Source organism: Humulus lupulus, chromosome 1, assembly GCF_963169125.1.
Source record: "Humulus lupulus chromosome 1, drHumLupu1.1, whole genome shotgun sequence".
Classification (NCBI taxonomy): Eukaryota; Viridiplantae; Streptophyta; class Magnoliopsida; order Rosales; family Cannabaceae; genus Humulus; species Humulus lupulus.
In genome coordinates this window covers 144753672-144897850 of record NC_084793.1, presented here as the reverse complement: position 1 = coordinate 144897850, position 144179 = coordinate 144753672, and the positions used below count along the sequence as shown (strand labels likewise).

Below are 144179 nucleotides of genomic sequence, written 5' to 3'. Positions count from 1 at the left end.
CCCGAGGCTCCCACAGGCCAAAGGCTTTATCTTCAGGACGGGCCCTTTCTAGCTCGAGGGGATGGAGTTTCCTGCTCCCTCTTGTTGTTCCAGGAGCTGGGAACAACATCCGGCGACCACTGACGGATCAGCTCGGGTTATGGATTGTTCCGGCAGCGAGCTTCTCAGGAAGCTCTGACCCTATGGGAAGTCAACACGCAAGATAAACGTGCATAATCCTGCCATCACGTGTCCGATATCCCCCTGACTTCTCGGACACGCAGCAGGAACGTGCGTATTCAGACACCCACAGACGGGTTGGGCCGTGCGGCCCATTGTTTCCTTCCATACTGATTAGACCACACTTGTGTGTCAGGTTTAGGAATTAATCATGAATATCACAGACTTGATATGACAAATGGAAAGGTCACGGGATGACCTCCCTACCAATTTCCAGGTGCCTTCTCCTATAAATATGGAGACCCTGGGAATTGATAGGGGTTGGAAAAAATAGTCTTGTAAGAACTATATATTTTGTAAACCAATTACCCAGAAAAGATCAATAATATTGACTAGTGGAGTAGAAGGATTTTAACCTTCGAACCACTTAAAAACGTGTTTAAGGTCACCTAGTTCTTTTCACAAAGATTTCATATCTGCGGCGGTTCTACTCTTAAGTACTAATCTCTTTCTCTTCTTCTCTTAATTACCTGTTGCCGAAGAACCGCGTCAACAGATTCATTTAAGGTTAAACATTTGCACACAACACAATCTGGGGCCATGCCCTGCAATCATCTCATCATGCAACATGCAATATAGGGCCATGCCCGGAAATCACACTATGGGCTCATGCCCTATCCTACGGGTGTTATAGTTTTCTTACCTTTCCAATCAATAGCTTAGATCACCTGACTCCTTGAGCACGATCCCACCCGAGCCTTAGCGCACACCTAGGCACAAACATAGGTCAAAGTCAACACCGAACCCCAAGTCCGAATACCTAGCCTCGGGACCAATCCTGAGCCCCCGGGAAGTCCTAAATCCCCAAAACAAAGCGGCGGAATCGAGCCCCGAACCCTAGGTCAAAATCCCTCATAAAAACCCAAAAATTCACCTCTGTGAACAGTGCAGCGCTACAGCGCTCTAAAGAGGGCGCTGTAGCGCTACAAGCAGAACACTCCCCCCAGAACAGGGGCTAGCGCTACAGCGCCCACTGACTAGCGCTGTAGCGCTAGTTGCAGCCCAGCAGAACCAAAAATCGCATCTTGCGATTTTCTCCTCCCATTTCAACTCCAAACTTGTCCAAACCCAAAATCAAGCTTATACACACTCCACACTCATCCCAAGCATCCCAAGAACTCAAAACCCAATCACATTCAACCCAAATCTCAAAATCTAACATGAAGAACTCAAAAACCAGAAATTCAATCAACAACAAAGTTAAAGGCTTAGAATTCTTACCATTGATGCAATTTCGACCTTGATTCAACCCTAGGCCTCCTTAGCTTGTTCATCCTCAAAGCTTGCCCAGAAATCCCCTAAAGTTCCCAACAACTCAGTTCAAAACACAGCTCAAACCAGCCAAAACCCTAAAACAGAAATCCTCAAGAACTTACCTCAAGTTTCAGATGTTCTTGCTAATCCTTGCCAAGTCTTCAAGTGTGACCTTACGATTCTTGATGCACAGCCTATCCTAGCTCCCCACTGAGCTTGACCTCAAGAAAAATGAAGAGAAGAGGTGCTAGAACCCCCAAACCGATCCCTTAGAAAACCCATCAGTTTTCTCTCTTTTCTTTCTTTCCTTTTTCCTTTCTTTCTCAGCCCCTTTACTCTATTCTACAAAATCCACTAAGTGTATAAAGCCTTATTTATTCTATCTTCAAAAGCCAATTGACCAAAATGCCCTCCCTATTAATTCTAAACCCCTTTTACCCAAGTAGGGCCATTTTAGTCATTTACCCAATTCCCGCTAATCCTCAACTGTCTCTAATATTTTCCCGTTGTTTCCCAATACCTGATAAATCACCAAATAATTATCCCCCATCATCAAAGTAAATCTCAATCTATTTCTCTGAATTCCTGTTCATACCTCGAGGCTCACCCCGAGCCGGGTATAAATTCCCGTCATGAATTTCCGCTAGCCTGCTCACTGGGATCGCCTCGAGTCACAATTCACAGATACATCCACATCACAATGTGGTCTCAACAATCATCACATATCAATGCAGTTATGCCCAACATGGCAAAAATTACAATTATGCCCTTCTAACACGATCCGGGCCTACATGCATACTAACATACATAGTCATGCATCTCAGATAAACAAATGGTCATATAACATGCTTTAAATCATAACCATGCATTTAAATCATTAAAATCACACATAAATCCCATCATGCCCTCCTGGCACGCTAATCAAGGCCCTTAAGCCTTAATAGCGGATTTGGGTCGTTACAGCCAACTTTTGAGATGATTGAGACCGGACCCTCGTACTTGCGAGCGAGTCTGATGTCTTTGTCCCCTCGGAATCTCAACTGTTCAGGCCTTAGCTTGATTAACACTAAGTCACCTGCTTTGAACTCCAGTGGTCTGCGCTTCTAATTTACCCACTTCTTCATTCTTCTTGATGCTTTTTCTAAATAAGCTCGGGCAATCTCTGTCGTTTTCTTCCAGTCTTTTGTGAAGGGAAAGGCTCGCGGGTTCCGACCGCGATATTTGTCCACTGTGTGGGGCAACAGTGGTTGCTGTCCATTAACAACTTCAAAAGGGCTCTTATTCGATGAAGAACTCTTTTGAGAGTTCAAACAAAATTGAGCTACATCGAGTAGTTGCGGCCAATTCTTCTGATTGGCATTGACAAAGTGGCGCAAGTACTCCTCCAACATCCTGTTGAATCTTTCTATTTTCCCATCTGTCTGTGGATGGTAGCTCGAGGAAATGTTCAGTTGTGACCCTAAGAGATTGAATAGTTTGGACCAAAAGGTCCCAGTGAATCTTCCATCTCGGTCACTAATGATGTTCTGGGGCACTCCCCAATATTTGACAATATGCTTGAAAAATTGTCTGGCTGTCTCTTCTGCCGAACAGTAATTCGACACTGGGATGAATGTTGCGTACTTCGAGAATCTGTCCACGACCACCAAGATCGCACTTAAATCCCCTGTCTTCGAAAGAATGGTGATAAAGTCAAGCGACACACTTTCCCATGGTCGGCTTGGGACTCGCAAGGGCTCCAATAATCCAGGTGTCTTGTTCCTATCGACCTTGTCTTGCTGGCAGACGAGACAGGTCTTGGTGTACTCCACTACATCATCTCGCATTTGTGGCCAGTAATACCCCTGGTTCAAGAGTGCATGGGTTCTCTGCCACCCTGGATGACCTACCCATAGGGTGTCATGACACTCGCTTAGTAATGTCCTTCGTAAATCTCCAGTTTTCGGAACATACAAGCGCCCCCCTTTAGCCCACAGAAGATCATCCTCCACCCAGAACTGGCGAGTCTTGCCTTCTTTTACGAGCTTCAGGATGGTCCTGACAACTGGGTCTTTCTCCAGGTTTTCTTTGATGCACTCCTTGAGTGGAGTGTTCACCACGCTAGCCGAAAAACTAGCCAAGTTCTTTAGAGTCGCCAACTCCGCTTTGCGACTCAAGGCGCCAGCTGCCTGGTTCAAGCGTCCTGCCCTGTGTTCAAAACAGAAATCGAATTCCACCACAAACTCCTACCAACGAGCCTGCTTAGGGGTCAGTTTCGGCTGAGCAAGGAAATGACTCACAGCTGCATTATCCATCTTCACCACGAACTTTGACCCCAGCAAGTAATGCCTCCACACTCACAAGCAATGTATAATTGCGAGGAGCTCCTTCTCCTGGGAAGTATACCTCTTCTCAGCTTCAGACAGCTTGCGGCTCTCATATGCAACCGGGTGGTCTTCTTGTACTAGTACCCCTCCCAGGGTATAATCCGATGCATCCATCTGTACTTTGAAGGGCTTGCTAATAGTTGGCAAGGCAAGAACAGGATCCTTCATCATGGCTTCCTTCAAACTCCTGAATGCTTCAGCACACTTGTCAGTCCACGCCCAAATCACACCCTTTTTCAGAAGCTTAGTCAAGGGTGTCGCCCTTCTTGAGTAGCCATCCACAAATCGTCTATAGTAGTTGGCTAGGCCCAAGAAGGAGCGGAGTTCTTTCACGTTTGTGGGGGCTTTCCATTCCTTGATTGCCCTCACCTTCTCCAGATCCATACGAATTCGGCCACGTTCCACAACGTGGCCTAAGAACTTGATGCTCTCCTGTGCAAACGAGCATTTCTCGCGCTTCACATATAGCTTGTTCTCTCTCAACTTCTGAAACACTTGAGCCAAGTGTTCTTGATGCTTTTCGATCGTGGCACTATAAACCACGATATCATCCAAGTACACCACCACGAACTTATCTAGATACTCGTGGAATACTTGGTTCATCAGTGTACAGAAAGTAGCAGGTGCATTTGTCAACCCAAACAGCATTACTCGAAACACAAATGCTTCGTATCGAGTAACACACGTTGTCTTTGGTTCATCCCCATCTGCAATCCTCACCTGATAGTAGCCCAATCTCAAGTCCAACTTTGTGAAGTATTTGGCTTCACTTAGCTGGTCGAACAAATCAGTGATCAGAGGGATGGGGTAGGTGTTGCGAACTGTCACCTTGTTGAGAGCCCTATAGTCGATGCACAGTCTCAAGCTCCCATCGTGCTTCTTCTGGAATAGCACAGGGGCGCTAAATGGCGCCTTCGACGGTCTGATGAAGCCTGCCTCCAATAACTCTTTTAATTGCTTCCTCAATTCTTCTAGCTCAGGGGGTGCCATTCTGTCTGGCGCTTTTGTTGGAGGTTTCGCTCCGGGCACCAGCTCTATTTGGTGATCAACCCCCCTCTTTGGTGGCAAGGCTTTGGGGATTTTATCTGACATCACGTCCCCATACATCCTTAAGCCCTCGTAATTTCTAGTGGAACAATTTCTTCCACTACTTCCTCGAACATGGTGGGTACAGCTACATAAGTGGGCTCCTGCTTCTTCACACCCTTCTTGAACTGTAAAGTTGATAGAAGCTTCACACCAGGGGGTAGTTTCACCTTTGCAGGCACCATTGAAGGAGTCTCTCCCATTATGAGTAAGCTTCCAGTGGCAGGAATTAGAATTGCACCTTTCTCGGTTAGAAAGTCCATTCCCAAAACTACATCGAAGTCGTCCATATGGACGACCACCAAGTCAGTCTGCCCCTCCCACGTGTCGATTCTCACTTTTACCCCTTTAGCCACGCCAGTTGTGGCCAAGGCTTTGGAGTTGACCACTTTCATGCGGCCTGCATCTTTCTCCAACTCCAGTCCCAGTCGCTTTGCTTCAAGTTCAGAGATGAAGTTGTGGGTGGCGCCAGTATCAATCATCACGCTTTTGGCAGGCTTGTCATTGATAGTGGCATCCACGAACATTAGCCCTTTCCCCAGGGTCTTCTTCCCTTTCTCGCCATGCTTCTTGAGAGCGTTCAACAGGCGGACAACGCCCATGTACGCGTACTCTTCATCTTCCTCTTCTCCTTCGCCCTGCTGTTCTTGGCCAATGAGGGCATTCAGCTTGCCCCTATAAGGGAAAACTGCCAACTTATGTGGGCCTTTGCAAAGCCAACAAGCTAGCGGCTTCCTCCCTGCAACAGTATCTGTCCCACTGGAAGAATTGGACTCAATTGTCCTCTTCTCTCCCCCACTCTTACCCTGCCAGGACTTCCCAGACTTCTTACTCCCAGCGCTACTTGAGCTTGTTGGAGGAGTAGCCCTTTTCGGCAGACTGCTCTCCGGAGTGTAATATGTTAAGTGTTCGGCAGTAGCTTGAGCGGTGGCCAGATCAGATACACGCTGTCTTTGAAGTTCTTGTTTGGCCCACGGTTTCAATCCCTTGAGGAAGCAGAAGAGCCTGTCTACTTTGGACATGTCCTTTATATCGAGCATCAGTCTCGAAAATCTCTTTACATATTCTCGGACTGTCCCGACTTGTTTGAGCTCTCTTAACTGGCGACGAGCTATGTAAGCGACATTTTCTGGCAGAAATTGCGTCTTTAATTCTCTCTTCGAGTCTGCCCAAGATGTGATGGTGCACCTGCCATTCTCTATGTCATCATACTTGGTCCTCCACCACACCTTGGCATCCCCCAACAAATACATGGTAGTCATGGCGACCTTTCCGTCTTCCGAATCGGTCCGCACGGCTCTAAAGTAATGTTCCATGTCAAAGAGGAAATTCTCCGAATCCTTTGCGTCTCTGGCCCCGTTATAGGGCCTCGGCTCGGGCACTTTGGCTCGGCCATACTCCATACCTATCGGCCCTGTTGCAGGGGCATTCCCAACCGCTCGCATGGTCAGGTTTACCTTGGCAGATAGCTCATCCATTTCTTCTGTGAGCACGACAACTGCCTCCTTGCAGTCTTCTGTCGTGTCATTTATGGAAACTTCTTGTTCCTTCAGCATGCGTTCCACTGCCGCGATGTGCTCTTCCCACCGAGGGGAAACAAAAGTACTTGTTGGAGTGTTTCTTTTCTCCAACGCGATTATTCTGGATAGGAGACATCATTCTCCTTTTCCAGCGCAGCTATGCGATTGTTTGCATCAGACGATCCCGAGTCTTGACTTGCAAAGGAAAGATCCCTGACCCTTTCGTCCAGGCCATCTAGTTCCCCTAACCACTTCTCAAGAGCTTCGATCCTCTGAGTGTTGCTCACCATAGTGTGTTTTGCCAAGCTCTTTCTAACTTGGATTTGATACCAACTGTCACGGGCCGGCTATTTGGGTACTCCAACTAGACGGAACATGCGGCACTTGCAGACTCTTCAAGCTAGCAAGTCAGCCTACAACACACACCTACAAGCAAACAAACTCAGCGGTTAGCCATATACACATCTCAGACATGCAACGGGCAATAACGAAGTATGAGCAAGCACAAAGCAAGTCATTCCTAGGATTGTCCACACAACACAAAGCACACAATAAGGCAAGTGGCACACAATGGCCCAACGAAGATAACAAACAAGTAACACATAAGCAACAAGGAAGCACACAGGGGCAAGTATGGATAAATGTTATTTCATTAATATATAGCCTTGATAGGGCAAGGGAGTACACAGCTTTGGCCCCTATCTACTAATGGCCATGGTGCTTCCCTAAGTCACCAGGTCACCTCCCCCTAAGGAGCCTTCTTGGGAAATAAAGTCTTCCCAGGAACATATATGATTTTTGTCTGGGAGACATATGCAATATTACAAAACTGCCACTACCCTATCCCATGAGGTTGCTTGGTGCAAGACTTGACTAATGATCAGGCACCAAGGCATGCTCATTTACAAAATGTCCCCATGTGGGTGTGCCAAAGGGCAGCACGCCACTACGAGGGACTAATGCACGTGCTGCCAGGTGATGCGCGCATGCACGCACGCGACTGTCACCCAGAGAAAAAAAATTCGAAAGTTTTTTTTAGGCAATTTTTCAAAGCAAAACTATTTTCTAATTATTCCTACCATGTTTTACACAAAATAAAGCATATATAAATATTAATGGCATAGAAAACACAACAAAATAACCTATAAGTTGCTAATAATCACATAGAATTCAATATGATTCATAAAATTATGAAATCCATCCAATTACTCAACACATCAAATAATTCAACTTTACCATGTTCATGCATAAAAATAAAGATTACCAAAGGTTCTGAGGCCAGTTGTTAGGAAAACTTATACAAGATCTTTATTTATTTTCATGCAGATCTAATATTAAACAAGTTAATATGAGACAACCTAGAACATGTTTTTAAAATTGAATTCAAAGAGAAATAATGATAAGAATACTTACATTATACGCAGCGGAATAATAGAGTCATTCCTTCAGTTTCTCTAGCCCTTGTATCCTTTATGTCGAAGAGTATTACCAAGAAACTGAAACGGTCTTCAATTTTTTTCATAGTCTTCCAAAGTATCCTTAGAATCACCTAGACTAGAGTGAGCAATTCTCAACACATAAGATAGATACAGAGAGAAGAAAGAAAAAAGAACAATGAGGCTTAGAAAATGACTTATGTTTAGAGAGAATCTGAAACCTATCAGAAACTTGTGATTCAACTTGTGTTTTGACTTATGTTTTCCACTCTCTCTTAGCATCCTTTTATAGACTCAATTAGGTCATTTATTTAATTAATAAAATAATAGCCTATTAACAGCCCTAGGTTGAAATTATCATCGGCTTTAGGCCCGTGAAGTTTTCCATTTAATTATAAGCATGTTGGACTTAAAATCAAGGCATGTATTATTTTCTATTGATTAATTAATTAAATAATTATTCAAATCCTTTATCAAATAAATTATTTATAATTTGAACATTGATTTAAACTTATATATTAATTTAGATACCAATTTATCTTAATTATTAAATCTGCCATAATTTCTCTTTTCATCTCAATATTACATAACTCTGTGAAACTATCCAAAATTTACATGGTCAACTTTGATAATTCTAATTGATAGTTAAATCAATTAATTGAGACTATCTAGATGATTTATCCAAGGTACAGTGGGGACCATGGGCCTATGAAATCAAGCTCCAATAAGTTATCATAAATCTAATAAATAAATTTACTAACTTATTAATTCCTCGTGAGTTCACTAAAGACTCGGAATTGTACTCTTGAATTCATGGAACGCTCTATAAGAAATATAGATACGTTATTAATTATCTATTGTTACAACAATAATTGTCACCCAATCCTCTATAGACGGTCTACAATGAGATGGGACTAAAATACTATTTTACCCCTCATTGTATTTTATCATTAAAACACTTAGTTCCTTGTAAGTGATATTTCCGTAAACTAATATTAATTACTGAAATGAGATCTCTATCATTTAACACATTGAACCAAACTAAAAGGAAACCATCGTTTCACTTCTTCATCAAAAGCTATAGATGTTCATATCTATGATTAACACTCCCACTCAATTATACAACCGAGTTCCCAAGATGTAAGTATGGGCTAGTCCGTAGGGTAAGCTGGTAACGAACAAGTCAAAGAACTCAAATAATACAATCAGTTAGAATACTAACCACTTGGAATTGAGATTGAATTGACCAATGGTCAACTATATGATATGACTAGAATAGATAATAACAGTATGTTTACTTATCCTATCAACTGTCAATATCGGTCCTGTCCGATGTAACAAATACATCTGATCTTATCTACTTTTCTAATGTTATGGAAATAACATAACACTTCAATGTGTAAGTAGATCATATCGTAGATTGGCAAGTCAGTGTAAATCCTGTACACCGACTAATCTTGGGACTAACGTATTTTGAACATATAATCATATTTATATTCCACTGTGATTACGTCATTATAAATATGATTAGCTATATGCTCAGGATTTAATAGAATTTTATATTAAACAAATATTCATGAAAATAAAACATGAGAGAAAAGTGATTGACCAAGTCAAAAAATAATTTCTATTCTTTTATTGATAATAAATGAAATTACGAAGAAATTGAGTTTTAATTAGGACATAAAACTCCAACAGTTTCCTCCTCTACCTCGGAGGGTAGGATTCTTATGTTGGAAAATATATTAGAGTGCACAACGAAAACGGGTGTGATCAGCCCAGTATATATAACACCAAAAAATTTCCTCTCTCATATAAACAATTTATATGTTCAAGAAAAACATCCAGATAGAGACATTAATATACAATATTATTAATCATGCCATATTTATACATATACATATACATATACATCGTATAAACATATACACAAATATTCAAGAAGAAAAATATTTACCTCTTGAAGCCTATCAAGTGTCCTTGAGTCTTTTCGTATATATACCGATCTTCCTATCCAATGCTTTGAGTACTCAAACTACGATCTTCTTGATTGTTCTCTACACCTCAAGATGTGTGTGGACACATAGAGAACATGAGTTTATTATTTAGGAATCACAAGTATATCTCAACACATGAGAACTTGGATTATGGTTTGAGAAATGTTAGAATAAAATAAGAAGAAGATGACACATGAGAACTTGGATTATGGTTTGAGAAATGTTAGAATAAAATAAGAAGAAGATGACAATTTATTGTCTGACAAAAATTCTAAAACTTTTCTGAATTCTCACTGGCTTGTCTATTTTCTTTTTGTTATTCTATATCATATATATAGATATTATGTATTACCTTATTATTCCTAATAATAATAGTAATTTAATAATAATATCGTAATGATGATAGAAATTGATATAGGTAAATATCTAACTTACCAAATTTGAAAATAACTATTTTCAAATTATTAATTAATTAAATAAAATAAAATAAAAACAATACTGATACATTATTAGTGTACTGCTACATGCATGATACAGTCCTTGGACTGTGTCATGTGTGAACTACAGTTTTCCCTTTTCAGGGATATTGTATGTTTCTTTTATTTATTTATTCAACTAAAATCGATCCTTCCACAAAATATAGTATTATCTTTTTAAGGAAAAGATTACAACCATCTTTAAAATTTTAAATTTTAAATTCAAAATTCAAAATTCAAAATGATGATCATCATTATCATCATCTTTTAAAATTCAATAAATAAAAAACTATTTTTGACTTACCAATTTTATTTTCTCCCACTCAAATAAGATAATTAATTTAAATTATTTATTTATTTATTTATTTATATGAATTTCGAAATTATATATTTAAATTAATAAACATATTTTCGAAATTTTAATAATTAATTCCAAAATAATTATTCAATCTAAATTATCATATAATTGTATACTTGACCCGAAGAATAAAATTCTTCTCCAATTTCCAAATTATAGTTTTACCCTTTTATCAATTCTTACCCTGATATGGTGTTGATAGAGCCACCATGGGGACCTATGGACCTATAATATCAAGCTCCAATAAATATTAGATTATTAATAAAAGCTCTTTGATTTAATAATCATATTTATTAATCTCATGATTACTCCACTATAAATATGAGATTGAACTCTTGATAATTATAGACATATATTTACAAAGTACTTTATTAAAGAATAAAGTGTCCATTGATATAATCATTACATACAACGTTAATCTTCTATTAATGGTTCATAATTAAAAGGGAATAAAATTACAGTTTTACCCTTTTATCATATCTTGTTCCTAATGTATCATTGTCTTTACTAGTAAAGGTTGTGTCACAACAAGTTTGTGACGTGAGCGCTCATAACATTTTTAGTTCCAAAAGTCAACCCGATAGGGAACCATTATTCAATTTATAAGAAGGTATATATTCCATGTCTGTTAAACTACGTCCCCAACCATATACATCATTGAGTCCCCAAAATAATTGTTCTTAGCCTGATCATTCTGACAAACCTTAACGCATGAATCAAAGGATCAGATGACATATATAGGAGTTTATAGTAACCTCAAGATTAAGATCATCGTTTGATGTGTTTGAATAATACTATGAAATGATGTTTAAACAAGTATCAACAAATCACATCTGGTCCAGTTCTATTATCACTATATATAAAGTACCTTCACTAAAGTGTCCTACTACACTAGTGACCCGGAGCTAGGACACTTGTATTCATAATACTAGTGAACCATACAAGCAGTAATTAATCTAAAGATTCCATAACTTTATTTTACTACGAACTTTTTCAAGTTTATTATCTTAATCTCGATCTTCTAATACCAATATGAGATTAAGACCACATAGATAAACTTTGGAATTTTTTGTTATTTACTTAATATTATCAACATAATATCATACATATTCTATATATATAATAATTCAATTTAATTATTTATTTCATTTAAAACACTTGTCAACTACAATTGCTTTAAGAACATTATTCCCAACATCTTGCTCTATTCTTTGTCTTGTATTACCCTGACTGAACATTTCTTGGATCTTAATTTTCTGATCGTCCTTTTGCAGGCGAAGATATGGACCTAAAGGGCACCTTCAAATCTAGTGGGGCCGGAACTGGACCCGTCGTCAAGAAGGCGAGAATATCAAAGAAAAGCACCTCCAGAGCCAGAGTTACCACCAAATCTCCTGCAAAGGATAAAGATATTAGCTCCACTAAAAAACAGCAGTAGAAAATACAACTGCTAGCTTAGGTATAACTGTGGCTACCATTCATGAAGCTCCTCCTCCTCATCCTCGTGAACCTGCTCTAGTTCCTCAAGTTGTTCAGTGTGAAGCCCCATCTGTGTAGCTCCCAGTCAAGCCACTCGAGGTTGTAAGGATTCCAGAAGTGCTTCGAGGGCCCCTCCATGACATGGCGAACCACATGGTAGGTCATGCCAACCAATCGAACGTCAAGAACCTAAGGGCCATAGAAGAGCATTCCCCAAGGGACGTCCTGGAGTCAGCCTTGGGGATGAACCTAACTGTGAGTTATCCTTCTTCCTCCCATATTAGTTCCCTTTTTTTTTTCTTTTGCAAGCTAATCATGTCATGCATTTTTCTTTTGCAGTCTTTTTTAGCACAAAGTTGTGGCATTGCCCAGTTCTGAGATCAAAGAGATGAGCTCAAAGTCGCCTTGGCTGCATCCCAAGACAACGAGCAAATAGCTAAGGACCAGGTTATTGAGGTGAGCTAGCGACGAAACTAGCTGCAGTTCAAGGTCGACAGCCTTAACAAGAAACTTGAGAAAGTCGATGTGCTAAAAAATAAGTTGTTCGAGGTCGAAGTCAAATCCAAGGAAGGTGAAGCAAGATGCCAAGTAGGTGAAGTTGGATGTTTCCAAAGCAACGAACGCCCTAGAGGAGGTGCTTTATCAGTGTTGGGCATACAACAAGGGAGGGGATTTCTCCTTCTGGATGCAGAGCTTTGGGGACGTTATCTTGCTAAGTTTCGGAGCTGAATCTCGCAAGAGCCCTCCTAGACCGTGAAGGCTTCTAGAGCTGCTGAGGGGGCGATGATGAGGTGACATAACAAGGGCAAGTTACTGAAGCTCAGTGATATTTAGGGCACTCTCATCTCTTTTTTTGGGTTTTTTATATCCCTCGTAACTATGCTTTCACAAGCTGAAACAATCGACTTCGGGCATAGTTCGAGGTTTTTTCTCCTTGTGATATTCATATACTTGCTTAGTACATGTTCATTACTTTATGATCTATTTTTATTCCCCTTAATCTATTATCTTGCTATGCTTATGAATTTTAAGTCCTTGTACACTCACAATCGTAGGGGTTATTTTTAGATCGAGATAGATTTCTGATGGCTTGACCAATTAATTATGGTCAATATCATGGTTATATCCAGGAATTTTCCCACCTAATAGCGGTATACTTGTTAGGAGTCAGGCCTCGGGCCTGGTTATATCCAGGAGTTTATCCGCCTGATAGTGTTATACCTGTTAGGAATCAGGCCTCGAACCTCGTTATATCCAAGAGTTTCTAGTTGAATTCTAGGTTTTCTTTCTTTAAATTTTCCTAACTTAGTTCGTATTTGGAATTTCTTTGAAAATTTGAGCTAGCTATAAAAAGCCATTGAATAATTAATTTTCAAAATTCTAAGTTTCAAATTTTATCCAATCTCACTAAATATTTTTAAAGACTCATCGAGGGTTATATGCCCCCCAAGTGATCAGAATTTATGGATATTCTAGACCGCTTTTACAAAATGAATACGTGACACATCGTGAGAATAAGATATACATGTAGAGATCTCATGTTATTTAAATAGAATGACTTTTATAAATAAGCCTTACACAGAAAAATACTGAAAACATCAAAAATTAACAAAACCATACTATTAGTGATAATATTTTTTAAGATGTAGAGCATTCCAGGTTTGTGGTACCAACTCTCCACTTAACTGAGCTAGTTTGATTTTTCTTTCACGTAAAATCTCCACGATTTAGTATGGTCCTCCCTAGTTCAGTCCCAATACACCATCTTTACGATCCTTACTCGCCAAAAGCGCTCTTCGAAGCACCAAATTACCCAGCTCGAGTCTACGTCCTTTTACCTTCGAGTTAAAGTTAGGCATAATTCTCTGGTGATAATGGGCGAGCTATACTTGTGACTCTTCCAAATTTTCTTCGATTAGATCCAGAGATGAATTGAGCAATTTGTGGTTTAGATCTTCAACGAAGGTTTTTTGTGTATGTGTCATCATTAGAGCTTCAATTGGGAGCATAACCTTACTTCCAAGGGTTAAAGAGAATGGAGTGTGCCTCGTGGAGGTGCGATACGAGGTCCTATAAGCCCAAATTACTTGCAGAAGCTGCTCGGGCCATAATCCCTTGGCTTCATCTAGTCTCTTCTTTAAGCTCGTCTTTAGGATTTTATTTATAGCCTCCCCCAGCCCATTAGCTTGTGGATACACCACTGAAGAGAAACTCTTGGTTATGTCGTACTTCTCACAAAAGTTTGTGAAAAGATCATTATCGAATAGAGTTCTGTTATCAGACACGATCTTCTTCGGGAGCCCAAAACGGCATATGATGTTCTGCACGATGAAATTCAGGAACCTCTTTGAGGTTATGATCGCTAGAGGCTCGGCCTCGACCTACTTCATAAAGTAGTCGATGGCGACAACTACATAGCAAACTCCTCCTCTTCTTGTTGGTAATGAACCAATCAGTTCGATCCCCCATACTACAAATGGCCAGGGGGATGAGATCATGGTTAACGCTATGGGCACTGCCTGAGCAATCATGGAAAAACATTAGCACTTGTCGCATTTCTGTACGTACGAGGTCGAATCCTTTTTGAGAAAAGGCCAAAAATAGCCCTGCCTCAATATCTTTAGAGCTAGGTCTTGCCCCCCAGCGTGGTCTCCTCAGATTCTTTCATGTATCTCTTGTATGATGGTCTATGCTTCTTCAGGCAGAACACATCGCAGAAAGGGTAGTGAATGCCCTCGTCAAAATAGAATTCCCTCAACCATAATATACTGTGGAACTTGATATAATAATTTTCTTGCATCCATTTGGTTATTTGGTAGTTTATCGGTTGTAAGGTATTCCACTATGTGGGTTATCCAGGTTGATTTTCTGTTAATGACTCTGACCTCAACTGGTTCTTTTGTTATGCTTGGTTGTTCTAAGAAATCTACTAGGACCACGTTTAATGCATCCGCTTCTTTGGTGGTGGCGAGTCGGGTTAAGGCATCAGCATTGGAGTTCTGCTCACGGGGTACCTGCTCAATGGAACAGAACTCGAACTCAAACAACTCATCTTTAACCTTAGCTAGATAAGCTGCCATTTTGATACATCAAGATTGTTATTCCCCCAATATCTGATTAACCACGAGCTAAGAGTCACTATAACACTGGATCGCCTTTGCTTTCAGTTCCTTTGCCACACGTAATCCTGCCAATAGAGCTTCATATTCTGATTCATTGTTGGATGCTTCGAACCCAAACCTCAGGGTTGTATTGAATCGATGTCCCTCAAGTGAGATCAGAATTATCGCAGCTCCGGATCTATTTTCGTTAGATGATTCAGCAACAAAGAGTTTCCACAACAATTTCACCTGTTCTCTCATTGGCTCGTCTTGAAAACCTGTGCATTCGGCCACAAAGTCAGCGAGCGCTTGACTCTTGATTGTTGTGTGTGGTAAATACAATATCTCAAACTGGCTGAGTTCGATGGCCCACTTAAGAAAACGTCCCTATGTTTGAGGCTTTTGCAAGACCTGCCTTAAAGGTTGATCGGTTAAAACATGGATGGTGTGGGGCTGGAAGTACGACCTGAGTTTTATCAAGGCCGAGATCAAGATGAACGCAAGTTTTTCTATTAAATGATATCTAGACTCAGCTCCAAGAAGCATTTTAGTCACGTAGTATACCGATATCTGCGCTAGATTTTCCTCGAACTAATAGGGCGCTGACCACATTTTTTATCACAGATAGATATAAGAGCAAACATTCTCCAGCTGCCAATTTTGTTAGTATGAGGGCTCCACTCAAATTTTTTGTTTCCTCTGAGCAAGTTGTAGAACAAGAGACACTTGTCAGTTGATTTTGAAATGAAGCGGTTTAGGGTCACTACTTTACCAGTTAGGTTTTGTACTTCCTTACGTGACCTGGGTGAGGGCATTTCTAATAACGACATGTTCTTCTTTGGGTTCGCCTCTATCCTCCATGTGTTGACTATGAATCCCAAAACATTTCCCGACAAAACCCCAAAGGCGCACTTCTGAGGGTTTAGCTTCATTAATATTTCCTTAGCACGCCAAAACATTCTTTCAGGCCGGACACATGGTTACTAACGGTCTTTTATTTAACAAACATATCATCGACATACACTTCCATACTTTTCTCGATTTGGTTGACGAATATTTTGTTGACTAGTCGTTGGTACGTTGCACCAGCATTCTTCAGCCGAAATGGCATAACCTTGTAGCAGTATACGTTATACTCGATCATGAAGCTAGTGTGCTCTTGGTCCGCATGATTCATTGTGATCTGGTTATAACCTGAATATGCGTCCAAGAAGGACATGATCTCATGACCATTTGTTGTGTCTAGCAATTGATCAATTTGAGGCAATGGAAAACAATCCTTAGGACATGCCTTATTGAGGTCGAAGAAGTCAATGCAAGTTTTCCACTTTCCATTGGGTTTTGAGACCAAAACAAGGTTAGCAATCCAGGTCAGATATTTTGCTTCCTTGATGAATCCACACTTAAGTAAGTGATCTACTTCTTCTACTAAAGCTTCTGATCGCTCATTCCCCAAAAGCCTTCGTTTCTGTACCTTTGTAGGCACATTACTGTCCAAATTCAGATTATGGATTATGACATTCGGACTGATTCCCACCATATTTTCATGTGACCAGGCGAAGACGTCTAGGTTATTTCTCAAAAACTCGACCAACTCTTTCTTCCTTTGGATCCAAGATTTTTTCCAAGTTTTACCACTCTTGAAGGTACTTCATGGTCGATACTAATTTCCTCAAGCTCTTCCCACACTTGAAGCTCAGACCTGTCTTCACCTAATTTGGCATCAATGTCATCTTCCTATGTGACCTCGTTACCTCCTTCCTAAGGTTCTTCCACCCCATGGGAAATTTCCATTACCCGAGGCTCCTCTCCTCCCTCAATAACGACCATTTCTTGCTGCCTAGGTTATGATTTTCCCTTCCATGCAATGCTATAGCATTCTCTGGAAGGGAGCTGATCTCCTATTACAATACATATACCAGAGGTTTGAGGGGAACCTCATCGCTAGAAGTGAGATTAAGGTGATAGCAGCAAATGTCATTAGCGCAGGTCGTCCCAAAATTGCATTGTATGCGGCTGGAAAATCAATTACAATGAACTCGAACATTTTAGAAATAGTTCGCGTATCATCCCCTAGCATAACAACCAGCTGAATCGCCCCTACAGCTATTGTTCCTTATCCTAAGAATCTGTATAGGGTCATTGAGGTCGCCATAAGATCGGTTACGAACAACCCCATCTTTTCTACGGTGGACATGAATAGCACATTTACTGATCTCCCATTATCAACCAATACCCTCCGTACTCTTCAATTGGCAATCAGAATGGTTATCACCAACGAATCATTATGAGGGAACTAGACATGGTTAGTGTCCTCTTCCGTTAAAATGATTGGTTGTTTCCCCAACCACTATTCTTTTGATAACCTTTGCTCCAAAATAAATTCAATACCATTGGGAATTTTTAACTCCTATATGTACCTTTTTTGGGCCTTATTACTCGTGCCCGCCAAACGGGGTCCTCCGGCAATAGTGGTTATATCCCCTCCTTCTATTGGAGGGGAGACGATTTGGTTCTCCTAAGATGTTTGATCTTGGGGTTGGCCGACCGGATTTTCCAGAACTAGATGAATATTTTTTTCGGCTGGCTAATTGGGAACTACTCAATTTTGGGCATAATGGGCTAACGGTCTAGCCTGGATGAGAGTCTCGATCTCGTCCTTTAGCTAACAACAATCATCTGTATTATGGCCAATGTCATTGTGATATTGGTAGAATTTAGCATGGTCTTTCTTCACCTTCTGGTGCCTCAAAGGCTCTGACTTCTTCCATGGAAGGCGATTAGAGATCGCCAGGAAAATATGCTCTCGCGTATCGCTCAGGTCAGTGTAGGTGGTGTAGGTGGGCTTGAACTTTCCTTGGGCTTGTTCTTTTTGATTCCATTCTGGTCACCCTCACCAGTCCCCTTCCACTTATTGTTCCCCCCCCCCCCCCCCTTATCAGAATGTGCCTCCTCTAGATTTATCCATTCTTGAGCCCGAGCTAGGAATTCATCTATAATTTTTACTACTTTTTGCTAGAGTTCTTGCCATAAATCATAGCGAGTGTGATCTCTGTCCTCATTGCCACGAGCTTGCAGCTTTCATTGGCATCCCTAGCTCGTGTTGCTACATTGGTGAACCAGATCAAATATGCCTTCAGGGACTCACAAGGTTGTTGTTTTATGTTAGCCAGCAAATCAGCCTCAATACGAGCTTCCTTCGAAGCTCGGAACTGTCTCTTAAATTTGGAGGACAATTTCTTCCATGAGGTGATTGAATGTTTTTTGTACTTGTTGAACCACAATCTGGCTGGTCTAGTCAGAGTTGCGGGGAACAAGATACATCTTAAGTCGAACCCAACATTATGGGCCATCATTAATATGTTGAACATTCCAAGGTGATTTGACGGGCTAGTGTTTCCCTCATATGCGGGCATGGTCGACATCCTAAAGCCAACAGGATATGGAGCTGCCACAATGTTTGGAGCAAAAGGCTCAAACTCCTCATCGAAATCATAATCTTCGACTCATTTTCCAGATCTGAGTCTCTTTATCTATTCTTCAATTAAGACCAGTCGCTCAAGGGTTGGATCCTTGGCAAGGAGCTGATTATCAGCCCCCATTATGTTGTACGTGTTAGATGGGTTGGTTTCCCTCCGAGCTTGAGCTCGGTTAGGTGGGACATTCCCATTGTTGTGTACGATAAATGGATGTCCCCTGTGCTGAGTATAACTCAAATCATCATGGTGAACTGGATATCCTCTTTGTGAGTTCAAATGATCACGCAAGTTGGGATGTGGGTCGGAACGAAGACTTTGTGCAGAGCTCAAGTAATTCCTCAGGTCACTCTCATGCATGTCTCTGTGCTGGCTCTCCGTCTGGTAACTTCCATTGGCAATGCTTACAACTCATGGCTGGGATTGAAGACCTGGGTTATTAGGATGAAATCATGGGATATAAATGACCTCTAAGGGAGGAGGATTTCTCCTACTATCTACTCGATCTAAAGCATTCCTCTGTGGGTGAGGTATCATTGGATGTCAAACTAGTGACAGTGGATGTCATATTGGTGAAGCTATCCTTGTTCCATCGGGGCGCACTAGGTTAGCTCATCCCTGATATACCCTAACTTCCCGAGTTGGAGGTAGGACCGGTACATTTCTCCATGCTGGAGGCCCTGACCGTGGATTTCCTAAGGTATTTCGCTTCCTCGAATTGGTCCCTGCTCGCCCTGTTGGGTCGGGCTGAGTATTCCATGGGATCTGTTAAGAAGGCACGAAGCTTAGGGTCGCAGTTCGAACAAATCAACTGACATTAGGTCAATGATTCCTATGAGAAATTGCAGGTTGATTATTTCGTTGATTCCGCTCTGAAGGTATGGAGCTCAGAGTTGCAGTTCTGACAGAGTGACTAAGATTGGGTCAATTATTCCTATGGGACCTTTGGGGCCCACTTTACCTCCTTCCGATGTTAACATCAGTTGCAGGAGGGGGTAATCAAGCCAAGATCTCCTCAATCTACTTGTTATCCTTAGCAAGATGGCTCCTTAACTGGGCATTTTTCATCTCGATGGTTGTCAGATATGCCAGATGGGAATTTAGTGGGCGTGATGCTGAGCTCCCAGAGTTGTCTTAACCCACATGCTGCTTTCCAGGACGATGTTGAGCCATTGATCCTTCTCCAGCAGGGAAGGCCGCACGGTGCACCTCCTAATCATCAGGTTATTCTGTCTTGTTGTCTCGCATAGACCGAGTGACCACCATGGTGAGTGTTGGGCGAAACTTGCGTGGGGAACGGTCGTATGATGCACCTCTCGATCACCAAGCTGCTCCATTTCATTGTCGGAAATTGATCAAGTGACCACCATGATGAACGTTTGAGTAAAAATCGTAAGGGATTAAGCACTAATGAACTCTCAACCGAAGCACCAATCTGTTGACGCAGTTTTTCGCCAACAGTGGATTAAGAAATTCGACTATAGAGATATTAGGCATTTTTACTAAACCGTGATTGAATAGATGGAAGATATCACAAACACTCACACTTTTATGTGGCTCAGTGGTTAAAATCGACCTATTCCATGAGACAATATTATTAATCTCTTTAGGGCTCTGGGTGAAATTGTTCCTGACAATTTCAGCAGAGTTTTTGTATATCAAGAATTGATTCCATTTTCTATCAATTCCCCTGGTATTTATAGAGGGTTTTCCTGGACAGCTTAAGGTAAGATCGTACATAAATATGGTAAATAATAAATCGGATAACCTCTCATTTACATAGGGATAGGATTTCCTGTGGAATTTACATTTGTTATCTCTGGTAATAAATGTGTAATAAAATTTGGGAATTAATGAGCATACAAGGAATCTCCAAGTCTTTCGGGATTCTCACTGTGTGTCATCACTAGGCTTCCGCGAGCTAAACACTTCCTTCGAGATGGATGTCGAAGAACTACCCTAACCGGACACGGGTCAAGCTCATAGTTTCTAGAAGGCGATCTGGCCATCACGCATCTCAAACTAAGTTGTTGGCGCAAGAGGCGATCTGAAGATTATCTGGTAGTCGTAAGCTGTCAAGTTGAACTCGAGTTGCTCACTCCATATTCTATGTATACGTTTTATTCATGCGCTTATCTGCCAGCTATATCTCGTGTTGAGTAATTTATTTCGTATTTATTTTGGGGTACAACAATTATATTAATACAAATTTAAATATTATAAAATATCATTATTATAATAATATATAATGCATAATCGTAATTTTTATTAAAATTTTTATCATTTATATTTATAAAGAAAACATGATTATTTATTACTTAATGTAACTTAACTAAATATATATTCTTATTAAATACCAACAAATATTATAAATACATTATATATAGGCGCCGTGTGTGTACAAATAGTATAACACTACATAAGAAATTGAAATAGCATTTATTTTCCATCAAGAATAAACAAGCTTCTTCTATAATCATAAATGTGTGATTTGAATACTAATATGAATTTTTTATACATTAAATAATGTAGTTTATGATCTAAAATGTTATTATAAATTTTTTTTTTTTACAAAATTCTAAACAATGTTTAGGTTCAATTTTTCTTTTAATATGTTTATGTCAATCATATATATGTATAATATTATTTATTTATTTAAAATTTATATGACAATCATAAAAACTTAATAAATATATATAATATATTTTTTTTAAATAAAACTAAACATTTACTCAGACAATTAAACTTTGTTTATTGGTTTAGTTACTCAAATATATGCAATATGTTGTACCCCAAAATAAGTATGGACTCAATCACTCAGAAAGGGGTATAGTTGGCAGATAAGCACATGGAAAAAGCAGGCGAGTAGAACATCTAGCTGATGTTGATGTGAGCAGCTCGAGTTAGGACTTGGCAGTGTGACATATAGATAATCTCTAGATCGCCTCTCAAGACAATAATCCAATTCGAGACATGTAATGGCCAGATCACCTTCAGGATGCTCTGAATTCAATCTTAACAAAAGACCATTCATTCTTCGATCTCCAGCTCGATGAAGATGTTCAACTCGTGAAAACCTGGTCATGACACACAGTGAAGGATCCCAAAAGACTTGGAGATTCCTTATACGCTTATTAATGCATAGGCATGTATTACATACTTATTGCCCAAAATAATAGGAGTAATTTCCATAGGCAATCATATCCCTATGAAAATGATAATTATTCTAATTGATTGTTTACCATATTTATGCACATGGTTACCAGAACTTGTCCACGAATATCCATTATAAATATCAGGGATAATGGACATGAAAATGGACAACTTTTTGTAATACAGATTCTCTGCAAAAATTGTAAGAGAATAATAATATTGTCTCGTGGACTAGGAGGATTTTAACCATTGAACCACATAAAATTGTGAGTGTGAGAAGTTGTTCATACAATTCATTATGGTTTAGAAAAGAGCACTAATATCTTTGTTATTGGATTTCTTAATCTACTGTTAGCGAAAAACTGTGTCAACAGTTTGATGCTTTCGTTGAAAGTTCATTAGTGCTTAATCCCTTACGAGTTTTACTCAAACGTTCATCATTGCTTCACCCGATCAATGTTCGACAATGAAATGGAGCAACCTGGTGACCAAGAGGCGCATCATACGACCATTCACACTGAAAAAGGCCCAGACGTTCAGCAATGCCCTAGAAAGCAACCTGTGGGCCAAGATGATATTGGGAGTTCAGTGCCACACCCACCAAATCATAATCCAGGATATCTAACAGCCATCGAGATGGAGAATGCCCAATAAAGGAGCCATCTTGCTTGGGCTAACAGGAAGATTGAGGCGGTCCTGGCTCGATTACCCTCTCTTGCAACCGACATCAATGTTGGAAAGAGGCAAAGTGGATCCCATAGGAATAACTGACCCAATCTTGGTCGTTCTGTCATAACTGCAACTCCGAGCTCTGTACCTTTAAAGAGAAATCAACATAGTGCACAACCTGCTAATCACCACAGGAACCATCATTCCCATGCCAATCGATCGGTCAGAAATGTGACCCCAGCTCCATGCCTTCTGAACAGATTCCAAGGAATGTTCACAACAACCCAACAGGGAGACCTAGGACAAATTCACGGAGACAGAACGCCCCGAAAAATCAATCTGTACCATGATCAAAACCACAGGCACAGAGGACTCAAGATATTGGAATAGAACAGAAATGGGCTAATTTAGTACATTTTGATGGGATGAGGATAGCCTCATCAATAAGACACTTGCCATCGTCGGTTAGACATCCAACACCACCGCGCCCACAGAGAGATGCTCCAGCTCAAGGTAATAGCAGGAGAAGTCCTCCCCCATCAGTGGACATCTACATCCCATGACCTCACACTGATAGTCCAGGTCCTCGATCTCAGCTGCGGGCCGTAAGTTTTGCTTATGGAAGTTACTAGACGAGGATCCAACCTGGAGGAAAATCTAAAAATGACCTGAGAAATCATTTGAGTTCCGCACAAAGTCCTCATTCTGATCCACGTCTTGACCTGTGTGACCATCTGAATTCATAAAGGAGGTATCCAGCTCGCAATGATGACATGAGTTATACTCAGCATGGGGGAGATCTGTCTATCGTGTGAGACAATGGGAATGCCCCACCTAACCAAGCTTGAACTTGGAGGGAAAACAACCCATCGGCAAACAGCCCTTAGCTAACTTAGAGATCAAAGATCCAACCCTCGAGCGACTGGCCTTGATGGAGGGGCGGATGAAAAAGCTTCTATCTAGAAAATGAATTGATGAATGTGATTTTGGTGAGGATCTCGAGCCCTTCGCCCCAAACATTGCAGCAACTCAGTATCCTATTGGCTTCAGGATGCCGACCATGCTTGCGTTTGATGGAAATTCATATCCATCCAACCACCTCGGGACGTTCAATACGCTGATGATGGCCCACAATGTTGGGTTTGACCTAAGATGTATTTTTTTCCCTACAACTCTGACTAGACCTGCCAGACAGTGGTTCAATAAATAGAAAAGACATTCGATAACCTTGTGAAATAAGTTGTCTTCTGAGTTTAAGAGAGTGTTCTAGGCTTTGAAGGAAACTCGCATTGAGGCCGACTCATTGGCCAACACAAAACAACAACCCGGTGAATCCTTGAAAGCATATCTTAGCAGGTTCACCAACGCTGCAGCACGAGCTAGAGATGTTTATGATAGCTCCAAGCTCATGGCAATGAGGACAAGAATCATAGAAGGAGGTGATTTATGTCAGGAGCTCAAGCGAAAAAGAAGTTAAAAGTGTAGATGAGTTCTTAACCCAGGCTCAAGAATGGATAACTTTTGAAGAGGCACGATCTGCTATCGCAGGAACCCGCCAGGTCCCCATTCAGCCCACTGAAGCGGTAACAGATGTTGCATCTATGGCTCAACCTGTTACCCAAAATAACCAAGTGGGAAGCAATAAGAGGAAATGCAATGGTGAGGGTGACCAGAGCGACAAAAAGATAACAAGCCCGGGGATAAATTCAAGCCCATCTGTGCCACCTAGACTGACCTAACTGATACATGGGAACATATTTTTCTGGCGAACTCTAATCGCCTTCCAGGGAAGAAACCATAGAGATTGAGACACCAGAGGCGAAGAGATTCCCTCTATGTTATGTCGATATCACAATGATATCGACCATAACATGGATGATTGTCGACAGGTGAAGGACGAAATAGAAACTCTCATTCGGGCTGGACCATTAGCCTAGAATGCCCAAAACCGAGTAGTTCCCAATCAATCAATCGAGCATAATTCTCATCCTGCTCCAGAAATTATGAATGGTCAACCCAGAGCTTAGACAGATCAGAGCAACCAAGTTGAGCCTCCTCCAATAGTAGGAGGAGATATCACTTCTTTTGCTAGAGGACCCCATTTTGCGGGCACGAGTAATGGAGCCCAAAAGAGATATATACAAAAGCTGAAAACCCACAACAGAGCTGAATTTATCCGCCTACAACGGTTATCAAAACAAAAGCAGTTGGAGAGAAAACCAATCATTTTCACAGAAGAGGACACTAGCCACGTTCAATTCTTGCATAATGATCTATTGGTGGTGATCGTTCAGCTCGCCAATCGGAGGGTAAGAAGGATATTGGTTGATAATGGGAGCTCAGTAAATGTGCTATTCAGATCCACCCTAGAAAAGATGGGATTTTCCGTAACTGATCTTAAGGCGACCTCAATGACACTGTATGGATTCTTAGGTGAAGGAACAATAGCCATAGGGACAATCGGACTAGTAGTTACTCTAGGAGATGATACGCGATTTTGGGACGACTTGCATTGATGACTTTTGAGGCAATTTTGGGATGACTCGTAACTGATTTTTCGACTGTGTATAATGCAATTTTGGGATGACCCGCGTTGATGACTATTGTGGCCATCACCTCGATCCGACACCTGGCGATGAAATTTCCACCGACCTTAGGCATATGTACGGTGAGAGGAGACCAACTCGTTGCCAGAGAATGCTACAGCATTGCCGTGAAGAGAAAATCACAACCCAGGCAGCAAGTAATGGTCATAGTTGAAGAAGAGGAGGAGCCTCAAATAATGGAAGTTGCCCATGGGGCGAAAGAACCTCAAGAAAGAGATAATGAGGTCTCCCAACAGGACTACATTGATTCACGATTTGGCGAGAACAGGTCTGAGCTCCAAGTTGTGGAAGAGCTAAAGGATATCAATATCGACCCAGAGACACCTTCAAGAGTTGTAAAAGTCGCAGAAAATCTTGGGGCTGAAAGGAAGGAGTTGGTCGAATTCTTGAGAAAGAATCTGGAGGTCTTCTCCTGGTCGCACGAAGATATGGTGGGAATCAGCCCGAGTGTAATAATGCATACTTTAAACTTGGAAAGGAATGTGCCTAGAAAATCCCAGAAATGAAGGCTTTTGTAGAGAGAATGATCGGAAGCTTTAGAAGAAGAAGTAGCTTTCCTTCTTAAATGTGGATTTATCGGGGAAGCAAAATATTTGACCTAGGTTGCTAACCCCGTTCCGGTCCTGAAGCCAAGTGGGAGGTGGAGAACTTGTATTGACTTCTCTGATCTCAACAAAGCCTATCCTAAGGACTATTTCCCATTACCTAGGATTGATCTAATGGTTGATGCAACAGTCAATCATGAGCTCATGTCTTTCATGGACACATATTTTGGATATAATCAGATCTCGATGAACCCTGCGGAAAAAGAGCATACCAACTTTATGACCGAGCAGAACATATACTGCTACAAAGCTATCCCATTCGGGCTAAAGAATGCTAGTGCAACATACCAACGATTAGTGAACAAAAATTTTGTTAACCAGATCTGGAAAAACATGGAGGTGTATGTCGATGATATGCTTGTCAAATCAAAGAATGCCAGTAATTATGTGTAAGACCTGGAAGAGTGTTTTGGCGTACTAAGGAGGTACGACATGAAGTTAAATCCCCAGAAGTGCACTTTTCAAGTCTCGTCGGGAAAGTTTCTGGGGTTTATAGTTAACACAAGGAAGATAGAGGCAAATCCAGAGAAAATCATATCGTTATTGGAAATGCTTTCGCCTAGGCCCCGTAAAGAAGTACATAGTTTATTTGGAAAAGTTGTAGCCCTGAAAAGCGCTTTGTTTCAAAATCCACTGACAAAAGTCTCCCATTTTACAACTTGCTCAGAGGAAACAAAAAGTTCAAATGGACCAAAGAACGAGAACAGGAATTTCACGACCTCAAAGCTCACCTGGATGAACCCCCCGTACTATCGATGTCGGTCAGCGCTGTGTTAGTTTGAGAGGATAATAGGGCTCAGAAACCAGTGTACTACCTAAGTATCAGACTCCTCGAAGCTGAGTCCCAATATCCATTAATAGAAAAGCTCGCGTTTTGTCTTATCTTGGCTTCAAGAAAGCTCAGATTGTACTCTTAGTCCCACACCATCTACGTCTTAACTGATCAACCTTTAACACAGGTCTTGCAAAAGCCTGAAACATCAGGTCGTCTACTAAAGTGGGCCATCGAACTCAGCCAGTTCGAGATATTGTATATGCCACACCCAGCGATCAAGAGTAAAGCCCTTGCTGACTTCGTGGCCGAGTGCACATGTTTTCATGACAAACCGATGAAAGAACCAGTACAGGAGTTGTGGAAAATCTTCATTGATGGATCCTCTAACGAAAACAAATCAGGAGTTGGGATAATTCTGATCACACCTGAGGGGGATACATTCCATACAGCCTTCAGGTTTGGCTTCAAAGCATCCAACAACGAGGTCGAGTACGAAGCCCTATTGGCAGGAATAAGGGTACAAAAGAACTAAAAGCAAAGGCGATCAAATGCTATAGTGATTCCCAGCTCCTGGTTAATCAAATATTGGGGGAGTATCAAGCTCGCGGTATCAAACTGGTGGCTTACTTTGCTAAGGTTAAGGGCGAGTTGTCTAAATTTGAGTTTAGCTCCGTTGAACAAGTACCTCGTGAACAGAATTCCAATGCAGATGCTTTAGCCCGACTTGCCACCACCAAAAAGGTGGACACACTAAACGTAGTTCTGGTGGAGTTCTTGGAAAAACCAAGCATAGTAGCGAAATTGGTTGAGGTCAAAATGATTGACATAAAATCAACCTGGATGACCCCCATAGTGGAATACCTCACAACTGGTAAGTTACCAGGCGATCGAAAGGATGCAAGAAAATTGCTATATCAAGTTTTGCGTTATGTTATGGTTGAAGGGACTGTTGGTTTTTATTGATCAAATCGGAGATTATACGCAACGGAACAACAATCAAATTGTTAATTTAATCCCATAAGATTTCTAGATTTACTTCTTCACATGCATATATATTGAATCAAAGACATGAATAGAAAAATTACCTGAGATCCTTCCTTGCTGCTATCTTTTTGTATGGCTATATCCTTGAGATCTCACACCAAGATCTTCCAAAATGTTCTCAGCACACAAAGAACGAGTGTGGGCTCGCTATACAAAATAACAGGCAAAATCTATTTATCAGATGTTCTCAACACATGAGATCTGATAAAGTTTGGACCTAGGTTTTGTGAAGAACAGTGACTTTTGTATGTATCACTATTCTCTTTCTCTGAGAGAGATTTCTAGATATTTTTCTATCCCTGAAAAGTTACGTTCTCAAAAACTGATATCCTATATTTAATATATCCAATATATTAAAATAAAATCTTAGTTATTTTAAACAATTTGAAAATAACTAATCAGTTATTAGATTTTTGTTTAAATAATAATATTTTAATCATATTACAATATCTCATTATTTATTTAATATTTAAATAACTAAAATTGTGGAACCAAGAAACTGCTAAGTCTTTTATGCGTGTAGCACGGTGACTGTGCATTGTGCTACACGTGTACCACATGCCAGTGATGGCATGTGCTTTTTCTGAATTTTTATTATTATTTAAATAGAAAAAATCTCAAAAATAAATTAATTGTATTTTTGTTAAATCACATAATTAATTAATTATACAATAATTATGCTTGATACATAGAAAAATATTTTACTTATCACATAAGTCCTTTTTGCCCATTTTTTGTATTTACCTTTGTCAGTGTTTGTTTGAGCCATTTCGGGGACCATGGACCTATAACATTAAGCTCCAATAAATTGAAACTAAATAATTAAACTCTTTAATTATAATAGTTAATTTATTAATTTTGATATTACTGCACTATAAATTCAAAATTGCACTCTTTATGTTATAGATATACTTTTACAGAATTTTTTTCTTAAGTCGTCCATTGATATAACCATCTTACAATAGTTCAACCCTCTAATTAATTAGTTCATAAATTAGAATGGAAGAATTACCATTTTACCTTTCTAATTTACTTTTTATTCCTTAAGTACCATTAATTCACTAGTGAATAATTAATCTATAATCTAATTATAGATTTGAGCTCAAAATCATTTAGTTGCAGGATTAACCCTTAAGGGAACTAACATACGATCCGTTAGGAAATATTAGATTCCGTATTGTTGATACATGTTCCCAGCCATCCATGATATTAAATCTCCAAAACAAAAGTCATTAGCCTCATTCTTTGAAGAGACCTTAACGAATGAATCAAAAGATTTAATAAACATGAACAAGAGTTCATGAACACTCGGGATTTAGGTTGATCTATAAATGATCATCAGTTATGATATGAATTACAAGTCTTCATTGTTAAATAGTTTTTGGATAAAGACTTTAATTCATATCGGTCCTTGTCATATATAATCATATTATATAAAGCACCTTTACCGAGATGTCTTACCACATCAATAATCCGAATCTAGATTATTTGTATCATTATGATACTCAATAAACCATACTTACGAATCCAATTAACACAATTCCATAACTTTAATTTGTTGTTGTTGACTATTTTTATTCATTCATGTGATCTTAATTCTCTCGTACTAATACAAGATCACATCCTCAATAATGAATATGGAATTTTTCTGATATTTACAAAATTATTCAAACAATAATTTAACAATCTAAATATAACAATAAAAATAAACCATTGTATTTATTTATTCACAGAAAAACAAATGTCTTTACATGCTTTTAGGACACTTCTAACAAGGACTATATCGACGAGGGCATTCGCTACCTCTCTTGCGGTGTGTTCTTGCCCGAGGAAGCACACACCATCTTGCAAGAAATACACGAAGGCTTCTGCGGAGAACATGCTGGGGGAAAAACTTGGCCTAAAGATATTGAGACGAAGCTATTTTTGGTCTACGTTGAAAAGGGATTCAGCCTTATACGTAATGACATGCGACAAGTGTCAACAGTTCGCCACCATCGCTTGAGCAGCACCTGCTTAGCTAACAATGATCTCACCAGTATGGGGAATCGACTTGATTGGTTCTTTTCCAATAGGAAAACGAGGAATTTGTTACGCAGTTGTTGCCATCAATTACTTCATGATGTGGGTCGAGGCCGAGCCTCTGACGACCATAACCTTGAAGAAAGTCCTAGACTTCGTTGTAAAGAACATCATATGTCATTTTGGGCTCCCAAAGAAGATCGTGTATGACAACGAAACTCAGTTCAATAGCGATCTCTTCACAAATTTTTGTGAGAAATACTACATAATTAAGAGTTTCTTGTTAGTAGCGTACCCGCAAGCTAATGGTCAGGTTGAGATTGTAAACAAAACCCTAAAGGCGAACATAAAGAAATGATTAGATGAAGCCAAGGGATTATGGCCCGAGCAGCTCCCACAAGTACTTTGGGTCTGTAGAATCTCACATCGTACCTCGACAGGACACACTCCCTTCTCTTTGGCCTTTGGAAGTGAGGCCATGCTGCCAATTGAGGCACTAGTGAAGACCTATCGACAGAAGGCCTTTGATCAAGAACAAAACCATGAGCTACTAATTGCATCCCTCGATCTGATTGAAGAAAAACAAGAATAGTCACAATTGCAGCTCGCCCAATATCAACAGAGAATCACTCGCTACTTCAACTCAAAGGTGAAAGGATGCAAACTTGGACTCGGTGATTTAGTGCTTCAAATAGTTTTTTTGGAAAGTAAAGATCCCAAGGATGGTGTGTTAGAACCGAACTGAGAAGGGCCATACCAGATCATGGAAGGCCTACGAGAAGGGACCTTCAAACTAGCTCGACTTAATGGAGAAATAGTCCCACAGTTCTCGAATGATTTGCACCTTTAAAAAATACTATCAGTAGTAGTTTACATAATCACTTTTTTTTCTTGAATGTTTTTGGTACTATTCCATGTAGGCTTAATTATAAAATTCAATTCATTTTTAAAACATTGGATTTTTACGTAGTCAATATTGTCATCTTATTATTGTATAGTATCACATGCTCATTTTGTAAAAGTGACCTAGAACACTTATAAGTACTGATCGCTTGGGGGGCACATAATCGAAGACAACTTTTTAAAAGAATTTAGCATATTCTAATAAAGTTTGAAACTTAGAGTTTGGAAAAATTGATTATTAAACGATTTTTTAAAGCTCATATTTTCAAAATAATTTCGAATATGAACTAAGTTGGGTAATTTTAAAAACAAATCCTAGAAGACAACTAGGAAACCTTGGATATAACTAGGTCTGAGGCCTGATTCTTAACAGGTACAATGCTATTAAGCAGACAAAACCCCTAGACACAACCAGGTTCGAGACCTGATTCCTAACAGGTATAACACAATTAGGCAAGAAAATACTTGGGTACGACCAGGATATCGAATAAAACTATTTATTCGAGCTATCAAGAACCTATCCCAATCTAAAGATAACCCATACGATTTCGAGTGTGCAAGAATTAAAGATTCATAAACACAAGAAAATAATAGATTAAGGGCAACACAAATAGATCACAAATTAACAAAAATGTACTAAAAAGTATATGGTTATCTCGAGGTGGAAAAAACATTGATTTGAGCCCGAAGGCAATTGTTTCAATCCCTAACAACTCAATTACAGAATAAAAAGTAAAACAAGCAGAAAAAAAAAGAAGCATCATTGAGCTCCGTCAACTTGCTCAAGTGCTGTCACCTCATCGTTGTCCATGACCTGGTCTTTGGCAATCCACTCGTTGTCCTGGCAGGTGGCCATGGCGGCCTTGGCAGTCTGCACATTCTCTTGGGAGGCGATCAGAGCAGCTTGGAGCTCATCCTACCAAGCTCGAACCTGAACAATTCCGCGGAATTGAGCCAGGATAAACTACAAAGGGAAAATGCAGGTCAAGGTTTGTTCAAAAAAAAAGAGAAAAAAAATGAAATACTATAGAAGGAATGAAGTTGTCTCACAGTGAGGTCTATTCCCATTGTGGAATCTAGAACGTCTTCAAGAGTGCGCTCCTCCATAGCCCTCAAGTCCTTGACGTTGGCTCTATATGCATGGCCCACCATATGGCTCGTCATCTCGTATAGAGTCCCTCGGAACGCTTCAGGGATCCTTGCCAGCTCGATTGGCTTTACCGAATCTGAATGGAGCAAGCTTCACCCTGAATCACCTGAGAAACTGGGATAGGTGCATGTCGAGGAAGAGGAGGAGCCTCAAGGATGGTGACTGATGTTACTGAAGCTAGGGGTTGAGTCTGTTGTTGCTGCTCCTCGATGGATTTGGGGGTTGAGTCTGCTGTTGCTGCTCCTGGGTGGAGCTAGGACCTTTATCTTTGATAGGAGACTTGGTAGAAGTTACAGTCTTGGATGCATGTTTCTTTGTCACTCTAGCGATTTTTACCACGGGTCCATCTCCGGCCCCACCAGCCTTAAAGTCACCCATTAAACCCAAGACACCCGTCAAATCCATCTCTTCGCCTACAAAGGAACGAGCAGAGGATTCAGATCCAAGAAATAGTTAGTCAAAATAATCTAAAGAACATAGCAAGAACCCTACCCTCTCGAGTTAGAGGAGAAATCTATTACGATCGGCTCAAGGTTATGAACTGGATTGGGTAAAATCTCTAATTCCTGGACTACCGGAGCGGGGGGGGGGCTCTAGAATTATTACACCCTGGGTCCTATGAGGTCTAGGCTCTTATTTTGGGCTAGATTCATCTACGGATTGTTTAAAACTGGGGAAGAATGCACCCTGACGTAAGGAAGGTCATGTCCTACGGTTTGTACCATATTCCTCAAAATTGGTGGACCTAAAATGGAGGGTATTGTCTACCACAACAGTGCATCTGGGGTAACTATGGTCATCACGTACCACCAAATGATCCACACATTGGGGGAGGGTTGTGTTCAGGTCGATGTCAACAGGATGTCGACTCACGAGTTGACGTGGGTTGAATCGGATTAACCTAAAACTAGCAGCAGCCTGATCTAATTCTCTATAAGGGTTACCTTGGCTGGAAGTGACGGTTGTTGTCCCGGATTAACCTCCCTTCGGAACTCCTTCTCCTTCGAAGGAAGACGGGAAAACGTCTCGTACTGACCTCTGAAGGTCTCAGATCGCCCTGTCCTCTTGAATATAGTTGCACAAAGAACAAACTCAGTTAGGAAAGTTAAACTTAATAAAAAAACAAGGAATTCACATATGAAGTTTGGAGAGTTAGGAGACTTACAACGACAGTTGAAGTAATAGTGAGTGCAGTTATTGAATCCATTAGACATAAAAATTGATCTCTATAGTCATTTGGGTGGCTGGGGAGATCGATGACATAGGTCGTGTTGGGGAAATGAGTGAGGTAGTAGAAACCATCACCTCGTCCCTTCTACTCAGGGCTAGCTTTGAGGCAGAAGAAGTACATAATATCGGCTGGGGTGGGGACCTCCCACTTGTGCCTTAAAAATAAATATTTCAACCCCGCCAAAAGTCAGAATGAGTTTTGGGGGAGCGGAGCTGGAATGGAGCCAGTTCAATGTAGTTTAAAAAGTCTACGAAGTACTAGTCCATTGGATGGAAAACACCTGCTTTAAGGTGCTCATAACTCCAGGCCTCAAAATCATCTTGAATTGAGGCTCCGCTCTCCTTCCGGCGGAGGTCAGGCAATAAGGCCATTAGTCCCCATCTCGATCTTGTGGCTCAGCATTATCTTTTTCACCTTCCCTTGGGTCGTTATTCGAGATACGATGTGCTTGACCTTGAAAAAGGCATCAAGATCTACCTTCGACCACCAGGCCGAAGTTAGGGATAGGAGATTTAGACGTGATCTGCTTGCCCTTAATTTTCCTCTGAGAAGAAGAGCCTACAACGTTTTTTTTTTGTTGGGGCATGATTTAGCTCGCCTAACGACAAAGAGGCCTAATTAGTCGCGACCTAAAATAAAGTCTAGCTACAGCAACAAAGGTCCAATAATCCTAGGGATGAATTCGATTTTATTAGCCTAGAATGTACGCGAGATAAAAGGTACCCTAGCATCAATGCATGTTGCTACTCACAGTCCTTAGCCACGCGCTATAGATTGGGGGAATTCCCTGATACTTCAGGATTCGCGTGTCAGGTCCATCATATTTTTGAAAGTGGTTTAATGCTAAACCGCTTAAGGAATCGTGACCCTTAAGCTACCCAGAGCCAAACCTAAAACCTCTCAACTTCTACACCCAAACAGGTATGTTAATCGATTCCTCAGGAAATAATTCCTTACAAAACCCATAAAAATTGCCCAGTTTTCAAACACATTCTTTCTAAAAAAGTCTAGTATCGTTCTTTTGGCCTAAACCAATCCTTATTGAACTCAAACATGACTAGAATATGAGACGATATTGAAAAAAAATATTTTTTGAAATAAAAAGAACTTATTGGAAAATAAAGTGTGAAAGATTCAAACCAGATGAAGATGTACTTACAGTTTATATGTTTGCTTGACGAGAATGCTAGCGGTTCAAAAGGTAGGAGCTTGAGAGCTTCTGAAAAATGGAAGGATGATGAAGGTTTGAGAGAAAAAGGAAAGTTTTTGAATGTGAAGGTGGTGAAGGTCAAGTCTGATCTCCCTGTTTATACATAAGCTTCAGGAATTATTATAGGCCATCTGTTCGGGTCAGCTCGGGATCCAAAGGCTAAGATTAAATGACCCATGCGGCGGCAAAAAGTTGACAAGATCGTTGTCATAGTACTCAAAACCCGAACAGACACCAATTATAGACGACCACATGTTTAACACTCGAGTAGTGGGCAGGCACGATTTCACATGACAGAAGCATAAAAGCCCCTACTGTGCGTGTCAGAAAATGATGACGTCAAGCACGAGCAAGAGCTTGGGGGAAAAATGTTGTACCTCAAAATAAGTATGGACTCAATAACTCAGCTAGAGGTACAACTGGAAGATAAACACATGGAAAAATCAGGCGAGTAGAACATCTAGCTAATGTTGATGTGAGCAGCTCGAGTTAGGACTTGGCAGTGCGACATACAGATAATTTCCATATCGCCTCTCAAGACAATAATTCAGTACGAGACATGTAATGGCCAGGTCGCCTTCAGGATGCTTTGAATTCAATTTGAACTAAAGATCGTTCATACTTTGATCTCCAGCTCGATGAAGATGTTCAACTCATGGAAATTTGGTCATGACGCACAATGAAGGATCCTGAAGACCTCGAGGTTCCTTATATGCTCATTAATGTCAAGATTGTATTACATATTTATTACCTGAAATAACAGGATTAATTTCCATAGGCAATCGTATCCCTATGTAAATGAGAATTATCTTGATTGATTGTTTACCATATTTATGCACATGGTTACCAAAACTTGTCCAAGAATATACACTATAAATATCATGGATAAGGGACAGGAAAAGAGACGACTATTTGTGATACAAAAACTCTGCAAAAATTGTGAGATAATAATAATATTGTCTCGCGGACTAGGTAGATTTTAACCATTAAACCACGTAAAATTGTAAGTGTGAGAAGTGGTTCATATAATTCATTACAGTTTAGAAAAAAGCACTAATATCTTTGTTATTTGATTTCTTAATCTACTGTTAGCAAAAAACTGCGTCAACACAATATATAAACGCACTATACATGTCTTGATTCTTGATGTAACCAAATTAAGGAAACTAAATAAAATATTTGAGAAAGTTTATTAGTTCTTTTCAAAATAAACTCTTTTATTGTATTATACGTAGTCAACAGCTAAGTTGTGTCGGTGAAAGAAGTTAGCCTATATATAGTCAACAAGATAAAGCAAATATAACATATATATAATGATATAATAAATGTAGTCAACAGCAACAAATTATCATGATTACTAATATAATACATAAACAAGATAAAGCAAATATAACATATATAACGACTTAATTAACACTACCCAATTACAAATTCTATCCAGTAATATGTTTGTGTTTTAAAAATAGTTATTTAGGATTTTTTTTTTCCACCCAAATTATGAAATATATATTATTGTGCCCTCTAATTTTTTTAGACTGTCAAAAATTTCTCCCGAAATATTTACAGTGTTGTAAACTGGGACTTCCGTTCAATTTTGTCCAATGTAGCTAATGACACGCTGATGTGACTGTTTTGTTTGCTGATGTGATATTGTGACGTGTATAATTTAAAGAATAAATAAGATTTTATCCTCTGAACTATTACTACTACCAAATCATGCCTTTCGAATTCAAAATTTTAAAATTTAAACAATATTTTAAATATTAAAAAAAAGATAAAAATATTGAACTAAAAATCTATTTAAATTAAATTAAATCATACAAAATTAAAAAATCAAATAAATAAATAAAACAAAAATATATTAAAATTTTCTTTTATTTTCTGTGACTTTTTTCTTATTTTCTTTTACTTTCTCTCACTTTTGCACTAACCAAATATAATCTCAACAAAGCTAGTCAATTTATCACAACAAAAACTCAAACAAAATAAATTATCACAACATATACAAATTAAAATTTCAATCTCTTTGTTGAAGCCGTTTTTCGTCAACAGTGAAAGAAGAGCACGTAAACAATAAACAGTAATGACCAATTAAAAAATAACAGCACAAAACACGATTTTTACGTGGTTCAGCAGTTAAATCTGCCTAGTCCACGAGTCTCTGTTATTAAACTCAAGATTATCTCTGAAAATTCTTAAGCATGAATTCTTCAGAGTTTTCTCTCAAGGTTCAGAATTTCGGTCCATTACAATGGTGCATGACCTCTCTATTTATAGAGAAGGTTGCAGAATACTATCCCACATATTTTGGGTAGTTACTCTTTTTGCATAAATAAAATAAATGGCTTTAAATGCCTGCAATCTGATATAAAAGGAAACGTCCCCTGAAGACCAGGGGGCGTATAACTAATCGAATAATATCCCATGATTTTATGGGATTTACAATAATAAATGCAGAACACGCCCCTTATAGACTATACTTATAGATATTCAAAGTCATTATCATATATTTCCAAGGCCTTAATCTCCCAGGTTTCTCATTAGCTTTCGAGCTAATGACATCTCCCGAGGTCATATGGCTTCGAGATCGTACGTACGTCAGGCTCGGACCCCCTGATCCGAGGTCATTCCTGAGGATAGATGCGTCTCGGGAGCTACCTTTTGAGATCGTGAACGTTTCGAGGCCACCACGTTCGAGGTCGTATCGAGTCTTACAGGCTCGATATTTAATCCTGGGGCATACTTCGAACTTTACGGGTTCATTCACTGCGAATCCAGCTTTCGAGGTCATATTTAACATGGCTCGAAATCTGGGTATAACATCTTGCCCCCTCAAAAGTATTTGTTCGAATCCTAAGAGAAGGAAACTTTTGAACTACTTTCTTCGGGAACCGTACCGTCATACCCCTGAAAATGGACACGCGTCAGTTGGGTATTGCTCACTTATGATACTTGAGTACCTTGGAAACATGCCCATGATCATTCGTCTGCCACCTTTTCGGTACCATCTTATCAGTAATCCCCATCCGTCGGATCTTGCAAGGATTTTATTCAACGCCCCAGATTAATCCCCTTTTTCCATCTATATATATGAAACCCCATTCACCATCTTCTTTTTTATCTTCGTTCATCAAGAACAACAAAAGAAAAGGACGAAACCAGAGGCCATCCTAGAAAACTCCTATCCCGTGCATGTTCTCTCAGCCAAAAAAGCAAAGAACCCCCGGTTTGTTCGAGTCTGTGAGCTCTTATTTGCAGCCTCTCCTTCAGTCAACGATCTCTCTGCAATCGCCATTATTGTGTAAGTGTGCAATCTTTGCTTTCCCTTTTGCCAGTTTTTGTTCATACTGTTCTTGCTGTGCCTCTGAACGTACTAGTTTATTTTCTTAGCATAATACGTTAGGGAATTTTTATCTGGTAGGCTCATATGTTTTTTAGATTTCCATACAGAATTTACATCACTGGTTCACACCCAGTTTTGATGTTTGAGCAAGGTTCCTGTTTTCTGGGTTTTAAAGTTTTAAGAGACGTTTCTTGTACACCAAGCTTTCGGGATAAAAACCTTGTCTTTGACAAATGCACAAAACCCAAGGCTGCCTTTTCTGGTTATCCGCCACTGTTTTTCCCCTGATTTTCAGGATTTTCAAAAAATTATCCACTCTCCTCCCTTTCTCGTGGAACGCACGTCCTGAATCTTTAATAAGGGTCTTAATATATAGCTTGCTTTGTTCCTAAACTCCGAGCTCGTCCTATCGAACTCGTAATTCTTACGTGCATGGCCCTCACCATTTTTTCTTTCTCGCTAGATGTCACAGAATCTGGAAAGATGGTGGGGGTCGTTGCTGGCAATCCCTTACGAGCCAAAAACCCTGAGCCCAGAATCGCTGTTCGCCCGGAATCAACGTCGGATACGGGAGTACGAGCTTGCGCGCGAGCAGGAGGATATTCGAGCTCATTATCGCCGTCAGATAGACGAGGTTATAGAGAAGAAAAGGAGAATTCTTCAGGAGGCTCTTTATCCAGAATCCAATTTAGGGCCTAGGCCGATTCCCCTCAACCCTGCACTAAAGGTCACTGTCGCATACAATCCAGGAGAACTTCAATTTTCACTAATGGGGGAACCCTCTTCCTCACAGCCGAGGAAAGAAATGTTCGAGGCCGAGCATTATTGGAGCTCGGTTACCTCGACTAGTCAGATAACTGACATCTTGGCCCACCATGGCCTCAGCTTGTCAGGTTCTTTGAAGTGTCGAGCTCCGGCCGACCACGAACGAAGCTGTTTCGCCCTTGGGGGTCGTAACGCCAAGGTGAAATACGCGGCGTGGAGCCAGGAACACATGAGGGTGGGGGTACTGCTGCCTTTGAAGTCTTTTTTCAAGGACTTCACGAATTTCGTTGGGTTGGCTCCGTTCCAGCTCAACACCAATTCCTACAGGGTGTTGTCTGCCCTGAGGTCGATATACCACGAACTGACGTGGGAAGGGCCTTCGCCTCAAGAGATTTTATATCTCTTTTGTCTGAAAAGCAACCCCTCCCTAGCTCGGGGAGGAGATGGCTTTTATTATCTTTCGAGCTATCCCAAAGAGAAGAAGGTCTTTGAAAATCTTCCCAATCATCCGCCTGATTTCAAATGGCATTCTTCTGGACAGACGGTCTGTCCCCGTCTCGACACTACTCGTTCAGGCGGATTCGTAAGTATTCTCGTTATCTTTATTTCTGTGCTCGAGATTTTAGCTCTTAGATCCATACTTAGTTGAAATATGTCTTGTCTTTCAGCCAATTTTCAGCGTCCCACTCCTGATGAGACAATGAAGGAGCATAGAGAGACCCTGCTCCAACTCCCCCATGGCAGGGTATCTCTCCTATACCTTTTACACGAGAATAGGCTCCGAAAATGCGGGCTTTTGGGGGAGGGCCAGTCCACCTCTGATTGGTCCAATAAAAAGTATGAACTTTGGGAGCAGGTGCCTCTGCCCACAGGCGTTCTCCCTCCGAGGAGAGAGGCAAGGCCCCTACTTCCAGTCCGCAGGAGGAGTCCGCCATCGGGGAACGAGGCCAATGACGAAGCCTCGAGCCCAGATTCGGATGAAGGTAAAGCCCTCCATACCTCAAGAATGTGGTCCCCCAATTTACTAAAGCATAAGCCCAATAGGTTAGTCTCATGTCCACATGATAGATACCACTTCTACATATGGAGTTGGGTAGACGACTGTGTTCATAGGTTTGATAGTGGGCTCGGGAAGTATGACACCATGTATACTACGGACAAGGTGTGGAACGGGATAGCTGTCCAGTACGGGACCAACGATTATAGGGACCTTTCGAGGTTATCACCCACCTATAGGGAAGGTACTCCCCCTGCTTCTTCTGAAGATGGGGGAATTTCATGGTCCCCGAGCTCTAGTTCGGGGAAGAGTTCCAGTTAGGTCTTTTCTTTACTTGGTTTTTTTTCTCTTTCCAAGCTTATCATCATTGTCTAACTTAGATTGGAACTGCACAAGTGCCATAGATCCCGATCTCGACGCTGTGCTTTTTAGCAATGAGGGAGTCGGAGCTCAGAAGAGTAAACGTCCAAGAATCCCGCGGAGGTCCGACCGACCATCCAAGATCCCCAGACGCCACGAGACGACCCCAACGGCCCAGACTACCGCGAGCACCACCGTGGAACCGATTGCCCAGGTTGGTGCGTCTGGCTCAACCGCGCCCATCTCGCTTCCTCCGACTGAAACTCAAATAACAGTCGGTTGGCCCCTAAAGAAACCTTCTGTCTCCAAGGTTCAGCTGCCGACGGTCCGACCTCATATTGAGGAGTTCGTGCTTGATGGTGCCACTGGGACCCAAGGGGCTGTGCTCAGCTCGGATGTCCTCTCTCGAGTGGGTCAGAGCTTTTCAGGCTTCGGCGCCGACCATTGGGACCTCGTCCACAAGGCCTCGGACTGCAATACTCTTTATGACAAGAGTATCGAACTCACTCCCGCGGTAGCCTTCGCAACTCTCCTTTAAATGTTTGTGTCTCAGTTCGCGATCTAATTCGATCTTTGTATTTCAGGCCCTTGTCGTTTCAGCGTAGCTTAACTGTAAGCTGAGCAACGAGGTGTACACGAGCATGTCTCTGGCCCAAAAGTCGAAGGATCTCCAGCTTAAGATGGCGGACGAACTCAAGGACTCGAAGTCCGAACTTGAAAAAATGAGAACCTGTCTCGAGGAGCTGGAGAAGGCGAATGCTGAGCTTGAACAGGCGAAGACTCGTCTTGAGAAGGCTAATGCTAAGCTCGAAGAGGAGAAATCTGCTACCTTCGACATCATGGAGAGCGAGAAGGCCCGCCTCCTGGACGAGTTTAAAGAGCAGAAGGAGAAAGCGGTCGACCAAGCCATGTACAAAATTTGGGCTGATAACGCCGACCTCGACACTAGCTTCCTGGGTCCTCTCGAGGCCAAGTATGTTGATCGGTGGAACGCCCGTCTTGAGGCGAGTGTAGCTGCTCGAGAGGATGCTCAGAAGGATAGTCATGTTATTCGTCCTGGGGGGTCCGGTGCGACTGATGCTGAGAAGGCCAAGGAGACTCCTCTTCCTTAAATCTGATCTCGGGGAAATCACTTATTGGGGCTGCGTCCCCTTATTTTTGTAACTTTTAATTTATGCCCATGGTGCTGATACAATTTATTTTAACATTGACTTTTATATGCTTTATATTTCTTGGCTCGAAATATTTTGCACATTTTATATGGATGAATCATTTATGTTTATTTATTCATACAAACATATTGTGGATTTAGGCTCGAAACTCGATGCATTCATGCATAGTTTGTTCAAATTATCCGCTCCCGACTTCGTTATTCATCAAAGTCGGATGTTACTTTAACCATGAACTCGAAAGTACTTATATGGTATGTAACGTGAATGATTTGGTTATATCTTTTTTCGCTTAGTTACTTTTCCTCGTCCTCGGTTTCTACTCCAAGGTTAAGAGTTCGAAACTATTTTTTTTTTTTTAAAGATATTCCAGCCTCGATCTCGACTTATCCCGAAGTAGGTTTAGGTTCCTTCTTATCGTCGATTAGTTTTTTGGCTGGTTTGTTCCAAACCTGTTAAGTTTGCACATCTGGTTAACTCCAAACGTTTTCTGTTTTTGATAATTCAGTTATGTCCGAACTATCTAAGCTCGCGTATCTGGTTATATCCAAATACTTTGTTTTTGATAATTCGGTTATGTCCGAACTATCTAAGCTCACGTATCTGGTTATATCCAAATACTTTGTTTTTGATAATTCGGTTATGTCCGAACTATCTAAGCTCGCGCATCTGGTTATATCCAAATACTTTATATATTTTTTATTTTTTAAGCTGATGGTATATATACCAATGATGCCCCCTTAGTATCCTATGAGTGTGACCATAGGTTATTAAATTAAGAGAGATTGCAAAAATAAAAATTAAAAAGAGATAATATACTGAATGAAATAAATCTTTATTTGATGGAAATCAAAACTCAAACAAACTAATACAAATAGAAACTCATGGTTGTAGGCAACACTTTTCCTACACTACTGATAGTAAGGTCTAAGGTGTTCGCCATTCCATGCTCGTGGTACCAGGCTCCCGTCCAATCTCGCAAGTTTGTACACACCGGGACGGATGATTGACTCTATCTGGTATGGTCCTTCCCAATTCGGCCCGAGCACCCCAGCTGATGGATCTCGCGTTGCCAAGAATACGCGTCTCAACACCAGATCTCCCATTCCGAACTTTCGATCTCGAACCCTCTTGTTAAAATACCTGGTAGTTCGTTACTGGTAAGCAGCGTTTCTCAGCTGAGCCTCTTCTCTCTTTTCTTCAATCAAGTCTAGGGTTTCCTCGAGCTGAGTGTGGTTAGAACTTTGATCGTAAATCTGAGTTCGGATCGTTGGGATTTCCACCTCGATGGGCAACATTGCCTCGCAGCCGTATGCTAGAGAGAACGGGGTATGCCCTGTTGATGTTCGAGTTGTGGTCCTGTATTCCCAAAGGACTTGGGGCAATTCTTCGGGCCACCGTCCCTTTGCTTCCTCCAACTTTTTCTTTAAAGAACTTTTGAGAGTTTTGTTCACAGCTTCGACCTGGCCATTCGCTTGAGGGTGAGCTACTGATGAAAAACTCTTTATTATGCCGTTCTTTTTACAAAAGTCGGTGAACAAGTCGCAATCGATCTGGGTTCCATTGTCGGATACGATCTTCCTTGGTACCCCATATCGGCACACGATGCTTTTTACAACGAAATCAAGGATCTTTTTTGAAGTTATGGTTGCCAGTGGTTCAGCCTCCGTCCACTTTGTGAAGTAATCCACGGCGACCGCAGCATATTTTACTCCGCCCTTACCAGTCGGGAGAGAGCCTATGAGGTCGATGCCCCATACCGCGAAAGGCCATGGGGAAGTCAACATGGTCAGCTCGGATGGTGGATCTCAGGGTATCGTGGCGAATCTTTGGCATTTGTCGCATTTCTTCACGTATTCGAAAGAATCCGTTTTGATGGTTGGCCAGAAATATCCTTGGCGTATGATCTTCTTGGACAGGCTATGCCCCCTGGTATGATCTCCGCAGAACCCTTCATGAGTTTCTTCAATGATCTTCTTGGCTTCGGGAGGGGTTACGCACCTAAGTAACGGCATGGAATATCCCCTTCTGTATAGCTTTCCGTCCAAAATGGTGTAACGGGGAAGTTGATACATCAACTTTCGAACCTGGTTCCGATCTTTTGGGAGGACTCCATTTTCGAGATAATCAACTATTGGGGTCATCCAGGTCGGCTCTGTTTCGATCATACACACATCTTCCTCTTCTGGCTCGTTAATGCTAGGTGCTGATAGGTGTTCTATGGGCACAACATTCAGCTCCTCATTTTCGGTGGATGTAGCGAGTCGAGCTAAGGCATCTGCATTTGAGTTTCGTTCTCGGGGAACTTGTTCGATTGCGTAAAACTCGAAATACTCCAATGTGGATTTTGCCTTCTCCAGATAAGCTGCCATCCTTGTGCCACGAGCCTGGTATTCTCCTAGGATTTGATTAACCACGAGCTGGGAGTCACTATAGCAGTGTATAGCTCTAGCTTTGAGCTCCTTTGCTATATGAAGTCCTGCGAGTAAAGCCTCGTATTCGGCCTCATTACTCAACGCTTTAAAGCCAAATCTCAAGGTAGAATGAAATCTACTCCCTGCGGGGGTAACCAGAATGACCCCTGCCCCCGCTCCATTTTCATTTGATGAGTCGTCGACGTAAAGTTTCCACAGCTCGTGGGCCGTGGTTATTACCTCGTCGTCGGCTATTCTAGTACATTCCACTATGAAGTCCGCCAATGCCTGTGCCTTAATGGTCGTTCTCGAGTGATAGGTGATCTCGAACTGTCCGAGCTCAACAGCCCATTTAAGAAGTCGACCTGAAGCTTCTGGTTTAGACAAGACTTGCCTAAGTGGTTGATCAGTCAGCACATGGATGGGATGCGCCTGAAAGTAGGGGTGGAGTTTACGAGATGAATGAATTAAACTGAGAGCGAGTTTCTCCATCAATGGGTATCTTGATTCTGCCCCCAGTAATCTTTTACTGATGTAGTAAACGGGTCTTTGCACCTTCTCTTCTTCTCGAAGGAGCACAGCGCTTATCGCGTGTTCGGTGGTTGAAAGGTATAGGTACAGTATTTCTCCCATTTCAGGTTTCGACAGGATGGGTGGTTCTGCAAGGTGCTTTTTGAGCTCCTGAAAAGCCAGCTCGCATTCCTCTGTCCATTCAAATTTCTTACCTCCTCTCAATAAGTTGAAAAATGGAAGACCACGATCCGTAGATTTCGAGATGAATCAGCTTAAGGCCGCCATCCTGCCAGTCAGACTTTGGACATCTTTGTACCTCCGAGGTGAGGGCATGTCAATCAGGGCCTTGATCTTGTCGGGGTTAGCCTCGATTCCACGAGAGTTCACAATAAAGCCCAGAAATTTTCCTGAAGATACCCCAAAAGTGCATTTCTGAGGATTTAGCTTCATGTTATACTTTCGGAGCACGCCGAAGCACTCTTCGAGGTCATCAACATGGTTCTTGTTGAGTTGAGACTTGACAAGCATGTCATCAACATAAACCTCCATGTTGTTCCCTATTTGTTCTGAAAACATCATGTTTACGAGCCGCTGGTATGTGGCCCCAGCATTCTTGAGCCCGAATGGCATGACATTATAGCAATATAGCCCTTTATCCGTGACGAAGCTCGTATGTTCTTGGTCGGGGGCATGCATGGGAATCTGGTTATATCCAGAATAAGCATCCATGAACGACATCAGGCCATGCCCCACCGTGGCATCCACAAGATGGTCAATCCTTGGTAACGGAAAGCAGTCTTTTGGGCAAGCTTTGTTGAGGTCTGAGTAATCAATACAGGTTCGCCACGTCCCATTGGGCTTTGGGACCAACACCGGATTGGCTACCCAGTCAGGGTAAAAGGCATCCCTAATGAATCGGTTTGCTTTTAACCTGTCAACCTCCTCCTTCAATGCTTTCTTTCTATCTTCGCTTTTGTTGCTTCGGGGGAAAGCTTTTGTCTATGTTTAGTGCGTGGCTTGCTACATTCGGGCTTATCCCCACCATGTCTGAGTGTGACCACGCGAAGACATCCTGGTTTTTCTTCAAAAAACAAATTAATTGCTATTTTGCCTCGTCTTTGAGGTGTTTTCCGACCTTCACCTTCTTCGAGGGATCAGCTTCCTCGAGCTCCTCTAATGGTTTGAGGTCAACTTTCTCCTCAATCCTCGGATCAATCTCTTCCTCAATCTCTAAGACCGTTCCGTTTTTGTTTTGTACGATGACAAGTGCTTGTGCGCTCGTTTGTTTCTTTCCTCTCAAGGAGATGATGTAGCATTCCCTCCCTGCTAACTGGTCTCCTTTCAATGTCCTGACTCCGCTAGGGGTTGGGAACTTAAGGGCCAGATGCCTTACTGATGAAACTGCCCCCAGCCCGACCAGGGCGGGTCTCCCGAGCAGCACATTGTAGGCAGATGGTAAGTCTACTACCACGAACTCCATTATCTTGGTTACCGAGACTGGGTAGTCTCCCAAGGTCACGGGGAGCTCGATGGATCCCATGCAGGCTGTTCCTTCTCCTGAAAAGTCGTACAACGTAGTTGCACACGCTTTCAGATTGTGAAGGAAGAGTCCCATTTTCTCGAGGGTTGCTTTGTAAAGTATGTTGGCTGAGCTCCCATTATCTATGAGAACTCGGTGGACCCTCTTGTTGGCCAGTTGAAGAGTAATGACCAGCGGATCATGGTGAGGAAACTGGACATAGGAGGCGTCTTCCGCGGTGAAGGTTATTGGTTGTGTCTCAATCCTCTGAGTTTTGGGAGCCCTAGGTTCGGGTTCATAAGGAGATCCATCCCCAGTCTTCAGCTCGTTAACATATCTCTTTTGGGCGTTCCTGCCCACTCCTGCGAGATGAGGCCCTCCCGAGATGGTTATTACATCCTCTCCATCTATCGGCGAGGGCCTGTCTTCTTCCCGAGCTCGGGAATTATTGTTTTGTGTCGTCGGAGGCGCGGCTACTCTCTGGCTCGCGGCCGTCTGACCAGTACTCTGGTTTTTGACATACTGCCGGAAGTAACCTCTCGAGATCAACCCTTCGATCTCGTCCTTCAATTGCCGACATTCATCGGTTGTATGCTCGGTGTCTCTGTGGAACCGGCAATACTTACTGGAATCCCTCTTGGATTTTTGATTTCTCATCGGGTCTGGACGCCTAAAGGGGACCTGGTTTTCATTAGCCAGGTATATGTTCTCTCGAGACTCATTGAGCTCGGTGTATACTCTATACACGGAGAAATACCTCTCCCCTTTCTTTTTCTTTCCTCCCTCGGCTTCGGGGTTACTTCCTTCGTTCTTTTTCCTCTTGGAGGGGTTCTCCGTGGTAGGCTTTGGAGCTGCTGGGTCCGCCGAGGTTGAGGCAGAGTTGATGTTTATCGTTGTAGTTTCGGGTTGGGAAGTCGCATTGAGCATCGACCTCGCTTCCTCTACATTGACAAACCTCTGCGCTCGTCTGTTAAACTCGGTTATTGACCTTACCGGTTTCCCTTGCATGTTGTCCCAAAGGGCACTTCCCGGAAATACACCAGCTCGGATAGCCATTAGGTGCCCACTGTCATCCACGTCCCGAGCTCGGGCGACTTCCAGATTAAATCTTGTTAAGTAACTTTTTAGTGTTTCGCCCGGCTGTTGTCGGACGTTAGTTAAGGTGGATGCCTCTGGTCTGACCCCCATCATTGCTCTGAACTGCTTCTTAAAGTCTTTAGACAACTGCTCCCAAGAAGTTATTGAGTGTCTCTTATATTTTTCGAACCAACTTTTGGCAGGTCCTGCCAATGATGTTGGAAACAACATGCACCTGAGCTCGTAACCCACGTTACTGGCTCTCATGATAGTGTTGAACGTGCTCAGGTGACTACACGGGTCAGTCTTTCCTTCAAACATTGGGACGTGAGAGATCCGAAACCCTTGAGGAAATGGAGTGTTGGAAATATGGGGAGCAAACGGCTCGAGCTCCTCGTCAGAGTCCTCATATTGACCATATCCTCGTTCATTCTTCAAAAGCCTAAAGGCTTTTTCAAGCTGATCGATTCTTTCTTGGACTGGGTCCGTAGGAGGTACTGTCTGGAATTGATTGTCATTGATCGTGATTCCAGGCTCGCGTCTCCGCAAGGGATCTCTACGCCTATTCAAGCAATCCCTCAGGTCCGGATTTGTTTGATCTCCTTTGCCACGACTCTGATTCAGGTGATTTCGCAGGTCGGAACGATTTTTGCGGCTTCCGGTATTCTTACGACCTTGGTCATGCTTACTGACCGACCTGGTATCTCCGGACTCATCACTGGTAAAACTCATTGCTTGGTTATTTCGTGATGGATTCCTCCCACGTCGCCTCATCTCCGCCGTGCGAGACCGAGACATTTGACTTTTCTCAGATGGGGCGCCTCTCCGCTCCTGGAAAGTCTCCCTGTTTCCTTGTCTTCCCCCCGCACGCCCTTCATCCTGATCTCGAACGGGTTGAGCGCTCCTGCGGGGGGGCGAAGGATATCTTATGGGTGATGGAGGGAACCGTATATGCGACGGTGGCTGCCACCCTTGTCGCGGCCTAGAGGGTCCAGAATTTGCCCGAGATGGGTCGGTCGCATTTGGTGCGCTCCCAGGTACCTGAGTCCGAGCCTCTGCAGGGGTTCAGTTATTCTCAGTTCCTGCAGGCACTTCCACAGGCGGGTTAGCCGGGGCCCGAGCCCGAGTACTCCTCTGGGGCCTAGGTGGAGCGGATGGCTCTGTTGGTGCCGGAGGTTGAGTCAGCCTCCTTGTGGCAGCATCTTTTCGTGGACGCCCACGGGGTCTACGGGGAGGAACATGCACGTCCCTTGGAGGAGGGACTTGGTTTTCGCGCGGAGGCGGGGGCTGAGCCACCTGCGCCTCTGCGGCCATCCTTGCCAACTCCTCATTCCGTTTGTTGGCCTCTGCCAACAGCTGCTTCAACTGCCGATTTTCAAGTTCCACAATAGGATTGTACCGCTCCGGATTGTAGTACATATCCTCATCTCTTGGTGGAGGAGGTGGTCCCCGGGAATCAGAAGACCGACTTCTCTCTTCAACGTCCGGGTTCTCCATTGGTTGTTTTCCAGGACGTCTTGGGTAATTTTCTTCAGGTGTGTTCTGATTGTTAGTGGCCATGAGTTTTTCAGGGATGAATGCTTAAGGCTCTCAATGAAAGCACCAAACTGTTGACGCCATTTTTCATCAACAGTGAAAGAAGAGCACGTAAACAATAAACAGTAATGACCAATTAAAAAATAACAGCACAAAACACGATTTTTACGTGGTTCAGCAGTTAAATCTGCCTAGTCCACGAGTCTCTGTTATTAAACTCAAGATTATCTCTGAAAATTCTTAAGCATGAATTCTTCAGAGTTTTCTCTCAAGGTTCAGAATTTCGGTCCATTACAATGGTGCATGACCTCTCTATTTATAGAGAAGGTTGCAGAATACTATCCCACATATTGTGGGTAGTTACTCTTTTTGTATAAATAAAATAAATGGCTTTAAATGCCTGCAATCTGATATAAAAGGAAACGTCCCCTGAAGACCAGGGGGCGTATAACTAATCGAATAATATCCCATGATTTTATGGGATTTACAATAATAAATGCAGAACACGCCCCTTATAGACTATACTTATAGATATTCAAAGTCATTATCATATATTTCCAAGGCCTTAATCTCCTAGGTTTCTCATCAGCTTTCAAGATCGTACGTACGTCAGGCTCGGACCCCCTGATCCGAGGTCATTCCTGAGGATAGATGCGTCTCGGGAGCTACCTTTCGAGATCGTGAACGTTTCGAGGCCACCACGTTCGAGGTCGTATCGAGTATTACAGGCTCGATATTTAATCCTGGGGCATACTTCGAACTTTACGGATTCATTCACTGCGAATCCAGCTTTCGAGGTCATATTTAACATGGCTCGAAATCTGGGTATAACACTCTTGAATTCATACATATTTTAATTTGATATTAACAACATAACGAAAAATTAAGATTTTCTATTATTTTTCTCACATTTTTGCATCATTCAAATCTCGGAGAACACTTAACAAATGAAAGAGAGAAGAAATATGAGATGGGCAAGAACATAGAGAGATGCAGAAGGAAAACATAGGCGGTACTAAAGCCTAATATCACTGGGAAACTTGCATGAGTCCAGCCTATCAATGATGTCACTACCCAACCAACTTCAGGCTCACTCAGGCGCACCTAAGCCAATTTTTTGTTACCATCAAATTTTTTTAATTTCAATTGATTTTTAGTGTAATGGTTTTTTTAACATTCAAAAGATTTTTTAATTTTAAACTTTTAAAATTCGGGGGTACGATTTGGTAATGATAATAGTAATCGTTTGGAGAGCAAAAATCTTATTTATTCTTTAAATTATAAATGAGACATTGACGTGACAATACCATATCGGCGTACAAACTGCCATATTATCATTTCATTAGTGAAATTGGATGAAAGTGCCACATTTCAATAACGTGGATAATTCAGGAGAAAATTTTAATAGGTTCAAAAATCTGAGGGCACGATTTGGATTGTTAAAAGTAAGATGTAAAAAAAATCCTAATAAGCCTCTAAAAATAACCATATATATAAATATATATATATATATAAACTAGTGGGTAATGTTTTATTATTTAATAAAAAATTAACCATGAGAAAGAACGTTGGACAACTATATTAGTTATTGAACTCGTGGGGTCTCAATCTGATTAAAAAGACAAGCAATTGGACCACCTGTTGATAACTCATTAAAAAAAGGAGAAAAATGTCAACTAGAAAAGGAAAGAAAAGTAAAAAAATTTGTTGGTAAATTTGTTGTTTTTTAAATTTTTAAATACAAAAGTAGAAATATTATTTTTATTTTTGTTTCTTTATTTTTAATAAATAAAAATATGTTTGGTAATTATTTTTTTTTTTTAAAATAAAAAATATGTTTGATAACTTTTATTTTTATTTTTTGTTGAATAATACAAAATGAGGTGTTGATTTAAAAATGAGAATAAAAAATACAAGAAGTCTAAAAATGTTTAAAAAAAATTTGAAAGTAAAAAAATTTAATAAATTTTAATTAAAATTTTTAAAAATAATAAATAAAAATAAAGTTATTAAATACTATTTTATATTTAATTGTCAAAATTTTAATTAATTAAATAAAAAACTATTTTTTAAAAAATAGTACCAAATAACACCATAAGAATTTAAAAGTAGCAAACGTGAGGTCTCTTTTAAACTACATTTTCTTCCTTCTACATATTAAATAAATTGATGAAAAGTTGTTTGGAATAATCATCAAATACAAGCCATTCACCCCTTTCAAAAAATAAATAAATACAAGCCACGAACTCACCCAAATATGGACCACTTTTTTCTTTCGTTAGTTTGGTCTTTCCTCAAGATGGGGAGGAAAGGAAGTTGTGGAAAAGCATGCACCCGAAAATGATAACTACCCTCACCAAATTCAATGGAACCTAACTAAAACCAGATTCTCTGCGTAATTTTATTTTCTCTGTTCACGCAATCAAATCTTGATCGCAAGTTTACTTAAAAAGTATAAATGAATTTTCAATAATTAAAAATTTATGTATATTTCTAAAAAAAAATACCCTATGTTTGGTAGTGGATAGAAAATAAGAAGTCAAAAAATATTAGGGAAAGAAATGGTTAAGGAAAGAAAGCAAATGTATTTTCTCTTCTACATGTTTGGTAGAAGGCAAAGGACAGAAAAATAGAAAAATGTAATTTTTTTTATTTATTTATTATTTTAATTAATCTTAAGAAAAAAAATATATATTCTTTTTGACACTTTTACCCTTACACTACTAAATTTTTTCAAGGATATTTTGATAAACCAAAATCCACACTTTTTTTCTTTAGTTTTTTCTCCAATTTGGAATAGAAAACATTGAAGTGTCCCACATGTTCTTTTCTTTCCATTCTATCTTCTCTCCTACCAAACTATCTTACTTTTTCATTTCTCTCCACTTTTCTCTCAAATTATTTTCTTCCTTCTACTTTTCTTCTTTAACAAACAAAGGGTTAGTGTTTTTACAAATAATTTACTCAACAATACTTCAGACAAAACATCATTAATTTAGTATTTTATTATAGTATTGCAATATAAAGTACTTCAAAATGATTTTTCTGTTGAAAACTAAGATGAATATGGGATAGAACTTGAAGGCTTTGTTGAAAACTAATGTTAATATGAGAGAAAATATTATGACAAAAGAGACTTTTTATTATACAACTCAACTTGTATTTCTTTTGGATGTTTACCGAGTTTTTCAGAAACTACAAATATATTAAGAATAAGAAGTAGCAAGAAAAGAAATATATTAAGGAGACTAGAATTTTTATGTGGCTGGGGCATTAATATGTCTCAGGCTACGAGCCATTAGTATTAAGCTTTGAGTTTCAACAATGGAGAGTTTGAGTAATCAATTCATCAGCGTGTTTGCATGCACGAAAAGTTGGATCCCTTCTATAGTAAACTGAGGGCCCTATTTATAGATGGACATGTACTTTGGGCTAGACTAATCTGGGCACAATAGGGATGTAATTACAATTAACCCTCTAATGGAGCTTGATACAAGCATAAAGTGTTGTTTCCATATGCTAAATCAAAAGCCCATTGGGGCAGCCCAAGTCTAGCTGGACGCTTCAGTTGTCCTTTGTTCTTTGACAGTGACTGGCGCGCATGAACCGTAATGGGGATTAGGGGGACAGGATGTGTCAGAGTAGTGGGAGTGCCAATCCCTAAGAATATCGTGCTTTTTGTATGCACCCCTTTTGCAGGTTGGTTGAGGAGACCAACTGCCGAACTTCTCGGGGGTGACGTTAGCAGGATGATGTGTCCGTCTTGCGCTTTCCAGACAGAGAGTCTGGGTTCATTTCTGAGGGTAAGCATTCATTCGTGGAGATGAATCTAGTGTTGGTTTTTATTGATCAAATCAGAGATTATATGCAGCGGAACAACAATCAAATTGTTAATTTAATCCCATAAGATTTCTAGATCTACTTCTTCACATGCATATATATATTGAATTAAAGACATGAACAGAAAAATTACCTCAGGTCCTTCTTTGCTGCTATCTTTTTGTATGGCTAAATCCTTGAGATCTCACACCAAGATCTTCCAAAATGTTCTCAACACTTAAAGAACAAGCGTGGGCTCGCTATACAAACAATAGGCAAAAAACTATTTATTAGATGTTATCAACACATGAGATCTGATAAAGTTTGGACCTAGGTTTTGTGAAGAACAATGACTTTTGTTTATGTCACTGTTCTCTTTCTCTGAGAGAGATTTCTAGATATTTTTCTATCCCTGAAAAGTTACGTTCTGTAAAACCGATATCCTATATTTAATATATCCAATATATTAAAATATTTGTTATTTTTAAACAATTTAAAATAACTGACCAGTTATCAGATTTTTGTTTAAATAATAACATTTTAATAATATTACAATATCTCATTATTTATTTAATATTTAAATAACAAAAACTGTGGAACCAAGAAACTGCTCACAGTCTCTTATGCGTGTAGCACAGTGACTGTGCACTGTGCCACATGTGTACCACATGCCAGTGATGGCATGTGATTTTTCCCAATTTTTATTATTATTTAAATACCAAAAACCCCAAAAAAATAAATTAATTCAAAATTAATTATATTTTTGTTAAATCAAATAATTAATTAATTACATATAATTAAACAATAATTATGTTTGATACATAGAAAAATATTTTACTTATCACATAAGTCTTTTTTGCCCATTTTTGTGTTTACCTTTGTCAGTGTTTGTTTGAGCCATTTTGGGGACCATGGACCTATAACATTAAGCTCCAATAAATTGAAACTAAATAATTAAATTCTTTAATTATAATAGTTAATTTATTAATTTTGATATTACTGCACTATAAATTCAGAATTGCACTCTTTATGTTATAGATATACTTTTACAGAAATTTTTTCTTAAGTCGTCCATTGATATAACCATCTTACAATAGTTCAACCCTCTAATTAATTAGTTCATAAATTAGAATGGAAGAATTACTATTTTACCTTTCTAATTTACTTTTTATTCCTTAAGTACCATTAATTCACTAGTGAATAATTAATCTATAATCTAATTATAGATTTGAGCTCAAAATCATTCAGTTGCAGGATTAACCCTTAAGGGAACTAACATACGATCCGTTAGGAAAGATTAGATTCCGTATTGTTGATACATGTTCCCAGCCATCCATGATATTAAATCTCCAAAACAAAAGTCATTAGCCTCATTCTTTGAAGAGACCTTAACGAATGAATCAAAAGATTTAATAAACATGAACAGGAGTTCATGAACACTCAGGATTTAGGTTGATCTATAAATGATCATCAGTTATGATATGAATTACAAGTCTTTATTGTTAAATGGTTTTTGGATAAAGACTTTAATTCATATCGGCCCATGTCATATATAATCATATTATATAAAGCACCTTTACCAAGATGTCTTACCACATCAATAATCCGAATCTAGATTATTTGTATCATTATGATACTCAGTAAACCGTACTTACAATTCCAATTAAAGAATTCCATAACTTTAATTTGTTGTTGTTGACTATTTTTATTCATTCATGTGATCTTAATTCTCTCGTACTTATACAAGATCACATCCTCGATAATGAATATGGAATTTTTCTGATACTTAAAAAATTATTCAAACAATAATTTAACAATCTAAATATAAAAATAATAATAAACCATTGTATTTATTTATTCACAGAAAAGCAAATGTCTTTACATGCTTTTAGGACATTCTCCTAACATCTAGGATATACCTTGATGCATCAAACTGGGATGCATGGGTGGAGTCGGATAAACCATCTGAGTCTCAGATCGTGGGATATATTCATTGAGAAGGGCTACACACCGTATTGACCTTTATCTAGGATTATACAGGCCATTCGCGGTCATGGTATTGGTCCGAGCTTTCCCTTCAAGTCCGACTTCTTGCCCTTCGGGTGGTTATTATTTATTTGGCCCAAGGTGGGCCTGGGCCGACTCTGAGAATTATCGAAGTCCATTCAGTGCCTCCACGTGTCCTTGGTAGAAAATATTGACAACTTTCAATCCCCAAGTCTTCATCCATGTTCGCGTGGTGGGGACTTGTTCCTTCATCCCTCTTCAATTTGTTGAGGGCCAACTGACCAAACCTAACTGTTATCCAGATTTCCGGATAGCGTTTAGATTGATGTCCTCGGGGAAGCAGAATTACCAATGTCTTTCACGGTAGGTGACCAGAGCTCGCGGATGGACAGAAAGGCTTCGCCTCTCCCGTTTAGTGTCCGGATTACTCTTTCAAGCAAACACGACACAGAAACTCGTCAACTCTTTCGGACTCCCGAAGGGGTATCCTTCGGGGAAGCTCCTTCCAGGAGAAGCTCTTCAAGTGGTCTTCGCGGAAAAAGTTCCGTGCCTCGCACGGAACAAAACCAAGCGGTCGAGTCATGGAGGAGGCATATTTGGAATGATATCCACCTAACACAGGATCCCTCCTGACACGCCCGTCAGGTCAAAGCCGCACACATCCCAGCACGCCTAAGGGTACCTTTTCGCCTACTGTTCCGCTGACAACTTGGAAAAGACAGCTGACTTTGTGTGTTCCCCATACTTTCACGTAAATATACCCTCATAGAGTCTTGTAGCCATGCTACTACAGTAATTGTATCCCCTATTTATGGCTGGTGTAATTAAGACTCATGTACGTAGAGAAAAACCCTAATCCAAAACCCTAGCTATAAAGACCCCTTCATTTTACAAGAAGGGGGACGGCCAACAAATCACATAGCAAGAGCTCTACTAAAATCTCTCTAGCTTCATCTTCTTCAAGAGAACCCGAGAGAAACACTGTGAGTGTGTGAAGTTCTTGTACACCAGCCATCTTACTGTAATTCTTTACAAGTATAATTACATCGACTCGTGGACTAGGGCTTGTTAACGCCTGAACCACGTAAAAACACTGTTTGTTTAGTTACATTTCTGCACTTCTACAGTTTTTATCTTTTTATTATTCTGTTTGTATTCGTTTCCGAAAAACTCGGTAAACATTTTGGTGCTTTCATTGAGAGCTGTAGGAAGTTGTTAGTCAGCTCTTTTTCTGTGTACGTTTTTTGTATTCACTTCGTGCTAAAGAGATGGTGACTACGAGAAAATCCACGGTTGACAAAAATGCTAGGGTCAACCCCGATACTGTGATGGAAAATGCGGTGCAAAACGAACCCTTGGACTACCAAGGTGAAGACCCGACATCCCGCCAGGATCGGGTCAGTACCGAAGATACGACATACTTAGAAGACGAAGAAGAGTATGTCCAAGACGGTTATTACAAGGACGGCTGCTACTATGAGAAGGACCTAGAACTGGTCCAAGTAGCCGAAGAACTGGAGGTCACCAAAGCCAAGCTTGCTGAGCAGGAGCGCCTCTCCGAAAAAATGCAGCGCATGATGGAGCGCCTCCAAAGCAAGTTCGGAGACCTAGGCGACTCGGACGAGGACGCCTCTGTTTTAGGTGGTGCTGATGCCGCTATGCCGGATCCAGCCGCTGCTGGACCATCCAAAGCCGCCCCTAACAAGGGCAAAGAAAAAGTTGGAGAGCCTGTACGCGCTGACGCCCCTGCACCTCCTAAAGGCGTGAATCACCAGGCCGACTGCCCCCCCCCTCGCGCGCAGAAGGTCTCTGGCGCTCCTAAGCCCAGACGTCCTTCAGCCCCAAGGGGGCACTCCGTGCCTAAAGGGCCCGGTGCTAAGGCACCCAGGCCTAGGGGAAGGAACAACCGCCCCAGTGATTCCGTCAACCAGGACGGTCGGGCTGCGAACTCGCACTCCGAAGATAGTTGGTCCACGGTGGACCTAAGAAGAAGGTTGGAGGCCAAGTATGAAAAGGCCAAAGGAGAAAAGGCCCGGCCTCGCGGAGATGACCTCCGAAATCATATTAATGACAAGCTCCGGGGACGTGACCTCCCAGAGAGTGATACGAAGAGGCTCGAGGAACAGATTGTTGCCTTGACCAAGCTGGTCCGGAAGCAAAGTGGGGCCCTGCCAGACTCTGAGGAGGAAGACCCGGAACCATGTATCCGGAGGATCGCGGAAACGTCCCTCCCGGATAACTTCAAAATGCCTCACATAGAATTATATGATGGGAGGACAGACCCGCGTACCCACCTAGCTAAATACAACAAAATGATGCAAGTGGCGCGTGTCAGTGAGGACGCCAAATGCATGTGCTTCTCACTCACCCTTACCAAGTCCGCGGAGGACTGGTGGAAAAGATTAGCTCCCGGATCAATCCACAGTTGGAAGGAGCTACAGTCCGCATTCAGGAGGCAGTTCATTGCTGCCCGCGACCACGACATGGAGGTTGGTTCCTTAACCAACATCAAGCAGCAACCCAATGAGAACCTCAAAGCTTTCATTCAGAGAATGATGGAAGCTGCTGCAAAGACCAAGGTCAGCGATGACATGAAGCTGATCGCCCTTCAATCGGGCCTTACTGTCGGCTCCCTGCTATGGGGGGAAATGCAAAGGAGACGGGCAGAAACACTGTCCGAATTCATGTCAAAAGCTCAGGGAATCATCAACCTTGAGGATGCCTACCAGCAGGCCTTTGGAGTTCCCCCGGCTCCAACGCCTTCCGTGACTGCGCCGAGCTTTGCTTCGCAAGCTCCCGCACCAGCCCTCACGCTTCCAGGAGCCCAATTCACTCCAAGTGTGTATGGGCCTTCCGCGTCTGCTCGGACGCCGAGTCAAACCCATTTCTTTGGGTACGGAGCTGTACAAACCGGATGTAGTATCGCTCCTGGCATGCCGCAGCTGCAAGCGGAAGGCCCAGAACGAAATTTGAGCCAATCGCGGAGCAAACGAAGTGGAAGAAACTCCAACCGGGGAGACCATTCAAAGAAACCCCGGAAGGACTATGAGCCCAAGTTCACGGAATATACCAGTTTGATAGACTCGCGAGAGAATGTCTATCGGGCGACCTGTAATATGGTCAACTACAGGAAGCCCCCGAAAGTGTCTCACGGAGGAAGGCGTCCGCGAGACTCCAATAAGAGGTGTGAGTTCCACGGAGACGTGGGGCACACCACGAACGAGTGCCTTCAGCTGAAGGATGAGATCGAGTCCCTGGCAAGAGCGGGACACCTCGGTCAGTGGGTGAGGATACCCATTATCTATCCCGGACAGGGGGTAGTTCACGGAGCTGCATATTCACCGGGACAGAGGGGGACCGCTGGCGCTCCTGGAGCCGGTCACCCCCAAGCTCCCGGGTCTCAGTTCCCAGCGCTTCCTGCTCCAACCGCTCCGGCACCCATTGCCTTGTTGGCTCCAGGACCGGGCAACCCATATCCGCCCGGCCTTGCTCCGCCACCCCTTGACGGACACGTAGCCACCATTTCCGGAGGACCGCACCTTGCCGGAAGCACCCGCAACTCCCAGAAGAGGTACTTGAGGGAGTTAGAACACACCGGGGAGATGTGTGCCTTGGTTCAATCATCTGCTCAACGTCCCCGAATGATGGACCTTCCCATCACCTTCACGGAGGACGATGCTCGACATGTGCACTTCCCCCACAACGATCCCCTCGTGGTGGAAGCCCAAATTGCCAATAAGAAGGTCTCACGGATCTTGGTCGACAACGGAAGCTCCGTAAACATCCTCTTCAAAGCGGCCTTCCACGCGATCGGATTAACCGAGACAGACCTGACCCCATGCCCCATCCAGCTTCAAGGGTTCAATGGGGATGCACTCATGCCATTAGGCAAAATTCAACTTCCAGTCACCCTCAGGGGAGAAAGCGACGCTTGTGCCTTAAAGCACAGCACATTCGTGGTGGTCGACTGCCCCACGGCGTATAATGCCATCCTAGGCCGACCGGTCCTAATAGATTGTGGGGCCATAACCTCGATACGCCACTTATGCTTGAAGTTTCCATGCGACGATGGGCGTATCGGCACCCTCCGAGGAGACCAGCGAAGTGCACGAAGCTGTTATAACGTCTCCGTCCGATCCGTCTACACGGTCCAGGAGACGGTTGCTGCCATTCCTTTGGCGGAAGAATTACCAGAAACTGGGGGTGCTCAAGAGGCATACTTTGACGAACTCGACCCAAGAGTGGGAATCGAGAAAGCGATAGAGCCGATGGAGGAAGTCAAAGAGGTGATCCTCAACCCGGGAGATCCCACCAAAGTCATTCAGGTGGGGAAAAACCTGCCATCGGCCATTCGAGATAAGATCGTGGCCACTGTGAAGAATAATCAGGATATCCTGGCGTGGTGCCACGCTGATATGACGGGGATTAATCCTAATGTTGCGTGCCACGCACTCAACATAGACCCATCTGCAACTCCGGTTCGCCAAAAGAGGACGCCGTTAGACCCAGTGAGGGCCGAAGCCGTCAAAGCTGAAGTGGACAAGTTGATGTCCATAGGCTTTCTCCAGGAGTCACACTATCCCGTGTGGTTGGTGAACCCAGTTCTGGTCCCGAAACCCGATGGGTCCTGGAGAATGTGCATTGACTTCACGGACCTAAATAAAGCCTGCCCGAAAGATTGTTTCCCTCTTCCGCGAATCGATCAGATGGTAGACGCTACTTCCGGGTACGAACTCTTATCCTTCATGGATGCGTACTCCGGATACAACCAGATCAAGATGCATGTCGCGGACCAGGAACACACCAGCTTCCTCACGGACAAGGGTGTCTACTGTTACGTGGTCATGCCTTTCGGTTTGAAGAATGCTGGGGCGACGTACCAGCGTCTAGTAAACAGGATGTTCAAGGACCAACTGGGGAGGAACATGGAGGTGTACGTGGATGACATGTTGGTAAAGTCCAAGACCTCCGGGGACCACAGTGACGACCTTGAGGAAGCTTTCGCCGTGATCCGAAAGTACGGAATGAAACTAAATCCAAAGAAATGTACTTTCGGGGTCTCGTCTGGGAAGTTCCTCGGTTTCATTGTCAGCTCCCGCGGAGTGGAAGCCAACCCTGAGAAAATTAAGGCGTTCATAGATATGCCTTCCCCCCGGAAGCATAAGGATGTCCAGAGCGTTACCGGAAGGATAGCTGCTCTCAGCCGCTTCATATCCAAGGCCACTGACAAGTGTATCCCCTTCTTCAATGTGTTGCGAGGAAACAAGAAGTTCGAGTGGACCCCCGAATGCGAAGCAGCCTTCCAACACCTCAAGGAACATTTAACCTGAGCTCCCATTCTGTCCAAACCTGTCGAAGGAGAGGCGTTGTTCTTATACTTAGCTGTGACAGAGCACGCAGTGAGTGCCGCTCTCGTCCGGGAAGATGGCCGTATCCAGCTCCCTGTGTATTACGTAAGCAAGAGGTTACTGGACGCCGAGTCCAGATATTCAATGATCGAAAAACTCTCCCTCTGCTTGCTAATTGCTTCGCGGAAGCTAAGGCCATATTTCCAGGCGCACACCATCAAAGTACTCACCAACCACCCTCTCCGACAAGTCTTGCAGAAACCAGAGTCTTCTGGCAGATTGCTTAAGTGGGCCATGGAACTGAGCCAGTTCGACATCCACTACCAACCACGTGTTTCCATAAAAGGTCAAGCTCTCGCAGACTTTATTGTGGAATGCTCGGGAATGAATGACCTCCTGGAAGATCCTGTCCCGGAACTTCCCACATGGAAGGTCTATGTAGACGGGGCCTCAAATGAAAAAGGAGCTGGAGCAGGGGTCATCCTAATATCTCCCCAAGGGCATCAGCTCCAGAGCGCCATCCGTTTCGCGTTCCCAGCATCCAACAACGAGGCAGAACACGAAGCCATGTTAGCTGGATTACGACTGGCCAGAGAAGTCGGAGCCCAAAAAATCGAAGTATACAGCGACTCCCTACTTGTGGTAAACCAAATATCCGGGGAATACTAGACGAAAGGCGAAAAAATGGCTGCTTACGTGTCTCTCTCCCGCGGCCTACTGCAGCATTTCAAAGGCTACCAAATCCGCCAGGTCCCCCGGGACCAGAACTCACTCGCGGACACGCTGGCCAAGCTTGCAACAGACCCGGAGATCGAACAATATGGCCTGGTGCCCATCGGGCACTTAGAAGCACCCACTACCGAGACACAGAGGGTAAATGCCATCATCGACCGTTCCCATTCCTGGATAGGACCCATCCTCAGATTTCTCACCACCGGAGAGCTCCCCACTGATAAAGTTGACGCAAGAAAGCTCCAGTATCAAGCTCCCCGATACGTGGTTATGGATGGAAAGCTTTACCGCAGGGGGTTGTCCATACCCTTCCTTAGGTGTGTTGCCGGAACCGAAGTCAGCGCCATCATCCATGAGGTTCACGGAGGCTTCTGTGGCGATCATACCTCCGGGCTGAGCCTCTCCAAAAAGATCCTTCGACAAGGATACTTCTGGCCCACCATGAAGAAGGATTGTGTGGATTATGTCAGAAAATGTGAGCAGTGCCAGAGGTACGCCAAGGTTCCGCGAGCGCCGCCTACAAAAATTACCTTAATGACCAGCCCCTGGCCGTTCGCCGTTTGGGGCATTGACCTAGTAGGTTCCCTTCCAACTGGAAAGGGTGGAGTGAAGTATGCCATAGTCGCGGTAGACTACTTCACCAAATGGTCTGAAGCTGAACCTATGAACACGGTCACATCTAAAAAAGCACTGGACTTTGTCATCAGGAATATAGTGTGTCGTTTTGGGCTTCCGCGAAAAATTGTGTCCGACAACGGGAAGCAATTTGACAGTGAACACTTCACGAACTTCTGTGCTTCGCATGGAATTATCAAAAGCTTTTCCGCAGTCGCCAGACCCCAGGCTAATGGGCAAGTGGAGGCTGTAAACAAAATATTAAAGACCACGTTGAAGAAAAAACTCCAAGCCTGCAAGGCTCACTGGCCGGAAGAACTTCCACGAGTACTTTGGGCCTATCGCACAACAGAGAGAACTTCGACGGGGCACACGCCTTATTCCATGACCTTCGGTTGCGAGGCCGTCATCCCAGTAGAAACTATGATCCCCTCTCACAGGCAGGATACCTACGACCCTACCCGGAACCACGCCCTTCTCCAGGAGTCCCTGGACATGATCGAAGAGCTCCGGGAGCAGTCGCAGGTCCAACTAAAAATGTACCAAGGCAAGATAGCCCGACACTTTAACACGAGAGTCAAGAGCCGTACATTCGAAGTTGGGGATCTTGTCCTACGGAGAGTATTTCCTGCTACGCAGGATCCGGGAGTGGGAGTCCTCGGACCCAACTGGGAAGGCCCCTATGAAGTCCAAGAAAAAGTGGGCCATGGGACGTATCACTTAAAGAGACTCGACGGATCCAAAGTCCCACGCGCCTGGAACGTGGAGCACCTCCGCCGTTACTACCAGTAGGCCCCGGACGATTTAGTCGGAAGTCCTTGGTGAAATTAGCAAAAGTGAAGAATGTGGAAATAATCCTCCCTGTTGTAAGACACGTGCCTAGCAGGCTAATTTAATAAAACACGGAGAGATTCACTCCACTTTTACTGCACTTTTTATCCCTGTGCTCAAAGCTGCGTTTTAACAAGTGACCACGCGGTCCGGAGACGTCCGGACCCCACGCTCACTTGGGGGGGTATACATGGCTAAGGCATAGCCATACGCCCCTTGAACAAAACATACCCAGAACACCACTTATGTGCTAATATTGTGTTTGAAATTTTTAAAGTTGTTAAGCTTAGGTTAATTTGTTGCCATGAACATGCTTGCATTACGTGTCATATGTGAATTATGTGCTTATGTGAAAATTGCCATTGAAATGCCTGCCATTATGTATCATGAAAATTATCTCCTGTGTAGCCCAGCGATGAACAGGACTGGGGGTTGGGGCACGTTCAGAGAGCTACGCCGAAACACCCCCAACTCCCTGACAAGTCCTTTGCAGAATACTCCGCGATCGCTGTAGAGCTTTGCTTCGCAAGCTCCGGGTCCCGCAAGGCGAAAGATGGCAATATTCGCGATCGCTGTAGAGCTTTGCTTCGCAAGCTCCAGCTCCGGGTCCCGCAAGGCGAAAGATGGCAAGATCCGCGACCGTTGTAAGCCTTGCTTCGCAGGCTTCAGCTCCGGATCTCACAAAATAATGCATGGCGAACCCCTCGACGACTGCAAGTTTCAGCTCCAGGAGCAGACATGGTCGATCCCCCACTCACAGCAGGCCTTGCTTCGCAAAGCCCCTGCTCTGGGATCACACCTGGTGGGCGTGGCAATTTCCCCGACAGCAACGAGCCTTGCCTCGCAGGGCTCCATGCCAGGTCCCTGAAGTCAGCCACCATGAGGTTCGCAACGACAGTTAGTTTTGCTTCGCAAAGATCTAACCTTAAGTCTAGCGACGCTCACCAAAAGAACTCCCGTTCCGAGCCATGGAACGGCTCACCTTAGCAATCCCAGCAAACAGTATAACTACAAGTCCCGGGATTGGCTATGTGCCTTAGGAAAGCTAAAATACGGTGAAAAGAGCCTGGCCGTTGGAACCAGGAAACCTTCGTAACCTAGAAACTACATGGGAAAAGACATCAGCCGTTAGAGCTTCAAGTGGGAAGTGCATAGGTTCTGGCCGTTGGAACCAAAACCTCATGCGCCCCTACAACAGTTTCTACCGTATAAAAGTCTACCCTAAGCGCAAAGATAAATAAAGAACTCGGCAGAAAAGAAAGGAGAATGCTATAATTATGGCAAATATGTCTGCAATGAAAAACTCAAATGAAAAGTAATTAAAGATAAAACCCCTTCAAGCATTGGGGGTGGCTGCAGCTTCCATGACCGCGGCCTCGGGGACATCGGCTTCAACTGAGGCTGGTGGAGTCGGCTCATTGGAAGGCAGAACTTCATCACGAGAAGGCTGAGGTTCAGAGGTCCCCGCCTCTCCGGGATCTCCTGCCTCAGGGGCTCCAGCACGTTCGTCAATGTTGTAAGTTTGGACGTACACCTCTGGGCCTTGATCCCACACCTGTAGCTTCTCCCTCATGGCGTCAGCATCCTCTCCCAGATAGCCTAGTACCTCCGGGTTCACTTTCCAGAGTTGATGCATGAGGACCACATGCGATATATTAATCGTCCTGTTCTGTATCACTTCGGCATCCTCCTTCTCCTTCAAGCGCTCCGCCTCGGAGGTTGCCAGCTGTACCTCCGCGACAGCTAATCGGGCCCTTAGTTTGTCCATCTCGGCCTTGGAGGCATCCCGCTCTCCCTTAAGAGAATCAATCTCCTTGCGCTGCTCCCTATTTTGGCTCAGCACGGATTGCTTCTCGGTCACATGCCCCCTGGCAGTGAATTGCAAGGCCCCGATCTCCTTATCCTTCTCGGCGAGCCCCAACTCCAGCATAGACACGAGATCCTTGCTCCTCTTATGAAATTGCTCCTCCTCGTGCAGCTTACTCTGAAGAGTGGAATATTCCTCTTGCTGCTTAAGGAGGAGATCATTTTTTGATTGCAAGCGGGCTTCCAAGGTATCCTTCTCCACCCTGGCTTGGGACAGCTCTTCCCGGAGCTTGGAGTTTTCGGCCTTCATCTCATCCGACCGCTGTCTGAACTCATTCTCTGCCTTGGCCCGGTACTCTTGATATTTGGCAAGATATTTCTTGTCCGCCTCTTCCTCAGCCGTGCGCCGGACCTGATCAATCTTCTCCGAAGCCTCCAAGGCCTGTTGGGTCAGTTTCTGCTTCTCCGCCTCAAAGGCCTGGCGAGCCAGCTGGCTCTCCTCCAGCTGAACCACAACTGCACCAACCTCCCGGAACGAGCGTTCCGCGATCATAGAGGCCTGCAAGGAAAGACAACAGAATGAGTTAAGCCGGACCAAAAGACAGATGATCCCAAAACACAACAACTGACGGCTTACCCCGGACAATTGCTGCTTCACGGCATGTGTCAGCAACAGCGGATCCTTACTGCTACTGATGGCCCATTTCTCAGAATTGAGCTCGCACAAGCTCAGGGCCATGTCCTCCATCATCTCCGCTCCGAACGGCGCCAATGCACATCCAAGCCTAGGCACCAGCCTCTTCTCCAAGGCTGGGCCATCCAAAACCGCTCCAGCCGGGTGAAGAGACCTCACCCCCTCGGCCAACTCAGCTCTCTTCACGGCAGACAAGTTGTCTGCCCTTCCCTGGGTAATGGCCTTCTCAGCCTCCAACCGTCTCTTCAAAAAATTATCGGCCCGTCTTACACCCTCCAGGAGGGCAGCGGGGAAACGGGTTGGTTTCTGCGGGAAGTGGAACTTCAGGCCAGGCAGAGGAAGGTTTGTTGGCTGAGAAGAAGGAGACCCCGAAAGGGTGGACTCCCTTTGGGCTGGAGGAGGAGGCAGACGGGGTATTAAGGCCCCGGTCTGTTTCTTTTGCTGCTGCGGCAGTGGAAGTAATTGCCCTTGTTGCTGCTGCTGGTTTGGATGTTGTTGTTGTTGCCGCTGTGGCGTTGGTGATTGTCTCTGTTGTTCTTGTTGCTGCTGTTGTTGTAGTTGTGGTTGCTGTCGTTGCTGTTGTTGTTGCCTTCGACCAGGAGAAGAGTGTCTAAGGCGTTTCTTCTTAGCGCCCTCAGCATCTTCTCCGGGACGCTTGCTCACCCCAGTTGTCTTCACGGGGAACACAAGCCCTTCCCCGTCGCTGCTGCTACTCGAGACCATCATAGTCTCGGAAGGCCTGTCGGCAGGAGACTTCTCTACCCCCGGAGACGCTTGCGCCTCGCCACTTGTCTTCTTGGGGGTGGCAGCTTTACCTCCCCTACCAGCCTTGGTCTTCCGTCCTTTCCCCGTGGACGGGTCTTGGCTGGTGGGAGCCTTCTTAATGAGCAAAGTAACCCTCCCCAACATCTTGGCTTCTGGATACTCTGCAAGAAACATACAAAGCAAGGTTAACGAACCAACAAGCAATGAGAAAGAAGATAAGCGGAAGACAAGACAATCAACAACATAAAAGCACAAGCAAGCCCGCCAGCAGGGAACAAGAAACAAGAAAAAGAAAAGTTTGAAAGGGATGACCATGCACGAGAAACGTGGATGGCCTTCCCCGAGCAAAACAAAACACCGCTTCCTGCTCCAGGAAGCTCCTGTACTCCTTGAAGTCCGGGAATGACATGCTGAGGGAAGAAGGGTCAACCATGATGACACCTTCTGGCAGACTACCGTCACTCAGACACCCGAGGAGCTCATCTACCCTATCGCAATATCTGTCAAAGGGTATCCTACGCGGATCTAGCCTAAGGAAGCGGGGATCGAACCCCATCTGAGAGGTCCGGGAAACCTCAGACAGGCTGGGGGTGTGGATCAATCGAAAACTAGTCTTACCTCTCCCGGAGGTACAAGCCCCCGGAGCCCCTTCGTTAGGGTAAGCCGCGGCGTGGCGGGCCTCGATCTCCTCTTCCTCCGGCTGGGGGTCGGGGAACCTCTCCGCCCAACTAGGAGATAAAGTATTCTCGTCCCGGGCTGCTTGGTTGATCACCTTGGACAGCTCCAGGGCAATCTGCTCCCGGATGTCGGCTGACACCTGACTTTGCCCCCTGCCACTCACTGGCTCGATGTTTTGGAAAGAGGCGAGTAGCCCATACTCCCTCAAAGATTCGGAGGTCACAAGTCCCTCCACTTTCAACTCTTTCTCAGAAAGCCCTTCGTAGAACTTGGACCTCCTTATCATCTCCGCACAGCGAGGTGTCCGCGGAACGACTTCTGCAAAATTCAAATACAAGCATTAGAGATCCTCCCAAAAGGCAAATCAAACGCAAAGAAACAAAGTTGAAAAGGAGAGGAAGGAGCACTTACCAGGGATTTTGAAGTCCAAAGATAGGGCTGGCACCCTCTTCAGCGGGAAGCCAGTCGTCAGGAACGAGTACTCCCGGAGGTCTGGAACCCTCGCGGTATGACAGGTGGGACACATCACGTCCGGGTGCCTTTCCAGCCTGTAAAACCCCACCTTGTCTGAATGACCCCTCATAGGCTGAGACTTCAACCCGTAGAAGTACAGCACCTCCTCCGGGGTAGGAGCTTCCAGTTTCCGGGACTTGCAAAAGATGAACCACCCTGCTAGGAGCTTGTAGCTGGGAGGAATCAACTGGAAGGGGGCGATCCCCGCCTTCACACAGAAATTGGCAAAGTAACTTCTTAGGGGCAAGTGCGCCCCACACACTATGTGTGCCCAGCTTCAGGCACCAAAGCCCTCGTGACTCTGGCTAGCCGACTCGCCCAGCACCGACAGAAGGTGCCACATCAGACCTGGGATGTTCTTCAGGCCTGCCTCGGAGGAGTACAGCTCCAGCATGCCGTAATTCCTGAACAGGTTCGGCTTCTGGTCCATCTCCCAGATTGAACTGTTGGAAGTCGGCGGGCTAGCCGTGATCACTTTCGCCTTTCCTTTCCCCTTTGCACCAGCGACAGGGGAACCCTTCTCCTGGGCAGAATCAGCCTCCACCACAGCAAGGAGTTGTTCCTTTGAGATGTTCGTCACTGAACAAAAGAAAGAAAGAAGAAAACACTCTAAGCAGTCAGCACCCTTGTCATACCCTAGTGGTATCAAAGGCGTCGGGGAGACCCTCCCCGAAAACTGCTTGGAGAGGCTCCCACCGACCTTGCCGAGGGGTTGGCACCATGCCACCCGAAGGGCAGCAAGGAACCAGACTCAGACTCCGAGCCTAAGCCCACCAAAAGAAGTATTTTTCCAGAGAAAGACACCCTAAAGGCGTTCATGCTTATGCCCTAAAACAGCAAACCAGAACAACGCAAGCAAAACAAGGAACGACTTTCCAAACGCAAATCGTCAAAGCATGCAAAAGAGACTACTTATCGACTCGCATCAATCACATGCCTACCAAAGCCCTATTCACGCATGCACATAGGCGATAATGGCAGAAACCCCAACTCTAACAACTACCAACAACCTAAGGTTTGGGAGGAAAGAGCAAAGTAGAAATACTTACTGGTATTCGGGTAGTTGGAGGTTGAAGGAGTAACCGGATCACTGCACAGCACGATCGCGAGAAGTAAAAGCTGCAAAGACGAACGGCGATTCAAACCCTGAACTTCGGCGAATAAACCCACTGCCAAACCAAAAGAAAATTTTCTAGATCCCTTACCAAAAGAAGTGGCAAGTTTGAAGGAATGAAAGCTTGGAAGCCTGAGAGTTCGAAGGTTTGGAAATCTGAAAATCCGAAAGATAGAGAATTTGAAAGCGTAAAGAGGAAGAAAGGTCCGTTCCCTCGTTTTTATAGCAGGGAAGAAGTCGTTTCGAATTCCTCAAATGGACGGTCCCGATCTTCCCATTCCGTGTGCATCAGATCCAACGGCTGGAGATGAAGCGACGATCCTATTTATGACTCCTCGGATGGGAATAAAGTATTTATTTCCCATCATTATACCACCTCGGGCCCGGAGTACCATTAAAAACCGTCAAATCATTACTCAGATGACTGACGCACGCATACTCAACCAGTCGCCTCACGCACACGTCTTGGTCACAGAACCATTCCCAGCATGACGCGTGGTCCTTGCCGCACTTGAGTACTTGAGTTCAAACAGAAGAAATTCCCTTTCTTTTTCATACTAACACCCAGGCGGGAAAAAGGAACCCTTCCGGGAACACAGAAGGTGGCCCCTCGCCTAATCTAAGAAACCGAAATACCCGGAGGACTGTACAAGCTCCCGGATCTCTCAAAGCTCCGTGACCTTCGGGGGTAAATGTTATCCAGATTTCCGGATAGCGTTTAGATTGATGTCCTCGGGGAAACAGAATTACCAATGTCTTTCACGGTAGGTGACCAGAGCTCGCGGATGGACAGAAAGGCTTCGCCTCTCCCGTTTAGTGTCCGGATTACTCTTTCAAGCAAACACGACACAGAAACTCGTCAACTCTTTCGGACTCCCGAAGGGGTATCCTTCGGGGAAGCTCCTTCCAGGAGAAGCTCTTCAAGTGGTCTTCGCGGAAACAGTTCCGTGCCTCGCACGGAACAAAACCAAGCGGTCGAGTCATGGAGGAGGCATATTTGGAATGATATCCACCTGACACAGGATCCCGCCTGACACGCCCGACAGGTCAAAGCCGCACACATCCCAGCACGCCTAAGGGTACCTTTTCGCCTACTGTTCCGCTGACAACTTGGAAAAGACGGCTGACTTTGTGTGTTCCCCATACTTTCACGTAAATATACCCACATAGAGTCTTGTAGCCATGCTACTACAGTAATTGTATCCCCTATTTATGGCTGGTGTAATTAAGACTCATGTACGTAGAGAAAAACCCTAATCCAAAACCCTAGCTATAAAGACCCCTTCATTTTACAAGAAGGGGGACGGCCAACAAATCACATAGCAAGAACTCTACTAAAATCTCTCTAGCTTCATCTTCTTCAAGAGAACCCGAGAGAAACACTGTGAGTGTGTGAAGTTCTTGTACACCAGCCATCTTACTGTAATTCTTTACAAGTATAATTACATCGACTCGTGGACTAGGGCTTGTTAACGCCTGAACCACGTAAAAACACTGTTTGTTTAGTTACATTTCTGCACTTCTACAGTTTTTATCTTTTTATTATTCTGTTTGTATTCGTTTCCGAAAAACTCGGTAAACACTAACCTAACCTTTCAAATTCCAAAGATCGCCAACCTTTCCGACTTCCAAATGCCTTGGGCATGTGTCTCAAGGTGGGTGGTACGTTGATGCCACCCGCGCCCTAAACAGGTGTGGAAATCCCTTCACTGTCATGGGTGACTGATGGGTGTCAGCACATTTCTCAAAGCATCCCATCAAGGCAAATGGACTTTTCAGAGCTCGAATAGTTTTAATTAACTTTCTTCTGTTCTTCTAGGCCGTCGGATGTGGTTTCTCTTGGGAAATGTGAGTTGTTGGATCTGGAAGGCACAGATCACGGGTCTGTTTGTATAAATACACCTACAAAATTTTCTCTTCATTTTCACCACACTCAAATTTCCAAACTAGAGAACGATGGGATTTTCTTGTGAATGTCTAAACTTGTCGACGAACTTCACAGCTGTCTGTTACTACTCCGAGCCCTCTTATTTTCATCGAACCCAGCTTCCATTCATCGAGAGGAGTCCTTCACCTCGAACGACCCCTCTGAGAGTATTGATGAACTGCTCTATCATCTTATCAAGTTCAAGGCCGAACTTTTATCGTTGATTTCTCCCTTTCCTCACCAGGCCTCAAATTTCAATTCCACAAGTAAATGTTTCCGACAATCTCTCTATGTTTTTTATCACTTTATTGCCTTAGTATTCTATGTTAAAATTGTGGTTGTTAGGGTAAATGTCACCGTGCCGTGTGGCTTTAGGTAGCATAATAAGTAAACCAATTAGCTCTTAAGACGATTTTGCCGCCAAAACACTTGTTGTGAATATTGAAGCGAACTGGGCCACTTCGAATCATTGAACCATGACACCTTAATATCGTTCGGGTGGATATATTATTTTTTCTATACAAAATTATCTTGCTTTTAGTTCCTGACTTATGCTCCCAAGACCTTTGTTGTCCCTAGCGCTCTGTCCGGAGGGAACTTCTCCAAGCAGTTTAGGAGAGTTCCCATACCAAACTATTTTGCTCAGTTTTTGTGGTAACTGCTTGGTTCTTGCTTATTTTTCCTTTTTACATCCAGGTCCCTTATCATGGTCGTTATTACCATCTTTTCAAAAGATGATGTCAACGTGGCTCCTGTGGTCTTGGAGGGGTACAATCTCCCTACAAACGATATTTGGGAGATGGAGCGGAACTGAATGAGTTTTGGAACTATCGGATGTTGAATGAGCTTGAGAAGTCTTTCGACATCGAGTCGACTCCGAGGCTCTTTTTCAACAGATTGGCCAGGAAAGAAGAGAGCACCCACACTGGCGCTAGTGGGTTCAAGGCCTGGAGCGCGGGCCACATCAGCGTCGAGGTCAGCCTCCCCTTACATGACTATTTTGCGAGGCTCCTCAAGTTTGTGGGAATCACCCCGTTCTAGCTTCTTCCCCAGGCATACAAACTCCTTGCGAGGTGGTACGTGTTTTGTGCATGGAAAGAGATGGCTGAGCCTACTCCCGCAAAGTTGCTTTATCATTATCAGATGGAACTGCAGGTGAACTCGAAGGACAAGAAGTGGGATGGGTTCTACAGGCTGAGAACCTGTAATGTTGGTCTGGCACCTTCTAGTACCTGGAAGCATCCCCTAGATGTTAGACACTACTAGTTCATGATGTATTGGTTCCTTCTTGATAAGAACCCAACTCTGGTTCTGGATTTCTAGTGAGTGGGTAAGTTTTCTTTCCCAATCTAGGCTTCCTCTTTCCTTTTTCTTCATCTTTCATCGAATATTCACGTCCCTTTGAACAAATCTGTATGCCCAAACCCAGATGACTAAGTTCATCCTGAACCGAAAAAGAAAACACACCACCTTCAGTGCCGAAGATCTGGACGTGGGGGGTTAATGAACATGGACAATCTTCGGCTGGCCGGGCTGCTTGCCAACCATCAATCGATAGATGCCCCCAACCTCCGGGGACTGCAATGCGAGAGGGATCATTCTCTGAGGAAAGAGTTAGCTCTCATTCATGTTGAGGCAGTAGATGCCCCAGTCAAGGCAGATGCGAAGAGGTTGAAGGCAAAACGTACGCGCCTTGCGGAGCGAGCCGAGTCCAAGGAGCTGGATGCCTTGCTTGAGGGGTGGCAACCTAACATTGGAGCTCCCGGAGCCAGCATCTCAGGGCAAGGTAAATCACTTCTATCTTTAACTCATGCCCTACGAATTGGGACTATGTTAGGGTTAGGCAGCGAAACCCTAACCACTTAATTGGGAGCCTCAGCAACAGGAGGCCCTAGGAGAATTAAGTCGTGTCAGATCTACTACTAAAGGTCTGTCCTGGAGGAACTTAGACGTATTTTTATCATAGTGTTTTACATACTTCTTTCTATCCAGCTTCGTTGTTTACCCTGACTTGTTTTTATCTTAGGTGAGCAAGACATGGTGGACCTGGTAGCAAAAATGAAGGGGCTCATCAAGGTCGCTAAGGCCAAGGTAGCCGCAAAGAAGGACACCAAGAGCACCACCAAGACCAAAACGATAATTTTGTTGGCCCATTCCACAGAGCCAGCTGCCGAAGCCCCGGAAAGGTCAACAGGCGCTATTCCAATCAGCACGACTTTGACGAAGCCACAACTACCCCCAGTCGCTCCCTGGTAGATCATCAACCTGGAGCAGGAGTTAGAGATAGAGGGTTTGGCTCAATAGAGTAAGGCGGACACCGTTGGGCAAGCTCAAAGGGATCGCACGAAGAAGGCCAAGACAGTGGGGTATTCTGCTGTCAGCGACACACAATTCCCCGAGGATGGCTTCACCATCACATCAGTGCTCCCGAATGCCCCCGTTCTTCCAATCAATCCTGCTCTTCCAAGAGAGGTCGAGTCGGTAGTAATGAAGGAGAGGCGAATGATGGTGGTGAGGGCCTAGGATGAAGGCATAGATCTTTGGGACGAGGTAGCCCAGGCTCTGACCACCCGGCACAATGTGGAATTCTCCAGCTATCCCGAAGCATTCAATTCTCCACAACTAATTGTGGACTGATTGGGGGCTGAGATCAGATTTTGTTCCAATTTAGGGAAGGACTTGGCTCCATTTTTCACGGACCTCCTGGACGAAGTGGGGACCTCCATGTCTCACCTCCGGCTCAAGCGATAAGCCACCTTGGCCAACAATGATGCCCTCTTCATCTCCCAAGCCATCTGACATCAGGCCACTAAAGTAACTCTTGTTTGTTTACTATGAGTTTCTATTGTTTCCTTGTGTGTTTCTAACTCTGTTTTCTCCCAGGATGCACTGTTGGCTCACCGGAATGCGGACTTAGTGGCTGAATTGGCCATGAAGCTGGAGATGGCCCAGATAGAGTTGGAGGCAGTCATCAACCATCGGGAATTCATCAAGGAAGTTCTCTCTAAGGAAACGACCTGGATTCAAACTGAGCACCAGGAGGCCTTGTTTCAAAAGGATGCTGACCAAAAAAAGGTGGTGGACAATTTGATTGGGGAGCTGGAAAAGTTGCGGGTCGAGGTGTCTGGTACCCGTAACTGAGAGGCCTCCCTTAAGGCGCTTCTGGAGGCGTCCGAGACCCGTCTGTGGCAAGAACAGGAGAAGGTGGAGTCCCTTGGAGGTCAGGTCCTGGCATTGGAGGCTCAAGCTCAATTGGAATGGGAGCAACGTGAGGAGGCCCAGAAGGAGAAAGAGCAAGTGGATGCTATGCTCGCGGCCACCTTCGATGAAGTCGTTTATATGGCCTGACTCCAAGACAAGAATATAAACCTCTAGCTCTATCTGCATCCAGCTGCCAAGAGGGCCGAGTTTATGGCCAAGGATAAAAAGGATGCAAAGCCCCTTGAGGTTGATGACAACGAAGATGGTGTCGTCCCCCCTCTCTTGGGCCAAGACGAGTCCCAGGCTTAAGGGCTCTTGTAACAATTTTTCCCGTCTCCTTTTTGTAATCTCTTGAATGGGCACGGATGCGCTTAAGACAATTTTTTTGTTACTGATCTTACACTAATTTCCATCCCTTTAATCTTTTACTTCCCACTTTTTATTTACTTGTACCTTTACAAATTCACTAAATGTGTTACCATTTTGCATGAAATTTTTCTAGGGGAACTTGGTTCCAATGGCCAGAACCACTAGGGGGATATTAGATAAAAATTAATTAGGTTATCCTAGACCAAAGATCTTGGTTCCAACGGCTAGGGCCGTTAGAGAGAATGCTCGATAAAAAAAAATTAATTAGGTTATCCCATACCTAAGATATTGGTTCCAACGATCGAAACAGTTAGGGGGAATGTTAGATAAAAATTAATTAATTTATCCCAGGCCTAAGATCTTTGTTCTAATGACCAGAACCGTTAATGTAAAGCTCTAGTTACTCAAAGACCGTCACCGTGAGCTTTGAACTGTGCTTAACTCACTAATCAAGTCATTTGGTTATAAATGTGCATCTAGGTGTTATTAATAGGCTAAGGTGAAAAACTCGATCAAAAGGAAATGATATATTTTATTTAAAACATAAAACTGTACATGGGCCCATAAAAGCGTTTACAAGTTGTTTACAATAGAAAACGGTCATTACAGTGTAAAATTTACAATTCGCTGACCTAAGCGGCAAAAATAGGGTTAACCCCTTGTTCCTCCGAAAAACACCTTGGTCATGGTGGTCAAGCGGCTGCATATGTGCACATCACCACCTAAGCCCTCCACTCAAGGTTGGGTGAGCTTCTCTTTTCCTTTACGTGCACCACATAGCACCTATTAGCCAAAGCCCAGCAAGAAAACTCATTACTACATGTATATAACATCAAATGATGATCATGATAATCATCCAGAGCTTACAGCTCCAAACAAATGAGTAACAGATGTGTAAGTTACTAATGTGGGTTCTGCACCCTTCACAAATGAGTGACTGAGTCACTAGCTTACCTAGATGAGTGACTGATGAGCGAGTCACTAATGTAAACCAAATGAGTGACCATGGAGTCACTAGTGTGGGTTCCGTACCCTCAGAAATGTGACGATGCAGTCATATGGACCTTCTAGCCCTGGCTTTGAGTGACTAGTCATGGAACTAGACAAGCGCTTTTAGTTTTCATCGAACTTGGGGTCGGTCCGGCATTAATGCTCATAGTGAGTCATTCAATGCTGATGTCAATTAGATCAAATCTTTTCCGCTCTGCGTTCATGATGCTTATGCCGCTCCTGAATCATAGGTCAATAGCATACGACCAATGCTCACTACTACTGCCGAACTTGACTAGTAAGTCACAGCTTCACAGTCAGTTCTGACACCATTGCCGATTTAGACTAATAAGTCTTTGCCATTCACAAGTAAGCAAGATTTTCTACACATTTGATATGCAATCAATTTCCACATTTAAACACTCAACATGTCTTAATAATAACCATGCATGTCACATATGGGGTGCAATTTTCTTACCTCTAGTTCGAGCGAGAAATAATAAAAGAACGACCCTTGAGAACAATCGACCTTTTGATTCCTTAGCGGTTACCTAGTCATAACCAATTATAACCTACATTAATGAAAACCAACAATAAAAGGGTCTTTACCTAAACCTCACTCCCGGGACCCCGAATTATACCCAAACAGTGAGTAGATTCTATCCCGAACCTTAGGAATTGAAATCGCGAGCCAAAAACCCTTAAAAATGCCCAAAACAAGATTCTGGAAAAATAGGGTAGCGCTGCAGCGCTACCACCCTAGCGCCCCAGCGCTCTTGGCAGAGGAGATTGGCGCCTAGCTAGCACTGTAGCGCCCACTGATGGGTGTTGTAGCTCTACAACCAGGGTTTTCAACCCTGGTTTTTCCCTCCTTCGACACCACCATTTCAAACCTAAAAAGCAAGCTTCCAAACCTCATTTTAAATCCAAAATGAACCCAAAAACCATCTACACATGTCCTAGGCATCGTAACCCTAGCCAAAAACTCCCATCAATTCCCAATATCTACTCTAGAAAACCAAGGAGAAATCCAAAACAAAAATAGAGCAAAACAAAGTTTTAATGGCTAGAAACTTACCTCAAGCTCAGTTTAGAACCCTCTTCAATGGTGGAACACAATCCTAAGCCCTCAAGGTCCACTTCCCTAGCTTGAATCCTCAAAAGAAGCTCAAAAACCAAAAGAGAAAATGAAGAGAAATGATGTGCGGGAGAGAAATATAGGACACTCTATTTTGGCAAGCTTCTACAGCCTTCAATGGCTTAAGTATATCTTAGGGTGAAAAGACTAAATTGCCCCTAGGTCATTTAAAGTCTTCTAAAGGCTCCCAAGGGTAAAACCGTCATTTCCCGCCTATTTCGTTAATCATAATTAACACCCTCCAATTCCCGTTATTCCCAAAATTCTCAAATACCAATAATTCATATACCGTCACCCTTTAATTCCCGACAATGATCTAATCACCAAACTAACCCGAGACTCACCCCGAGCCCCGAACTTAATCCTGTTATGACCAAACCGCTAACTTGCTACTGAAAGATTGTCTCATGCCGAATGGCTCGAAGAAATCCACATTATAATGTGGCCTCATCAATAGTTCACCTACATGCATACAAATATACAATTACGCCCTCAACGGGCCAAATTACCAAAATGCCCATCTAATTAAATGTGGACCCACATGCATGCATTTAGCATCATATTATAATATAATTCACATAAACATGCATATAATAATTTAATGGCATAATAAATCAATTATGGCCCTCCTAGCCTCCAAATCCAATAATTAAACCACATTAGGGATTTTGGGGCATTACAACTATCCCCTCCTTATAGAAATTTCGTCCTCAAAATTTACTTGAACAGCTCAGGATACTGATTTTACATATCTGACTCCAGTTCCTAGGTTGCTTCCTCGACCTTACTGTTCCTCCACAATACCTTAACCAAAGTTATCATCTTATTCCTGAGGACCTTGTCTGTTCTGTCAAGTATCTAGGCTGTCGTTCCTTAAAGGAGAGATCTGCCTCAAGCCCCAGATCTTCATAGATCAAAACATGAGTCACATCATATAAATACCTCTGAAGTGCTGAAACGTGAAACACGTTATGCACAGCTGATAATGCCGGTGGTAAGGCCAACCTATAAGCCACCTGACCAATCCTCTCCAGGATCTCAAATGGACCTACAAATCTGGGGCTCAGCTTTCCCTTCCTCCCAAATCTTCTCACCCCTTTCAATGGCGAGACTCTAAGGAAAACATAGTCTCCCACATGGAACTCCACATTCCTGCACTTGGAATCAACATAACTTTTCTGTCTGCTTTGAGAAGCGAGCATCCGAGCTCTAATCTTCTCAATGGCATCACTGGTCTTCTGAACGGCCTCAGGACCCAAGTATCTTCTTTCACCTGTCTCATCCCAATGAGTGGGAGATCTACACTTCCTACCATACAGCATCTCATAAGGTGCAACCCCATTGGTAGACTGATAACTGTTGTTGTAGGAAACTCTATCAAAGGTAGATACTTACTCCAGGATCCACCAAAGTCTAGCACACATGCTCGCAGCATGTCCTCTAATATCTGGATCGTCCTCTCAGATTGTCCATCTCTCTAAGGACGATAAGTAGTACTAAACTTCACTTGTGTTCCCATGGCCTTCTGTAAACTCCCCCAGAACATAGAAGTAAAAGTGGGGTCCCGATCTGACACAATTGACCTCAGTGCTCCATGAAGGCATATGATCTCTTTCACATAGAGGTCTGCATACTGATCAACTGTATATGTAGTCCTCACTGGCAAGAAGTGAGCTGACCGTGTGTAGCAATCCACAATAACCCAAATAGAATCATGCTGACCAACAGTCATGGGAAACCCCACCAAGAATTCCATCGTGATGTCCTACCATTTCCACTCTAGGATATCCAGATGCTGCAATAACCCTGCCAGCCTCTGATGCTCAGCCTTGACCTATTGACATGTCAAGCACTTAGCCACATATTCCACTACACCCCTCTTCATCCCCGACCACCAATACAACAATCTCACATCCTAATACATCTTTGTGGTGCCTGGATGCAAAAAATCGGGTGTAGTATGAGATTCATCCAGAATCTCTCGCCTCAAAGCAGTGTCTAACGGAACACATATCCGACCCTTGTATCTCAACAAGCCCATATCAGACTCTGTATAATCTTTGGATACTCCAGCCAAAACATCCTCTCTGATCTTGATCAGTTGTGGATCACCCAACTGACTCTCCTTGATTCTCTCCAACAGTGTAAATTGTAGCGTAATATTGGCCAACTGTCCCACCAGCAACTCTATACCTGCTCTGGTCATATCATCTGCCAACTCTCTAGCTATCAACCTCGCACTATAAATTTGTCTCGGACCCTTCCGGCTTAAAGCATCAGCTACCACGTTGGTCTTTCCTGGATGATACAAAATCTCACAGTCATAATCTTTTACTAACTCCCGCCAACGTCTTTGTCGCATATTCAGGTCTTTCTGTGTGAAGAAGTATTTCAGGCTCTTGTGGTCAGTGTAAATCTCACACTTTTCCCCATAAAGGTAATGCCTCCATACCTTTAAAGCAAAGACCACAGCCGCCAACTCTAAATCATGAGTAGGATATCTCTATTCATACTCCTTTAGCTGACGTGAGGCATAAGCAATCACCTTCCCTGACTGCATCAGAATACAGCCCAAACCCTGATGTGAAGCATCACAATAAATCACAAACTTCTCCTGTTCTATTGGAAGACTCAAAACCAAAGCTGTAATCAACCTCTTCTTCAGTTCCTGGAAGTTGTTCTCACACCTGTCTGACAGCACAAACTTCTGATTCTTGTGTGTAGCTCAGTCAATGAAGTATCAATCTTAGAGAACCCTTCCACTAAACGCCTGTAATAACCTGCCAATCCAAGGAAACTTCTCACCTCAGAAGCATTCTTTGGCCTTGGCCACTCTCTGACTGCCTCAATCTTAGATGGATCTACTTTAATCTATGCCCAAGAAAAGACACCTGAGATAACCAGAACTCACATTTCTTGAATTTTGCAAACAATCTGTGCTCCCTAAGTCTCTGTAGAACCAATCTCAAATGTTGCTCATGCTCTAACTCTGATTGAGAATAAACCAGGATATCATCGATGAAGACGATCACAAACTGGTCCAAATAATCCATGAACACTTTGTTCATCAAATCTATAAAAGCAGCTGGGGCATTAGTCAATCCAAAAGACATGACTAAGAACTCATAATGCCCATATCTAGTAGGAAAAACAGTCTTTGGTATGTCTCTCTCCTTGACCCTCAACTGATGATAACCAGAACGAAGGTCTATATTTGAGAATACCTTTTTACTGTGCAACTGATCAAACAGATCATCTATCCTTGGCAGAGGATACTTGTTCTTGATTGTTAACTTATTCAATTCTCTATAATCGATTCACATCCTCAGAGAACCATCCTTCTTCTTCACAAACAGAACTGGCGCACCCCAAGGTGAGAAACTAGGTCTGATAAAACTCAAATCCAACAGCTCTTGCAACTGTACTTTCAGTTCTTTTAACTCAGTTGAGGCCATTTTGTAAGGTGCTCTAGATAATGGATCCATCCTTGGTGCCAGTTCTATCACGAACTCTATCTCTCTATGTGGTGGCAACCCTAGCAAATCTTCTGGAAACACATCCAAGAATTCACAGACTAGTCTGGTCTCACTGGCATGACCAGAGTGGTGTCAACCACATTGGCTAAGAATCCAATGTAACCTCCTTGCAATAGATCTCTAGCCCTCAAAACTGAAATCATAGGTATTCGGGGTCCATGCACAGTTCTAACAAACACAAAAGGATCCTCACCTTCAGGCTCAAAGGTGACCATCTTCCTTCTGCAATCTATAGTTGCCCTATACTTCATTAACCAACCCATACCCAAAATCATGTCGAAGTCAGTCATAACTAACTCTATCAAATCCACTAACAACTCTCTGCTCTCCACTGTCACTGGCAAAGATCTGACCCATCTCCAGGATACTACCAACTCCCTAGTGGGTAATAAAGTTCCAAACCCCACAGGATAATAATCACATGCTCTACACAGTCTATCAATAATTCTACTAGCAACAAAAGAATGTGTAGCACCAGTTGCAATCAAAACATTATAAGGGGTTTTAGCACTAAGAAGCTGACTTGTAACTACTGAGGTTGAAGCCTCAGCTTCTGCTTGTGTCAATGCGAACACTCGAGTTGGGGCCGAGCTGTCCACTTTTCTGGGTTCTTCCTTTCTTGCTTTAGGGCAGCCTTTCTTGAGATGACCCACTGCTCCACATAAAAAGTAGGCCTTTGCCCTACATTCTCCCAAATGACGCCTCTTGCACCTAGGGCATTCGGGATAAGTCTTCCAGGCCTTACTACCACTCTGGCGGCCCATTGAAATACCACGGGGTTGCCTATCAGGACCTGGAGTTGGGAAGGTATCTGGAACATTCTTCTTCTGATCACTGGGGCCTCCACCCCTACCAGAACCCACAAATGGAGAACCTGTCCTCCTGAACTCCTTTCTGGATGCATTGTCTCGCCAGATCTTGTTCTTTGCACTCTCAGTTGTGAGTGCCTTCTCAACAACCTGTGCATAGGTAGGAACCCCAGCCACAGTGGTAATACGAACATCTCAGGCTAATCTAGTTTGTAGCCCTGGAGAAACCTTTCCCTTATGGTCCCGTCAGTGGGTACCATCTCCATGGAAAACTTTTCCAATCGATCACACTTCAGGGCATACTCAGTCACTGATAAACTCCCCTGAAGTAATCTGATAAATTCCTCATCTTTTGCCGCCCTGATAGGATCATTGTAGTACTTCTCGTTGAGCAGAGTCTGAAACTCTTCCCAACTCAAGTTATTGATGTTCCTGGTCTGGGATATAACTTCCCACCAAATTCGGTTATCCTCCCAAAACATATACGTGGCATAGGCCACCCTCTCATTTCCAGTCACCCTCATAAAGTCAAGGATGGTGGTAATCATGTTCATCCACTGCTCAGCTTTAGCAGGATTTGCACTACCCTAAAAAACTGGAGGTTGCTGCTTCCTGAACCTTTCATAGAGAGGCTCCCATTAGTTTCCAACCTCTGACAGCTTCTCAACTGTTGTCACCGATACATGAGGTGCCTCAGGTACACTGGCTGCTGCAGGAACCTGTTGTTGTCTCGGGAGGTGGAGTTCTTCTCCCTGCCTCAATACTGTGGCCTGCAGATCATTAAACAATTGCTGCCAATTCTCAGGAGCTGGCTGTGGAATCTAACTCTGGTCATTCTCTTGACCCTGATTATTATTCTGGCCTTGATCACCCTGGCCAACTGATGAATCTGTCTGTCTTGGAATCATTCTTGTCAACTTAAACCTTGCTGTAAAAGTCAATACGACCAGTTAGGCAGTGATAACTAAACCTCTTGCTGCCTCATGGTCCAAGAACAAGAAGACAATTACCAAATTCCACAGTTATACAAATATACAGATGGATACATGATCATAGCACTTAGCATTTAGCATGTATCAAATAATAATTCACAATGAACAATACTAATAAGCATGTTCCAGCAATATCAGTACTAATAAGCACGTTCTTGCTGATGATGCAGTAGTAATGGCACAACATTATTAAGGTATCTTATGTAGACAGGTAAAGCAGTTATACTATATTTAAGCAGTTAAATATATAACCACATAAATAGTTACCAAACCATGAGTCGAGCTTGTCTTCAGTGGTGAGTGTACAGGCCCAGCCAGTCTACAGGAACCCAAAACCTTGGCAAGCTCTGATACCAAGTTGTAGAGCCCTGGTTACTCCAAGACCATTACTGTGAGCTTTGAATCATGCTTAACTCGCTAATCAAGTCATTTGGTTATAAACATGAATCTAGGTGTTATTAACAGGCTAAGGTGAAAAACTCGATCAAATTGAAAGGATATATTTTATTTAAAACATAAAACTATACATGGGCCCATAAAAAGTGTTTACAAGTTATTTACAATACAAAACGGTCATTACCGTGTAAAATTTACAACCCGCCGACCTAAGCGGGAAAAATAGGGTTAACCCCTAGTTCCTCTGAGAAACACCTTGGCGGTGGTGGTCAAGCAACCGCATATGTACACATCACCACCTAAGCCCTCCACTCAAGGCTGGGTGAGCTTTTCTTTTCCTTTACCTGCACCATATAGCACCCATGAGCCAAAGCCCAGCAAGAAAACTCATTACTACATGTATATAACATCAAATGATGATCATGATAATCATCCAGAGCTTACAGCTCCAAACAAATGAGTAACAGATGTGTAAGTTACTAATGTGGGTCCTACACCCTTCACAAATGAGTGACTGAGTCATTAGCTTACCCAGATGAGTGACTAATGAGCGAGTCACTAATGTAAACCAAATGAGTGACCATGGAGTCACTAGTGTGGGTTCTGTACCATTAGAAATGTGACGATGCAGTCATATGGACCTTCTAGCCCTGGCTCTCAATGAATAGTCATGGAACTAGACAAGCGCCTTTAGTTTTCATCGAACTTGGGGTCGGTCTGGCATTAATGCTCATAGTGAGTCATTCAATGCAGATGTCGATTAGATCTAATATTTTCGGCTTTGCGTTCATGATGCTTATGCCACTCCTGACTCATAGGTCAATAACATACGACCAGGGCTCAGTACTACTGTCAAACTTGAATAAAAAGTCACAACTTCACAGTCAGTTCTGACACCATTGCCGATTCTGACTAATAAGTCAGCGCCATTCACTAGTAAGCAAGATTTTCTAAGCATTTGATATGCAATCAATGTACACATTTAAATACTCAACATGCCTTAATAATAACCATGCATGTCACATATGGGGTGCAGTTTTCTTACCTCTGGTTCGAGCGAGAAATAATAAAAAAACGATCCTTGAGAACGATCGACCTTTTGATTCCTTAGCGGTCACCTAGTCATAACCAATTATAACCTCCATTAATGAAAATCAACAATAAAAGGGTCTTGACCTAAGCCTCACTCCCGGGACCTCAAATTATACCCAAACGGTTCGATCCTGAGCCTTAGGAATTGAAACCCCAAGACAAAAACCCTTAAAAATGCCCAAAACAAGATTCTGGAACAACAGGGTAGCTCTGTAGTGCTACCCCCTAGCGCCCCAGCGCTCTTGGCAGAGGAGATTGGCGCCTGGCTAGCGCTGTAGCACTACAACCAGGGTTTTCAACCCTGGTTTTTCCCTCCTTCGACACCACCATTTCCAACTTGAATAACAAGCTTCCAAACCTCATTTTATGTCCCAAATGAACCCAAAAATCATCTACACATGTCCTAGGCATCGTAACCCTAGCCAAAAACTCCCATCAATTCCCAATATCTACTCTAGAAAACCAAGCTGAAATCCAAAACAAAAATAGAGCAAACCAGAGTTTTAAGTGCTAGAAACTTACCTCAAGCTCAATTTAGAACCCTCTTCAATGGTGTAACACATTCCTAAGCCCTCAAGGTCCACTTCCCTAGCTTGAATCCTTAAAAGAAGCTCAAAACCCAAAGAGAAAATGAAGAAAAATGATGTACGGGAGAGAAAGATAGGACACTCTGTGTTGGCAAGCTTCTACAGCCTTCAATGGGTTAAGTATATCTTAGGGTGAAAATACTAAATTGCCCCTAGGTCATTTAAAGTCTTCTAAAGGCTCTCAAGGGTAAAACTGTCATTTCCCGCCTATTTCGTTAATCATAATTAGCACCCTCCAATTCCTGTTATTCCCAAAATTCTCAAATACCAATAATTCATATCTCGTCACCCTTTAATTCCTGACAATGATCTAATCACCAAACTACCCCGAGACTCACCCTTTAATTCCTGACAACGATCTAATCACCAAACTACCCCGAGCCCCGAACTTAATCCTGTTATGACCAAAACGCTAACTTGCTACTCAAAGATCGTCTCATGCCGAATGGCTCGAACAAATCCACATTATAATGTGGCCTCATCAATAGTTCACCAACATGCATACAAATAAACAATTACGCCCTCAACGGGCCAAATTACCAAAATGCCCATCTAATTAAATGTGGACCCACATGCATGCATTTAGCATCATATTATAATATAATTCACCTAAACATGCATATAATAATTTAATGGCATAATAAATCAATTATGGCCCTCCTAGCCTCCAAATCCAATAATTAAACCACATTAGGGATTTTTGGGCATTACAGTTAAGGGAAACCTTGGATAGGGATTAAATGAATTGCCCCAGTCTATGTGAATTTAGATTAGGACTGGGCCTAAAGCCTTGCGTCCTTTTATCTCCAGATTGCATAGACGGATCGATTGATGGCCTATATGTTAATCTGGGTTAGGACTAGGCTTCAGAGCTTGCATCCTTTTTTTCTCTATATTTTATAGACGGATCGATTGATGGCCTACCCCCCAAGTGATCAAAGAGTTGGTCTTAGGTCACTTGTTCGGGTACAAATTAAAGATGGATATTTAACTTTTTCTTTTCTAAAATACTTCCTATGGTGTTTTGTTCACACCATTTTCATTAAATTAGAAGTGCCCTTGGGGCGTACATTGGCAAAAAATAAATATATTGAAAAGATAAGATAGGATTAAACATTCCCAACTACTGGTAGTACTAGCAGAGATGTTCAGTGTTCCAGGCCCTTAGGACCTCTATTCCATCTAGCCGCCTTAGCCTATATGTTCCCGGGCACACTTCCTTTTGGATCTCGTAATTTCATTCCTAGTTTGGTCCTAGAACCCCCACTCCTTGATCTTGTGATGCAAGGAAAACTCTAATTAAGACCAGATCACCAATCTTGAACTTCTGGCTTTTGACTTTAGAATTAAAATGCATTGCGATCTTTCCTTGATACATTTTTAGTTGAATTTGAGATGCTTCTTGGACCTCTTCAAAGAGGTCCAAGGATTCCTAGAACAAAGCATGGTTCCGGATGGGATAGTATGTGTCTTGTCTGTGAGATAGGACTGTGGTTTCCATTGGGATGATGGCTTCACATCCATAGACCATTGAATAGGGAGTATGTTCGGTTGAATTTCTTTCTGTGGTCTAGTATGCCCATAGCACACTGGGAAATTCTTCCAGCCACTTACTCTTGCAAGCTTGGAAATTTTTCTTCAATGTCTCTTTCAAAATTTAGTTTACGCCCTCTGTCTGCCCATTTTCTTGAGGCCTTGCGACCGCAGATAAGTTCTTGATGATTCCATGTCTCTCAAAAAAATTAGTGACATGGACGCTATCAAACTGCTTTCCGTTGTTAGAATCGTTCTTATGCGGGAGGTCGTATCAGCACACAATGTTGTTGATGACAAAATCCAAGGCCTTCTTGGAGGTGATAGTCTTCATTATTTCCGCCTCTACCCACTTGGTGTAATAGTTGTTGACTGTGTTTTTAGCCAACGACGTGAGAACGTCAAATACGACAAGCCTTCAAGAGAATGTAAACGACACAGACAGTTTAATAAAGAAAATAAAGAACACACAAGATTTTATAGTGGTTCAGCCCCGATTGTCGGTAATAGCCTAATCCACTTAGAGTTGTGATTTATATATCTATACTCAAGATCAGATGGACCGAGCCAACTGAGTTTCTTCAGTACAGATTGCAAAAATACAAGAATTCTCTCTCTAGAATACTCAGACCCAATTTTCTCTCTCTAGAATGCTCAGACCCAATTTTCTCTCTCTAGAAAGAGGAAGCAGAGGAAGCCCCTCTCTCATCCCATAAGCCCCATATTTATAGGCTTAGGGTCATACATACGGTATCCCTTAGAACCAGGATATTTTATTATATTTATTACATTTAAATTACAAAGAAACATTCAAAATTCGAAATGTAACAAACCCCCCATTTGTGGGAAGAATGAGAGATTCCCGCGTATGTTGTTGAAGCTGTCTCTGGGAATCTTGACTTAGTCTCCTCTAGCTAGTTGACCCACCTCCTACTGACCACTCATGCAAGTGTTGGTCGGACGTGCATGGTGGTAGGACATGCATGGTGGTAGGACATGTTTTTGTGGGTCGAACGTGCATGGTGGTAGGACATGCACTTCTCTCCTCTAACATGGCACTCTCCTCTAGCATGCCATGTTTCTCCTTGAACCAATCTCCTTGGCTTCTCCTCGAATCAAGGTGGTTTGAGCCATCCTCATTAGAATCTCACCTTGGACAAGTGCGAGGCACTCTCCTTTAGTATCTCCCAACTATGTCCGATCGGACATTGTATAGGCTCTCCTTGTCAAAATCTAAGTCTCCATTCTTGGCTTGCATGGGACTCCTCTCCTTAGCTACTTACCTTGGACACGTTCGAGCCAACACTTAGGAAACCTTGGGAGGCTTACCTCGGACACACCATTGGGGCTTCCTAGGATCACTCTCTTGGGGTCTCCTAGGACCACTCTCCTTAGCTCTCCTAGGATGCACTCCCCTTAGCTCTCCTAGGATGCATTCTCCTTAGCCTCCTAGGATGCATTCTCCTTAGCCTCCTAGGATGCACTCTCCTTAGCCTCCTAGGATGCATTCTCCTTAGCCTCCTAGGACCAAGGTGCACTTGGCTTGGTTATGACATCTTTCAAGCAGTCCAAATTCTTCGTCAGTCTACCGGGTCACTTTATCACAACTCTGAGGAGTCAATGTATTTATTGACTATTTAATGTGTCCAATTTTTTGGTATAAAAATAGTCTACGGCTAAAATGGCGTATTTTAATCTGCCCTTCCTGGTAGGGAGGGATCCTACCAAATCAATTCCACAAACAACAATAGGCCAGGGACTAGACATCAAGGTGATCTCCGTAGGAGGAGCTCGCGAGACCTTCGCATATCTTTGGCATTGTTTGAATTTGCGGACGTAATCCACAAACTCCTTCTTCATTGTTGGCCAGAAGTATCCTTTCCTTAGGATCTTCTTGGATAGGTTGAGTTCGGTTGTGTGATCTGTACAAAACCCTTCATGTACCTCATGCATGATCACACTTATCTCAGTCCTGGACACACATCTAAGATAAGGCCTAGACAACCCCCTGCGATACAACTTTTCATCTTTCATGACATATCGAGGAGCCTGGTACTGGAGCTTCCTTGCAGCAGCAGCTCGGTCCGTGGGCAATTCCCTGATGGTTAGGTATTTGATGAGAGGCCCCATCCATGAGGTAGTGTAATCGATGGCATTCACAGTTATAGGGATTTGGATACTGGGTACGGATAGATGGTCGATCAGGACAACTCCTAAGAGTTGAGGTTCGACATCCGTGTCCAACTTCGCCAGAGTGACCGCGAAGACATTTTATTCCCTGGGGATCTGATGGATGATGTACCTCTTGAAGGACTGAAGCATATCTCATGTTCGTATCACGTAGGTGACCATATTTTCTCCCCTCGTTCGGTATTCTTCCAATATCTGCTTCACCACTAATTGGGAATCACTATGAACTTCAATGTTATTTGCCCCCACTTCTTGGTCCAGACGTAGTCCGCCCATCATAGCTTCATGCTCGACTTCATTATTTGATGTCTTGAACTAGAATCGGAGGGAGATTTGTAATTGGTGAACCTGGAGAGAGATTAGGATAACAGGATCGATTTTCTCTTTGTCCTGTGTGATCTCAGTACATTCCATGAAGAAGTCGGCCAGGGCCTGACCCTTGATGGAAACTCACGGAATGTAGGCAATGTCAAAATGGCTCAACTCCATAGCCCACTTCAAAAGTCTCCCTGATGATTCTGGTTTCTGTAATACTTTTCGGAGGGGATAGGTCGTTAGTACCTTGATGGCATGAGCCTGAAAGTAAGGTCTCAACTTCCTAGAAGCGGCCAGCAAGAAAAATGTCAGCTTCTCGATCAGTGGTTACCTAGAATCCAGGCCCAGCAACCTTTTGCTTACGTAATAGACCGGGAGTTGGACCTTTCCCTCTTCTCGCACTAAGGCGGCACTTATGGTATGTTCTGACACAACCAAGTATAGGTACAATGGTTCCCCCATCCACCGCCTTCGACAAGATTGGTGCTTGAGTCAAGTGTTCCTTAAGTTTTTGGAAAGCCTCTTCACATTATCATGTCCATTCGAACTTCTTGTTCTGGCGGAGTGTGTTGAAGAAAGGGATGCACTTGTCCATGGACTTCGACATGAAGCGCCTTAGTGCGGCTATTCTCTCAGTCAAACTTTGGACATCTTTGTGCTTCCATGGTGACAGCATGTTGATCAAAGCCCTGATCTTTTCCAGGTTTTCCTCTATCCCTATAAAGCTTACGATAAAGCCAAGAAACTTTCCTGATGCCCCTCCAAAGGTCCATTTTTTGGGATTTAACATTTTTTTTGGGAGCTTACGATAAAGAAAATGCTTCAGCCAAGTGGTATGCATGCTTGGCTGAGGTCTTGGACTTAACCAACATGTCATCTATGTATACTTCCATATTCTTCCCGAGAAATTTTTTGAACATCCTGTTAAACAATCTCTAGTACATGGCTTCGGCGTTCTTCTGCCCAAATGGCATGACAACATAACAATACACACCCTTGTCCATCTGGAAGCTAGTGTGTTCCTGGTCTGCTACATGCATGGAAATTTGATTGTAGCCGGAGTAAGCATCCATGAAGCTTAGCAACTCATATCCAGAAGTGGCGTCCACCATTTGGTCGATCCGGGGTAGTGGGAAACAATCTTTCAGACTTGTTTTACTAAAGTTAGTAAAATAAATGTAGGTCCTCCATGTTCTGTTTGGCTTTGGCACCAACACTGGGTTTGCCAGCCACATTAGATATAATGCTTCCCGGATGAAATTAATCGAGGACAGCTTCTCAATTTCTTGTTTTAGAGCTTCTGACGGAACTGGATCTAAAGACTTTCACTTTTTTAGGACCGGGGTTGTGTTCTCGTCAATGTTCAGGGCATGACATATGATGTTGCGGTCAATTCGGTCATGTTTATAGTGGGCTAGGCCAAAACTTCTTGATTTTCTTTCACCCGGGCGACTATGGCAGTTCTAACGTCGAGACTCAAATTCCTCCCTACCTGGATTACTATGGTTGGATCGGTGTAACTAATGCACACTTTTTCTATTTCCTCCATCGGTTTTAGTGTCCTATCATCATCCTCTCGGACCACCACCTGGGCTGGCTATGGCTGTGGCATGGGAGCAACATCCCTTATTTCTAAGGGCTCTTCACAAACCATGAAGATTGTTTTGGCAGAAGCATGGTAGCACTTTCGAGCGCCCTTCTAATCTCCTTGTATTGTCCCAACTACGCCATTGTCACACGGGAACTTCAAACATAAGTGGCGGATGGATGTGATGGCTCTGAAATCAACCAAAGCGGGGCACCCGAAATTCACGTTGTACGCAGTGGGACAATCTACTACCACAAACGTGCAGTACTTGAAAGTGCTTTGAGTGTCACCTCCTAATGTAACCGCGAGTTGTATCTTTCCCATTGGGAGTAACGAATCCCCATTGAAATCCTAGATCTAAGGTTGGCATGATGCTATATCCGCCTTTGGCAGGCCAATTACTGTAAAGGTCGGCTTGAATAGGACATTAACAGAACTTCCATTGTCCACCCACACTCGGAATACTCTTTTTTTGGCGATCTATACATCGATGACCAGAGGATCATGATGCAGGAAATGAACACTCTGGGCATCTTCCTCTGTGAAGGTTATTGGTAGATTCATTAACTCCGGGCCCTGGGCTGGGGTCTGGACTAGAGCACACATTCCCCATCGTGATCAAGTTTGATGAGGTACCTCTTTTGATCATTCTTGGATGGTCCTCCTAGATGCGGGCCTCCAGATATGGTGGCTATGTGGCCATCTACTAGAGGTGGTCCGGTTCATAGTGGATACGACACTCTGGGTCCAGAAGCTAGCGGGCCTCCAAGAGGTCGTACTATTGGGGCCCCCTAAGGGTTTCGCACTCCCTGTCCTGGCGCATATCCTCCCTGAGGAGGTCTGATCTATCCTTGCAGTCCCACGGTAAAAGACTATCCGGGAGCCAGAGGCTGTCCCAAAATTTTGACTGGCATCCTCACCCATTGGTGGAGGTGTCCCAACTTAATAAGGTTCCCAATTTCGTCCTTCAACTGACGACATTCTTTGGTTGTGTGGCCAATGTCTTTGTGATAGACGCATATCTTCCTAGGGTCTCTTTGATTCTTCCCCCTTTAAACATGGGGTTTGGTTTGCGGTAATGAACTGCATTGCCTGTTGCGAGGTAGATATTTTCTCGAGTATCTTCCAAGTTAGTGTACTCCATATACTAGGGCTCGTACCCCCTCTTTCCCTTCTTTGCGGACTCGATCCGGCTTTGATTCTTACTGGATTGCTTCCTTCTTGAATGAGTTATGCTCACCTCTGTTACTTCTATCTGGGACTATGGAATTGCTCCGGGAGTGGTGCTGTATCCGATAGGCACCACTCCGTATCCAGAGAAAGAGGCAGAAGATATCGGGGGCATATCCTAACGAAGCGGGTGTATAGACAGTCGGGGCCATGAACTTTGGACTGGGAGGTCCTGAGGCTCCTAATGTCACCAGTGGCGCTAGATAAGAGTTGGCCGAGTACTGCACTCCATATCCCATAATAGTTTGTGTTGGTGCCTATGGTGCCGGAGACCATCCGAAAGCTTGAATTCAGGATTCTTCCTAATTAATGAAGCCCTGAGCCCTTCTGATAAACTCTTCCAAAGTGTCTACTTTCTTTCACTGCATGACATCCCAGATTGGATCCTGCTCAAATCTTGGACTAAAGAGCTACGAGGTGCTGCCCATTTTCCACCTTTGTTTTCGAGGCTTCTTCCAGGAAGCGATGGATATAAGCCCTGAGAGTCTTGGTGAGATGTTGATAGATATTGGTCAGTGCACTGACCTCCATGTCGACTATTTCAGGAGCCACCAATTGTTTACGAAAGGCCGACTATAATCTGGACCAGGATTGGATCGATCTCGTCTTGAGCCTTTTCCACCATTCTTCAGCGGATCCGGGCAGGGTGATAGAAAAACACAAGCACTTGTTATTGTCGTAGACATGGGCTATGGTCATCAGGCAATTGTAGCAAGATATATGATCTCTTGGATCCATATTCCCCGTGTAAGCAGGAATGTCTGGCATTTTAAATCCTTTGGGTTATACCACATCAAAAATATGTTTTGCGCAGGGCTCCTTCTCTTCATCTTCTAAATCAGATCCCCCACCGTCTTGTTTCCGGAAAAGGTAGATTGTTACCTTCTTAAGATCGGCCAAATGCTCCATGAAATGTCTAGCCATTCTATCATCAATGGGAGCTCTCTCCCTCCTCTTATCATTTATATCATTTCTCAAGTCGCCTCCTCGAGGGCGAACCTTTTCTCTACGGACTTGCTTCTTTTTTGCATTGAGGCCATCGTGTAAGTCCATGTGGGAGGTGTCATCTCTCAAATGGATAGCCTCCAACTCCCTGTCCTTATGTCCTCAGTGACCCTTGTTCATGGATGCACTAGGGCAAACCCTTTTCCCTTTGGCATCTCGCCCTGGAGCGCTCCTGGGCTTGTTACCCTGCGGGCATTTCGCTTGCTGATTGCTTGGGTGATCCCATCTTGGAATGAGATTCACCTGATCTTTCCTATGAAAATGTTTGGGGTCCCCCCTGGTCTTTGGAGCGGGAGGAGTCGTAGGGTACTTCTTCTCCAGGTTCATTTTCTTTATAGGGTCATCCACTTTGGTTTTCCCTTTATCTTGAATAGGGTTCGAAGGGCCAGCTCTGAGATGATTTTGAGCATCATTCCCCGGAGGTGGGACAGTTGGATGGGCTCCCATAGGAGGGATTGCTGCGGGATCAATGATGAAGTCCTGAGCAAAAATGAATGCTTGAAGGGCCAAAAGCGTCTCTTGCATTTGACAGGTGGTTTCTTGTTGTTCTGTCATCCTTGATCCCTGATCGAGCACATGTTGTCTCAAACGAACCACTTCCGGATCTCCTCAATCATCTTCCCCATCATTCGTATCAAGGTCTATGGGGTTCTTGACCTTGTGGTCTTCATATCCCTCTTTGTCTTCTTCATAGTATTCTTCCTCATAGTCGCCACCCTGTTCGAAGTTCTGGGGGCCGTCAGGTAAAGGCCCGTCATAAGGTAGGTCCTCAACAGTCAGGTCCCATCGGTTCAGAGAGAGTTGTGGGTTTTGCAATGACTCTCGATTGTTTTGTTGCCGATGTTGTTGAGTGGGATCAAACACATTTTTTCTAGTATTCACCATCGTTGTAGATGAAAAATAGTAGTTTAAACTTTCTTTTAGCTCTCAATGAAAGCACCAAAATGTTTACCGAGTTTTTCAGAAACTACAAATATATTAAGAATAAGAACTAGCAAGAAAGGAAATATATTAAGGAGACTAAGATTTGTAGGTGGTTGGGGCATTAATAAGCCTTAGTCCACGAGTCAACAATATTAAGCTTTAAGTTTCAACAATGGAGAGTTTGAGTAATCAATTTAACAGCGTGTTTGCATGAAATGATGGATCCCTTCTATAGTAAACTTAGGGCCCTATTTATAGGTGGCCATTTACTTTGGGCTGGACTAATCTGACCCAATAGGGATGTAATTACAATTAACCCTCTAATGGAGCTTGATACAAGCATAAAGTGTTGTTTCCATATGTTAAATCAAAAGCCCATTTGGCCGACCCAAGTCTAGTTGGAAGCTCCAGTTGTCCTTTGTTCGCTGACAATGACTTGCCCGCATGAGCCGTAATGGGGATTCGAGGGACAGGATGTGTCAGAGTAGTGGGAGTGCCAATCCCTAAGAATACCATGCTTTTTGTACGCACCCCTTTTACAGGTTGGTTGAGGAGACCAACTGCCAAACTTCTCAGGGATGGTGTCAGTAGGATGATGTGTTCGTCTTTCACTTTCTAGACGGAGAGTCTGGGTTCATTTCTTAGGGTAGGCATTCATTTGTGGCGATGAATCCAAGACATACCTTAATGCATCAAACTGGGAGGCATTGGTGGAGCCGGATAAACCATCCGGGGCTCGGATCATGGGATTTGTTCATTGAGCTGGGATACACACTGTAATGACCTTTATCCGAGATTATACGGGCCATTTGCAGTCATGGTATTATCTAGTCATGGCTTGATACAAAATGGTGAGACTATATCTCTATTTATAGGACTCTATGGACCATTCCAGAAGCACAATTAAATTATTAGCTAGTAGATTATTCTAGATAATTCTCATCTACTAACAAAGAAATGATAGTTCTAGAATATTAAGTACTTAATAAACTATAGTAAATACACGAAAACTCTAGAAACTCTAGCAAATACAAGAAGACTCTAAACACTCTCTTAAATACATGAAAATTCTAGAACTAACCATTCTAATTAAATCAAGTTTTATATTTCAACACCCCCCTTAAACTTGATTTGTGACTCCAGGAATGCTTCGTAACTTAGCGAAAGTTTCTCCCTTGAGTTTCCTGGTAAAGATGTATGTCGCTTCATCTTGATACTTCGCATACTCCAACCTCACATCTTTTCTTCCAATGCATTCTCATATGTAATGATAACGTGTGTCGATGTGCTTGCTTCTTTCATGAATGACAGGGTTCTTTGCTAGTGCTAGTGCTAATTTTCTATCAATACAAATCTTGATAGGCTTGTCTAGTGGCACATTCAAATATTTCAGCAAGTTTATTATCCAAGTAGCATGGTAAACACATAAAGTAACAGCAACATATTCAACTTCACAAGTTGATAGTGTGATGACCGATTGCTTCTTTGACATCCAAGTAAAAGCATTGTTTCTCCATGAAAAACGCAAATCCTGTGGTGCTATTTCTACCATTCAAGTCTCCACTCCAATCGCTATTACTATATCCAACTATCTCATAATTATTAGAAGATGAATAAAACAAGCCATAGTTGGTTGTACATTTGATGTACTGAAGTATTCTCTTTCTAGTCTTGAAATGAGTTGTTGTTAGATCTTTCATATAGCGAATAATGATTCCAACAACATAGAGAATATTCTCACTCATACAAGTTAGGTAACGCAAACTTCCAACAAGGCTTTTGTAGGGATTTAGATCCACATTTTCTCCTTTGTCATGCTTTGACAACTTGATCCACATTCCATCAGTGTGCCAACTGGATTAGAGTCATCCATCTTGAACTTCTTAAGCACTTCTCTAGCATAGCCTTCTTGGGCGATGAAAATTCCTTTGTCTTCTTGCTTCACTTCAATGCCGAGGTAGTAAGACATAATCCCAATGTATGTCATCTCAAACTCTTTTTCCATGTATTTCTTAAACTCCTCAAACACACTCGTGTTGCTACATGTAATGATCAAGTCATTTACATACAAGCATACAATCAAAATATATTCATTTTTAGCTTTGATATAGAGTGCATGCTCATATGGAAACTTTGCGCAATTCTTGTCTTGAAAGTACTTGTTAATTCGTGTAATCTAGGCTCTCGATGCTTGTTTTAGGCCATACAAAGTCTTCTTCTACTTCAATAATTAATCTTCATGTCCTTTTACTTCACAACCTAATGGTTGCTCAATGTAGACTTTTTCTTCGAGGAAAGCATTAAAAAGGCAAACATTACATCCATTTGGTAAATCTTTCATCCAATTTGGGCGGCTAAGGAAATTATTAATTAACAGTTTCGTGACGAGCAACAAGAGCAAATACCTCGTCATAGTCAATGCCTTCTCTTTGACTATAGCCTTTAGCCACCAATCTGTTGGGAATATATGGCTTTACACTTTGCGAATCAACAATTAATAATGACAATAGTTTAATATTTGAAACCCTAAATGCTAAACAAGAACCTTATTCAAAGTATGAATGCAAATCTTGATAATCAAAGAAACATGTTAATAGAGTAAATGATGATAAGATGAACTTAGAAACATTTAATCATCAATACTAACAATGAAAACACAATAGAGTAACACAAAACAAAGTTAGGGTTGGATAGATACAACATTTGATTTAGAGCAACTTGAATCTTCAAACTTGGGGAACTTCTAAGGCTTATACATAATAAGAATATTGTTGTCCAAAATCTCTATTCCAAGCCTTCCCAATTGCTTGAAGTTTCAAATCAGATTTGAGATTTAACAAGCCTTAAAACTCATGCAAGTCAAGCAAAGCTTGATGAGTTTCTTAGAGAAAACTTTGGTCTTTGAGAGCTAGGGAGAGAGAAAGGTTAGAGAGAGAGTTGGAAAAGTATGATCAAGGCTTTACAACTCTAATAACCCATATTTATAGTGTAGGCATCGTCATTAGTCTAACCAATAGGATTAGAGCATTTAAAACACATCATTTGAAGCATTTTATGTAACTGTACGACCCTAAATGACTGCCTAGGAGATGTATCACCTGCAAGAAGATACGTTGCTTACTAGCAGGTGATGTATCGCCTGCTGGATTTTTTGAAGCCTTTCGTATTTTGGTGATGATACGCCACTTACGAGCGACGCATCACCACCCCCTCTGACTTTGGGTCCCTCCAATGGTCCTAAAATTGCTCCAAATGCTTCCAAACGTTTTGGGAATGCTTGGATACCTCATCGTATCACTTTAGACCCATAAAAGTCACTTTTAGAAGCCTTATACACAATCTCATGTTTTCACTTCACCTTAAGTGAAAATCGTTAAGTGCTTTGCACATCGTGTAAACATCTTAACCATTTTTTATTTAACCAATCTCAACATTCTCCCACTTGGTTAAATATAATCCTCTCTTCTTAGCCTAACAGTTTTGGTGCATAAAATAAAGTATATTTCCATTTGAACTTTACCTTAGTGAAAGTATTACAAAGCCTTATCAAAGTCATTGTTGTCTAAGAGATTGAAATAATTAATCGTTAATGATAGGACTGGTAGCACCTCACACACCTCCACTTTACCATTCACTTTCTCATTGTCATGCTTAGCACTTTTCATGGCCTTGTGCTCATTCATTTCATGAACTTTCCAGGGAGAAAACTCCAACTCTCATGAGGGGCGACACCACCTTTAAGTTTACATAGGTGAAGTTCTTACAACATCTTTGCTACCTTTAGAAATGCTTGTTGCACACAAGCCCTAGGCTTAACCTTCACTCGGTAGCAACCAACACTAACCATCCTTGGATGGAACTCACGACTTTGTTAGTGTTGAAACTATTCATCCAATGACTTGTTCTTACCCATTGAACTCTTGCCCTTGATGTTCACAAGTTTGGAGTTTATTTTGAATTCATTGGTGAATATATTATTTAAGAGTTTTTGCCCCATCCCTTTTGAAGTGGAACTTACTAACCTCTTTGCAGGATGTTTTGTAAATGGATCCGCTAAGTTCTGACTTGTCTTAAAATATATGATTGATATGATTCATCCTCGAATCAATTGTCTCACATATTCATGTTGTAGACTTATATGACTGGACTTCCCATTATATATGCCATTATAAGCAATAGCTAGTGTGCTTGACTATAACAATATATCGAGATCGTCGATACCTCATCCGCGGAGATTGAGATACCCAACAAGTGATCTCTAAGTCACTCGATCTCTTTGTTGGTTATCGCTAAAGCTATAAACTCGACCTCCATTGTTGAGTGTGAAATACATGTTTGTTTCTAGGAAACCAAAGAAATTTCTCTTCCTCCGAGCATAAACACCCAATCACTTGTGCAAAGATTATCTCTCACACTCAATATCCAACTTGCATAAGAATATCCTTCAAGCATCATAATATTGGAGACCTAGTTGCTTGGTTCTTTTAAGGTACCCTAGAACTCTCTCAATTGCTTTCCAAAGTTTCATACTTGGATTGCTGGTAAACTTACTTAGTTTACTAACCGCATATGCTATATCCACTCTTGTACAATGAGCAGTGTACATTAGACTCCTTAATGCACTTACATATGCAAGTTTAGTCACTTTTCTACCAATATTCTTTTCAAGCTTTATGCTTGAATCAAATGGTGTATTTGTGTAACGCCCTCCTAATCAAGGATCGTTACACTGTGTACTTTAAATTGTCTCAGACTTGCTAATCAAGTCATTTGGTTATAAACGTGTAACTAAGGTTAGCGTCAAAGGTTAAGGTTAAAAAAATTGGTCGAAGGAACTGTTGACTTTTATTTAACAAATGTTTATACATACATGGGATCCCAAAATATTACAAACAAACGTTTAAAAGGGTGTATATCCATCAAAAGTTACAGCCAGCCGACATAAGCAGCAAAATCAAGGCTATAACCCTAGTTCCTCTGAGGTAACCTCGACCGTGGTGGACGAGCAGCCGTATATGTACACGCCGCCACCAAAGCTCTCTAACTCATGGCTGGTCAAGCTTTCCTTTTTCCCTTACCTGCACCACAAAGCACCCATGAGCTAAGGCTTAGCAAAAAAACTTAAACATGTGCATGAACAGGAAGTATAAATCTCCAGATACTTATCTGGCATGTCCAGTAGTAGTAACCTACTCATACAAGCATAAAATTACAAATATATGGTCATTGGACCATTCTGGGGCCGCTGCCTTGAGTAGTTGACCATAGAGTCAACCTCGGAGTCTTATGCCCTAGCTATGTGACCATAGAGTCACTTATGGCCCTCGCCCTTTGCTCTGGGTAACTAGTCGTAGAGCTAGCCAAACGCTTTTGGTTTTCCAACTACCATTGGGTCGGCCAACGTAATAGTATGTTGCTGATTTAGGCCTAAGCCTTTCGACCAGCGCGCAGGGCGCTATTATTGTCCTTGACTAATAAGTCAAGCCCCGAACCAGGTATTCGAATATCGATATACAAACAGATGTGGATAGGCATGCCTCAACAAGACAAACACTCATACATATTAATCACATACCATCATTAAGTAACCGCAATCATAGTAATAATCATGCTTATTTAACGGGGCCAAGCCCTAGCCATGCAAACCATGTGAACAGTCACGAAACACTTAAACATGCATAGAATATTCAAGTATGTATAATTAATAAACGAAGCCATAACTTAATCATAATAATTCTCAGGGGCCCAAGCTCTATTATTAATTATTATTAACAAGTGGGCCAAGCCCTAATCACATATAGCGTAAAATAAGAACGACCTTCAAGCACGATCCTCGTACCGAGCCCCTAGCGATAACCCAGTCACAACCATAATATAGGATTCCATCAATAACGAGCAAATAAAGGCTTCTGGACCGAGTCCTAGCCTCCGGGACCTCGAACTCTACTAAACCGAGTAGTAGAATCGATTCCAAGCCCTAAGGAAAAGATTCTCGTTACTAAAAACTCACCATGGTCAAAATATCCCAAGCAAGCCGTGACCTGTCCTTGAGGGTCGCGACGTGCCCCTCAAGTCAGAGGTCCCTGTTCCCTGGTAATGGACATGGGTCGTGACATGCCCTTGAGGGTTGCGGCGTGCCTCCTAGATAGAAGCCTCCCAGGGCCTTGAGTTCAGTTGGGTCGCAGCCCCTCAAGAACAAGGCTGCAACTTGGCCCTACGAACCCAGATTTCTTCCATTTTTCATCAGCCAAATCCAACCAAAACTATCCCAATTTCACCCTAAAACAATAATTCAATCCATATAACAATTTTAATATCTTCCCAGCAACAAAACCCAACTAAAACCTAGATGCAAAACTCATCAAAACTTCCAATTCAACTCTTGAGCTATAAGGCTCAAGAACACCTCAAGAACAGCTATAAATTCAAACATAATTCAGTATAAACACATTACCTCAGCTGTGAATGGTGATCCCCTAGCCATAAGCTATCCGAATTCTAATCCCGAGCCTTCAAGAACTTACTTAGGAAGCTGAGAGAGAAAGAGAGAGAGAGAGAGAGAGAGAGAGAGTCAGTTCTAAGAAGGAGTGTTTTGAGTGTTTGTGTTTTTGTTTTCCTTAAGGCTTAAGTTTACTTAAGCTAATCCCGAGGCTCGAGGTACCAAAAACGTCCCTGATGGCAAACTGGTCAAAATCCCCAGTATTTCCTCCTAATCTCACTAACTCCAAATATATCCTCATTTATTCCTTCCCATTACCCAATTTAATGCGAAATACCTAAAATACCCCTTGACTCACCTCGAGTCGGATATTGGGTCCCGTTGTGACTTCCCCGCTAACTTGCTCCCTAGGATCGTCTCGTGCCGAGTAACACAAATAAACCCACATAATAATGTGGTCTCTCACATATATCACATATATGAACATATACACAATTATGTCCATCACGTGCCAAATTACAAAAATTGTCATTCTAATAAGAAACGGCCCACATGCACAACTAGTTATATTATCATATAACTCACATAATCAAAATCAAATATATCAAATAAACATATAATTCCATATATTTCAATCCTGGCCCCCTAATCAAGGCCCTAAGCCTAATTAAGTAATTTTGGGACGTTACAATTTGCCTCTTTGATTTTGAGATGTCTAAACTTGTCAATCCTTTTCTCAACATAGTGTTCTTGACTTAAGGCATAATCCCCACTATTTCTTCTCACTTTTATACCCAAGATGGTATCAACACCTTCAAGGTCTTTCATCTTGAAAGTGGAACATAGAAACATCTTCGTTTCTATTATGTCTTTCATCTCATTACTCAAAATCAACATATAGACACACCAAGATGACATAGTCATCACAAGTCTTAGAGTATAAGCACTTGTCTACATTATCACTACACCAAAATACCTATTTTGTGTCAATCAAATGCGTCAGTCAATGGCTGATGCCGTTGACCGAGAATTATCATTTGTGACAGTTGGGCACCACCACAAATGAAAGGGTATTTGCGTCTGTTACAACACTGACGGTGTTAGTGGGGGGCGTTTGAGTTAGTGGGGCACTGACACTGTTAACGACATCATTAGCGTCAGTGGGGCACTAACGCTAACGTCCAAGTAAAATGTGCATATTACTTAGACATTAGCGTCACTACCCCAGTGACGCTAACGGAACATTTGCATCAGTTATACCCATCCTTCGTCCCCTCGATCCCTTCATTTGCCCTAACCTTTCAAAAAAAATCTGAACGTTTTCTCTCTATAACCAGCGCCTCCTCCGAACTTCTTGACACATTTTGGTAAGTTTTTCTTAATTTTTTTTTTCAATTTTAAGGTTAAAATGATTATTTATATATGTTATTGAACCTTATACATAGTTTTTTTTTCGAATTTTTTGTGTAGATTTTTTAGTTTTGAAGATTATTGTTTGAAAACCCAAAAACTTTCTTAGTTTTTTGGGGTTTGCTACTTCAAGAACCCACATTACTCAATTACCACAAGAAAGTGTAATTTTATTAATTTTTATGAATTAAATTTATTTTTTGTAATTTTTTTATGAAATAGCTATATTTCGAATTTTTAAATTTTTGGTTAGTTTTATATTGATGATTATGTAATTATTTTAGGTTTAAACTTTGCATTTTAATATTTTATATTTTTTGAATTTTTTTTATTATAATTTCTTTATTTTTTGTTAACTTTTTCAATTTTTTTATTAAATTTAATTTTGGGTTTTATTATGTAAATGGGTTTATAGATTATTTATATATTTTCTATAAGTTCCACTTTATTAATTATTTAGTTTTAATATTTTTAGTAAATTTTTCTTTATATTTTGTTAAATTTTTAATTATTTTTTAAAATTTTGGGTTTAATAGTTTGAATATGTATATATATATATATTAAATTTTTTTTTTCTTTAAGTTCTATTTTATTATTTATTTAGTTATAATATTTTTAGTATATTCTTTTTTATGTTTTGTTAACTCTTTCAAAAAAAAATTATTTAATTTCGGGTTTAAGTATTTAAATGGGTATACATAATTTAATTATGTGTTTTCTTTAAGTTCAACTTTATTGTTTATTCAGTTGGAATAGTTTTAGTATATTTTTCTTTATATTTTATTAACTTTTTCATTTATTTTTTGTTTATTGGTATATTTGAATATGTTTTTTGTTGACGAATTTGTTGGTGGGATCAAGCTTTGGAAGATTTTATATTGGAGGTAATATTTTTTACCGTAATATATATAATTAAGATATTGAACTTAGTGGAATGTAGGAATTATAAATTAGTAGAGATAGGTTCTGGGATTGTGTGCTGCGATAATATAAGGCTGGAATTATGCATGTTTGATTGATTAATTTGTTTGTTGTGTTTATGTGATGAATATAAGTTCATTTAAATTTGGGAAATGTGATAGAAATAGGGGAAATACTACCCAATTTTTTTTAGATTTAGTAATATGAGAATTATGCATATTTGATTGATATGTTGAATACGTTTGTGTATATTATTTGTTGTATACATGTACGTTTTAAAATTTGGGAAATGTGATAGAAATAGGGGAAATGCTGCCCAAATATTTTTGGACATATTGTTTCCTTTATTTACTTATCAATTAGGTATATCATGAACCTAATTGTTAATTTGTTGCTTTGTTTGTGTGAAGTTTGAAAATGGATAGAGACTGAATGTCAGTGGATAGGTTATTAGTGAAATATAGGGATGGAGTTGAGTTTTTCTTTCAATTTTGTGCAATGAATACTCAATATCCTTATAGTATTGATTGTCCTTGTGTTAAGTGTGGTAACAATGTCAGTATGACAATTTTTAAAATAAAAGATCACTTATTTACGAACGAAATAGACAAAAGTTATAAAGTGTGGTTTTTGCACAGAGAAAGAATGAAAGTCACTAATAAGGGGTCATCTATGAATAATAAGTATTTTGATGTGGATTATGAAGTTGATTATATTGTAGAATTGATTGATGATGCACAATATGAATCACATGTGGGTCCAGTTTAATTTCAGTCCATCTTAAAAGATGCTGAGAAACCCATTTTCCCTAATTGTAAAAGGTTCGCTAAATTATCAGACACTGCTTAGGTTGTATAACTTAAAAGCCAAACATAGATGGAGCAATAAGGGAATGATAGAGTTTTTATCATTTTTAGGAGATTTATCACCAGAAGGTAATGAAATGTTGTCTTCATTTTATGAGGCAAAGAAGACGTTGCGTTCGTTAGGCATGCAATATGAAAAAATACATGCTTGTCCTAACGATTGCATTTTATATCGAAAGAGATTTGTTGATGCAATTGCATGTCTGACATGTGGCGAGTCTAGATGGAAAAAGAAAAAAAAAATCTAATGCGATTAGAAAAGGTGTCCCTGCATATGTTTTATGGTATTTATCACCGATAGCTCGTTTTGTTTGGTTGTACCGAAATGATGATCATGCTAACAAAATTATTTGGGATTCCAAAGATAGAGTAAAAGATGGTAAGCTGAGACATCTAGCTGACTCTCCAGCTTGGAAAACAGTGGATGTGAAATGGCCTGAATTTGGCAATGAACCGAGGAATATTCGTTTGGGTCTTTCTATTCCAGGAATTAATCCACACACTTCCCTTAGTAGTAAATATAGTTGTTGGCCTGTAATGCTAGTAATTTATAATTTACCGCCATGGTTGTGTATGAAGAGGAAATTTACCATGTTGACATTATTGATATCAAGTCCTAAACACACCTGGAAATGATATTGATGTATACCTAGCTCATTTAATTGATGATTTAAGCATATTGTGGTGTGAGGGGGTTAACGCTTACGGTTCTTATAAGAAAGAAAATTTCAATCTTAAAGCAGTGTTGTTGTGGATCATTAATGATTTTCCAGCCTTAGGTAATCTTTCTAGATTTAGTATGAAAGGGTGTAAGACATGTCCCAGCTGTGAAGAGGGGATTCATTATGAATATTTAAAACACTCTCGAAATATTTTTTATATGGGACACCAAAAGTTCTTACATGAAGAACATGAATTTCGAAGTTGGACAAATGTCTTCAATGGTAAACCTGAATCTGGAAAGGCTACACCACCTTTACTTTGAAGACAATTGTTAATAAAGTTGTACAAATTCCAATGCAAGTTCGGTAAGCCTATAGATTATACAAATAAGAGAAAAAATGTTAGACGTGAAAAAAAAAGGAGGTTGTAAATGGTGGGAAAGGTTGTTGGAAGAAGAAATTATATTTTTTAGCTTGAATATTAGGAGCATTTGGTGTTGCGGCATAACTTGGATGTGATGCACATTGAGAAAAACATGTCTGATAGCTTAATTAGTACATTGCTGAATATTCCTGGTCGGGGTAAAGATGGAATTAAAGCTCGGTTGGATTTAAAAGTAATGGGTATACGCAAAAAGTTACAACTAGAGGTTGTGAGAGACGAACCTATTTACCACATGTGTGTTATACCTTGTCTAAAGAAGAGAAACAAATGGTATGTCATTCTTCAAATATTTATGTATTTGTAGATATGAAAATTTTGAATTTAGTTGGAATGAAGTCTCATGATCACCATATACTACTTGAAAATCTTATACTGGTAGCTATCTGCTATGTGTTTCCCAAAAAAGTTCGATATGCAATTACCAAACTATGCTTCTTCTTTAAATCTATTTGTTGTAAATTGGTAGATGTATCAAAATTGGACAATCTCCAAACAAATCTCGTGATAACTTTGTGTGAGTTGGAGCACTATTTTCCACCTTCATTTTTTGACATAATGATTCATTTAATAGTTCATTTGGTGAGAGACGTAAAATTGTGTGGACCAGTATACTTGAGATGGATGCACCCATTTGAACAGTATATGAAGATTTTAAAAGGTTATGTTAGAAATAGAAGTAGACTTAAGGGTTGCATAGTTGAATCCTACATCATTGTAGAAGTAATGAAATTATTCTCAGAATACTTATCAGGTGTTGCGAGCATTGGACTATGTTCTCCTAAAATTTAGTTTGAAATAAGTAAAGGTGGTAGAGGTGGTGTTGTTTCTGAAGTACATAAATCTAATAGAGATGAAGCACATCGCCTAGTCTTACAAAATATTGATGATGTTCAACCATATTTCGAGCAAGTTCTTATACATGGTCAGTCTTATTTTTCTCTTTCATTATATTGTTAATTAATGTCGTTTATTGATGTCGTTTATTGTGCTGTTCTTGTTTGAGTTTTATTGTATTTTAACTTGTTACATTTTGATAGACATGATTTTAAGTTGTCTGTTCTAGGTTTTGAATACCACCACAAACAAAGTCTCTGAAACACTAAAATGGATAGCACGAGGTCCTTCAATGAGTGTAATTAAGTATCAATGTTATTATATATAATGGTACTCAATTTAACACCATGGACCATGATAAAAAGACATAGAATAGTGGTGTTATTATTATCGCCCAAACTTTTCAAATATCTAGTTCCAAAGATAAAATTCCTATACAATGTGATATGACATTTTATAAGGTGATCAAAGAAATTTGGGAACTAGATTATGTGACTTTTCAGATTCCTCTCTTCTTGTGTGATTGGGTGAAAAGTGACATCAGGATCAAAACAGATGAGTTAAGATTCACACTGGTGGACTTCAACCGAATAGGACATAAATCTGACGCTTTATAATTGCGTCACAAGCCATGCAAGTATTTTATGTTAGTGATCCAATAGATGTTCGGTGGTCAGTTGTCCTAACAAGTCAACCAAAAGATTATCTACTCAAAGTTTTTGGGAGTGATGATATTTTACTTGAACAAGAAACATTTACAATTGCTTCACCGCCTATTGATGTCACCATTGGTAATGATGATGACTATATACGCGAGAATGGTGAAGGGATGTGAGTAGATAATTAAAGGTATATATATTAATTTTGTTATTTTGTTTTTATTCATTTTGTGAGTTTTATACCATATACTATATACTTGAGCATGGTGAAAATTTAGACAACTAACATATACATTTTTTGGTTCTTTTAATTGTAGATTCATTGATTATGGATCCACCATATGATGATGTTGGCGATTTGTTTGTTTATGATGATGGTAATGGTCCAGAGGGGGTCGATCCTACCACAACAACAAATACACAAGATAAGAAGTATAGGGGCAAAATGTTTTGTAGTGATGTATTCAAAGCAAGAAGTGAGGGTCGGAATTACGAGGTCGAGTACAATCGCTTTGGTCGAGCAATGGGAAAAGGGGGGTCCAAGATGAACAACACCATTGGTCTTCTATCATGCACAACCCTTCCTTTAAATGTCGACAATTGGAAACAAATACCGAAGGATAAAAAAGAAACTATATGGGGTCAAATGCAAGTAAGCTTTAATATTAACTAATAAATTTATTCTAATAAATTAATGTATTGAAAAAAAAAATTTAAAATTTTATTGTTAATTTTGTGTAGGGTACGTTCAAACTACGTAATTATGCTAAAACAGACGTTCTCATAGAAGCATGAAAGACATGGAGAAACTGGAAAAAAAGACTAACAGAGATCTTGTTTATGTATATAAGAAGGCAGCTCCTAATCTTCTAGACAAACCGCATCAGACTACATCGAATATTATGATCCTGAAGATTGGAAAACTTTTGTTGTGAAAAGACTAACCCCACAGTGGGAAGAGAAGAGGAAAATAAAACAAGATGCTAAAGCTCATAACAAGTATCCACATCTCTTAGGACGTGTTGGTTATGCACTGTTACAGCAAAAAATGGAGCAGGAATTGGGTCATGAGTTGACTAAATATGACAGATCTGAGATGTAGACACGGGCAAGGATGAACAATAAAGGAGAAGTTGTTGGTGAAGAAGCTCGAGAGGTAATGAAGAGAATTGTAAGTGTTCTTTGACTTCTTTTTTACTAATTTCAATGATTAACGTATGTGTTAAATTCTAACTGATTTAATTGCTTTATGTATATAGGTGGAATACAGGCAAAAAATAGTAGATGGCGAGTTGGTGGAGGAAGGTTCAAACGAAATACTAACTATGACATTAGGCACTCCAGAGCATGGGGACGTGTTAGGGGGGTTGGTGGGCATGTCGTTCCCCGTGCAGTTTTTCACAGCCCACCGCCAAGAAGATTCAACCACAAACAAAACCGTGTGGAAGATGCTTGTTATAAAGACCTTGAAGATAAATGGTGTCAATCTAAAGAAAGGGTACGTCAACCAGAGGAAAAGGTAAACCAGTTGATGGTGTATATTTAATCTCAAAAGAGCGGTGCATTTGGATCATCGAATGCATCTGGTTCGAGTGTTAGAAAGGCCCTCAAACACAACACATGCACCATATGCCCCTCCACTGCCGACACATGCACCATATGCCCCTCTACCATCGACACAGGCACAATATGCTCATCGATCACCCTCACGGGCACCATATGCTCCTTCACCACCACAGTCAAAATTTCCTAATGAGTTAATATTTTCTTATCAACTCATTATTGCATATATTGGATAAGGTAAAAATAAATTAGTTTATCTAAAAGGCTGGCTTTGATTGTTTTTTAATTTAACAGATTAATTGCAAGTTGTGTCTTGGTTCGACACAAAATATAGTTGCAAAGGGAAAACTTTTAAATACTTGTTGCACAGAAATACATAACGTTCAATTGCCTGTGGGAAATTATCGTGTGAGAGTTTAGGTAGTCACTCAAGAGAACGCTAGTTTACCACATCTGCTTACAATGGAAGGTTATACCTTTTTTGGTCAAGTAGTCAGATACAATGTTGGATGACCACAACATTGGGTCCTTACTAATCAACAAATGAAAGAGTCACTTGCGCTCTCTACTCAACAACCAAGACAATCAAGGAAAAGAATAGAGGTATTGACACAGGAGCCTATAGAAGTGCCTATGACAAGAATGTTGAAATGTTTGTTGAAGTTTATTGATCGGTGGAAAAGTGACCATGTGGTAGAAATTCTTATTGTAGAAAGGGTATTTGGATTGTCAAACGATGCTCGGTTATTGAAAGAGGATATCGTCTACTTTTGCAACTATGAGATGATTGGACAGACCGAGATGACATTATATATGAGGTACAGTGTAACTTGAAATTTTTTAGTTTATTGAATTTTTTATATGTATGGTGCTCAATGATTTAGTACAAATGAAGGGGTTGAACCACATGTACACTTTCATGCATCCTGCTCTTGTGTCCACTGATGGAGGAACCAATGAAGCATGAGCTAAAAATCTCTTCAAACGATTTTTGCAGATGGAGCTAAAGACAATTTCTAATTTGTCCTTGGAACAACAAGTAAGTCAACTTAATTTTATATACATATATTTTGTTTATTGATAAATATCTCACACAAAAGTTTTTTTGGTTGTAGCTTTCACTGGATTTTAGTATTGATTCAGCCACAAAGTCATTTAGTGGCATTTTTGGATACTGTAAATTCACATTTTGTCTAGAAATCAAGGAGATAATTATCATGTAAGTTATACATATTACTTAATCAATTTACAATTTCATCCTGACTTACATCTGGATAAATATTAATATTTTGTGCAGGACATTAGATCAATATGATACACACCAAATACAAAAAGAGTCTATTAAATTAAAATTTTGTGTTCCTAAAGTAAGTAAATTATTGTTTATCTTACTAAAGTTTTGGACATATTTTTATTATAATAACTTGCTAAATATGATACTTACATTTGTATAACTATGTTCTAATAGTGTTGAAACCAAACTGGGCCTACCGAGTGTAGCTATTACATTATGAAGTTTACTAGATAATTGATTTCACATCCTAGTCCGAAGACCTACTTGAAAAATGAGGTATTATTTTAATCTTTGAATTTTATTTAAACTATCGCTTATGATTTTATTTGGATGAATTAATTCTAACTTATTATTTTAAATATTTCTTAAATAGTTTAAGTTTACAGCACCATATACGGTTGAGGAAATCAATGAGATACGCAATGAGTGGACTGAATCAATTTTAGTATATCTCAGTTAGCAAATTAGCAAGTTTGGTGAGGAAACTTTAGTTTAAGTGTTTAATGCTTAGAAATTTAGAATATAATAGTTATAACTATACACATAGATTAACTTTGAAATATGAATTACTTTTATAGATTTTAATAACAAATGTTAACTATACAAATTTTTTATTGATTTATGGTGTTTTTTTATGGTTACACTGCTGTTTTTCTATTTTTGTTGTTGTTTTTCTATTTCTACTGTTGCTTTTCTGTTTCTGCTGCTGTTTTTTTTTTATCAAAATAGGTCAGGGGAATTGGCATAAACATTTGTAGTTTTCCTGGTTAAAATATTATGTGGAAGCTCCTAACTGACGCAAAAAAATCATGTTTTCTTAGCTTTTGTGGCAGTGGAGCACTGACGCAAACCAGCCTGTCATTTGCGTCAGTGGAGCACTTATGCAAACCTGACATTTGTGTCAGTGGAGCACTGACGCGAATGCCAGTATGCAAACTTGGCATTTGTGCCAGTGGAGCACTGATGCAAATGCCTAGTAGCATTTGTGACAGTGTAAAACTGCCACAAATGCCAGGTTAGTTTGCATCATGGGATTTCACGTCACTTTTAAAATTGATGCAAAAAATCAATTGTGGCAGTTGGGAACTGACGCAAATGACCATTTTTGTAGTAGTGTATAGTGTCTAAACCCATCCAAAATTATAGCTTTATCAAATTTCTCATGTCATTTTTTCGGTGCGTGTTTTAAACCATATAATGATTTACACAAGCCTACACATTTTATGTTCATTTCCCCTTAGAAAAAAACCCTCCAGTTGTTCCATATAAATCTCCACATCGAGATGTCTATTTAGGAATGTCGTTTTGACAACCATTTGATGAAGATAATTGTTATATATTAATCATAAGTCAAATAGTAATCTTATAGTGGTTTTCCTAGCAACCGATGCTTACATGTCAAAATAATCGATTCTTTCCTTTTGTTTAAACCCTTTGGCTACTAGTCTTGCCTTGAAGGTTTGTAATCTGTCATTGGTGTGGTATTTCCTCCGAAATACCCACTTTCACTCAATTGGTTTTGAACCTTGTGGAAGGTCTACCAATTCCCATGTGTGGTTTAAAATAATTGAATCCATCTCATCATTTATTACCTCATTCCAAAAAGTGGAGTCTCTCAAAGACATTGCTTCTTGGAATATTTTGGGATCATCCTCAACTTGAAGAGTCATAGGAAATTTCCATGTGACTTCATCAAGGTTTCCTTCTACTAGGTAGAGTCTCTCCACTTGAGAACATGTCTCATTCAATCCCAACTCTTTAAGCATTTGGCTTCTCCGAGGCAATATAGGTAGCTCATCAACCATTGGATTCTTCTCTTTAAAAGATTCTCCAACATCTATGGGTTCTTGAGTGTTTCTATCATAATATAACATATTCTCAAAGATCTACACTTCTCTTGATTCAATTATCACATTAGACTCCAAGTATAATAGCCTATAGGCCTTGCTATTTGACGCATAGCCAACAAATGCATACTTTATGGCCATTGGACCCAACTTGGTCATTTTAGGCTCTGTTCTCTTGCAATAAGCAAGACAACCCCACACTTTAAGATAGCCTAGGTTAGGCTTCTTTCCTCAACATAACTCATATGGAGATACATTGTTCTTTTTCATAGGAATTCAATTCAGTATATGACACGCAACAAGCAAAGCTTCACCCCACAAATTATAACACATTTTAGCATGTAAAAGCATAGTGTTAATCATCTCAAGTTAAGTTCTATTCTTTCTTTCAGCTATTCCATTTTATTGCAGAGTGTATGGTGCAATGCATTCATGTATAATGTCATGTCTTTCACAAAACACATTGAAATTATTTGAAAAGTATTCACCACCTCTATCACTTCTAAGAGTCTTTATTTTCCTTTCCAATTGATTTTCTACTTCAGCTTTATAGATTTTAAATGCATTAAATGTCTCATCCTTACTCTTAAGCAAATACACATAAGTATACCTAGAGAAATCATCTATAAAAGTTATGAAGTATCTATTTCGTTCTCTAGTCAACATGTCATTCAATTCACATAAATCACTATATATTGACTCTAACAAGTTTGAACATCTATCAACACTTGGAAAATATTTATTTATCATTTCAAATTTAACACATAATTCACATTTATCATGCTCATTCACATCACAATTAATCAATCCACATTTAACAACTCTTTTAATTGTGTTATAACCTATATGAGCAAGTCTATTGTGCCACAAAGTAATAGAATTAAAATTAACCATATTGAAAGATTTAGATGCCATACCATTATTGTCACTATCAAGAGTACAAAGTTTGATCATTCAATCACATATATAACCATTTCCCTCAAAAGTGTCCAATTTAGTCAATTTGAGTTTATCGAATTCAAACTCCATTTTGATACTAGATTTACTCAATAGACTTCCACTCACATTTTTTCTAGTTATATCGGGAACATATAAAACATTAGTTAATGTCACTTTCTTTCCATTAGTAAAGAACACATCAATGCAGCCTCTTCCAAGTACCTTGGATTTATTTTCATTTCACATTTGGACTTCAAGTCACACCTTTGCACTTTCAAAGTTTTTGAAAATAGTTTTATCATAGGTTGCATGAATGGTAGCACAAGTATCATACCACAATCCTTGCACCTTTCCTTGGGTTGCATTAACATCACCCAAGGTTGCAATGATCTCAACATCAAATTCATTGGCATTGGTCTCTTTACTTATGTTTGCAATGATCTCAACATCAAATGCATTGAGCTTAGTATATTTGCTTTCTTTTGCAATGATCTCATCAAAAATTGCATTGACATGTTCACCTTCTCTTAAGGTTGCATTAGTCTCATAACTACATCCATGAACTATGTCAACTTTCTATAGGGTTATCATGCATTCCTCATTGAATGCATTATTCTCAATTAAGGTTACAATGCATTCCTCATTAAATGCATTAAATTTAATCAAGGTCACAAAGATCTCATCATCAATTAAAGTGACCAGATTAAATTTATTTAGAAGTGCAATGATCTCAACATCAATTGTCTTAAAAATAAACTCAATATGGTTAATTTTACGATTACCATATCTCACATGATGATCAATAACTTTACAAATAAAACAAGTATAACAATCACCCTTGAATTTTTCATTAACATTCACCATTGTACTCTTAATATAAATAATATTCTCAAACTCACAAAGATATGGCAGCACACACATTTAATTCAAATTCTTGAAATCTACACATTTAGAAATAAGGAATTTGATGATACCAATTTCCTTTAGTATGTAATCTCATTGAGTTGTCTCATTCTTTGTTGATGAAGACTTTGAATCTATATCCACATTCATGTAAAGCATTTCCAAATAAAACTTTCTTTCATCTTTCATGGTTATGTGTTCAACACAAACCAAAACTTGAAATAAGGATTTGAAGATTGTAGAAGATGAACAAATTTCTCTCATTGTTGATTATGCAAAACATAAAAATAAAGTAATTAGAATTAGATATTTTGTTTGTTTGGAATATATATCTTTACACTTTGCAAATCAACAATTAATAATGAGAATAGTTTAATATTTGAAATCCTAAATGCTAAACAAGAACCTCATACAAAGTATAAATGCAAAACTTGATAATCAAAGAAACATTTCATAGTATAAATGACTATCTTGATTATAAGAAACTACGTGATTAAATGATGATAAGATGAACTTAGAAACATTAATCATCAATACTAACAATGAAAATACAATAGAGTAACACACAAAAAAGCTAAGGTTAGATAGATACAACCTTCAATTTAGAGCAACTTGAATCTTCAAACTTGGGGAGCTTCTAAGGCTTAAACACAATAAGAACATTATTGTCCAAAATCTCTATTCCAAGCCTTTCCAATTTCTTGAAGCTTCAACTAAGTAGATTGAGATTTGAGATTTAACAAGCCTTATAATTCATGCAAGTCAAGAAAAGCTTGATGAATTTCTTAGAGAAAACATTGGTCTTTGAGAGCTAGAGAGAGAGAGAGGCTAGAGAGAGAGAGTTGGAAAAGTGTGACCAATGCTTTACAACTCTAATAACCCATATTTATAGTGTAGGTATCGTCATTAGTCTAACCAATGAGATTTGAGCATTTAAAACACATCATTTGGAGCATTTTATGTAACTTTACGACTCTAAAAGACCGTTTAAGCGATGTATCGCCTACCAGGCGATACGTCACCTACTAGTAGGCGATGCATCACCTGTTGGGGCTTTTGAAGCCTTTCGTATTTTGGCGATGCTACGCCGCTTAGGGGGCGACACATCGCCACCGCCTCTGACTTTGGACCCCTCCAATGGTCCTAAAATTACTCCAAATGCTACCAAACTTTTTGAGAATGTTTGAATATCTCATTGCATCACTTTAGACCCATAAAAGTCACTTTTAGATGTCTTCTACACAATCTCGTGTTCTCACTTCACCTTAAGTGAAAACCATTAAGTGTTTTACACCTCAACGTGTAAACATCTTAACCATTATATTTAACCAATCTCAACACATTCTTGCTTTGTATCTCTCCACATGTTCATTGGCGTTCCTTTTTGTCTTGTACACCCATTTTACTCCAATCGCCTCGTGTCCTTGTGGAAGTGTTGCTAGCTCCCATGTGTTGTTTTTCGTGATTGAATTGATTTCTTCATCCATGATGTCTCTCCCCTTCTTGCATTTTTTCGCTTCTTGGTGGCTTAGAGATTCACAATCACCAAACACATAAGAGAGATGTAATTTTGGTTTTTAGTTACCTCATAAAACTATTGTAGCCTTCTGAAGTGTGGCATCTTCTCATTCACACATTCGCCTGAAGAATCTTCATGTAAGTTTTCAGTTGGTGAGATCAGTGGAGTAGTAGTCTCTTCAGGTTCTTCTATCCTTGGATGCTCCACTTCTTCTTCTTCCTCAAAGTAAGGAAGAAAATCATACTCGTCTTCTTGTGTATTTTAATCCCAAGAATCTTATTTATAGTGATGTAATCACAGTAGAATATAAATATGTTTATATGTTCAAAATAAGTTAGTCCTAAGATTAGTCAGTGCACAGGATTTACACTGACTTGCCAATCTATGATATGATCTACTTACACATTACAGTGTTATGTTCTTTCCAGAACATTAGCAAAGTAGATAAGATCGGATGTATTTGTTACATCGGACTGGACCAATGTTGACAGTTGATAAGATAAGTAAACATACTGTTATTATCTATTCTAGTCATATCATATAGTTGACCATAGGTCAATTCAATCTCAATTCTGAGTAGTTAGTATTCTAACTGATTGTCTTATTTGAGTTCTTTGACTTGTTCGTTACCAGCTTACCCTACGGACTAGCCCATACTTACATCTTGGGAACTCGATAGTATAATTGAGTGGGAGTGTTAATCATAGATATGAACATCTATAGCTTCTGATGAAGAAGTGAAACGATGGTTTCCTTTTAGTTTGGTTCAATGTGTTAAATGATAGAGATCTCATTTCAGTAATTAAATTAGTTTACTGAAATATCATTTACAGAGAACTAAGTGTTTTAAGGATAAATACAATGAGGGGTAGAACGGTATTTTAGTCCTATCTCATTCTAGACCGTTTATAGAGGATTGAGTGACAATTATGGTTGTAACGTTGGATAATTAATAGCGTATCTATATTTGTTATAAAGTGTTCTATGAATTCAAGAGTGCAATTCCGAGTCTATAGTGGAGTCGCGAGGAATTAATAAGTTAGTAAATTTATTTGTTAGATTTATGATAACTTATTGAAGCTTGATTTCATAGGCCCATGGTCCCCATTGTACCTTGGATAAAATCATCTAGATAGTCTCAATTAATTGATTTAATTCTTAATTAGAATTATCAAAGTTGACCAGGTCAATTTTGGTTAGTTTCACAGAGTTATGTAATTTAGAGAAGAAAAGAGAAATTTAGGGCATATTTATTAATTAAGATAAATTGGTATCTAAATTAATAAATAAGTTTAAATCAATGTTCAAATTATAGATAATGAATTTGATAAATGATTTTAATAATTAATTAATTAAATCAATAGAAAATAATACAGGTCTTGATTTTAAGTCCAATGGGCTTATAATCAAATGTAAAATTTCACGGGCCTAAATCTCATGATAATTTCGATATAAGGCTTCAAATTGACTATTATTTTATTGATTTTTTAATTCAATTAAATGACCTAATTGAGTCTATAAAAGACGTGCTTAGAGAGAAGTCAAAACACAAGTTTGACAAGTCACAAGTCAGATTTTCTGATAGGTTTTAGATTCTCTCTAAACACACGTCATTATCTAAGCCTCTTTGTTATTTTCTCTTCTTCTCTCTGTATCTATTTCATGTGTTGAAAATTGCCCACTCTAGTCTAGGTGATTCTAAGGATACATTGGAAGATTGTGAAGAAATTAGAAGAACAGTTCAGTTTCTTGATAATACTCCGGAACAGAAAGGATACAAGAGTTAGAGAAACTGAAGGAATGTCTTTTTCATTCCGCTGCGTATACTGTAAGTATTCTTATCGTTGTTTCTCTTTGAATTCAATTTCAGAAACATGTTTTAGGTTATCTCATATTAATTTGTTTAATATTAGATATACATGAAAATAAATAAAGATCATGTATAAGCTAATCCAACAGGTCCATCACGCCATTTTTGCTACGCACTCTAATTGTAGATCTACATGTAAATAAATAAAGATCCTGTATAAGTTTTCCTAACAGGACATTATTCTCCAATATCTCCCTCAAGATGGTAACTATTTATTACTCACTAATCTTTAATCACTGAATCACAAGTGGTCTTTCTCAGCTCATTTTTTTTAATCTCAAGTATCTTTTTGCACTATTCGGACCTCGTGTGTCTTAGCTTGCCATTTGGATCCCAAGTGTGTTGTTGCACTATGCAGATCTCATGCAACTCACTATTTGGATCTATGTCGATCGAATGCCTGCTAGGGATATGACTCATGATACCATGACAAGAATTATGAGATTTCATCTAAAATCTAATTGGTGATTTGTGAAGTTACCAATGTTCATAATGACTCAATATTTTTACAATTCAAAATTTTTACACTTGTTTCATGTAAGATATTTTACTGTAATACATAGCATTCCAATCACAATTGGATAGATGGAGAAAATACATAAACCGACGACCAAGTAACTCTCATTCAAAAAGACTGATAAAATATTTTGTATATATTAACTTTTTTTTCATTTAAAAAAATGAAAAGAAACTTAAATACATGCTCATATTGCACCTTCTGTTCGTTCGTTCCACTTTAAAGATATTTCACTTCCTTTCGTCTTTTTAAGGAATGTTTTAATATATAGTTAATGGTAAAAATAATTATTTATACAAAGTAAACTTTTATGAAACTATTCAAATGCATGCTTAAAAGAATAACATATGATGAGACAAAGAAAGAAAAGAAAAATTAGACATTGTATATATATAGAAAGAAAATGGAAACCCCATCATACTATTCAACACATCAAAGTTTCATTTATCATTAATTTTTGCAGATAAAGTTTGAGCCCTCAGATCATTATTCCTGAAAAAGCTACTCTAAAATTTAGAAGCCCTTTCTTTTTTTTTTTTTTTCCCCTCTCTTTTCCTTCTTTTCACTAGCTTAGTGGAAAACGAAAGAAAGGCAAACCACTAAAAAGATAATATAAGTAGGTGAAGTTCTCTACCTCTCAATATTAGTCAAGCTCAAGCAATTAAAATTCAAATAGCCTTCACTTAATCAAACAAAGCCCTTTTTCTTAATGCTTTCTATATTTGGCTCTAATTTTTCTTTGATTTCCATCTTAATCCAAAGCTAACATTTATATGTTTATCAAAAGAAGACGTACTACTATATTTTCACAAGATCGAACAAATTAATTGGCTTGCTCCTTTGTCCCTAACTGTATATGGCCATCAGTAGTAGTAGTAGCATTAGTACCGTTGACCAACTCCAGCTGTTCTTTCTTCTTGAGCAATGCATTTGCAGCCCTCCACTTATGATATTTGCCAAAAAGGACCTCCATGTCCTCAAGGGTTCTGCCCCGTGTCTCCGGTAGCATTGTATAGAAGAACACCCAAGCAACAATGGCCACTGTAGCGAACAGAAAGAAGGACCCACCAATCGTGATTGCCTTATAGAGAGAAATAAAAGACATGGAGATGACCCCACTCGTAACCCTGTTGACTGCCACACCCATACTTGACCCCTGGGCGCGTAGCTTCAACGGGAAGATCTCAGAGCTGTAAACCCACGTGATGGGTCCCATTCCAATAGAGAAAAATGCCACGTAGCACATTACCATTGCGATTGACAACACCACGGCCCACATCAGCTTCTCGTCCGACTGATCAATAATGGTCAACGATATCCCCAGTGTTCCAAGCGATAAGATCATACCAGCTACGCTGCTGAGAAGCAACGGTCGCCGTCCGATCCTGTCAAGCAAGAAAGTCGCCGTTAAGATGAAAATCGTCTTCACGAACCCGACGGCTACGGTCGCGAGTAGCTTTTGATCATTTGATGTGATCCCGGCCTTCTCGAAGATCCTTGGGCTGTACAAAACGACGGCGTCTATGCCTGAGGCCTGCTGGAAGAAATGGATTCCTATGGCTGAGATCAAGATGTGGCGAACGGCCGGCGTGGGGTGAACCAAGAGCTCCTTCCATACGCCCTCGCCGTGGCTACGCTTGCTGACCTGGACGATGTCGTCCGTGCAGTGTTCGGGGATCCCGGCGGCTTCTTTAATGTCGGCCAACCTCAGTGTAGCCTCCTCTAAGCTATCCGACGTCTTGTCGAGGACCTTCTTGGCTTCGCCGAGCTGGCCTTGCATGACGAGCCACCGGGGTGACTCAGGCATGGCTAAGACTCCCACGGCTAGTAGGACAGAGGGGAGCGCCCCGACTCCAAGCATAAGCCGCCACCCTAAGTGGGTTGGGAGCTTGGAGAAGGCGTAGTTGGATACGTAGCCGAGTAATATTCCAGCATTGATAAAGACCTGTAATGAAAAGGTATTAGTTAAAAGAATAATTTTTTTAAAAAGTTTTAATGATACATGCACTTTTCAAGGTTGTCAGAAATAAAAAATACGGTACTGATATGACGTTTTATTTCTTTGTGTAGAAAGTTTTATAGTTACTTGTTGGTGAAAGTAGTAGGTTTGAAATTATTATATGATGATAATATATCTTTGTTTCTTCTATTGGTAATTAAGGAGGAGCCGACCTCAGGGAATGAGGTAAGGAAGCCACGAGAGGAGGCCGGGGAGACTTCGGCTGTGTAGACGGGGGCGATCATGAGAGCGTAACCGACGCCTACGCCGGCGACGAAGCGACCGAACATGAGGAAGGAGTAGTTTGTGGCGAAGCCCATGAGGAGAGCCCCAGCGAAGAATATGGCACCAGCGAGTACGATGGTGTAGCGGCGGCCAATCCAGTCAGAGGTTCTACCAGCGGCGGCAGAGCCAAGCAGGGAGTAAAGGTTCAGAATACCCACGAGGATTTCGATCTGTGTGTCTGAGACTTTGAGGTCGTCTTTGATGTATATAGCAGCTCCACTCATTACACCAATATCTGACCAAGCAAAAAATAAAACGAAAAACTAAATACAAAATCTCATAGAAAAGATGATTTTCTTTTTCTTCCATATATACTATAACACGAGAAAATTCCTTAAACTTCATTTCGACATGCATGCTTTTTTAATATACTGCACCCTTGAATTTTTTAGGGAGAAAAAAAACCAACTTTCTACCAATAATATATATAGAAACGCGCGTCAAAATTGATGTGAACTAAAAATGTGTAGACTGGTAAATAATAGTCCAAAAATGAAGAGGGGGCTAAATATATAACAAGAATATATAATAAGAATTAATTGAGACATGTATTATAGTAAGATAAGATATACTAATTATTACCATAGCCAAGTAAGATGGAGGTCATGGAAGCTAAAATAGCACAAGCCATAGCAAAGATGTTCTTTTTGGGTCTTCTTGGAGGATCAAAGTCCTCAATAGTTTTTGGGTGTTGGCCGGAGACGGCCGCATTCTCTACAGCTTTCCGGTCAGCCATATTTCTCTTCCTAGAGGGATTGTAGAGAGAGAAGAAGAGAGATATATTCTAATTATTTTCTTTGGTAGAGAGAGAAAGTGTGTGTTTAATCAGGTGGCCATAAAAATTGGAACTTGGATTGTGCACTGGTAGCTGGTTGAGCATAGATGAGTTATATAGACAAATCCCCCCCCCCCCCCCCCCCCGGCTGACATCACTCTTGGACATACACTCCAAGAAGGCAGCTCTATTGGCTTTACGTAATTAGGGTGGCTTATTTCTACCACTTCTACTTAATAATTAATCAAAATAATAAGATAATAGGAAACATATAAAATATACTTTTTATTTATTTATTTATTTTTATAGGTCTTATCCTCAAGTGGAACTGTGTAGAGTTGCACTGTTTGCAGTAGTACTATTTTACTTCTAAATGAAGAGGTAATGTTAAATAACGTGTTACTTTCGTATGTTAAGTTGTGGCAAACAAGGTAGTTCCAGCTAGCTAATTAGCTAGTCCCTGAAATAAAATTGATGTGTGAACGCTGTTTTGCAACTTACTCTTATCATGACTCTCGTGGAAAATTAAATGGACGGTGTGGATTAAATATTTTTTTCTTTAATTTATAATGAGAGACTATCTGACATACTCTTTTTTTCAATGTCAATTTAAATTGATGAAATGTGTCGTCTTATTAGCAATATCTATTTATATAAAATAATTAATTATAATATTTTAAATTTATTACAATTATGCTATTATAAAACTCAACACTTTATTTATTAATTTATACGAGAATGATATAATTAATTGTATTGCAATGCATTATGTATCTTTTTTATTATATATATGTATACAATTACACATGCTGTTTATATTTAGCTTTTATAATCCAAATAATGCAATATTGGCTCATTGTAATATTATTTTGTAAAAAAAAAAAGCCTAATATTTGTTATCTATCTAGATTCAAACAAATCTACTTTTTCCCTACTAACTAAATACCAAAAATGATATCTCACTTAATAAAAGTAGTATATAACATACGTATAAATTATTTGTATGAATTAATACATAGATATTAAATGAAATTGGTACAAAAGACTAACTCAAAAGGATAAATGAAATTTTACACACATGTAGATTTTAAAAAAAAATTAATTACATTAGTATCTTTGTAATAAAAACTAATTATTTTGTAAAAATAGACAAAGCTTAAACTAAAAAGAAAATGCAAAAATAAGTAAGTTAGAAAGTAATCTTAGCACTCCTCATAAATCGATTGTCATTAAATTATTTAATTCAATACTATTATTTTACTATTATTTTAGAGTATTGCTATTTAATACCTTAACTTCACTAACAACAAAAGAGTCATGTATCATCCTCTAATTGGTTAAAGTCCCATCATAATAAATATTAAATTAAATTATGTTTTTCACAACAAAGATACGTTGTTACCTATTTCTGCTATTGGTGCCGTTAGCAATTCTCATCTCATTATTTTAGTATGCAAACATACATATATATACAAATAAAAAAAAATCTATGATTTTGTTTTTGTGTCCAGCCGGCGAGATTCAAAGAATCATCATGTGGTGAATGCAACTTGGGTTTGTGCATTTCAAGAAAAAAAAAACTTAGGCTTGTCGGTATGCGACAATGACAATAAATATATATATGTATATATATATATATATATTTTTTTTTTTACAACGTCTTATTATCCCTTGTCCTTGAATATTGATTTTTCGTCGTGTTCGCCCACAATGGTAACTCCTGATAGACATATACTTACTCTAAACTTGAAAGTGTAAGATTAGTACTATTAAATAATTATGAATAATAAAAATTTACTTTTAAAAAATATGGTCATACATACAAACATACATATACATAGGTGTTTTTATTTGGAATAATAACCCAAAAAATATATAAACTTTTTGTTTGGATTTTTACCATTATTATTATCAATTTCTAATTGAGAATAAGGAGGCAATTAATTTCGACTAATATAATATGCCTGTTTTCGCAGACCTATATATAGCTAGAAGACCAATGACCATATGAAATGATGTATAGAGTTTCTAAGGATAACATAAATTGACAATAATTACAATTTTATACTGCTCATTATTAATTTCTACTTCTATATTTGCTCTCTTTCCTTTATCAATGGGACTTTCAATAATAATAATCGTAAAAGTAAAGGAAACCAACTACGAGAAGGAAGGAAATCTGTACATAAAGTTGAAATGAACGCTCTCTTTTAATTTAGGCACATGGTTTTAATTTGCCACTGAAAAGGAAACATTTTCAAACAATTTTGTTAGTGCGTCATGCTTATCTGAAGTACTTTGGCAATAGCCTTCTTACATATGTTATAAAGAAATATATAGAGGAAATGATTACAATGTTTTTTTTTTTTTCAATATTAATGTATTATTTTTTTATTCTCAGTACCTAAAAAATAATCTCAATTTTTTTTTATGTAATGGTATATATTGTATGTATTTAGAATATCCTGCAAATTTTCAATAAATTATGAATAATTTACGAAGCCAAAACAGAGTTCAAACTGTCAAATTTTACACGCAAACACAAAAAATGTAGGCACGCGTGCAACAACCAGTTTAGACCATGTTTCAGTGCAATAATTTATTCAGAATTTCTTGAAAATTTGTAAGATGTTCTAGATAGCTATAATGTACATCATCATATAAAAAAAAATTGATTATAACTATTCAGATACCGAAATAGAAAAAAGATACACCGATATTGCAAAAAAAAGATGCGTTGTAGTCGTTTCCTATATATTTATTATAAAATACTCAATTTATTATCCCATAATATTCATAAATAATAAATATAAATTGGGAATATACTCATTTGGTACCCTATGTTTTTGCAAAGTATCATTTTGGTACCCTCTGTTTTCAACAATGCTCATATGGTACTCTGTATTTTAAAATCGTACATATTTGGTACCCTAAACTCAGATTTGATAGATAAAATTTTGTCAATTTAATCAAACTGCTGTCAATTATGTAAGTTACAAATTTAAATTTAATTACATAATTACATATAACTGCTAACAGTTTGATCATATTAACAAAATTTTATCTATCAAATCTGAGTTTATGGTACCAAATATGTACGATTTTAAAATAAAGTATACCATATGAGCATTATTGAAAACAGAGGGTACCAAAATGATACTTTGCAAAAACATAGGGTACTAAATAAGTATATTCCCATATAAATTTCATCCTATTTGTAATTTTATATCATTCATCAATGCACATTTCACCAGTGTTATTACTTGCTCAATTCAGTCAAAATTAGACTTTAACAGCGATTGAACATAGACAATTCAAAACATTGATGAAGAAAAGTATTAATACTACTATCATAAATTGTATTTGGGTATAATATGATATCTTGGTCGTTTTAAATCTTAATTTTGAAAAGAAAAAAAACAATTAAATGGTGGCAAAGTCGATAACTACAACTTGTTGATGCAAGGGATGATTTTTTTTATTTGTCCAACATTTATATCCAACACTCATGCATACTAAATTCAGCTATACTTGGAAATACAATGACGTTAATATAGAAATAAAAATATATATAAACGTATAAAAATACATTAAAAAATTAGATGATAACATAACAATATATAAGGCCGAAGTCCTTAATTACTGCAGCCTCAAAAACACAGCACAAACTTCAAATTTTCCGTCAAAACAAAATAGAAATTAGACCTTTAAATTTAATCAATACATTTTGTTTTCAACATGTTAAATTAATTTGCGTATACAAATTAAAAGGGGAAGATGCTATAAAATATTACACATACACATATATACACATATAGCTGACTGAGTAATCGTTGCTTAACATCATGCATATATAGATTATCATAATTTCTCACCATATTTAACCTAATGACATTTTCTTTGTAAGATATTAAAATTACGAAAGTATAATATATATACACTATTTTATTTGTAATCATTTTTATTTATTTCTCCATTAAGTAAATTTTTTGTTTTTGAATTTTTTAAACACAAAAATAGAAATATTATTTTATTTTTGTTTCTTTATTTTTAAAAAATAAAAATATGTTTGATAATTTTTGTTTTTTATTTTTAATAAAAAAAAATAATAAACGCATTAGATAACTTTTATTTTTATTTTTTATTTAACAATATGATATGTTGATTTGAACAAGAGAAGAAAAAAAAAATTAAAAGTAAAAAAATTCTATTTTCAAAATTTTAATTAAAATTTAAAAAAAAATAATAAATAAAAATAGAATTACCAAACACATTTTATATTTAATTATCAAATTTTTAATTAATTAAATAAAAAATTATTTTTTGCAAGTGTTATCAAACAACCCTAAAATAATTTTTTTTTTCATTCTTTATTTTTCCAGAATTTCATTAATTTGGATAACTAATCTTTTTTTACTTATAAGAGAAAGCAAAAGCAGACAACAGTTTTTATGTATTTTTGTTTGTTTTCCTATGTCTTCTATTTTGTTCGAGTGGTGGGTGAAAGTCAATAGAATAAAAACAAAAGGTGATGGAGAGTTTTATTCAAAAGCTTTCGTTTGATTTGTCGAAATGCGGTTACGAAAGTTGCTCTAGTACTCTACTACTTGCTTAATCAGTCAACAAAGATAGGCTGATCGATCAAATCTACTCTTGGCCCACTTCGCTTTTGTAAAAAAAAAATTATATATTTATAACCAAATTATAGCGTACACCTTTTTTTTAAAAAAATAAAATAAAATTATAGCGCTCACTTTACTTTTTTTTTTTCCCGTAAGTGCACATACTTCATCATTCACTAGCTAAAATCAACTAGCATATGGCATGATGACTAGTCTTCAAAAAGATTTTGTTTTCTCCCCATTTCTTTTTTTGGCTGAATTATTTTGGCAAAAGAAGAAAGAAACATTTCATTATCTTTTTCTTTACCTTGAAAATAAATTATGCTGATATTGGATATGGACAATGATAATTCAAGAGGCTAGGGGTTCATCGGTTCACTTTTTGTTTGCATATATAAATATTATTAGTAACTAAAATAACAACAAACTGCAAGCATTTTACCAGGGAAAAACAAATTACGTAGATTTTGTAGGATAAACACCATTTGCTCCATACTATCACATCTATTAAAAATAATGGAGTGTAGAGGTTGGAAAATTAAAAAAGAATTTATATATATAATTAGTTAATTAATCAATTTTTATATTCATAAGATTGCTGCTTTGGTTAGTCAACCTGAACTTATTAAAGAAAAAAGAAAAAAACTCACAGGCTGACGATAAAAATTGACTAACTATAGATGCAATTATATATGTGTCCCGACTATCCGGTTTCTCTACCACCTATCTCGAATCACAAAAAAAAATAATCGAGCAACAACTAAAATAAAATTTTAAAATCCGTACTTTTCAAATGAATTTATATTTGTGTTATGAAAAAATTTGAATAATTATATTTATATCGTAGTTATATCTAAATATATATATTTTTTAAATTATATAATCATTTATTTATATATTGAATTGTTAATTTCATTGTACTTTTTGAAAATATTGTATGGAAGAGACAGAATCCATAAAATTCTTTGTGTAGTGTTAGGATATGTTACTAAATAAAAATTCTATCTACTAGGAATTGTTTTAAATTATATAATTTCGAATAAGAATGAAATGAAATGAAATGAATCAATTGGAATATTTTAAACAGAATTCTATACGAAATGAATTCAATACAATTGTATCAAGCTACAAGTAAATAAAGTCAAGAATAGAATCCACACTAAAGATTAATTAAAAAAATTATAAATAAAGATTAATTGATGTTGTTCTGGGTAAATTATCTCATGGAAAGGTCCGTGTGCTACGTGTCTATGTGTTACTAATTAATTTTGTTACTTACAACTAATTTGTAATTAATTAATTAATTACTATTATCATATAATTGTATATTTGATCCGAAGAACAAATTTCTTCTTAAATATGTCTTTCATCTATTTTTCCATTTATATCAACTCTTGCCTTGAATAGTATTGATAGAGCCGTTATGGGAACCTATGGACCTATAATTCTAAGCTCCAATAAATTAGAGATTATTAATTAAACTCTTTAATTAAATAATCTTAATTTATTAATCTCATGATTATTCCACTATAAATATGAGACTGTACTCTTGTAATTATACACATTTTATTTACTGAGTACTTTATAATGATAAAGCGTCCATTGATATAATCATTGTATACAAATTAACCCTCTAATAATGGTTCATAATTAATCGAGAATAAAATTAATGTTTTACCCTTTTATTATCTCTTATTTCTTTAAGTATCATTGACTTTACTAGTGAAGGTTAATTTATAACGAAATTATGAATTTGAGCTCAATAACCTTTCAGTCCCAAAAGTCAACCCTTAAGATAATCATTATTCAATCTTTTGCGAGAAGGTATAGATTTCATATCTGTATACTATGTCCCCAACCATTTATATTAATAAGTTCCCAAAACAAAAGTTTCTAGCTTGATCATTCTGACAGACTCTAACGAGTGAATCAAATAAATCATAAAACATAAATAGGAGTTCATAGTAACTTCAGGATTAAGATCTATTTGTAAATGACCATCAGTTGATATATTTAATTAATACTTCGAAATGATATTTGACTAAGTATTAATAAACATAGCTGGTCCAGTTCTATATATTCTCTAATATATAAAGTACATCCACTATAGTGTCCTACTACACTAGTGATCCGGATCTAGATCACATATATTCATAATACTAGTGGACCGTACTTGCAGTAATTAATCTAAAGATTCCATAACTTTATTTTACTGCGAACTATTTAAGTTCATTTATCTCAAACACAATCCTCCCGTACCAATACGTGTTTGAGATCACATATATGAACTTAGGAATTTTTCTACTATTTACATAATATTATCACAGAATAATATTGTCCATAAAATATATGCATAATGAATTAAATTTATTTATTTGTTTCATAAAACAATGTCTACTACATATTCTTTCAGGGCATAATTCCCAACTTAGTAAATGCATTGCAGCTTTGCTTATATGTGTATGGTACTGACTTATTAGTCAGCAACGACAATGGTGTCAGTATTGATTGTGAAGTTGTGACTTGTTAGTCAAGTTCGGCAATGGTACTGGGCACTGGTAGTATAGTATTGGCTTATGAGTCAAGAACAGTATTAGCGTGTTTAACACAAGCTGAAAAGACTAGATCTAATCGACATAAGCATTATCAACATAAGTATGAAATGCTTGACCAACCCTAAGTTCGTTGAAAACAAAAGTGCTTGTCTAGTCTAAAGGCTAGTTACATAAAGCCAGGGCTATAAGCTCACGTGACTGATATGTCACATGGCTGAGAGGGCGTGGGACCTCAGAGATAGACTTAATAGTCATCTAAACAGAGATGGACTTATCAGTCATCAACACAGAGATAGACTTATCAGTCATCTACATAGAGATAGACTTATCAGTTATCTACACAGAGATAGACTTATCAATCATCTATACAGAGATAGACTTATTAGTCATCTATACAGAGATAGACTTATCAATCATCTATACAGAGATAGACTTATCAGTCATCTACACAAGGATAGACTTATTAGTCATCTATATAGAGTATGACTTATTATTCGTCTATTCAGAGAGAGACTTATTAGTCATCTACCTCAGAGAGAGAGAGACTTATTAGTCATCTACTCAGAGCACAGGACTCCACAAACATTTATTTGTATTTGCTTGCATGCACGAGTAGGGTTATTACTGCTAGGCATGCCTATTGTGATTTGGTGACATGTTATCACTTGTTCATGAGCATATTGAGTTTTCTTGTTGAGCTTCGGCTCATGGGTGCTATGTGGCGCAGGTAAAGGCAAAAGAAAGCTGGACCATCCTTGAGTTGGAGAGCTTAGGTGACGATGTGTACATATGCAACTGCTCGACCACCACGGCTGAGGGTTAAAAGAGGAACTAGGGTTAAAACCTATTTTTCCGCTTAGGTCGGCTGTTTGTAATTCTTTTATTGTAAATCTAATAAATAAAGAACCTCCACTAAAGTGTCCTATCACACTAGTGATCCGGTTCTATATCACATGTATTCATAATACTAGTGGACTGTACTTGCAGTAATTAATCTAAAGATTCCATAACTTTATTTTACTGCGAACTATTCAAGTTCATTTATCTCAAACACAATCCTCCCGTAGCAATACGTGTTTGAGATTACATATATGAACTTATGAATTTTTCTGATATTTACATAATATTATCATAGAATAATATAGTCCATAAAATATATGCATTAAAAATTCAATTTATTTATTTCATAAAACAATGTCTACTACATATGCTTTCAGGGCACAATTCCTAACAATCTCCCACTTTCCCTAAAGAAAATGAGGCATCTCTCTCATTCCCATGTTTTTTACATGCTCCTTAAAAGATTTTATGGATAAAGTCTTTGTGAAAGGATTTGCAAGATTATGCTCTAAAGCTATCTTCATAACTGCAACATCTCCTCAATGAACTATCTCTCTTAGAAAGTGATACTTCCTCACGATGTGCTTTCCCCTCTTGTGACACAGTGGTTCCTTTGAGTTAGCTACTGCCCCACTATTGTCACGGTATAGGACTAGTGGCTTATCCACATCTGGTACAACTTCCAGATCGGAATAGAACCTTTTCAGCCACACAGCCTCCTTAGCTGCTTCACAAGCCGCTATATACTCGGCTTCCATGGTGGAGTCTGCAATGCTGGTTTGTTTAATACTTCGCCAAACTACTGCTCCTCCTCCAAGAGGAAACACTGATCCAAAAGTCAATTTCCGACTATCTCTGTTTGATTGAAAATCAAAATCAATGTAACCAGTGGGGTTCAGGTCGCCACCTGAATATACAAGTATATGATCTCTAGTATTTATAAGATACTTGAGAATTTTCTTCACTGCAGTCCAATGACTCAATCTAGGATTGGATTGATAACGGCTGACTATCCCTACTGCATTACAAATGTCAGGTCTTGTACACAACATGGCGTACATCAGACTGCCTACTGCTGAGGCATAGGGATACTGTCTTATGTCTTCCTCTTCCTGAGGTGTTTTGGGAAACTGCTCCTTGGAAAGGAATACTCCAGAACGGAATGGCATATCACCCTTTTTGGAGTTTTTCATGTTAAAGCATTCTAGCACCTTATCAATATAAGTTGCTTGAGACAATGCCAAATTTTTGTTCTGTCTTTCTCTAAGAGTCTTAATGCCCAGATCACACTTGGCTTCTCCGAAATCTTTCATTCGGAATTGTTCAGCTAACCAGTTCTTTACCATTGATAATGATGTTACATCATTTCCAATCTGTAATATATCATCAACGTAAATAATGAGGAATACTACTACACCATCTTTGATTTGTTTATAGACACAAGGTTTGTCAACGTTTTGTTCAAAACCAAACGTTTTAATTGTGTCATCAAATCTAAGATTCCAAGATCTAGAAGCTTGTTTGAGTCCATAAATGGACCTAAGAAGCTTGCAAACCTTTTGATTTTGACCTTTTAATTCGAACCATTCTGGTTGAGACATGTAAATGGTTTCGTCAAGGTAGACATTCAGAAAAGCTGTTTTGACATCCATTTGTCAAATCTAATAATCCATGCATGCATCTATGGACAAGAGTATACGAATGGATTTTAGCATGGCTACAGGAGAAAAGGTTTCTTCATAGTCAACCCCTTCTTTTGGTGTGTAACCTTTGGCTATAAGCCTTGCTTTGAAAGACTCTACTTTCCCATCCGCTCCTCTTTTCTTCTTGAATATTCACTTCCAACCAATGGGTTTGATATTCTCAGGTGGATCTTCAAGAACCCAGACGGAATTGGAATACATCGATTCCATTTCTTGGTTCATGGCTTCTTTCCATTTGTCATTGTCAGAATCATTCATTGCATCTTTCAATGTCAATGGATCATCTTTGTTTGTGTCAGACACAAGCATTTGAACTTCGTGTTCATAGCGTGTGGGTTGCTTACTAACCCTCCCACTACGACAAGGTTGTCTACTATTCTGACTAGAACTAGCAGTTTCCTCTTATCGTTTTTCATTGGTTGTTGCTGGTGACTTTGCAACTTCATTCGAGACCATCTCCTCTAGAACAACCTTACTGTGAGGTTTGTGGTTATTAACATAGTCATGTTCAAGAAAAGTTGCATTTGTTGATACAAATGTTTTAATTTCTTTTGGACTATTGAAAATTCCACCTCTAGTCTCTTTGGAATATCCCACAAACATGCACAATTTAGAGCGTGATTCCAACTTCCCGGTCTTTCCTTTAAGCACGTGTGTAGGACACCCCCAAATTCGAAGTGTAAACTAGGTTTACAACCATTCCATAATTCTATGGGTGTATTTTGGATAGACTTAGATGGAGCAACATTCAATATGTATAGAGCACATTGAATTGCATATCCCCAAAATGATAGTGGTAATGATGAGAAACTCATCATTGATCTAACCATATCTAATAACGTTCGGTTTCGTCTTTCTGAAACACCATTTTGTTGTGGCGTTCCAGGTGTTGTGAGTTGGGATTGAATGCCATGCTTATGTAGATGGCACTAAATTAAAAATCAAAGTACTCTCCTCCTCGATCAGATTGAAGAGCTTTTAGTGATTTACCTAATTGCTTTTCAGCTTCTGCTTGAAATTCTTTGAACTTTCCAAAAGTTTCAGATTTTCTTTGCATTAAGTATAGGTAACCATATCTTGAATAATCGTCAATGAAAATGACGAAGTATTTATAACCTCCTTTTGCTTGTACATTAAGTGGACCGCAAACATCCGTATGTACTAGCTAAAGTGGTTCTGTGGCTCTTGAACCTTTAGCAGAGAAAGGTCTCTTAGTCATTTTTCCTTCTAGACAAGATTCACAAACATGGAGCGATCCAATATATAGTTCTCTTAAAGGACCATCCTTTACAAGCCTATTTATTCTGTCTAGACCAATATTACCCAATCTCAAGTGCCACAGATATGTTTCACTATCGGAATCAGTCTTTTGTAGTTTAATAGATCTAGGATTAGCAGTTTTAAATAATTCAGAATTATAAAAAAATTTCTCTTTATCTTGCGGTTTATAAAACCCATCGATAGATTTTGCAGAACATATCTTAAAACCATATCTTGAAATAACAATCGAATCATCATTAAAAGAAATTATAAAATTTTGTTCATGCAACATAGAAATAGAAATTAAGTTTCTAGAAAATCCAGGAATATAATAAACGTTCTCTAAAACAAGAAATTTATTCTTCTCAAATTCCAAACGGGTTGTTCCAACTAATGCTGCAGAGACAATTGGACCACTACCTACCCTCATAGTCACCTCTCCATCAGCAAGCTTCCTCGTCAAACTAAGAATCTGTAGAGAAAAACAAACATGGTTAGTTGCTCCTGAATCTACTATCCAGGATGAGGAAATATCTTCCACTAAATAAGCTTCTAGCACAAGTAAATCAAATTTACCTTTCTTTTTCTCTTTGAGGTCAGGGAGATACTTTGGACAGTTTCTCTTCCAGTGACCATCTTCTGCACAGTGAAAGCACGTCCCTTTTGGGGTCTTCTTTTTGGAGGTTTTAGTGTTCTTGTTCTCTTTGCCTTTGGATGACTTTTTAGGCTTCTTTGTATTCTTGCCTTTCTCCTTATCTTTGCCATTTCCATTTTCCCCCTTTTTGTTTTTAGTGTTTGAAGAGGATGGGTTAGAATCAGCAACATTTGCTTCTTCTTTCTCAGAACCTTTGTTAAGAGATTCATAAGTTTGCGACTCATTCAACAGCTGTGTCATGTTATATGATAATTTTATCATGACATAATTGGTTGTGAAACCTTTAAAAGATGGGGAAAATGATTTAAGTATAATGCTTACTTGAGTCCTTTCATCAATGATTGCCCCATGGATAATGGCATCATGCATTATATTGATCATGTCTAATACATGTTCTCTCACAGAAACTCATTTCTTCATTTTCTTGGTCATGTAGGATCTGGTGGCCTCATGCCTACACTGGTCTGACTGCTGCCTAAACATATCTTGAAGGATATCCCAGATCTCATAAGCATTTTTGTAAGGACCGTCGGACACCTTCTATTTCCCCATTGGTATGATATTGTCCGCTTTGGGCCTAAGCCCTCACGGATGTGTTTTTGGGCAACTTCCCAAAAGGCCTCATTCCAATGGAGATAGTGTCCATCCTTATATACCCAAGATCCTTCCCATTTCTAGCCAATGTGGGACTTTGGTTGTACACCCAACAATCCTCCCCTTAAACAAAGGACCACCTTGCCTCCCCTCAGACGATTACAGATCTAAACCTGAATCCCTCGATTCCAATACTCAAGATCCCCTTGAGTAAGCTAGATGAATCCCTTCACCAGCTAGATTCGAAATCCCTTCGAATCAAATCTGAACCTCTGATGGCTCTAGCAACAAGCTTCACCTCCTTTGTTTGGCAATCCGAGGATACATTCACATGGCTAATTTTGGGATCCGGCTCTGATACCACTTGAAATTCCATTTTTAGTAATTACCAAATTAATTAAACTGAGTAAATTAATTAAAGTGCGGAATGGTAATTAACTATTTACACAGATTACAGTTCTGTTGGGACAGAAACCAAACTTGTCATGACAGAAACTGAACACAATAAAAAGACAGGGCAAGACAATAAACAACACAACGAATTTTTACAAGGTTCAGAAACCCTTTCGGATAACCTACTCCTTGGGGCCACGCCCAGAGAATAAAACCAATTAATAAAGAATCACAAGTACAAAAACATTGACTTAAACAAAACAAGACTCCCTCTTGAAATTTGCCGCAACTTGTTGTACTTCTCTTCACTAATCTGATCTTGATTGAAACACTCAACCACTTGAACTCCCTTCAATGGCCAGCGAGTGCTTGCATCCTCCCAACGCAAGGCTTGTAAAAATCTTCTCCCGAAGACTATAAACGTTGTGTTCAAATTACAATGTGTATTCACTCATGAACATGGTATAAACTCACCACTAAAAACTAAACACACATAATTCTACAAGATCACATGAATACTTATGATCTTGAATACAAAGAGGAACTCTCACAAATATTACAATAAATCTCACGAATAATGCACCAAAGAGTTCATTTTTCTCACTGCCTTTAGAGCCCTATTTATAGAGTCTTTTTTGTGCTCACAAAGGCAGAGAAAGAATTCTTCTAATAAAGGCAAGAATCACAGAAGATATTCTTGATTGTCGAAGAGTTGCCTTATTTAGAAGATGCTGATCCGACAGATGCGATATCGGTGGGGACAGCTCAGACCTATGTCGGATCAAAACAAGCTCAAAAAGGAAACAATAATTAATGACATTAAGAACCAGTTTCCTGATTGCAATCCTTGAGCTGCACGAAAATATATCAGCAAATAATCCAAAAACAACTTTGGGTAAGTACCGAATATTTGCAATAAACTTTGTTTCCTTTATAAACAAAATGAGACAATATAGGCTAAATAAGGAAGCACATTATTGTCCAAAATTCACACAAAAGGAAAGTGGTTTTCCGAAAATATCAATAAAGGAAACCAAACAATTCCGAAAATTATAATAAAGGGAAACAAACATTTCCGAATATTATAATAAAGGGAAACAACTAATTCAACCAATTTTATCTTTTAAGAAAAAGATATTTCTATAAAAATGCCAATAAGGATTAACAATCTCCCCCTTTGGCAATTTTATAGACAAGGAATATCTATTTTTAAAAGATCCCTGCAAAACACACGTAAGAGCTCAAAATCATAAGAGTCACAAAATGATCACAAAATGACTCCCCCTGCGAAAGATAACCAAAGCACAAGAGAAAAACAGTTAACAAAAACCAATAAGAAACAGCAGGTCAGTCAACATAATCGATGAACCAAAAAATAGAGTTACTCTCTCTCCCCCTCATTGTCTAAGAAAAATGGCAAAGAACAAAGAAAACGAAACCAAAAGAAAGACCCATCAAGTGTTCTTTTACGTCTATCAAAAGAAAAATAAAAATAGATCAAAGGGAATTGTAACCATCATGGAGCAGGAGAGGTGGATGCACTGATAAGGGCCAATGACGCAAGAATTTGGCGCTGAGTATCCTCCATTAGAGGGAACCGGTCAGAAAGATGTGTAAGACCTGTCTGGACAGAAGCGAGAGCAGTTGGGACAGTAGGGGTGTTAGGCTCCTTGGATTTCATGGCTGCTAGAATAGAAACAAATGGAGACACACAAAGAACAAAAACCCTAAACACTTTGGTTATACGTGAGAGAGACAAACAGGAAAAACACTGATTATAAAACAACCAAAGTGAATCCGAATAGAGTATTCAGTGCACAAATGAGGCAAGTTCAAAAATGGGTAACCAAAAATGGGTAACCGGATTTTAGTGATAAATGCCAAAATATCTCCTCTTGTTTTTTTTTTTTTTTTAAACAAATTATTTCACACCTCAAAATTGGAAACTTTTTGAATATTTTTAGAATATGTTGAGATAAAACAAATAAATTGCATCAATTAATTTTTTCAAACACTTTTTTTTAAGTACACGGTAGATAACATATTTTTCAATTTTTTATTACAAAATTGCCGAAAATAGAGTGTAGATTGCCATACCATATGTGTCCATGTAAATGCCAAGTCCTGTTCAAAAGAAACAAGATAACCATATTTTTCACAAATTAGAGAAATGAGTTATAAATCAAATACTAAGAGACCATAATTCGAAAAATATACCAATCACAAAACATATTTGAATCAATTCATTATATGTATGAGTCTTACAGCCAACTTACACAGTCTAGTCAACAGGCATGTGTGTGTGCATGTGTAATCAATTTGACGTTTCTTTTTGGCCTTTTAAAGCTAGGGTCATTGCCCATATTTGGCGATTTTAGCCTTTTTCAAAATGTAACCATAATGGAGGCTATAACTCTTATACTGATGGTAGCCCTTTACACTGGTAGAGTATCCTCCAATATAATTGCTAATTACCTGGTACCAACTTACTCAGTGTCAGCTTTCACACATCAGTATAGGTAGCTCTTTTCCAAAATGGAGCCTGAAAAAGAAACTGGATTAGGAATGCTCATACAATGATAATGATTTGATCAAATATAAATTGGATGGTCTATAATTTTTCAAATATGGCTTTTTATTCCAACAAAGTATAGGACTTATAACGATCATTTTCTAAAATACAAAAAATATGCTCATCAAATTTCTTCCAATCAGGACAAGAGATTTCAAAAACACATATGCATGGCAAGATAATCAATTTATTGGCAATTTCATATAAAACAAACCCCCAAGGACTTCCTGAGGGAATCAAATCTGACCGTGTCTAAAACCTTAGTAAAAATATCTGCAATTTGTTTGTTAGTCTCAATATATTCTAAAATCAATGTTTTGTTTTCAACAAGTTTCCTAATAAAATGATGATGAATGTCAATATGTTTGGTGCGAGAGTGCTGAACAGGATTTTTGGAGATATTAATAGCACTTGTATTATCACAAAAAATGGTTAAAGTTTTAACATCAAACCCATAGTCTGCCAACATTTGTTTCATCCACAAAAGTTGAGTACAACAGCTTCCAACAGCAATGTACTCAGCTTCGGCTGTTGACAAGGAGATGGAGTTTTGTTTTTTACTATGCCAGGAGACCAAATTGTTTCCTAAGTAAAAACATCCACCACTTGTACTTTTGCGATCATCAGTGTTTCCTGCCCAATCTGCATCACTATAACACACAAGGTTAGAATTTGTTTCTTTGGAGTACCAAATGCCTAAAACAAGAGTATTATTTATGTAACGAACAACAGTTACATGAGACTCCATGGGGTTCCCTTGGAAGCGAGCACACACTTCAACATTGAAACATTTTTCATGGGAATTTTTCAAATGTTTTCCCAATCGACATGGTTCATACTTACCAAAAGAATATTTACTTAAATTCGGTAAATCATGAACATGACTCATACTTCCAATTTTTCTCAAATTTTCACAATCCACATGATCATATTTTTCATGACACAAATTAGTATCACTCCTTGTAATTGTGTGACAATTGTGTGATTGAGATAATGTGTAACAATTATCGACAGATTTATAACCCTTCAAAACACAATTTCCATCTTGGTCAAGCACAAAACAATTATCAAGAGAAAAATTTACAAACAAGTCTTGGTCACAAATTTGACTTATACTAATTAGATTAGTATTAAGTCCATCAACCAAAAGAACATTTTGCAATTTTGGTAGTCCTTCAGAATTTAGAGTGCCACTACCAAGTACCTTACAAGACTTACCATCTCCAAATGTGACTTCCCCATTTTTCAAAGTCTTGAAGTCAGTGAGTATGCTTTTGTTACCTTTCATATGCCTTGAACAACCACTATCAAAAAACCAAGAGTTAGAAGCACATGTTCTAAGACAAGTAAAGGCAGCAAGACATTTGAATTTATTTTTCTTCACCCAAACTTTCTTAGATGGAGACCTTTTCTTCAAGGGCATTTGTCTCAAATTACCATGACGATTAAAGTAATTTTTGTGAAGAAAATTCATCAAGGTAAAACATTTAGGTCGAAAATGACCTTTCACTCCACAGAAATTGCAAATTGGAATAAAATGACCAGTTTTTTTATTCTCGAAATTTCTGGTCTGTTTCTCATGTGATGTGACAGATTGAAAAGATGATGCCACATGAGTTTGAGTTGTTCCTGCAGAAGAGTCAGTTGTCGAAACAATAGGAAGATTTCCAGAAATATAAATTGTTTTTCCTTTAGGTTTAGATCCATTTGATCCTAACCTAGAAAAATCACAAGCTTTTTGACCTACAAACAGAACATCATCCAAAACCATAGATCTATGATTAAGCAATTTGACACCTTTCACAATTTTATCAACTTCATTAGACAAACGATTGATTTCAGAATCTTTAGCAACAACCTCAATTTCATATTTTTTAACAAGAGAGTCAAGTTCTTCATTTCTTTTCTTGAGAACTTTGTTATTGTTTTCCATCAAACGATTATCTGAACATACTTTCAACCATTGATCATACATGTTTTTGTATGATTCTTTCAAAGAATCCTCATCCAAATCGGATTCATTCGAATCACCATGGGAACCCTCATCTGTTGAAATAGAATTATTTAAACAAACAAGGTTCTCATTCACCTGCACAGAAAGAGGTAAGCAAGAAAAAACAGAAGTTAAGGCAAGATTAGAATTTTCTTCCTCGTCACTACTTTCAGAGTCTTGGTCACTCCAAGTGACTGCCATGACCTTCTTATTTTTCTTTAAGGTATTGGCACATTCAGCTTGAATATGTCCAAAACCTTCACACTCCCTGCATTGAATACCTTTTTTATTAGTAGATTCAAAAGGTTTTGAAAAATTATTACCTTTGGAGGATTTAGACATGTTTCTCTTGTTACCAATCTTTTTCATAAACTTCTTAAATTTTTTCGATAACAAGATCATTTCATCATCATCTTCCTCATCTGAGCTTTCCATTTTCTCTTTGGAAGATTTCAAGGCAATCGATTTCTCCTTCACAGCAATTGGTTTCTCTTGGCGAATCTTTTGATTAAGTTCAAAAGTTCGAAGAGATCCCATCAATTCCTCAACTTTCAAGGTGTCAAGGTTCTTTACCTCCTCAATGGCTGTGATCTTGGATTGAAACCTGTCAGGAAGAGATCTAACAATTTTCCTAACCAAAACAAACTCAGACAACTTTTCTCCTAAAGAAAAATATTCATTAGCAATGTCAGACAATTCTTCATAAAAATCAGTGAGGGTTTCGTTTTCAGACATGCGAAGGTTTTCAAATCTTGTGGTCAACATTACAAGCCTAAATCGCTTAACATCAGTGGTTCCTTCAAATTGAGTTTGAAGGATTTCCCAAGCATCTTTGGCAGACTCACAAGATGAAATCAATTTTATATAACTCTCACCAACACCATTAAAAATTGCATGTAAATCTTTATTATTATAAATTGACAATTTATCTTCTTCATTAGACCATTCAAGTTCAGATTTCACCTGTGTCTTACCGAATTTCAAATCTTTCTCGACAGGTGGTGTCCAACCGGTCAATAATGATCTCCAAGCCCTTTCATCAAGGGATTTGATAAAAGCTTTCATCCTTACTTTCCAGTATGGATAATTTGTATCATTCAACAATGGATGGCGAGTTATAGATCCACCTTCTGCAAAGATAGACATTTCACAAGGTACAAAACAAACAGAAAAATACAAGATTGCACTAAGAGTTTAGTGACCCGCTCTGATACCAATTGTAAGGATCGTCGGACACCATCTAGTTCCCCATTGGTATGATATTGTCCGCTTTGGGCCTAAGCCCTCACGGATTTGTTTTTGGGCACCTTCCCAAAAGGCCTCATTCCAATGGAGATAATGTCCATCCTTATATACCCAAGATCCTTCCCATTTCTAGCCAATGTGGGACTTTGGTTGTACACCCAACAATTTTGAGCACCTCGCTCATACTCGCAAGCATATAACACTTTGCTTTGTTGTTTGATAAGATCCAATTATCAAACTTTTCCCTTGCAGTTTTGGCACCAGTAGCGAGAGGGACTTCAGGACATTCCTCAATCAAGACAAATTTGTGGTTCTCACATATTAATACAATGTTCAAGTTTGATTTCCATATCATGTAGTTTTCACCAGGCAACTTTTCATTAGCAATTAAAGATGATATAGGATTTGAGCTAGACATAATTGCTGAAAATAAATAAATAAACAAAATGAATTTATGCATATAATAGACATCAATCATTTTCGGAATAGTAAACGTGATGCATGAATGCAACAATTAAAGAACACATAAAAAATAATTACTAATTCCACGATTAATTAATTTAAACATTAATGGACCAGCCTTAGGGTAGGTCAGCCTAATTCCAAATCAATTTTGAGACAAGTCTCAAATTTATAAGTGAAAACTTAAATCAATATGTATCTTTTGACTTATAAACAACCGCTTGTTAGATCAAGAATACACTAGTCCGCTCAAAAGCCTAATGTACCTTGTGAGTGTAACCCATTATTTTAGATCAATGACTTAACTCAAGAGTGTGCCTTAGGTTCAGTCAAACTTGAAATACATCATTAAATCCTATTCTTGAAAAAGAAGTTTGCCTTGAGAATAACACAGTCGAAAGCCTTCCTTAGGGGGACACAAGCGATGGTGCCGCGAGGCCCTCTCCATGCTACCTCGGTGCTAACTAATAATGGAGACCGTGTGACTTATTGTCATAACTCCCTCTCCCACTCACTATTTTAGAATATGTGTTTTCTCTAAACATCCTATGCTTTTTAATTGGTTGTAAAAATAAAGTGGTCTATTTTTACCAAATGATATTATAATAATTACTAATAAAATTAAGCAAAAATAAAGTTATAGAACTGTTTACCCAAAAATGGTTCCTGATGACGTGGCAAGAATATCTTACACGTGGTTGGCATGTGGCAGTTCTGAAGTGAAGAGATGATATTCGCCTATCGACCAGATGATTATTCCTTCATCAGATCTTGCGTTTAGATGCGACCAGTTTGGTTGCATGCTTCTATTTACTTCCTTTAAGATACACAATCTTGTAATAACTACATTCAATATATTTTGTTTTTATTGTCTTGATACGTTGATATTAAGGATAATTAAGGCCCATTGGCCCATGTAACCTCTTTGAGCCTATAAATAAGAATGAGAATGCTCAAGGAAGGGACTTTGGGAACTCTTAGACTTTTAATCTTTGTATTTTGAGAGAAAAGCATAGTGTGATTATCCACCGAAAGTTGTAATTCTCCTAAGGCTTGTGAAACTCAAGAACCTTAGTTCTTTGATCACGGCATTGGGATTCAATATCAATAAGAACACTAAGTGGACGTAGGTTATTACCACACAGTTGGGGTCGAACCACTATAAATCACTTGTATCACTTTCTTTCCGTTTGATTCTCTTCTTGATTTCCTTTTTGTTCTTTGTCATTATTTTGACTCCGTGTCGTTGGCTAAATCGAGGGTCAACATTTTGGTGCTTTCATTGAGAGATTAATAAAAAATCTTTAAGAAGATTAAATGGCAAAGACATCCAAGAGAGCTGGACAAGCTGTTGGCGCTGCATCATCTCAACCTCCTCCTCCAAATGTGGCTGAAAATGAACCACACTTGGATTTTGTAGAGGAGGAAATGGATTCTGAGACACTAAGGGAAACACTAGGGGTGTTGCAGGATGAGTTGGCCAATCTGAGGGCTAATCAGGCGAATGCAGCAAAGACCTTGGCGTTGCAGAAGAGGGAGATTGAGCATCAGCTTGAGGAGTTGAATGAGCGGCAAGCAGACATGGACCGTCGGTAGAGAGATGCCACGGTCGCTCTTGAAGCAGCCATTCAGTTGGCTCGAGGACAGGCTGCGCCGGCCTCTCAGATGGATCAACCACTAAATGCACCACCACAACGACCCTTAATCCGAGTCCTCCGCTCTAGCCAGGAAGCCCTCAAAGGCCGGAGCAGCCACCTGTTGCTCAGGATGATATCCCAATTCGGGATCCTTAGCAACAGCCACCCTCTCAAGCTAGTCGCAGTAATCCCCAGCGCCAGAGGCATAATAGGGTCGGGCAGCCTCCCCACAGCCCTAGACGCCAAGGGGACGATGAGCCAAATCCACCGAGCAGGGGGCAGCGTCATTCTACAAACAGAAGGCATAATGAGTCAGGCTCTGCGTTCAGGGGCCACTCACGACATAATAATGCACGGGGACCCACCGACCAGCGCAGGCCTCCCCCTGACACTCGGGAGATGTCAGCCAGAGGAGGAAACAGCGTGACCAGTCAGTCGCACCATAGTCGGCTGTAGTTTAGAGACGGCCATGAATATAATGAGGCCGGTGGAGACAGAAACCCCCCACCGAGAGAAAATAGGACTGTGAGCCATAACACTTGGGGGCAACCCCGACAGCATAACATCTTTGATCGGCTGGGCGCTAGTGAACAAAGGCGCATGGATGATGACTTGAGGGACGTACTCAACGACAGATGCGAGAGGCACGATGAGTATGCTCCTCCGACACCAGTCGCCCCAGCGATCCTAGATATGGTTCAGGCTCAAATTGACACTCTGAACCAGGCAGTACAGCAGCTGGTCGAGAGCTGGACATTCCACATAGAGTATGACCAGAGGAGAGGCACTCCGTTTGTGTAGAGAATTGTTGTGGTAGAAACCCCCAGCAAGTTCAAAATGCCATTACTGTCGAAATTTGATGGGTACGGGGACCCAATATCTCAAGTGAACAAGTTTGAGATACAAATGGATATTCAGAAGGTGTCGGACGATGCCCGCTGCAGGATCTTCCCCGCCACCCTATCTAACACTACCCAGAAGTGGTTCTTTAAGTTCCCTTCTGCTAGTATAGTATCGTGGGAAATGTTCGTGAAGGAATTTTATGGACAATTCTACGCGGGTCGCGTACATCCCACTGAGGCCAACTAGCTGGTGGAGATACGCCAAAAAGAGGGAGAGCCCTTAAAGGAGTACGTCCAGCGCTTTATGCGAGCAGCGGCTGGAGCCAAAGCAGTGGGCGACGAGGGAAAGATGATGGCCCTAAGTGTTGGGGTTAGATGCCATTATCCCCTCTGGAACAGCCTAAGAAAGAATGGGGTAAAGAGTACCTAGGAGTTTCTAGATTGAGCTAATCGATACATCAAGCTCGAGGATGCGATTGCCAACGAGGGGAAGTCGCCTACGAAAGACAAGGGACCAAAGGAAGATCTCGCCAAAGCCGCCAACGGGTCGGTTAAACCCAATGGCAACGACAAAGGCAACGGGAACGGAAGTGGCAGAAATGGTAGAAAAAGGGCGGGCAATGAACCGTCAACATTTGAAAACAAACACCCCAAAGGCAATAGATATGAGATGAGATTCACCAACTATATGGCCCTTGTCGAAAGTAGAGCAGAGGTCTACCAGGCGACCAGTTCTAATGTCCCCTATAAGCGACCCGCATCTATAAGAAATGATATCTCCAAGAGAGATACAATAAAATTCTGTCATTTTCACAACGACTACGGACATGACACCAATGAGTGTAACCAGTTGAAGGACAAGATTGAGTTCCTGATCAGGCAGGGACACCTAAGGAGATACGTAAACGAGCCGCATGAGGGTCTTAGCGAGAGGCTCAAGGTTGCAACAAGCAGGCGCCTGCACACTAATGCTCGCCACCTTTACAGCCAGCTCTTGTGGCAGGTACGTTACTCACCATCTGTGGCGGCCCACACCTTGCAAGGGATAGAGGGAAATCAAGGGAGCGATACGCTCGGACCTTACGCCACAACCAGGACATCGAGATGATGAGTGTGGAGGATCGAGAACCAAAGAAAGCTCAAACAGAGGAGGAGTTGATAAACTTCTCTGAAGATGGTGCTCAGCACGTCCGATTCCCACACTCCGATTCGCTGGTCGTTGACGTCCAAATCACCGATATGATGGTTAAGAGGCTGTTGGTGGACACAAGAAGCTCAGTCAACATCTTGTATAAGTCTTCACTGGAAAGGATGAAGTTGTCTGTGAAGGACCTGGAGCCATGCAACCAAACCATATATGGTTTTTCTGGTGAAGGGCTCACCCCGAAAAGGTCGATTAGGCTCCCACTTATAGTAGGAACTGGGCCTATAAACAGGACATTACTCACTACTTTAATAGTAGTTTATTGTCCTTTAGCGTATAATTCTGTAATTGGGAGGCCAATTTTGGTCGACCTGCGAGCCATTACCTCGTTTTGGCACCTTGCCATGAAATTCCCCACCGACGTAGGGGTAGGATGCGTGTTAGGAAACCAACGAGAAGCGAGGGAGAGCTACAATGCCTCGATATCTAAGGCAAAGAAAGGTGGATCGAGGGAAGCTGCTAGGAAGGAGTTGTAAATGGCCAGTGATGTACAAGCCCAATCAGGTGATTGTGTCACCAAATAGGGTGTTGCCCAAAGTGAGGATAGTGATTTGGATCCTCGCTTTGGGGATTTTGATAAAGAGACTCTGTTCATCTACTTGGCGATCACAGAATACGCTGCTAGTGCTGTTCTAGTAAGAGAGGAGGAGGGCGTGCAAAAGGCCATTTATTATGTAAGCAAGAGGCTAATAGGAGCAGAACTGCGGTATCCACCTATTGAAAAATTAGCCTATTGCTTGATCTTAGGCTCCAGAAAGTTGCGGCCATACTTCCAAGCTCACCCAATCATAGTTTTGACCGACCAACCTCTACGGCAAGTTCTGCAGAAGCCAAAAGCCGTAAGCCGATTATTGAAATGGGTGGTTGAACTTGGGCAATTTGATATCTCTTACTTACCATGAGCATCGATAAAAGGACAAGCTCTGGCCGACTTCATCGCAGAACTCACTGGGCTTCCAGACAGTGAGCAGCCAGAAGGGCCTGAACCTCAAAGCCAAACTCCCTCATGGAAGTTGTTCACGGACGGCTCTTCTAATGAGCATCACGCTAGAGCTGAAGTAATTTTGATAACTCCTGAAGGGCATCGATTTCACTGCACGATTAGATTTGACTTCACGGAGTCCAACAACGAAGCAGAGTACGAGGCATTGCTCGCAGGGTTACGATTAGCCAGAGACATGAACATAAAGTCACTTGAAATCTACAATGACTCTCAGTTAGTGGTCAATCAGATCATTGGAGAATACCAGGCCCAAGGTCTAAAGATGGTTGCCTACCTGAATAAAGTAAGAGATTTGTTGGCCCAGTTTGAGAAATATACCCTCCAGCAAGTACCTCCCGAGCAAAATTCAAACGTTAATGCTTTGGCCAAGTGAGCAAGTGCCAAGGATACTGACACCCTAAATATAGTACCAGTTGAACAGTTGTCTGAACCAAGCATCCAACCAGAAGAAACCTCTTTGGTGATTTAGGCGGCGGATACATGCATGGCACCTTACATAGAGTACCTGACGAAGGGTGTGTTGCCAATGGACAGATAAAAATCCAGGACCCTTCAGCGGCAGGCTGCTAGGTATATCCTGGTCGATGGAATCTTGTACCGAAGGGGATACTCAATGCCACTCCTTAGGTGTATTTCAAAAGAGAAGGCCAAAGAATTGATGAGAGAGGTCCACGAAGGCTTTTGTGGGGACCATGCTGGGGGGCAGAGTTTATAAAAAAAGATCCTAAGGCAAGGATACTTATGGCCAACAATGAATGAAGACTCGATGGAATTTTTGCAAAGATACGACAAGTGCTAGAGATTCTCCAAAATTCCGCGAGCAACCCCTAATGAGCTAAAACAGATGCAAAGTCCGTGGCCATTCGCAATCTGGGGTATAGACCTAATCGGATCTTTTCCCACAGGGAAGGGCGGCGTCAATTATGCCGTAGTGGTCGTTGATTACTTCACAAAGTGGGCTGAAGCTGAGCCACTTGCAACCATAACGACTAAGAAAGTACTGGATTTCATGGTCAAGAACATCATGCGACACTATGGATTGCCAAGAAAAATTGTCTCATACAACGACACACAGTTTGATAGTGATCTGTTCACAGATTTTTGCGAGCGGCATGGAATTATCAAGAGCTTTTCTTTAGTTGCTCACCCTCAAAAAAATGGATAAGTCGAGGCAGTCAATAAAATGCTAAAGGATACTCTAAAGAAACGGCTTGAGGAAGCGAAGGGGGCATGGCTAAAGCAATTTCCTGAAGTCCTTTGGTCGTACAGAATGTCACATTGCACAATAACAGGACATACTCCATTTTCCTTGGCTTATGGATATAAGGCTATGTTGCCTGTCGAGTTAGATTCTCCATCGCATCGGAGAATGACATACGATCAAGGCTCTAATAGCCAGTTTTTGATGGAATCGTTAGATTTGATCGACGAAAAGTGCGAGCAAGCCCAACTCCAAGTAGTAGCTTACTCGCAAAAGGTCGCCTAATATTTCAATTCTAAAGTACATGAAAGGAAATTCAATGTAGGAGATCTAGTACTTAGAAGGGTTTTCCTCAACACCCGCGATCAGGCCGCTGGAGTACTCGGACCTAACTGGGAAGGACCGTACCAAATCAAAGAAGCGCTCCATCCAGGCACTTACAAACTTGCTCGCTCAAATGGAGATCTCATTCCTCGTTATTGGAATGGAGAACACCTGCGCAAGAACTATCAATAAACAATTCTTCTTAAAGAATTGGCTTGTATTAATTCTACTTTTTACAAGTTTATGAAAAAGGGTTGGTCATTTTATGTGACTGATCGCTTATAAGGGTAAGATCATTTTATTGATCACTCGTACAGACATGATTGTCCATCTATTACGAGAAATAAAAGGGACTATGCACAGCCAGTCAATCTTGCCAACTATTGTATTTATTACAAGTATTTTCTCATTACGTGTGTTATTTTGCTATATTATCGTTTTAAAAATGTTTGCTCCGAACAGAAATGTTCGAATAGGTCATAGTCAAGGAAAGTGACCGAGGACCTAAAGCTCCTCAATCACTTGGGGGCATATAAGGTATCTAGTAAGCAAAGCATATCAAAAGGTATGTAAACACATGAGCAAAATAAGTGAAAGCATGCTAGGGTACTTAGAGTATTTTTCAAAATTTTGTTATTTTGTTAAATCAAACCAAAGTACTATGCTAAGTTCGGTCATGCGAACAAGTGTTATAATAAAATGCAAGTATTATAATATCAAAAAATGAATCCCTTTACACCGCGAGCAATTACTACTCGGATGTAATTGTTTGTTAAAAGGAAAAAACGCTGCCCATGCAATAATAAAGATAGAAATTATCTTTACATCACGACCCGTAGGTCGTGTATGTAAAAGATAAAGAAAGAAAAATAAAAATACTACGAGGCAGGATGGTCTTAAGGAGTGTCCGGGTCGACAGTGGTACCAGCTTCATTTTCCGTGCCATCAATCCCCGTTGCTAAGGAGATTTCTGGGGAGGCAGGAACGTTGGCTCTTTCTTCTTCCTCCATGCGAGCAGTGCACCGGGCTATTTCAATTTTCCTTAGGCGCTCAGAAAGATAATTGAAGTTGGCCCCGCGGTTATGCTTCCAGAACTCATAAAAGCAATGGTGTGTGGCTCCCCTATACTTCTCCAAGTTGTTGGCATTAGTCTCCTTGAGCTCCTTGACATGCCCCTCTAGCTCCTCAGTCTCCTTTTTGCTCACGATCAGCTCGGCCTCAAGATATTTGGCCTCTTGGTAGTTAAGTTTAGCACACTCCCTGAACCTCTCTTTGTCTTCATTGGCTTTGGCCAGGGCAGTTTGAAACTGTTGAAGCTCTTCGGCTAGCTTGGAGTTTTGCTCGAGCAGTTCAGTGTTCTTTCTGAGTAGTTCTATGTTTTTCTTGAGTAGTTCAGCATTTTTCCCCTCGAGCACCTTCGTCTCCTCAGTGTGCTTGGTGTCGGAGTCTTTGGTCTGGGTGATCAAAGCCCCCGTGTGGCGCCAACCAGCGGTTATAGTCAGCAATTCCTGCAATCAGGTAAAGAGATAAAATGATGGCAGAAAATGAAAAAGTAAAATAACTTAGCAATAGAAAGCAGCTTACACTGGCTATCTCGTTCATCCCTCAGTTTATTATCTTATCGAACTCCATGGAGTTTGTGCTGATGATGGCCTCTCGGCTGCATTTGTGCTTTGAGAGTTTGTATATTCTCTCTCTGGCTGAGCCGACCACGGTACTGGTTAGGGGATCTCTAGATTGATCATGAGGTGTCTGGTCGGCAGGCGCTGGAGGGGTAGAGTTCTGGTCAGCTGGTGCAGATGGAGACGACTGGTCGAGTGGAGAAGGAGTTGGTGTTGTTTCTTTTGAAGGAGGTGGCATTGTTTCTTTTGAAGGAGCGGCTGCTGGAGGATCCTCGGTCCGGGCCTTCTTGGTTGAAGGGGCCTTGATGCTTTCTTCGCGGTGCCGCTTGCTCTCTTTCTTCCTACTCGAAGGAGCAGCAGGTGCGGTGTAGCGATCGGACATATATCCAGATGACATATCTACAAGTGAGGAAACATTGCGTGCAGTTAGGCGATATGTATAGATGGAACTGAAAATGAGAGCAAGGAAATTATAAGTAAAGTACCCATGCTATAACTATTGGTCGCTACATTACTTACTGAACTACTGCTACACTCACTCACTGCTTGTAAGAAATCTGAATTTAAATTTGGAGTGTACTTAAAGTTACCGTCCATGTCAAATAAATGATAGGGAATGGGAAAACTATCTAAAGTTAGCACACAATTGCTGAAGATATAATATTCAGGGCACAGGTTTAACATGGTGTCTCATGTAAACAGGCAAAGCATTTATACTATATTTAAGTAGTTATACATATAACTACATAAATAGTTACCAAACCATGAGTAGTGCTTGTCTTCAGTGGTGAGTGTACATGCCCAGCCAGTCTACAGGAACCCTAACCTTGGCACGCTCTGATACCAAGTTGTAAAGCCCTGGTTACCCCAAGACCGTTACGGTGAACGTTGAACTGTGAATTTAACTCGCTACCCGAGTTCTTTGGTTAAAAACGTGCTTCTAGGTGTTGTTAACAGGGTAAGGTGGAAAACCAATCAAAAGTAAATGATATATTTTATTTAAAACATAAAACTGTTCATGGGCCCATAAAACGTCTACAAGTTATTTACAATAAAAAATGGTCATTAGAGTTTGAAATTTACAACCCGCCGACCTAAGCGGCAAAAATAGGGTAAACCCTCTAGTTCCCTT

General features: G+C 40.4%; 1 protein-coding gene across 1 annotated transcript; it reads right to left on the bottom strand.

The window, feature by feature from the left end:
• Positions 1-113679: 113679 nt before the first annotated feature.
• On the bottom strand, positions 113680-116414 carry LOC133798639 (polyol transporter 5-like). Its single transcript, XM_062237055.1, has 3 exons — positions 116128-116414; positions 115434-115780; positions 113680-115206 (listed from the first exon to the last, which is right to left on the bottom strand). Exons 1-3 carry the CDS (start codon positions 116279-116281, stop codon positions 114085-114087), a joined length of 1623 nt encoding a protein of 540 aa, XP_062093039.1. The 5' UTR covers positions 116282-116414; the 3' UTR covers positions 113680-114084.
• Positions 116415-144179: the final 27765 nt, after the last annotated feature.

Excerpts from the sequence above, each read along its gene's own strand:
- LOC133798639 (XM_062237055.1), bottom strand. The coding sequence starts at position 116,281 with ATGGCTGACCGGAAAGCTGTAGAGAATGCGGCCGTCTCCGGCCAACAC. Across the intron at positions 115,781-116,127 it reads CTCCATCTTACTTGGCTATG|ATATTGGTGTAATGAGTGGA; the intron begins GTAATAATTAGT and ends TTGCTTGGTCAG. Across the intron at positions 115,207-115,433 it reads TCCTTACCTCATTCCCTGAG|GTCTTTATCAATGCTGGAAT; the intron begins GTCGGCTCCTCC and ends TTTTCATTACAG.